Source organism: Nomascus leucogenys, chromosome 1a (assembly GCF_006542625.1).
Source record: "Nomascus leucogenys isolate Asia chromosome 1a, Asia_NLE_v1, whole genome shotgun sequence".
Classification (NCBI taxonomy): Eukaryota; Metazoa; Chordata; class Mammalia; order Primates; family Hylobatidae; genus Nomascus; species Nomascus leucogenys.
Window position 1 is genome coordinate 85,879,144 of NC_044381.1, and position 143,473 is coordinate 86,022,616.

The 143,473-nt window shown below is 50.0% G+C and overlaps 1 protein-coding gene, 1 long non-coding RNA gene and 3 pseudogenes across 6 annotated transcripts; 2 read left to right on the plus strand and 3 right to left on the minus strand.

The window, feature by feature from the left end:
* The window catches only part of LOC100587943, a 2,710-nt pseudogene extending 634 nt beyond the window's left edge, over window positions 1-2,076 (minus strand).
* A 4,068-nt stretch (window positions 2,077-6,144) lies between these two features.
* ACTN1 (actinin alpha 1) lies at window positions 6,145-112,984 on the minus strand. Of its 4 annotated transcripts, XM_030812506.1 has the most exons (22): window positions 112,501-112,984; window positions 58,697-58,811; window positions 54,173-54,292; window positions 45,314-45,400; window positions 43,110-43,197; window positions 42,479-42,557; window positions 37,593-37,674; window positions 35,407-35,492; window positions 25,691-25,783; window positions 24,085-24,315; window positions 22,184-22,331; window positions 17,462-17,612; window positions 16,804-16,912; window positions 16,196-16,336; window positions 14,899-15,081; window positions 14,484-14,618; window positions 12,830-13,009; window positions 11,965-12,111; window positions 11,003-11,083; window positions 10,472-10,537; window positions 9,096-9,254; window positions 6,145-7,035 (listed from the first exon to the last, which is right to left on the minus strand). In XM_030812506.1, the coding sequence occupies exons 1-22, from the start codon at window positions 112,603-112,605 to the stop codon at window positions 6,877-6,879; spliced, it is 2,745 nt and encodes a 914-aa protein (XP_030668366.1). In that variant the 5' UTR covers window positions 112,606-112,984; the 3' UTR covers window positions 6,145-6,876. The 4 variants fall into 4 exon arrangements, with proteins under 4 accessions (XP_030668366.1, XP_030668369.1, XP_030668368.1 ...); XM_030812509.1 differs by lacking the exon at window positions 11,003-11,083 and having other exon boundaries at window positions 6,322-7,035; window positions 112,501-112,846; XM_030812508.1 differs by lacking the exon at window positions 10,472-10,537 and having other exon boundaries at window positions 6,332-7,035.
* On the minus strand, window positions 19,012-20,599 carry LOC105739256 (annotated as a pseudogene). The gene has a single exon (XR_001115180.2). The product of XR_001115180.2 is annotated as a non-histone chromosomal protein HMG-14 pseudogene (transcript).
* On the plus strand, window positions 69,490-70,185 carry LOC101176550 (annotated as a pseudogene).
* Window positions 112,985-113,225: 241 nt separating the features above from the next.
* On the plus strand, window positions 113,226-121,022 carry LOC105739257. Its single transcript, XR_001115181.2, has 4 exons — window positions 113,226-113,328; window positions 113,478-113,737; window positions 119,241-119,357; window positions 120,897-121,022. It is a non-coding gene; the product is annotated as an uncharacterized LOC105739257 (long non-coding RNA).
* The last annotated feature ends 22,451 nt before the right edge of the window (window positions 121,023-143,473 follow it).

Genomic DNA, 143,473 nt, shown 5'->3' on the forward strand with positions numbered 1-143,473 from the left:
AAAAACTAGCCAGGCGTGGTGATGGGTGCCTGTAATCCCAGCTACTTGGGAGGCTGAGGCACAAGAATTGCTTGAACCCGGGAAGCGGAGGTTGCAGTGAGCCGAGATTGCACCACTGCACTCCAGCCTGGGCAACAAAGCGAGACTCCGCCTCGAAAAAAAAAAAAAAGAAAAACAAAACTGCTCTTGATGCTCTTGAGTTGGTTAACTCATCTGCCATTACCCTGCTTGCAAGGAATTTACTTCGCCATACATCACACTGTATTAACATACGTTCTAACTGTTTGGAAAGCTGAGCTGTGTTTCAACCTAGGGCTTCATTTTCTAAAATAAGCTGATTTTTCTCAAGGACTAGACATTCAAAGTGATACTGAAGATCATCCCCAACAGAAGCCACCAGCAACTTTTTAAACTCATGATTTACCTCCGTCTGTATACGGAGCTGGTTTCAAAGACCTTCTTTGTCCTGTAGTAAACTTCTTTCATAATTCTTGAGCTTTTCCTTTTTCTTTTTTTTTTTTTTTTTTGAGACGGAGTCTCGCTCTGTCACCTAGTCTGGAGTGCAGTGGCACGATCTCGGCTCACTGCAACCTCTGCCTCCCGGGTTCAAGCGATTCTTCTGCCTCAGCCTCCCGAGTAGCTGGGACTACAGGCGCACACCACCACGCCCGGCTAATTTTTGTATTTTTAGTAGAGACAGGGTTTCACCATATTGGCCAGGCTGGTCTCAAACTCCTGACCTCGTGATCCACCTGCCTCAGCCTCCCAAAGTGCTGGGGTTACAGGTGTGAGCCAGCCTCCGATACATTCTTTACTCTGAGAGTTCCTTATTAGCTTCTATAACTCCCTCTGACTGACCAAGGAATTCTCCTTTATGATGTCCCAGAGACATCATAATTTTGTTGGAGCTGTCATGAGTTATTGTATTTTTGTTGGAGCTATCATGAGTCCTAGCAGCTTTGGGACCTAATATTCTTTTTTTCTTTTTTCTTTTTTGAGACAGAGTTTTGCTCTTGTTGCCCAGGCTGCAGTGCGGTGGCACAATCTTGGCTCACTGCAACCTCTGCCTCCTGGGTTCAAGCAATTCTCCTGCCTCAACCTCCCGAGTAGCTGGGATTACAGGTGCCCACCACCACACCCAGCTAATTTTGTATTTTTAGTAGAGACTGGGTTTCTCCATGTTGGTCAGGCTGGTCTCAAACTCCCAACCTCAGGTGATCTGCCCACCTTGGCCTCACCAAAGTTCTGGGATTGCAGGCGTGAGCCATCACGCCCAGAGGGACCTAATATCCTTACAGCTTCCACTTCTACTGCTTTTCAGTGAGCATTTTCCCTGGCTGAACTCCTGGGCTCTCTGTGATGGAACTGTTTTCTTCCATGGACACTGAAGGCTATGATGCCTTCTGGATTGGACACCAGAGGGAACTTCAGCAGATTTAGGTGGCTCCTCAGTTTCCATTCCATCTCCTGCTCCTCAGTTTGGGGATGAAGTAGGGCGACTTTGGTTTCTAAACTTTTAAGAGTAGGCATTTTTTGCCCTTAACCACTGAAAATGCACTCCAAGACTTCTACTGAACAACCTCTAAGATTCTTATTCTCCCCATTTCAGGGGGCTTCACTTGACAGGCTCTTTGAATCGGTATCACCAGGATAACTTCTCACAGACCTCTTCCATTCCAAAGACCCGCCCAGGCCCTCCAGACATCCCTTACGTTGCCTTTGGATTAAGTTCAGGATGTATCTTTCTTTTCCTCTTCCATCAAAAATAGAATCCAGATTTCGGGGACTTGACAGGCAATAGGGCCCATAGGCCATATTATACTCAATCTAAGATATGATCAGATTTATAGAAGCTCCATTATTTTATGAGCTATAAAGTGTAACCAGTTAAACCACAACACAATGCTTTCTTTAGAATTTTATTATGTTCTTTATGTACTCATATATGTACATTATTACTTATTGAAAGAGCTCAGACTTTTTTAGACATGTATCATGTACAATATGAGGAAAGCAAATTTGCTAAAATTCTCTTCTGAATCCCTTGTCAGAGTCTTTTTTTTTTTTTTTTTTTTTTTTTTTTGAGACAGTTTCACACTGTCACCCAGGCTGGAATGCAGTGGTGTGATCTTGGCTCACCGCAACCTCCATCTCCCAGGTTCAAGCGATTCTCCTGCCTCAGCCTCCCAAGTAGCTGAGATTACAGGCACCCACCACCACACTCAGCTAATTTTTTGTATTTTTAGTAGAGGCAGGGTTTCACCATGTTGGTCAGGCTGGTCTCGAACTCCTGACCTCATGATTCACCCACCTCAGCCTCCCAAAGTGCTGGGATTACAGGCGTGAGCTACTGTGCCCAGCCCAGAGTCTTTAAGTGCCTGTTTTTCACACACTGTTGCCTGCTGTGCCATCAATAGAACTGAAAATGCAGCATTTCTTTTTCTTTCTTTCTCTCTCCTCCCTCCCTCCCTCTCTTACTCCCTTCCTTCCTTCAGCACGATCTCGGCTCACTGCAACCTCCATCTCCCAGGTTCAAGTGATTCTCCTGCCTCAGCCGCCCAAGTAGCTGGGATTACAGGCACACGCCACCACATCCGGCTAATTTTGTATTTTTAGTAGAGATGGAGTTTCACCATGTTGCTGAGGCTGGTCTTGAACTTCTGGGCTCGAGTGATCCGCCCACCTCAGCCTGCCAAAGTGCTGGGATTATAGGCATGAGCCATTGCACCCTGGCTAGCATTTCTTAAGCCAGGACTACACCATGATCATCAGCATTTTCTCTCTAGGTACCCACTATGCAAGTTTTGATACTGGAGCTTGATCTGACCAGGAGATAAGATTAATGGAAGTTTTTGAGACAACAGACAGGACTCACATTCCTGTCTCAAATAGGCAAGCAATGACACTAAGTCATGACTACTGTCTGGCCAAGAGCAATTGTAAGACACCATTAATCCTAAAGTGAGATCGATTGTATGCTGTATTTCAATATCAGAGATGCTAAAATGTGAAAATTGATGAATTGAGACAGTTCTTATGAGGCCACCTTTTGGGTTATCCTAAAGGTGATACCCAATCTAGCCCATGAGCAATGGCCCCAGCCTCATCCACTGACAGGCATCACTTTATCAGACCAGGTCAGACTGGGCCAAGTGCGTCCTGGATATTTGGAATTGGGACTAGTCTCTTGTGTCAAGAAAATGTCAACACTAGGCACTGTGGAATTGACCTCTGCCACCATGGGGAGGTGTGCACCCAAAGCTGGACTGCAGGGAGAGGAGGGAGGCTGACACACAGAGAGGGGCCAAGATAAGCTAGAGAGAAGGCAGGACCTCAGCCTCCCAAGGGCTTTCCAGTTCTGTGACTGGTGCTTACCTGGAGCTGGGCTGCCCTCTGGCTTCTGCATCTGAGACAACAGGAAGCTTTACAATCATTTCCCCTGTGTCTTTAAGCTGGCTAGTTGGCCCATGTCGCTGACAAAGAGCCCCACTGCACCACCTTCGCTGTGCTTGCCCAGGGCTCAACTGCATTTCAGACAGCAGCTTCTCCACCCCTTTTGGGGCTGTGAAAGCTGTGACGGTCACAAAACAACTCACAAAGCAACTTCTAGAGCTACTGCTCAGCTGAGGATCCTATAAGGCAGTGTTTGAGTGTCCCATAAGGCTCAGGCCCAGCTCCTGCCGAGTTACCTATGTCCTGTCCCCCTAAGCTTGGCCTCATCTGTAGTGGGCTGAGGGAGGGGCAGCCTGTAACCTTGGAGACCTCCAAGTGAGGTCACTTGCCCCATTCATGGATTAAGCCCACAGCTGTCAGCCTCAGCCCTTTGCCACTAACCAGTTGAGCTAAGCAGCCCACCCATCTCCTGCTGGGCCCAGCTGTTCTGGCCTTTTTGGGCTCTCAGAGCTTGGAAGCTTCCTTCTCCCCTCTCCATGGATGGCGCTTTTAAGGCTTAGGAGGTCAAGTCCAGCAGCTAAGGCAGCCTCCCAAGGGCCAATGTTGCACACTCAGGCCTTTGAAGCTAGGGCAGTTTCTCCAGCAGGTCATGCCTATGCCATGGGTCACTGACGTCAGGGAGGCAGCCAGCTTCCCAGTGCACGAACGATGGAGCACATACTCACTTCCTATGGTTGCTGTAACAAATTATCACAAATGAAGTGGCTTAAAACAACACAAATGTATTATCTCACAGTTCTGGAGAACAGAGACCCAAAATGGGTCTGTAGACCTGCATTCTATCTGCAGGTTCTCAGGAAGGATCTGTTTCCCTGGCTTTTCTAGCTTCTAGAGGCTGTCCGCATCCATTGGCTTGTGGCCTCACATCACTCCAACCCCTGCTTCTGTTGTCACATTTCCTCTGATGCTGACATGCCTGCTCCCTAAAGACCCACCCAGATAATCCAGAACAATCTCCCCACCTCAAGATTCTTAATCACGTCTGCAAAGTCTTATTTGTCATATAAATTAACAATCATGGGTTCCAGGGACTAGGACATGGACATCTTGGGGGACAATTACTCAGCCTACTACTACTCAGCACAGAGACTGAAAGCGGGTTCCCCTTAATGGTATTTTTCTGTAATCAGGCCTTTTTCTTTAAGAATATTTTAAACAGCATAACAAAGCACAGCTGACTTTTTTTCCCCATCTCACAGACAGGGTCTTGCTATGTTGTTCAGGCTGGACTCAAAACTCCTGGGAGCAAGTGATCCCCACCTCAGCCTCCCAAGTAGCTGGCACTACGGACATGCAACACCATGCCCTGCTAGAGCTGGTTTTTATACAACTCTAGGGACAATACCAATTGCCACTTATTAAATGCCTACTGTGTGCCAGGGAGAGAAGGAAAGCAACATTATCGGCCCCATTTAAGGAGGAAACTTGCCCAAGGTAATCCAAATGGCCAGGGGCAGGCAGACTCGAGCTCACATCTGCCTCCCTTGACAGGCGCTGATGTTGAGGTTGTATTTCTTCCCTTGGCATCCATAGTGCAGACCCTAAAGTCTTGTTTGTGTTGGGGAGCTTTGGAGCCTTAAATTCAGAGGCGCTTCACACAGCTCATGCCACCTGCAGAAATACCAGAGAGCCTGGCATAGGCCAAAGAACTGGCAAAGCCTTCAGTCTCTCCTCACCACCTCAGGAAATTGAAACTGTTCTCCCTCCTAGTAACTCACTTAGCCAAATGACTACACATGTTGGGCACTAACCCCATGTCCAAGAGACAACCATGAGCTGGTCCAGTGATGGAGGAGGTGGGTGGCAGCTAGGTCACACACCTGCCACAGATTTGGTACCCAGAACAGTCATTAGGGTTTTGTTAAGGGATGGACAGGCCAGAGAGAGGAGAGATGGGCCTTCATGAGGATATCAACAAAGTCCCTACAAAAAAGTCAGAGGTAGATAAAAATATTAGGCAGGAAAGAGATGTAATGGATTCATCCCACTGACGCATGAACAATTAATTGCCACCTGTCAATTGTCAATGGGGAGAATTCCATCCACCCAATCATTTAAAGTAAGCTGGAACCGGTTACAGTGAGAATTGGCCAAGGATGAAATTCAAAGGATGCCCAGGGGGCAAGTGATGTAATGGGTTGCAAAACGAAGGTTAGATAAAAGGCATGGGCTCAGGGGCCCTGGTGCCAGAGCAGACGGCATCCTATAGAGACTATCTTTTACTCTGGAGAAGCTAGAGCAGTACACACAGTATTCGGCATTCAGGGATGGGGCCTGAGATTCTGTATTTCCAATGAACTCCTAGGTGATGCTGAACAGCTGCCATCTGTGGGTCATCTTGAATAGCAAGGGATGAGATGACTCGTAAGAGACAACTCAAGCTGTTCCCTGCAGCAAAAATAAAACGAGTGGGTGGAATGCAGATGTCACAGAGCTGTTTGATGCCGTGGAAAAATGAAGGTGGGGCTTATCATCAAAAAGTTCTTTACACATCCATGACTTTCTGTCCAACTCATAGGAGACTGTGAAGAAATTACCTCTTCCTTTTTAAAATGAAGAAACTGAAGTGTAAGAAGATTGAACACAGCAGGGTCAAAAACATTAGGGGTAGATACAGGTGTCCCACACCATCCTTGACCCCACACACACTTCCAGAAAACATCAAGCAAAGAGCAGGCAAAGAGCTGTCACAGGAGTGTGGTTGTTTTAATACCATCTGTGCCAAGCAATATCAAAGTTGTCCATACTCTCCAAGTTTGTCCTATTTTTAATAGACAACATTAAAAAATTTTTAAGTGTGTGCTGATAAAGAGACTAGTCACACCTCTGAGGGGATTTAAAAATGAGAAGCCACATAAATTCTCTTCCTTAAAAAACAGCCATTTCAAAAGATTTTCTTTAATATCATAAAATATTTTCATGGACAAGTGAGCTAGCAAACACACATGCACCAATGTGCCTTTTGACAAGAGTACCCCCTACCCCGACTCCCACACCAAAGTGGACATGAGATTGGAGAAATGAATACAGCAGATAGAACAGATAGAAGAAAAAAAAATCAGTAAAAAGGATGGCATATAACTTTGTGCTTGGTTATTTTCCTATGTCACAACAAAACAAGACATTTCGGCGCAAATAGTTAATCTTTCCTCTTTTTTTCCATTTGTCTGGTGGAGAAAAAAATACGTTTTCTATAATAAAATATGTAGTTTTTTGGTTTTTAACGTAACTTTTTTTTTCTTTTTTGCAGAAAATAATTTTGTAAACTGTCACTTCGCGGGCAGGGAGGCTCGATGCCACGTGGGCCCCAGCTCACCCGGGTGGAGGCTGGGAGCTGAAACCGAACCCAGGCAGGAGATGGGCGACGGCAGAGGTGCAAGGCAGGGCACGGCGCACAAGACCACGGCGGCCGGGCGGGATGGATTAAAGGTCACTCTCGCCGTACAGCGCCGTGGAGAAGGACATGTAGTCCAGAGCACCTGGCACGGAGTCGGGGCCGGTGTAGGGGGCCATCCGCGCGATGCAGTACTCAGCCTGGTCGGGCGGCAGCTCGCGGCGCAGCTCGTCCATGGTAATGTAGTTCTGCGAGGAGAGAGTGGTCAGGAAGGCCGCAAAGTCCAGCAGCCATAAAGCTGCGCGGCCCGACACAGCCGCAAAGCCTGGCAGCGTGAAGGCAGCATGTGCCGTTTGCATTTTGCCTCCCTCCTGGAACTACAGGATGTACGGACATAAATAGCCACACATGTACATACCGCATACACAACATGTATTTTTAAAATTGTCTCAGGTTTTCCACTTCAGTACCTACTTTGTAAGCCACTTTCCAATCTAATTCCATGTGCCGATTACACCTATAATCATCTTCTGAGTCACACTAGTCTGCAATAATTGCGTGCTGGAGCAATATCAGCAGATATTCTGGTGGAGCGTATAGGTTCCTGGGGGGACCCCACACGCACTCAGCTGAGCTCTCTGGAGGCCTCGGACAGAGAGTCTAATTTTAATGAGCCCTCCAGCAGATTAAGAACACCATCCATGTTTGGGTATCACTGCTTCCCAAATCTGGCCAGGCTATCTTAAGCTCCTTTGCAGAAATGTGGGCCTTGCCCCATGCAGGCAGCTGCAGCCTGGGTATCTGCCTTCTCCCAGGTTTGCTCATGATAGGTCTACTTGGAAGCTGCTTCTTTTAAGAGCTTCAAGATCCAGGAGAGCTCATTTGGGGGCTCTGACCCACGAGGTAGTCGCCCTGCACCATGCCCTACCTCTGCCAGAGTGCCCTGGGAACCAGTTTGAGGGAGGGTAGAGCTGCCACTGTCAATCCAAAAGTTGGGAGACCAAGCCCCTAGCTGGGCCCCAGTTTTCCTCCTCTACAAAATTAGCCACGACAACTAAATGGTTTGAGGATCCTTCCAGCTCCAAGGTGCTATGATGCAAATAACGTTGTTCTTGTACTTAAATCAGACCTTTAGGGACCTCTTTGTAGGTTCAGCCTTTATTCCCTTATAGACAGACATTTCAGAAATTATACTCCCTCCCTATTGGCTTTTGCTTTCGGTAACTGATTCTTTTCAGTTTTTTTAAGACGGAGTCTCACTCTGTCACCCAGGCTGGAGTGCAGTGGCACAATCTTGGCTCACTGCAACCTCCGCCTCCCAGGTTCAAGCAATTCTCAGGCCTCAGCCTCCCGAGTAGCTAGAATGACAGGTGCATGCCACCACGCCCAGTTAATTTTTTGTATTTTTAGTAGAGACAAGGTTTTCCTATGTTGGCCAGACTGGGCTTGAACTCCTGACCTGATCCATCCACCTCAGCCTCCCAAAGTGCTGGAATTACAGGCGTGAGCCACTGTGCCTGGCCTGAATCTTTTCAGTTTTGAAGGAAGGATGGCATAAGGATTTACTGTGACTTTTACAGAACACAGACCCTAGGTCCCCACCCCACCCCCACCATTTCTTCTGGCTGCTCTGTGAGTCTTTTCTCTAATATTCGAGGGATCTGTGGCTTCTACAGATCCCCTCAGGTCCCTGGGCTGGAGATGGCTGTGGTTCTGGGTAACATCCAGGTCTACCAATGACCATTTCAGAACAGTGGAGACTTGGACTAAGCCTCTGGCATCCATGGAGACAACCCCCTACATCCGTCCACTGCCAGATGGAGTGTTGCAGGGTACTTGGGAGACTGGGAAACCCAGAGTAGATCACTGCTCAGGGTAGAAAACACGAGATACATGCTTCCTTCCTGTGTCCCACAGTCCCTCTTCCTGCTCCCACTATAGTCCGTGCCGATGCGCAGAATGATACCAAGGGTGAAGTCCCAGGGATTGTCAGATGGACTCCAAGAGTCCAATCACACATCCACACCACTCTATTCCCGTCTGCCACCCGTCATTTCATCCCAGCTATGGAGTCCCTCACTGGCATGCAGCGATCCTGGAAGGGTCACTTATACTAATCCTGTGTCCTGACACCTTAGCTGAGCCCAAGGCATTACAGAAATGGGTAGAAGTGGCAAACAAGGAGAGGCCAAAGGACCCTGGAAGAAGGGGCAGTTGAGGAGCTCATGTTCCAGCTCTCATCCCTTTAGATCACAGTCCAGCCAGTGCCTGCCACCCCAGCACAGTGCCCACACCATAGGACACCCACCTTGTCCCCGGCCAGGATCTTGAAGGAAGCCATGACTTGGTCTGCTGTATCTGTGTCGGCTGTCTCGCGGGACATGAAGTCAATGAAGGCCTGGAATGTCACTACCCCCAGGCGGTTGGGGTCCACAATGCTCATGATGCGGGCAAATTCTGCTTCTCCCTGGAGGGAACAGCCAACCCCAGGCCTATCAGCCCATGGCCTGCTGGGAATATCTCATATGGACTGAAGACCCTGGGGGCTCAGAGCAGCCTGTGGCTGGAAGAGGAGGGCACATCCCCCTGACCTAACCTGGGTTGTCCTAAGGGTATGATGGGGACACAACACCCAAGAAGGGAGACCCAGCTCAGGGTTTCCGACAGCCTGCAGATGCCTGGGTTCCCCTTAGAGCAAATAATCATGTTGATAATAACTATAATGACAACAATGATTAACAATGGCTGACACCTATGTAGCATATCAAGTATTAATCTAAAAGCTTTATTTCAATTCATTTAATCCTCACTACAACCATAAAGATAGGTATTTTATTATCTTCATTGTATAGATGAGAAATCTGAAGCCCAGACAGGCTAAGTGACTTGCCCAGGGTCACACAGCCAGGAAGCAGCAGAACTGGGATTTGAACTCAGGCAGTCTGGTTCTAGAATCTGTTCTCTCCCCACCACACTGTATTTTCTACATGCGAGATACGTGCACGCACTTAAATTCCTTCATTTAATCCTTGTAACAGTCCTGTAGAGTTCCCCCACTTCACCTGAGGTAACACACTAATGACGGCAGGGCTGGGATTTACTCCCAGGTTCACTGCTCCTAGCCCCATGCCCATGCCCTGCGCTGGGCAGCCTGTGGGCTCTGCACTTGGCACCATGGCTCAGGAGTCACCTGACTGTCCTGCTCAGAATGTCTGTGCGAGGGGGGACAGACTAGGAAGGTTGGGGGGTGGGGGACGGCCTGGGACAATCCAGAGGGGTGGCAGGCCCGACCAGAGCCACCGCCAGGACAGAGGTGGAAGTCTCAATTTCCATGCTCCATGTCAGGTGACGCATGCCAACCCAAAACCCGGGATGTCCCACACCACCAGTCCTTCCTGCCAGCCTCAGGGTCAGCCCAGCTGTCCATAGTGGGAGTGAGAAGTACCAGAAGATGAAGTGGCACAGAGACTGCGGTGAGGAGGCCAGGCCTCCCGGATACACACACGCCCGTGGCCGGGCCGGCTTTCAGGGAGCCATCTTCCCCAAGGACACGGGCCTTGGGGCTCCTCCAGGGAGGGCAGCCCCTAGCCTGAGGGCCTCCAGCCTGCCACTCCTGGGACTTGGCTGCTCCCGCCAGCTGGCTGCCTTCTCACCAGGGCAGACAGAGGGTGGGGTTTACGTTACCATGTTGTAACCCATGGAGATCAGGCAGGCGCGGAAATCATCCGTGTCCATCATGCCTGTCTTCTTCTGTGGGGGGCAGTGGTACCAAGACACGAGGAGGGTCGGGAAAGCAGGAAGAGGAAGGGCCGGCCCGGGGCCAGGAAGACAGAAACAGATGGCCAGAACAGGGATGAGATTTATGGTTTTGGGGGTCGGGATGGGTAAAGGAACACGGGAGAAGATGCGAACACACATCGGTGGAAATGTCCAAAGACAGGAAGAAGACAGAGCAGGGAGATGCAAAGATCCACCCATGGGACGAAGAGTGGCGAGGACGGAAGACAGCGGGCACCCAGCAGGTTGCCACAAAAGACAGCAGAGGGCAGAGGGTGGACCAGTGATGGGGCAGACAGAGACAGCAGGAGAGGACGAGCCCCATGGCCCACAGGAGGGGGACAGGAGATCCAGACAGAGAGAAGAGAAAAAGGAAAAACGCATTATTTCTCGCCCCAGATGCCACCCCTGAGCGTGCTCCATGCAGGAGGCGAGTACCTGGGGGTCGTTGCCAATATCATAACCCAAGCTGATGAGGCAGGCTTTGAACTCCTCGGGACCCAGTGTGCCGGAGTGATCCTGGGGCCGCGGTGCGCCAGGCAGCGAGCCATGCGGTGTCAGGGAGGTGGAGCCGTGAGGGGGGCATGCCCCGGGGGAGGGTGGCGTGTGTGGGGAGACACAGGGACAGGCATGCGGAGGGAGGGTGGGGGGGCGGGGGAGGAGGGGAAATAAAAGTGCACACGGTTAGACACACCAATGAGGCTCCAGGGGGTGCCCTCCCCCCAGCACACGCAGTCCTGCTCCAGGGAGCAGGACCACAGTGGGGTGTGATGAGCCACAAGGGTGAGAAGCTCCCCCAGAAGTGACCCAGCCCCCCGGCTTCCCCAGGGGCTTCCCCCCCAGGTGCCTAGAGAGCCATGAAGCAGGTGGGGTGGTGGGCAGCACCCAAGCCCATGCTCCCACGCCTTGGGACCGCCCGCAAGCCCCAGGGCACTGGGAAGGGGCAGCCCACTAAAACCCAGCCTGACCCAGAGCTGGGATGGGAACCCAGGACCAAGGCCTCTGATGTCCCTGGCAGAGTCCCAGAGGCCGCTGGAGGTCGGGGTAGGGGTGGGGGCCAGCGAGGGCAGGAGGAGTCTCTCTTCTGCTCCTCTGTCTCCACAGCCAGGGAGCAGCAAGCCTTCACTAAGGGTGACTCCTCATGGTAGGAGAGCAAGGATCAGGGGTCAAAGGTCCTCTTTCTACCCACAGTCTGAACACTCTCTGGGAAGCTTATGGGGCACCAACACAGGTTTTCCAAGGCTGGTTTTGTGGGGTACATTGAGTCAGGGCAGGCTGACAGTTTCCCCTTTCTCTCCCTCCTCACTTGCATGGCAGCCCACGTCCCGGGGAAGTGCCCTCCAGGGCCCTGAGGCAGGGGTTGGGGGCTGCACTAAGAAAGCACAGGGTGGGGCTCTCACCCGGTCAAAGTGATTGAAGGAGGCCCGGAACTCATTCATCTGCTCCTGGCTAATGCCCTTGGCATCCCGGGTCAGGATCTGGTTCTCCACCTCGTTGATGGTCCTGGCGATGGTGGTGAGCAGCTGCTCCCAGCCCACACGGATGTGCTGCAGGCGGGCAAGGGGCCTATCAGCAAAGGGGTCCCAGGCCTGGGCTCCTGGCGGCCCCTGCCCACCCTACTCCCCAACCATCAAAATGGCCAAAGCCATCAAACTTGGCCTTCCGTGTGGCTGAGTGTCACCAGAGGAAGGGGAACCAGGACAAGGACAACCTACTAGGACAGGGACCCTAGATGACCAAGGGGGCAGGGTGGCAGCCTCTGCCTGGAAGAGCAAAGAAACCAGGACTTGCCAATGGGGGTCAGGTCAGGAAGGAGGGCAGATTTGGGGGTAGGAAAGATTGAGACAAAAAAAATGCGTGATTCCCCGAACCTCCAACCCCACAGCCACAGACACACACACACACACACACACACACACACACACACACACACACTTTCACAGTTAAAACAAGTAGACATTTTAAAAGCAGGTGCCAGAGCCAGTGTTTGGAGCCTGCCAGCACCCAGAACCACCAGAAGTGCTTGTTCTGAACCCCCACCCCAGAACTAGTGAAGCAAATTCTAAAGACGGGGCCTAGAAATGTGCATTCTCAACACGTTCCTTGGGAAAGCAGAAGGTACTAAAAATTGAAGATGTGAGGCTCCAGGGGTGAAGTGAATTTATCCTCCAACTATAACCTGTTCCCTTGGAGACTTCCCCACCCAGGAGGAAGAACAGAAGGAGACACGGGCTCCCCAAGAGGAACAAGGCCAACCCCACCCACCTCCATGGTGTAGTTGGTGTGCTTGTTGTCGAAGATGAGCGCCTCCTGGATGAGCTGGTGGTCGCCCTCCAGCTGATCAATCTTTGGCTTGTAGTTGACGATGCTCTTCTCATACTGTCGCAGGTGGCTGAGCTGGTCCTCCAGGGTCCCGTGCATCTCAATGGAGATCCTCCCGATCTCCTGGTCACCGGGAAGGAAGCACCTTGTCAGACCACCTCACTCTGCTCCCATAGGGTGGGGACTGGGGCCTCCAAAATCACTTGTTAAGCTCTCAAATGATTCTCAGTTCCCATCCCAGCCCTAAGGAGGCCATCACTGATAATTAGTAAGACACTTTTAGCATGGGTGCTCCTAGGTATGGAAACAGCACCGCAGAGGTATATAACAAGCACTGTTATCATTGGATGAAATACCTACCAACTCTCAGGTACCTGTCAGCCTCAGGAAGGGGATGCAGGGTCAGTTCTAACCTAAATATTCACTCCTCTGCTTGCCATTCAAATGTCCCTTTCCCAAGTCTTGTCTATCTCAGGGACCCACTGAACCAGAATCCTCGTAGCCTCGGCAGACCTCACTCACCTCCTCAGTACCCGTGCTCTTGCTCCTGCTGTTCCGCCTCCTGGGATGCCTGCCCTGGCCCACCTGAATCCCATCCATCCCTGCAGGCCAGGCCTAATGCCCATTTCTGTCTGTTATTCATCCATGTAAACAACCCTTGTTTGTGAAAGCACTTTCTGTCCACTCAATTCAATACAGTAGATATTTCCTGCCTGTCTAAGGACAATGTGCTGGCGGGGGTGCAGGGGGCGACACATACAAATGTGAATTCAACATGGTCTCTGTTCTTAAGGAACTCAGAGGCCGTGCTCTAGCCAAGCAGGGCCCCTTTCCTGATCTGCTAAATCACCCCACTATCTACCCCACACAATTCAGCAAAAAATTCTGTGCTCCACTGGGGTTCAGTTCTCTTTCTGGGAAGATCAATCATCTTCTTTGGCCAGGCTCATTGCTCAGGAGAAGGGGGAGGAGGAGAGGAAGGGGAGGCCTGGTCAACAAGAGACATCAGAGGGATTAAGCTGGATCGGGAGCTCAGGAACTGACCCTCCTGTGGGACTTTCATAGGCAGCTTTTTTTTTTGTTTGTTTTTTGTTTTTTGAGACGGAGTCTTGCTCTGTTGCCCAAGCTGCAGTGCAATGGCATAATCTCAGCTCACCGCAACCTCCGTCTCCCGGGTTCAAGTGATTCTCCTGCCTCAGGCTCCAAGTAGCTGGGATTACAGGCACGCATCATCACACCTGGCTGATTTTTGTATTTTTAGTAGAAACGGGGTTTCACCATGTTGGCCAGGCTGGTCTCGAACTCCTGACCCCAGGTGATCCACCTGCCTCAGCCTCCCAAAGTGCTGGGATTACACGCGTGAGCCCACAGGCAGCTTCTTAGTGGTGTCCTCATGTGTCTTTGCTCCCAAATCAAATACTACCAGCAGGGCTCCCTCACATAGGCCCCCATAGCCTTCTACAGGACAGCAGACCCATGGTGGGCTCCGGGCCTCAGTCCTCCATGTGTCGCACCCAGGGAGACAGGCAGCCTGGCTGGCTGGGATGGTGTGGGGAGGGGTGGGAGCCCCAGCACTGCTTCCCAGCACGGGACCCACCTCCATCTTGGTCTGGATCCAGGGCCCGATGACATTGGCCTGGGCCCCAAACTGTTTGCGTAGTCTCTCATTGTGCTGTTGCCGGGCATGCTCCTCCGTCAGAGCTTGGTCCCTCCGAGGCACCAGCTGCCGCACCTGGGGCAGGAACAACAAGGCGACTTTCAGGACAGGTCAGCCATCTGCCCATGTGCCAGATGAGGAAATGGAGGACCCAGAAGGGGAAGGGCCGGTCAGTAACAGAACATGAGTAAAGGTGTCAACCTGTTCTGGAAATCCAGTCATTTGACATTTGGACAAACAATGAGTGTTTACTATATGATAATTTTTAATGAAATTGACAAAAATCAATTAAAATGGACAAAAATCCCTGCCTTTATGAAACTTACGATGGCTCGGCCCATGCCCTTCAACTCACGTGGTCCCATTTGCCATTGATCTCCTGAGGCGTGATGGTTGTGTAGGGGTTGGTGCCTGCCATATTGACGTGGTAGGTCTGGACAATCTTGGACACCTCGTTGTGGATGCCCAGGATGGCCAGGCGCTCCTTGTCGGCATCAGGGAGGGTGGCCTTGAACTGCTCATGGGCCGTGGTCAGTCCCTGGACAGAGATGGGAATATGTGGGCAAGAGGAACAAAGGGAGCACTAGAAGTGAGTGGAAGGGCCATGAAGGTTGAGTTCCACACCAGCTGGGAGACCAGGAGGCATCAATTCAAAGATTCTTGTGGCTGAGAATCGGGATGGCAGGTATGGCCACAGGAAGGTGAAGCCACAGTCATCAAAAGCAACAGCTTCATCCTTAGGGCTGGTCAAATTAGCAGCAACCTTTCTGGCATGTTCACCACCTCACAGGTCAGGGAGAAGGGCTGCTCCAGAGGCTTACTCCCCAGATGACCTCCCATAACATGGGCTTCCTTAGCTCCTGGCAAAACCTTTTAAATCCAGTACTCTGCAACTGCATGAAAGATTGAGGAAGCTGCTAATTGATGTGAAATGAGCTCCAAATAAATGTTACATTAAAAATCAAGGTTCATGACTGAGCACAGTGACTCATGCCTGTAATCCCAGCACTTTGGAAGGCTGAAATGGGAGGATCTCTTGAAGCCACAAGTTCGAGACCAGCCTGGGCAACAAAGAAAAAAACCCCACTTCCACAAAAATAAAAATTAAAAAATTAGCCAGGTATGGTGATGTGAGCCTGTAGTCCCAGCTACTAGGGAGGCTGCAACAGGAGGATCACTTAAGCTCAGGAATTGGAGGCTGTAGTGAGCTATGATCCCACCACTACACTCCAGCCTGGGTGACAGAGTGAGACCTTGTCTCTAAAAAAATAAAATAAATAAAAATCAAGGTTCAGAATATGGTATATAATAAAAGGTACTTTTTGTTTTATACAAAAAGGGTACAAAGCTTGGAAACAAACATATTTGCTTGTGTGCAGAGACTGTAGTCAAATTCTTACCTTTGGGGAGAGAACTAGGGGCTGGAGGATAAGGAGTCAGAGGGAGACCCTATCATAAACCTTTTTTAATTTTTTTTTAATTTTAGACCATGTACATATATTATCTTGTCAAAATAAGTCAAATGCAAAGGTTCTGGGTCTAAAAAATCCTTGGGATGCTCTTCCTCAGGGGCAGTCCTGCAAAAGTGACCCACATAGCATGAGCCAGGGGCCCCAGGGGAGCCAGCCTCTGGGGAGTGGGGTGGGGCTCACCTGGATCTCCTCAATGGTGTGCACAATGAAGGTGTCCTGCAGGTCCTCCATGGCCCCCTCCATCCAGTTGTTGAAGGGTGCAGCCCGCTTGGCATACTCCAAGTACAGCTGGTCAATGGTCTCCAGCAGTTTCTCGGTCCGCTGGGAGTGCCAAATAGGGTGAGGGTTAGTACAGTGATGTCCAGAATCATCCCCCACTCCTATCAAGATCCTCCTGGTGAGCCCCAGATCTAGAAGCACTGATTCAATCAGGCAGAAAGAACAAGCTCTTCCTGCCAGGTGGTATGAACCATCTCACATCACAGTCACCTGGCCTGGCTCCCAGAGTTTGGTGTGTAGAATAGGAGGGTTCTCAAATGGCTGGGGTTGGGCTGTAAAGCACACTAAACTGGGAGGATGAGACACATGAGGGCAAGAGAGGAGGCATCGCCATGAGGGTGAAGTCCAAATCCTGTGCCAAAGTGAATCTTCTACATTTAGGCCAGGGTTGGGGGAGGTCTGGGGAACCCATAGAGTCTTTTAGCCCAAAGCAAAGAGAGTCAAGAAGCAGGAAGAGGCACCACAGGGCTGCCGGATATGGGCCTAGATCTCCCTCTGGGACCCCTCACCTCCAGAGCTTCCCTTCGCTTCTGAGTTAGGGCCCCCAGATTGTCCCACTGGTCACAGATCTTTTGGCAACGGGCGTTGACACTGGGTGAGTCATAATAGTCCAGCTCACTGGGGAGGGAAGAGACAAGGAAGTCGGGGGACCCAGGTTAATTTCACGGCCCATCTCCCTCTCCCTGAGGCTATCAGTGGGGTGGCTGGTGGTGCTGGGAAGAGCCAGGGGCACTCCCTTCAAGAGACTTCCAGGCACTCCTTCCACCCCTCCCCTCTTTCAGGAGACTGGCAGAGAGGAGACCAAAGAAGACCCCTTCCCCAATCATGGCTGGAGGTGACACCAGTCTTCACCCCAATGGCCAATGGCAGGGAGCCCTCGAGGCCCGAGAAAGCTCAGAACCAAGTCTTGGTCACCCTCTGCTCCTGTACTAGCTACAGGCGAGAACTGGTGGCCTTTAACAGGAAGGCAGTGGTCCCGGGCTCCTTCCCCACCAGGAGAGATATTTGTCTTCTGCGTCGACTCCCTCTCCCCACCTGGGCATCCACCTGTACCCACCCTCCCCACCTTCCACGGCCACACCCCCACCTCCCCCAGCAGCTGAGAAAGTCCAGCCTTGGCCTCTCACCACAGGGCACCACAGGGTAGGGGTGTCTGGGGCCACCTACTTGAGCTCCTGTGCGATGGCGGCAATCTGCTCCACACGGTCCTGGTGGGCAGCCAGGTCACTCTCGAAGGCCTCATGCTTCTTGAGCAGGGCCTTGATCTCCGAGAGGGTGGCAGTCTCATAGTCCTTCTGTCGCAGCATGGCCTCTTTGCCTGGGTTGAGAGAGGGCCACATGGCTGAGCAGGAGTGAGAAGCATCTCCTTGGTCCCAACTGCCCACCCCTCAGGGCCCCAAAAGCTCCACTTCTGGGGGTGCTTCTCAAGGAGGTTCCCACTGTGCAGGGATCTGCAGGGTGCAAAAGCAGATGTGCAACTAGAACATCCACCCATGGGCGCAACGGGGAAAAGCACTCTCCTCAGAGCACTTCCAAGGCCATAAAAGTGTCTACGTAGGAGGGCTACGCAGGAGTCTGTGGGAACGCATAGGGCATGACACTATACACACAGCGGGAAACACAGCCATCCATAAACTCTGGTATAATCAGGAAAAAAACAACCCAAGCACCTCAGGGGTACCCTGCCTTTAGAATGTCCCGTTATCATCACTGGCTGCCGGCAGCCCTGCAGGGGCCCCTTCCCTGGGTCAGCGTGTCCAGTGCACTCTGCACAGAACCCGACAGTGGCTAGCTCCTTCTCTGACCCTCAGACACACTGCCCTCTCTCTACAGGGCACGAGCAGGTCTTGCATTTCTTAAATTTGTTTCCACAGGAGGAAAGCAGGAACAAGAAATGACCTCCCAGGGCCATTGTTAGACGATGCTCACCAGCTGCCTTGTGAAGTTGACAGGCACAGGATGGGGGCTGGCCCGGCCTCCCTCACTCACATACCCAACCCTCTGCTGCTGGGATGCTCAGCCCATCTCAATAAATAAGGCTGGGCTGGGACCCAAGGTTGTGTCCCCAGGCGGCATTTCTTTCCTTCCCCCTACTTTTTCTTCTTTAAAACAGAATGGTAATATATCAAGTTTAGAAAAAAAATTACAGGTAAGCCTACTTATCCACTCCTATTCAGTCTTTCCTTATGTGGATATTCTTTGGGCATATATAAATTATGTGTTCTGCTTTTAAAATACTTAGCAGCACATTGGCCAGGCGCGGTGGCTCATGCCTGTAATCCCAGCACTTTGGGAGGCAAAGGCAGGCAGATCACAAGGTCAGGAGATGGAGACCATCCTGGCCAGCCTGGTGAAACCCCGTGTCTACTAAAAATACAAAAATTAGCTGGGCGTGGTGGCGCATGCCTGTAATCCCAGCTACTTGGGAGGCTGAGGCAGGAGAATCACTTGAATCAGGGAGTCGGAGGTTGCAGCGAGCCACTGCATTCCAGCCTGGTGGCAGAGTAAGACTCCATTTCAAAAAAAAAAAAAAAAAAAATTAGCAGCACATTATCGGAATTTCTACCCTGGCTCCATAGTCTTCTCATGTAGATGTCTGCTGAAAGGCTGCACGTCCACTGCCCTAACCCTTCACTGCCCTACTGTGGGGCGCTGGCCCTTCAGCTTGCCCTAGTGTGGATGTCTCCATGTTCAGGATGGATTCTTTTTTTTTTTTGTATTTTCATAATTGAGATTTTATCGGCTGAGGATCAGTACACGTTTCAATTTGTATGCAATTCTTAACATACGTAACGAAATTCTAAAAAGCCATGTATTGTAATTCTTTTTTAAAGTTATTCCAGTGACTTTCCAGCTTAAAATTTGGAAGCATATTTTCCTTAAGAGGCTATCAAGTACCAGTATCTTCACATGTTGGTCAGCTGTTACATACGGCCCACCAGTTCATGACTGAATAGCACGTACACTACATATTCAAATTTGTAATCTTTCACAGCACAGTAACAAAGTTATCAGGAAAACAGGACTACCACAACCAAAGATGTTACAGAGTGCACACAGTTCTGACACGGAGAGCCATGATCAAAGAGTGATTTTCTTTAGGAAACAATTCTACTAAAAAACAGCATGGGAATAGAAGTAATTCAAAATGTTCAAGACATTAAATGCAGGACTGACTCCATATTGCCATTTAATATGCTTTGTATTATAGGATATAAAAACTAACCCCTCATCTATGGAATGTTAAGCTGACACCCGAGACAGTCAAAGCCTCCCATAATTCAATATCCCACACTATTTTCTGGTTGTACCAAAAAAATAAACAACCCACAAATGATTTCACCTCTTAAAAAAAAAGCATTTACACTTAAAAAATGGGATGAAGTGGGATTTCCTCCTCCTTAAAAATGTTTCTAGAGCTACTAAAAAACTTGCATTTACAAAATAGTTGATAAAAATATTCCTCTGGATTGTACAAGAAGGGAGACAGGGACCACTGATAAGACATGGTATATGATATTAATCAGACTTGGCTTCTTTCTTTCCTGCTTCATCAGAGGCTGGACTCTCCTCAGTTTTCGTTTCCCCATTTTCTGCAGGTAAATCTTCTTTAGTTTCTTGGTTAACCACTTCGGCCTGTTTTCCCTTTGCTCCCCTTTTCCCTTTTGTTTGCACTTTTTTGTCTGAAGATTTATCCTTCGCTGCTGCCTTTTTTGGCTTCGCTTCCACTTTCACAGGACGTTTAGCTGACAACCATGCCGATCTCCTCTTGGGCTCTTCCTTGGCGGCTCCTTCAGCAGAGCTGACCTTCCTCTTGGGCATCCTGGTGGCAGGGAGGGCACGTGCCGGGTGCCTGTGGGCCACGGCGCGCTGAGAGCCTTTGCAAAACTGGGCTGCCTGGCCACTGCCACTCCTCACGCCCAGGATGGATTCTTTAGACAGTCTCAAGAAATGGAATTCCCAGGTTAGAGTGTAGTAAAATTGGTAGACCTGAATACATGTGGCCAAACTGCTTTCCCCAGAGGCTGTGCCAGCATGCCAGCACTTCTCATGCCCCTGCTGGTGGCTGGCAAGCCAACGAGGTCAATCTTTGCTCTGTACTTTGGCTGTGAGCTGGACCCGATAGAAGCATGTGATGAATCAGTGCAATCCCCATTGTGCCTCCTCCACTCTGCCCCGTCCACGCCTGGATAAATAACTCCATACACGCACAGTGCATGTAGGGGCAGCAACCTCTTACCATTGTGTGCAAAGCCCAGCATTTGTACTTACAAAGGGGAACTAGACCCAACCCCCCTTAGCCAGTCAAGCACACTCCCATCCTCTACACCAGGGGTCCCCACTCCCCGGGCCATAGACTAGTACCGGTCCGTGGCCTGTTAGGAACTGGGCCAAACAGCAGGGGGTGAGCCAGCAGGTGAGTGAGCATTACCACCTGAGCTCCACCTCCTGTTGAGTCAGGGGTGGCATGAGATTCTCACAGGAGCTCAAACCCTATTATGAACTGCGTATGTGAGGGATCTAGGTTGTGTGCTCCTTATGAGAATCTATCTCATCTGAAGAATCTGATCATCTGAAGTAGACCAGTCATCCTGAAAGCATCTGCCTCCTCCCCACTCCGTGGAAAAACTGTCTTCCACGAAACTGGTCCCTGGTGCCAACAAGGCTGGGGACCGCTGCCCTACACCAAGCCAAGCCACTCCCAAATGGCCTTGGGGTATGGTTCTTCCTTCTCATCTCCAACCTAAGGTCTGAGGAGTACAAAACAGGGTTGAATGGGGGAGTGTTAGGGCAGTGAGCTCTGCCGGCCAATGGGTCTGTCCCAGACTCCAGCTGAAACGGCCTGAGGGGCCCCAGCAGATGGGCAGCCTGTTCCCTACCTCCGGCCCTGATCCAGGTTCTGGGGAAAATACTATCCTAGGTCTGATCCTCTCTCTTCAGAGTTCAGCTTAGCTGCCAATAAGCAGACACCAGACACGTCCCCAAGAGCCTCAAGGTTGGAGTAACAGGGACACACATGTGCTAAGGCAAAGGCTGGTTCACTGTAATTGGAGGCCAGGAAATAGAGGAAAAAGAACTGAACAGATGAAAATCATAAGCATGCAATGTACTATAATATTTAAGCCTCACAACAACCCTATGAGGAGGCTAAATTAGGTTGAATGGGGTCCCCCATAAAACTCATGTCAACCCAGAACCTCAAGATGGAACCTTATTTGGAAATAGGGTTTTGCAGACATAATTCCTTAAGATGACATTCTACGGCTGGGCACAGTGGCTCACACCTGTAATCCCAACACTTTAGGAGGCAGAAGCAGGTGGATCACCTGAGATCAGGAGTTCAAAACCAGCCTGACCAACATGGTGAAACTAAAAATACAAAAATTAGCTGGGAATGGTGGCAGGCACTTGTAGTCCCAGCTACTAGAGAGGCTGGGGCAGGAGAATCACTTGAACCGGGGAAGCGGAGGTTGCAGTGAGCTGAGATTCCGTCATTGCACTCGATCCTGGGCAACAAGAGCACAATTCCATCTCAAAAAAACCCTCCAAAAAACAGAAAAACAATGAACACTCAGGGGGTAGAGGATTTGACTGCAAAGTGAACACTCACACAGCACTGCACTATGCAGGAACTCTCCTCAGAACTTCGTTATGTATTAACCGATTCAATTCTTACAAGCCTGTGACGTTGGTACTATTATTATCCTCACTTTACAGATGAGGAAGCTGAGGCGACCAGAAGGCTAATGAACTTGCCTAAAGCCATGGAACTAGTAACAGACCAAATGAAACAAACAAAAAGCAAAGAATAGCGTAGTGGCTGCTGGCTGGGCTGAAGAGTAGGAAAGTGAAGCCCTGCAGGGAGGCAGGAGGCTGGGCTGGCCTCACCATCAGTCCAGGCCTCGTGGATGGAGGCCTTCTGCCGGAACTTCTCTGCCAGGTGGTCCAGTCGCTCCAGCCTCCGAATCTCGTTCAGCAACCACTCCTCATAGCCCTTCTCCACCTGCTCCAGGCAGCCCCAGGCATTGTTGATGTCCTGTGGGGATGGGAGGTACAGGGTCAGGGTCTGGCTCGGGCCTAGGCCTCAGGTGCCCTGGCCCCCTAGACCCCTGAAGGTGCCCCATGCCTTCCAGGAAGAGCCTCTTCCCTATCTCTGCCCCATATCCACCCCAGCCAAGCTGCCCCACCCTACCTCCCATCTGCCACTGGTATTTCCTGGGCTCCCAGGAGCCGGGCCTCCTGGGCAAGACATGGGACCTGTATCTACACTGGTCACCCAGCTATGGGACTTCGAGAATAGAGCCCTGTGGGGAAAGGGCCCTAGACTCTCCCTGACTAGGACTGGTTTCCCATAGGACTCTAACCCATCACAGAGGTCACACATGTGCTAAGGCAAAGGGCCCCCCAGGTAAACAGACCAACAATGAGCAATGAGGCAAGCAGGCACTGGAGCTGCCCAGCCTCCCCACGGTCCTGGATCCATTCATGGACTCAGGCCTGTGGGCAGTAACCTGGAGCCTACAGAGACCCCGGCCTGGGTGAGCCGGCCAGAATTCTGGCAGGACAGATGCTGAGTGCAAACCCACACGCCCCTTCAGACAGGGCCATGCCTCCAGTTTGTGCAACAGTGCCCAGCTGGACAGTCACTGGGGCTGCACCCTACAAGCCACCCTCCCCACCACATGTCAGCAGGCCAAGCTACATCTGTCCCCCAGAAAGGGTACTTTGTCTAATTCTCATAGAGCACCCTTAGGCTAGCAGTGGCTCTGGCCACCTAATTCAGCCTTGGAGCCCAGAAATGACTGCAATTTTCCAAACTGCATACACACTTGCAATGTATTCTCCCTCCACGACCCCCTGGGCTGCTGTCTCCCCACAGTGCTGTCTGCCTTTCACCCTCCCCTTCTAGACCTGTCATGTGCCCGTGACACTCCTATTACTTTTCCCTTAAGGACAAAAAGCTCCGTCATGGCAAATTTCTTACATTTTCTTCTGTGTGTTTCTCTGGCTTATGAAATTTTCCCCTAAGTTGTGAGGACAGGGTCAAGGGGGATGAATAACAAAAATAACCTAAAAGAAGAGTATTTGATGACATGGAAAGCTGGTCAGAATATAACGTAAGATTGGGGGTTTTCTTAAAGCAGCTTATTATGTAAAACAGGCTTTAGTTACCTGTCAGTGGACACTTGAGTACAAAAACGGGGAAAAATGTTTAATTTCAAATACATATGCTTTAGGATTCCCTCAAATACTTACATGAAAAAACCAAAAAGATTAAAATCATTTTTTTAAAGTTGATACTGGGTAGTAAGATTTTCAGTAATTTCCACGTTCTGTATTTTGCTTGTTTGTATCTTTGAAATATACTACCCAAAAAAACCCACAAAACTATTACTTAAATAATAATATTTTTTAACTACTTAAGATTTCATGGAAGTAGAAATCAACTTTACTGCGATTCAATTATGCCCGGGTTCAGGGTGTCAAAAGCATTGTGTTCACAGGGATGATTTTTTGTGAGAGGGAGGTCTGGAGCAGATGCTCAGGGGTCTGGAAGGATAAGCCCGACTCAGAATGGTCTGGGCAGAGGGGGCTGCCCCGCATGGCCGAGTTTGGGCTTGAGCCTGGGTGGTAACTGGAAGGGGGAAGTGACTTCTGGAGCAGTGTATGTAGGTAGAAGCAAACACGCCCATTCCCACCCTCATAAAGCTGAATTTGACCACGACTAGGAGAAGCTCAGAGGTGGAGGCAGTCCAGTTTGGGGGCCCAGGCTCACCCCCAGTGCTCACCGAGACCATCCTGCCCTCGGAGGGCATGAAGGCGGGCCGGTTGCTGAGCCGCAGCTTGGTCTGCAGCGTGTTGAAGTTGATCTCCAGCTGGCACTTCTCCTGCACCTTGGGCGGCTTGTGCAGGCGCCGGTAGTCCCGGAAGTCCTCCAGCTTCTGCTGCATGGCATGCATGGTGTTCTCGGGCACCCGGTTCTCCAGCCACGGGATTGTGCGGCGGATCCACTCCAACAGCTAGGGCGGGAAGGCGGTGGGGGCAGGAGGTGAGGACGCGGGGAGGGAGTGTGCTAGGGCCAGCCTCCCTTTCCTCCCAACAGCCCTTCCCACATGGGGAAGGGGTCTCTCCTAATAGCACACTCCTTCCCAACTACCGACATTCCCAGGCCATGAAGCCAGCTTCCAGGCTGTTCCCTCTGAGAACCACAGGCTTCGTGAAGCCTGGCTGCTAGGGTACATCGACTCACAGTCACATCACTCAACCTCCCTGCTTTGCTAAGGGAAGACCCATAGACCTGGTGTGAAGTTAGTGCAACTAAAAGGCAGGAAGGAAACCTGGGTTTTAGTACCAGGTTCTAACTGGCTGGGCCTCAGTTTCCTCATCTATACCATGGAGGGGGTTAACAGCTATTTCCAGAAGTTCTTGCCATCTGACTTCCTAGGAATCTAGAATGTGGGTCTCTGACTTAAAAGGGGAGTGGCTGGCTTCTGGGCAGAGAGCTGGCCTGGAGCACAAGCAGGCACAGCCTGGACTGTTTTCCTTGGGCCAAGGTGATGGTGGTGGAGAAGGTGGAGGGGTGCACATGACAATAGGAATACACTGAACACCTTCAGGGGGCCAGGCACATCACACACATGGACTCATCTGAATCATCACAGAAACACTATGAAGCTAAGGGCTGTGATCATCTGCATGTTGCAGAGGAGGCAACCGAGGCCCTACCAGGTCCTGTAACTTGCCAAGGTGACCTGGCTGGAATGGCAGAAATTTAAACCCAGGCGCTTGGGCTCCAGAACCTGGGTTCTTACTATGCTGGGCAGCAGATCCACCAAGAGGCTGGGCTGAGCAGCTCAAAGGGCTGAATTCTTTCAAGAAGAGGAGGCTTAACCCAAATGTAGCCAGTGGCAGAACAGGAAACCCAGCACTGTGTGATCCTGTTTCCTGAACGGTAGGGGACAGCCACTACTTTTGGTAGCTGCTATGCTAGCCTGAGCCGGCACTAATTTACCAAAAACCCTGCCCTCACCCTCTTAGAACCAGATGTGCTCCTTTTCTCACTGAAGCAAAACTCACAGACTAAGAGTATACCAGGCTGGAAAGGCTCTGACACCTCCTGGCTCAGCTCTCACTTGACAAGTGAAAAAAACAAGAAGACCCTGAGAGGCAAAGGGATATCATCTAGGCTCATGATAACTCAGGGACTGGCCTCTGCCCCCACCTCACTACTTTCTGGGAGAGCCACAGCAGAGCTCAGGCTGCCCTGGACTAGCAGGATTGGGATCAGCAACTATACCAGCCTGGGACTATGCTCCAAGGAAAGATTTGGAGGTACATGTTCTAGGGGACTGACTCTTGCTAGAGTCAGGCCAGGTGAACCCAGGGGGTACCCACATCACTGGCCAGCTTCTCGTAGTCTTCCATAAGCTGCTCGTTCTCCTGGTTCACGGCCAACACCTTGCAGATGCGATTGGCTGCTGTCTCCGCCTGGCGACAAGACAGAGAGAGTCACAACCAGCCAGCCCCAGCAGCCGCGGCACCTGGTACACACCTGTGCTGACAAAGCCCCTCCCATCCCTGCAGCTCCCTGTGGTTGGAAGGGAGTTAAGAAGGCTGTGAGATCACATTCCTCCTCTCTCCTTACCATCTTCCTTGCCAGCCCATGGCCAGGTCCCATGGGTCAAGTGAGCCTGGACAGAGATCTTGATGGCTGAACTGAGCCCCTGGAGAACAGCCTGAGTTTAAGTCCCAACCTGCAGGTTGGGAAGAAACTAATCCAATGACTGATATAATCAAAATGCTCAGGTCAGGTGGAGAGGTGAGAAAATTCATGCCCATCCTGGAATTCCAAGTGGAGGCACTGGAATTGCAGGGCTTAGGACCTCTGGCTGGATTTTCCAGGATCTTGGAGATGTGGGAATTCAAATCTGGCAGTCCTGGGATAAAGTGCTGAATGAGAAATCATGGGACCTCTCGGGATCCCTGCAGAATCTCCCAAGGCTCTTGGCCCAAAGCCTGAAGCACTTTAGAGAAAACTGAGGGACATTCTACTATACCCAAGTCCAAACTTCCGGATCAACCAAGTATGGGCTCAATGCCCAGCAAGCCCAGCACAGGCCCCTCCCGGACAGCTAAGCACAAATCATGCGCTGTGTGCTGGGCTAGCAGGGACCCAAGACGGCCTCAGCAGCAAAGGGAAGGAAAGGGGACTGAATGGCAATCCCAGGCAAAGACCAAGAAACCTTAGTGGGAGAGCGCCTTCTGCAGCTGTGGGGGCTACTGTACCCCTAACACCAGCAGGGACCCAGCATTCCTGAGTCCACTTCGAATAGGTGGTTTTAAAATCCAGCTGTGTTCTTGCATACATTCCAACTCTACACCAAGCGGGAAGTGAACTCAAAGCCTTTTGGGGGCCAGAGGGTAGAAAGGAAGACAGCCTGGGGGTGGGAGAAGCTGATATCTGTGAGAAGACAGACATGCATCCTGGGACCCTGGAGAAGGGTGCCCTGCAGATGAAAAATGATCCCTGGATTAACAGGTTGAAAGAGAGGACCTCACAACTGGTTGATGAACAAGACAAAACAGGTCTCAACTGCAGCAAGATGAACTGAGGCTGGTCGTAAGGAAGAGCTTCCTGAGAATGAACGTGCTTAGAATTGGAAGGAATGACTAAGATGGAAGATGGAAATGTTTTTTCCTTGAAGAACTTCTTGAATAAGACATCCGCCCACCAAATCATGTGCTTTGTGGATGACTGTGCTGGGGTGTGTGGGGCATGGGGTAAGGGGCAGAATGAGATCATCCTAAAGGCCTTGTCAGAAACACAGTCAAGGAGGTCAAGGGAGGCACGCCCTGCAGAGCAAGGTGTCAGAGTGGGTTGGGAGAACCAATAAGGAGAAGGTGGGAATGGCCAGAGGGTGGTCTAAGAGTCCCCTGAGGTGGGGACTTTGAGTCCTGGGCCTCAAGAAACTGAGACAGGGAGTCACATCCTTAGGCCCTCACCCCCTGCCCCCACCTCAACCCTGTCCTGGAGATGCCATGGCTGCTTCTCACCCACAGCTCCTGACTGATCGCCATCTCTCTCGAGAACCAACAAGCACCCACCGGGAATCCCAAGAAGCAACGAAGAGGGAAATGCTTTTCCTGGAGCGTGTCTAGGAGACGTGGAGCCCCAGCAAGCAAGCGGGGCCATGGGAACCAGGCCGGCAGCCTCATGGGGCTGACTGGGGAGCAACATGCCGGAAGCTCCAGACTACTTCCCTTCAAGGGGAAGGAGGCAGGGGCAGGGGGCTGCGGAGAGACCCGCGTGTCCTCCTCCAGGCTGATGTTTTTGTGAGGATGTGCCACCCTGGCAGACTAGGCCAGAGATGTGCCACTCAAACAGCTGAAACTCCTTGGCAGCTACTCATCACTGGCACGAAGCAGCTGCGGCTGTGATTTTCATGGATAAAGCCACCTTCACCTTGTTACTCTCCTGATCCATCGGCTCCATGGTCATAAAATCTGATGTGTGCCAGTTCATTAAACTGGTGGACTAAGGTCTGCATTCGTGGGATTTTACATGTGTCCTGTGGGACCTCAAGAGCCTCGCCCATCCCCAAGAGCCTGCTGACTACTCCAGAGTCAGGGTCAAAAGGGCTCCCTTCTGGATGAAGTCTGGGGGAGATTCCGGGTGGGCCTCCTGGGGACTTTCCACAAAGATCCAACCACGTTCCCAAGCCTGAGTCTCAGCCGCCTGCTCCCAGGCTGGCCTCTCCAGAAGGAGACCGACTGAGAATACCATCCATTATAACCAGTGAACCAGCCTTCAGAAATAACACACAAGGACCACGGGAGACACGAGAGCGCTTTCTGTATGGCAGGCCAGCTTGCAGACTCCACCAGGGTTCCCTTGACGGACAGCCCAGCTCCTACATTACCTTCAGGAAGCAGGTTCCCGAAGTCCAGATTTGATTTTTCTAAAAAAACCACGGCAGAATCCTCAGAAACTCATCCTCTCCCTTCCTCTCACAGCCTGACTCCCCCGACAGGCAGGATGCGCCACAGAGAAGCCCACTGGGTGGTGAGTTGGACCTGCTTCCAGTGTTCCCTTGATGAAAGCGGCTTCATCACCCACCGGCTCAGCCTGAGAAGTAAGATGAGGTCAGCTGGGAAGACCAGGCCTAGTAAGGCCCACGGGACATGATCCCCGGAGCAGAAGGAAAGGCTGTTAGGGGTGACAGGCCTTCCCCATCACCGCAAATTCCTGGTCTTCTAGCTTTTTCCTCTCACAGCTACAAGAGCCCCATGAACTCTGAGGGATCTAGGAGAGAGGCACCCAGAACCACCAAGTACATAAAGAATCTCAAAGACAACACTTTAGTCCAGAAGTTCAAAGGAGAGATGTGTTCTAGGGGAGGAAATATTCCTTCCCTGAGAACCTCACGAACTGAAGCAGCTTCAGAAGCAACTTCAGAAGAGAACCCCAGGAGAGCCCTGGCTTCAGGCTATTCCTGAAGAGGAGATGGGCCGCACTGGCCCCAGCAAGAAGAACCAGGTGCCCTGACATGAGATAATGTAACAGATGCGCAGATAATTGATGGCTTCATGAGATAATGTAACAGATGTAACAGATAATTGATGGCTTCAGAAAATATTCTCTGGAAATGAGCAAAATGTTGCTTCCAAGTGCCAAAGGAGAAGACTACTAGAAATCTGTTTCCTTTCCTTTAGTTTGTATTTTCATGGTTGTTTTGTTTTTTTGTTGTTGTTTTTTTTGAGACAGAATCTTGCTCTGTCACCCAGGCTGGAGTGCGATGGCACAATCTCAGCTCACTGCAACCAAGGTTCAAGCCATCCTCCTGCCTCAGCCCCCCGAGTAGCCGGGATTACAGGCGTGCGCACCACTATGTCTGGCTAATTTCTGTATTTTCAGTAGAGATGGGGTTTCACGGTGTTGGCCAAGCTGGTCTCAAATTCCTGACCTCAGGTGATCCACCAGCCTCAACTCCCAAAGTGCTGGGATTACAGGTCTGAGCCTCTGCGCCCAACCGGAATTTTCATGTTTTTTTATGACCTGCTTTAAGCTGCACTATTATACAATACACTTTGTTGTATATTCGAGAGTTATTTTTAAAAAGATACGAACTATTATTATCATCCCTGGAGTACTTAGCTATCCCAAGCCAAACTGCTACCCTAATAATCAGCATCCAATTGCCTGATACAGGCACAGTCTAGAGAGGAACTGTCCTCAAGGTGACACCAAAACGTGGCCAGATGATGTGCTGTGGCTCCACCACCCACAACCCACAGATTCACATGAATGCCACGAGGATCTCATCTATGTCATCTTTAGCCAAAACATTCCCAAATCTAGCTAGACCTGCTTTTTTCTTCTTCCCACAGCTGTCCACTGCCCAGTCTTTCCCTCTGTCCTGAGTCAGCCACCAAGCCCAGGGTTCCTGCTAAGAGAGCCCCAGATCAGCAGGGATCTCAGACCAGGCATCCGAGCTTCCTCATAGTGAGTGGGCCAGGGTGAGTGACCAGGCAGAGGGAAACTGGCCCCTTTCCTCAGGCAGCCCACACCTTGCCAGCTTCCTCTCCTACCGCAGGCTCTGCCTGCATACTCCGAAGCTTCTTGCACAAGCTGTGGTCACCTCCCTCCACAACACTGTCTGCCCCTTCCCAAGGCCTTGCTAAGCCTTACCCCCACAGACCTCATGTTCAAGTTTCTGCTGCTCAAGAAAACCTTGGTGGCCGGCAGTCCTGTGACTGCACCTGCCCTGCTCAGATCTGGGGCAGAGCAGGGCACAGGTCAGACCACAGCCACTGCCGGCTCCTTTTTTTAGGATTTTCCCAGATGGCTCATGAATTTCTCTCAGATCCAGTCCAAGCCTTCAAGTGTTCTTTCTCAGAAACAGCAGACCATGAACTCTAAAACACGAGCTACATAAACAAAACTGTAATACTCTCCACCCATTCTAAGTCCCTGTAAGGGAAGAGGAGGGGAGAGGGAAGCAGAGAAAGAATTAGAACCAAAACCCACCTTTCAAACAGCAGTTGGTCCTCATCTAATGAGGGAAATCAGTACACAGACTTATACAGCACATGCTTGTACAGGCACACGAGCTGTGCACCACACGTGCACACACACATTAGGCGCTGTTGCCTTTTCATTCCACCGTACAAGGTTGGGCGACAGAAAGACAGTGGAGAAGATGGAGGGCACTGGGCACGGGTTTTGGAAGATTTTCCTCATCGGTGCCAGCCCGGAGACAGACAAGACAGGAGTGTGTGAGTTAGCAAGAGTCCTTCTCCTCCATTAGCCCCACCACACAAGGTGAGGTAGGGTTCCCCTCCCCTGCCTGCTCAGCTCAAAGCAGTCGCCTTAGACACGGTGGGGGCAACTCTGGGTCAGACCCCTGACCAGGACATGAGAGGACGACCACCACCACCACCAACCCAGCTGTGACCTTGCCCTCAGGTGTGGACAAAAGCAGCGTGGAATGGTTGCAACAGGGATGAGTGAAAGGGAGGGGGGCATGGGGAGGTGGCATGAGATTAGGGAGGGGGAGCAGGCTGTCACCCACACGCCACCCACACCCCACACACTCCTCACACACACCACACCCACAGCACTCCCCTTCACTCCACACACACACACACACCACACACGCCACACTCACACCACACACACCCTACACCTCACACCCACAGCACACCATACCCCCCCACACCACACACACACACCTCACACCCACAGCACACCACACACACACCACACACACACACCTCACACCCACACACCACACACACCTCACACCCACAGCACACCATACCCCTCCACACCACACACATACACCTCACACCCACAGCACACCACACACACACCACACACACACACCTCACACCCACACACCACACACACCTCACACCCACACACCATACCCCCCACCCACACACACCTCACACCCACAGCACACCACACCACCCACACCACACACACACCTCACACCCACAGCACACCACACACACACCACACCACACACACACCTCACACCCACAGCACACCACACACACACCACACCACACACACACCTCACACCCACAGCACACCACACACACACCACACCACACACACACCTCACACCCACAGCACACCACACACACACCACACCACACACACACCTCACACCCACAGCACACCACACACACACCACACACACCTCACACCCACAGCACACCACACACACACCACACACACACACCTCACACCCACAGCACACCACACCCCTCCACACCACACACACCTCACACCACACACACACACCACACCCACAGCACACCACACACACACCACACACACCTCACACCCACAGCACACCATACCCCTCCACACCACACACACACACCACACCCACAGCACACCACACACACACCACACACACACCACACACACACACCACACCACACACACACCACACCCACACACACCACACACACACACCACACCCACACCACACACACACACCTCACACCACAGCACACCACACACACACCTCACACCCACAGCACACCACACCACACCACACACACCTCACACCCACAGCACACCACACACACACCACACACACCTCACACCACACACACACACCTCACACCCACAGCACACCACACACACACCACACACACCCCACCCCACACACCCACACACACCACACACACCTCACACCACACACACACCTCACACCCACAGCACACCACACACACACCACACACACCTCACACCACACACACACACCTCACACCCACAGCACACCACACACACACCACACACACACCTCACACCCACAGCACACCACACACACACCACACACACCTCACACCACACACACACCTCACACCCACAGCACACCACACACACACCACACACACCTCACACATACCTCACACCCACAGCACACCACACACACACCACACACACCTCACACCCACAGCACACCACTCACAGCACACCACACCCCTCACACCTACACACCACACACACCAGTCCCCACACCCTATACACCCCTCACACACACACACCTCACACACTACACCCTTCCACATCACATTCCCCACACCCCCAGACACACACCTTACACACCACACTCCACCCCCCATACACACCCCATACACACCTCACACACCACACCCCCCATACACACCTCACACCCACCACATCCATACCATACACACACACCTCACACACACCCCATATCTCACCCACCACATCCCCCACACCACACATACCTCAAACCACACACTCCTCAGAACCCCCCATACCCATACACACCACACACACACACTTCATACCCACTACACCCACAGGCATCTCACACTGCCTTCCAAGCTTTGTCACCAGCCAGGACACAGAGAAGGCTTCAGAGACAGGGAAGGCCAGCATGAATGGGCATGAAGCCCAGGACAGACCCCTGAAGGAGAAAGGGAGAGACTGGAAGAGGAGGAAGGAGCTTTGGGAAGAGGGGAAAAGACCATAGCAGAGAGCTCAGCCTGATCATGGACACGGGCAGGTGCACACCCGTGGCTATTGGGCCAGGAGGCCAACCAAGGCAAGGGAGAGAAGCTGCTTATACCCTGGCCGCGAAGGGCCAAGGGAGGTGCACAGGAACAGCAGCAGGAGAGGTGGGAAGGACAAAGAGGAAGCAGAAGGAAGGCCAGAGGAGGGGCTGAGAGGGGCTGGGCAGGCTGGGGGGACACCTATGAGAAAGCCTCCAGACAGGGCTGCTCTCCTGTCTCTGGCCCGCACCAGTGAGCCCTGGAAGGAAGTTCCGGAGGGTCTTGGGCGCCCAACCAGGCAGGGAACAGGGCTGCTGCCAGCCCATATGGTGTCTCTGGATCATTTTTTACCTCTTCCCCAAGGGCACTTCTACTGGGAAAATGTCCTACGGATTTTGTTAGAAGACATTTTCATCACCATCTGCAGGGTCACTTCAGTAATCAATATTCAAATCTCCATCGTCCACTGCACACACATGGCACTTGTGGGTAGTCTGCAACCTGCACAACTGTCCATGGCAGCCTGGTGGAGAAGCATCAGGCAGAGCTCTCGTCTGGACTCCCTGGAGAAGGCAGGAAGACTTCTCCCTGCTCTGGCTGCTGGCTAAATTTGCGAGGATGGCCTTGCTCAAGCAGGAAGGAGGGAGAGAGAGAGGGAAGAGGTCCTGGATGTTTAAGGAAATAGAAAGCACTGCGAAGAGCCGTGCTGCCTGGGATAAGGGCTTTTGATGCGGGGTGCAGGGGAGAAGCTGAGACCACAAACTTCTTTCTCGCTTGTGGTATCCGCTATGCCCAGGGCATAGGGACAGAGACACAGGAGGTCATTCAGAGGCTGGGGTTCTCTGGCATCTTCAAGTGTCCTGGCCAAAGTTCAGAGTCCTGTCCCCCTGCAGGAGAAGGAGGGGCTTCTCTAGTCCCTCCTTCCATCCCAGGGCCTGCTGCTGGAGTGTCCAGGGAGGACGGAAGAGATGGGCAAGAGGGGAGAGTGGAGGAGGCCGAGGGAGAGCTCACCTTCTGCGCACCCGAGAAGGCGTGGCCGTGACATGAAACATTAGGTCACACGGCCTTCCCATCCGGCCTTAGCGTGCCTACACATCTGCACAGAGAAGGAGAAGAGGTTGAGAGGAGAAAGTAGGCAGCAGCAGCAGCACAGAATAAACCCAAACAGCCACGGTGGATGGAAAGAGGACACAAGACAGACCGACAGACAGAAAAGGAGAGAATGAGCAGAAAGAGAAAAAATGAGACAGCAGGGGAGGGAGTGGGTGGGAGGTGAGCAGAGTCTGAGGCAGGGACGGCACAGGAGAGGTGGGAGAGGGCAGGGGCTCCCATCATGCATTTTTTTGTTTTGTGTTTTTTTGTTTTGTTTTGTTTTGTTTTTTTGAGACAGAGTCTCTGTCACCCAGGCTGGAGTGCAGTGGCACAATCTTGGCTCATTGCAACCTCTGCCCTTCAGGTTCAAGCAATTCTCCAGCCTCAGCCTCCTGAGTAGCTGGGATTACAGGTGCACACCACCACACCTGGCTAATTTTTGTATTTTGAGACTGGGTTTCACCTTGTTGGCCAGGCTGGCCTCAAGTGATCCACCTTGCCTCGGCCTCCCAAAGTGCTGGGATTACAGGCGTGAGCCACCGCGCCTGGCCTCATCATGCATTTTAAGACGGTCACTCAGATGCCATGTGGAGGGCAGGAGATAGGCATGAGACGTGAAGGTTCTGTGGTCATGGTGATGTTGTGTTTCTTCTGGGGTCCTGCTACCAGGGAGGTCTGGGGAGGGGTATATGCTGCCTAAGCCTGGTGATGAAAATGTTCAAATCTTCCATGTCCGCAGCATGAACAGTGCCCTTTAGTCGTGGTACCCCTGTGTGGTGCAGAACCTGCACGACTGAACTTAAACCTCAGGCCCCCTGGAGCAAAACTGGGCCAGGACACTTGAAGGGGCTCACAGCTGCCCACCCCCTCTCCCTTCCTCCCAGAGGTTCTGCTTATGTCTGAGAACACAGAGTGCAGCATGGCCGCATGGGAGTCCCAGGCAGGATACAGGAGAAGGCACTAGAGCCCAAAGGGGCTGAGGACAGATCTGCTAAGTCATGCCCATGAGCAGGACAAAGGTGGGGCTTTATGATGCCTTTGCCAAGTGGGTAAGTGAAGACTGGAGGTGTCTCCCAGCATTGCCCTTCTAAGGGAACTCCAGCTGCTCTGTCGAGCCAGTGGCTTCAAGAGACGTGGGCATGGAAGGGCTGCTCCTGTTCACCTTCCAGTAGCCTTCCAGAACCACCCCGGCTGCCTCATGCACACAGCCCTTCCTGCTTAAGCCAGTCATCTGGGTCCCAGAAAGTGAGCTGCTGCCCAATTTTCTTGTTAACAGTAGAAGATGAGAGAGAGAGGTGTGGGGTGGGACAGGAGCCAGGTAAGAACAACACGCCACTTCAGAACCAGGGGTTGCCTCTGTCCGAGAGCAGACCATCCAGATACCTGTCACCAGGAGAGGTGGAGGCGGGCAGGAGGACATGGTTTGGGGTCTAGCAGGAGGTGTGCTGGGCATGGAAGGAGCAGGGGGCCCCGGGTACCTTCTGGGCTCCAGAGAAGGCGTGGTAGAAGCTAGACACGTAAGTCATGATGGCTTTCTCATCCGGTCGGGCAGTTCCAACGATGTCTGTCAAGAAAAATCTGGAGTTAAAGCCAGCTGGTTCCAAGAACACCATACACCCCCGATGTGATGCAGAAAGAAGCTCACAGCACCACCAAGTCTTCTTGCCAAAATGTGGAGCCTGAATCTAACCAGCCTCTGGCGTCAACTTGCGCTTATGGGAATGTAAGTAGAGGAACACGTGAAGTGAAGCCCCAAAGGAGGCGGACAAACCCAGGATAAGGAACTTGCTACAGGACAGCAGCCCTGTTTCTGCAGCAAGTTCAATGGCAGGAATAAAAGGGGTCAAAGGGAGGAGAGAAGTACTAGAGATGGGAAAAGCTGTCAGAAACACAACCGAATGCCAGTATGGATCTTGTTTGGATTCTGATTAAAACAAACCAACCCTCAAAGAAATGTCATAGATAATTAGGGAAATTTCATTATGAACTGGGTATCAAATGGAATTATCAATTTGCTAAATGTGAAAACTTTATCATTGCCTAAGAAAATAACTCTATTTTTAAGGCATGTATTCAGAAGTATGCAGTGGTAAAATGATGTGATATCTCAGAATTGCTTTAAGATACTTCAACAAAGAAAACGAGAAAAACGCAAAGTGTGGCAAGACCTCAGTAGCCATTCTATCTGGATGATGGAAATAGGAAAGGTCATCATGCTATTCTTTCTGCTTTTGCCTGGGTTTTTATGTGTTTGAAAATTTTCCTCATGACATTCTGAAATTTTAAAAGCTGCTGGTGGCTTTGGGAGGCCAAGGCAGGTGGATCACTTGAGGCCAGGAGTTCGAGACCAGCCTTGCCAACTTGGTGAAACCCCATCTCTACTAAAAATATAAACATTAGCCAGTGGCAGGTGCCTGTAATCCCAGCTACTTGGGAGGCTGAGGCAGGAGAATCGCTTGAACCCAGGAGGCAGAGGTTGCAGTGAGCTGAGATTGTACCACAGCACTCCAGCCTGCATGACACGTGGAGACCCCGTCTCAAAAAAAAAAAAGCCACTGGTGGGGCAGAGGGGCAGGGTGCAGTCTGGACCCCACCATGGTCCTTTCCTGTCTCCATAACCCCTTTCTAGCCGCTCAGCGCTGAGCAGTTGGGGCCAAGGAGAGCACACAGGGAAGTGGCCGTGGTGAGTCAGGCTCCTCCCAAGGGGCAAGTGCAGAGGTGGGACAAGAAGACCCAGCCTGACCCCAGCCTGGAGCTGCCAGCCCTGGCTTCATGAGCCCACAGACCCCTATGCTCCCAGATGCTTCCCTTCCCCCCACAGCCCCTGCTCACCCCATCCGAGATGCTCTACACGGGGAGAGGGGCAACGGCAGGGTCAGCAGCCAGGAAGAGCTGGGTTTCCAGCTCCAGGCCCAATCTTTGGTAAGGATGTTCTAGTGTCAAACCCTGAACCTGTCCCCATCCAGGCATCCTGGCTAGCAGCATCTGGGACACCAAGGCCTTGGTGAGGAACAGAAAAGTCAACACTCAACTTGGGCCCCCTCCTTCCTTCCCTTCCCTACCCAACATGGAGCCACTGCCTCTGGCTGGGATCTGCCCAGCAAGGTCAGAACTGGACACTTCCACCACTGAGAAAGTCCAAGCCATAGTTCTCTAGCACCCTCCTCAGAAGATGCTAGAAGGAAGCCAGGGTTACAGATGAGAGCAAACACCATGCCCAGCCAGCCCCAGTCAGAGCTGGGGCATAGAGGAGATGCTAAGCTCAGCTGTCCAGAGACCACCCAGGGCTCAGAGGGTTAGGACAGTGCACCTCTCAGCAAGGGAAACTTCCCATCCCAAACTGTGTCGGACAACAAGGGCACATTTCCCCACACCCCAGCACTCGCTATCCTGACTCCAAGGCAAAGACAAGAACCATCCTCAGGCAATCGATGCAAGAACAGCCCCTAAGCCCTTTGCAGAATCAACTAACACCTCTCTCTCCAAAGCTCAGGGAACGATGGAAGAATCCCCAAAAGGCTGTGATCCCCATGCTCCTCAAATGCGGTCCCAGAAGACCAGGCCTCCTCCCGTCCAGCCCCGGACTGCTGGGGTCCACCCCTTCTTAACCACTGAGTGGCAGGTGGGTGATGGGCAAGAGACACAGAAGGAAAGCGCCTTTCACCTTCGGCATCCAGCATCTTGGGGATGTCCAGGTACTTCTCTGCCACGTCAAAAGCCGTATTCAGATTTGTGAGTGGATCATCCTAGAGGGAGAAAAGGAGGAAGGGATGATAAAGTGAGAGCCACAACAAGTCACTGACCACTCCCAATTGGGTGGCCACCCAAACTGGGGAGCAGAGCGACTTTCTCCCAGCCCCAGCTCCATCCTCAGGGGACAGCTCCAGATGTGGAAGGCTGGTCTCACCACTGGGGCTCACTGGTTGGAGGTTTAAAGCATTCTCTTTCCCCCTTCAAGCTTCAGATTGTCAGGGAAATGGGGCGAAGTGGTCTGCAGCCTGAGTCCGGGGTAGGAAGGAGTTCCTAAGAAATGCATGCTACAGGCAGGGCACTGGCCTAGTCACCATCCATCCTGGCTTCTGGTTTCAGCTCTGCCTCCAACCTGTGGCGCTTGTGGGTAGGTAACCTGACCTCAGCTTCTCCATCCATAACTCAAGAGTTGGAGTAGGGAGCTTTAAACTCTAGACTAGTCAAGATTCGGAGCAGGAGCCTCTCTGGTGCTCACATTCCATGAAATTTGGGGGCTCCTTTAAATAGCCACAGCTTTGGACTATTCTGGCTTCTGCTACCTTCTCAAGAACACTTAGCAGGGATTGGCAAGGATGTTGAGAAGCTGTAATCCTTGTGCGATGAATGCAACATAAACGTAGGTGGAATGTCAAATGCTGTGAGAATAGGATGGTGGTTCCTCAAAAAATTCAACATGGGATTACATGGTCCCACAATTCCACTTGTGGGGAGATACTCAAAAGAATTGAAAGCAGGTTCTCAAAGAGATCTTTATACCTCCATTGTTCACAGCAGCATTATTCACAGTAGCCAAGAGGTGGAAGCAACTCAAGTACCCATTGATGGATGAACAGATGAGCAGAACGTGGTGACACGTACAATGGAATATTATTCAGCCTCAACAAGGAAGGAAATTCTGACACATGCTGCAACATAGATGAACTCTGAGAATGTTATGCTAAGTGAAATAAGCCAGACACAAAAGGACACAGGCCAGGTGCGGTGGCTCACGTGTGTAATCCCAGTACTTTGGGAGGCCGAGGTGGGTGGATTGTTTGAGGTCAGGAGCTCCTGACTAGCCTGGCCAACATGGTGACACCCCGTGTCTGCTAAAAATACAAAAATTAGCTGGGTGTGGTGGCACGTCCCAGCTACTCAGGAGGCTGAGGCAGGAGAATTACTTGAACCCGGGAGGCAGAGGTTGCAGTGAGCCAAGATCGCACCGCTGCATTCCAGCCTGGGCGACAGAGCAAGACCTTGTCTCAAAAAAAAAAAAAAAAAGGCAAACACTATATGGCTTCACTGTTACGAGGTTCCCAGACAGAAAGCAGAATGGTAGCAGCCAGAGGCCGGGGGGGAGGGGGCGGGCAGGAAAGAATGGGGAATTACCGTTTAATGGGTACAGACTTTCAGTTTTGCAAGAAAACAGTTCTGGAGATGGATGGTAGGAATAGTTGTACAATAATGTGAGTGTACACAATACCCCTGAACAGTAAGTGTATTTAAAAATGGTTAAAGTGGTAAATTTTGTTTTATATATTTTACCACAGTTATTTTATAAGTTTTTAATGCAGAGGGTAAAAAACCTTCGTGGAAGAGTTTCTGGCTGGGCCCTTCTCTATTCTTGGTTCCCCAGACTAACCTAAAGCAAGCTGGTTGTGTCGGCCCAGGACTCAGTTTCCCTGTTTGCTAAAGGGAGAAGTATACGGCAACAAAAAGATAAATATATCATCCGGGATGTTTTCAGGAGGAAATTGCTCTGAACAGAGAAGGTGGGGTTCCTCTGGGAAAGTCTCCAACAGCAGCCAGGAGGGTGAACACTGCCAAGTAGTCAAGGTCATTCCCATCCAGGGCCTTGAGCAGCAGCTGCCAGTGCTCAGGTCCAGGTGCACACACACCCACCCCACGTGAGTCCCAGGGACCCCAGGCCCCATGTCCACCCACGGCTGCTGCAGGAAGGAAGAGCTTCCCAGTCGGAGCCCCTCAGCCCTCTGTCCCTATTCCTCGGCACCAGTTGGTCTCACAACCTCCTTGTTCTCTGGAAGGGTGTTCCTGCTTCACTGGGCTCAGGTGTGTGCTAGGATTTGGGCTGGATTTTACTGATGATGATACTGAATTAAAAAGAGTGGAAGCCAGGTGTGGTGGCTGTGCCTGTAATCCCAGCTACTTGGGAGGCTGAGGCAGGAGGGTCACATTGAGGCCAGAAGTTCGAGACCAGCCTGGGCAATATAGTGAGACTTCGCCTCTACAAAAAAATTACAATTAAAAAACAGAAGTGGGCTGGGTGCGGTGGCTCATGCCTGTAATCCCAGCACTTTGGGAGGCCGAGGTGGGCGAATCACCCAAGATCAGGAGTTCAAGACCAGACTGGCCAACATGGTGAAATCCTGTCTCTACTAAAAATACAAATATTAGCCTGGGTGCCTGTAATCCCAGCTACTCAGGAGGCTGAGGCAGGAGAATCGCTTGAATCTGGGAGGCAGAGATTGTAGTGAGCCAAGATCATGCCACTGCACTCCAGCCTGGGTGACAGAGCAAGACTCTGTCTCAAAAAAAAAAAAAGCTGGGCATGCTGGCTCACACCTGTAATCCCGGCACTTTGGGAGGCTGAGGCGGGTGGATCACCTGAAGTCAGGAGTTCAAGACCAGCCTGACCAACATGGTGAAATCCCTTCTCCACTAAAAATACAAAAATTAGCCAGGCGTGCTGGCATGCGCCTGTAATCCCAGCTACTGAGGAGGCTGAGGCAGGAGAATTGCCTGAACCCAGGAGGCGGAGGTTGCAGTGAGTGGAGATCACGCCATTGCACTCCAGCCTGGGCAACAATAGTGAAACTCTGTCTCAAAAAAAAAAAAAAAAACACAGAAGGGGAGGCAGAGACAGCAAAACAGGGAGAAACTGGCAGAGATAAATAAAAAGACAGAGAGGGACAGTGCGTGGGAGGGCGCTAACTGGGTATCAGAAAGAACCCCTGGACTTTCACCTCCTAAATGGCTGATGCTTCCAAATCCTTCAGAATAAGGGAGGGGGTTCTAGAGCCGCGGTCAGCACAGACCCCTTTAGTGGGGATGTCCAACAGCTGTGGATGAACTGGCCACTGACGCCCCAGTATACCCAAGCAGGGACAGAGATACGTGCACACCTGTCACCAAAGCCCATCAGCTGAATAGGAAGTGGTGACGCTGCCTTCAAAAGAAAAAACTGCCACCTCTAGGATATTCCCCGTTGGCCGTGTTTGATTTGGCCACACAACTTTCCAGCAGGACAGAAAGGTTTTCTTTTTATTTTTTCCTTGCAAAGCAGCTGAGGAGGTGGGCCAAGGATCCTCCTCCCCCAGGAGGTTAGCTGGGGAAGGGCTGGCCCCTGCTGTGGCCCCTCTCCTTCAGCAGATGGGCCCTTCCAGTGGGCAGAGGCCTTAGCCTCAAGCTTCAGGTGACGGGACAGTGCGTGTGGGTGGGGGTGGGGCGGGGCACGGTGCAGGGAAGTGGGTAGGAATCTGCTCCTTTCCTCCTTCAAGATCCTTTTTGGCAGCTTGCTATCCACCCGCCCGAAACAAAGGGCCTGCCACCACCATGGGTTGCACAGCAGCTCCTGCCCCAGCAATATTAAACCTCTCCTGGCCACTGAGAAGCAAGACGCCCTTCCTGGAGGCCCAGGCAAGGCAAGAGCTACACTGAACACTGTGTTCTCCAGCGTCAAGGTGAAGTAGAGACACACAAGTCCAGCCGCTCCTTGAAGCCTCCCTTGCCAAGAGATCTGAGCACAGATAGGCGACATTCCAACCCCAACTCCAGGTCACCAATTCGGGGTGTGGGAAGGGTCTTTCCCTGGATGGCCATGCCATGGGGTCTCTTGGCACCAAGATGGACCAAGAGGGAACCTGGAGAGTGTGGTCAGAGGGTCCAGGAGGGAACCTGGAGAGTGTGGTCAGAGGGTCCAGGAGGGAACCTGGAGAGTGTGGTCAGAGGGTCCAGGAGGGAACCTGGAGAGTGTGGTCAGAGGGTCCAGGAGGGAACCGGAGAGTGTGGTCAGAGGGTCCAGGAGGGAACCTGGAGAGTGTGGTCAGAGGGTCCAGGAGGGAACCTGGAGAGTGTGGTCAGAGGGTCCAGGAGGGAACCTGGAGAGTATGGTCAGAGGGTCCAGGAGGGAACCTGGAGAGTGTGGTCAGAAGGTCCAGCACAGGCTTCTCCAAGGTCCAGGGCAGTGTCGTCCAACCAGCTCAGACACTGAGAACCACCATGAGGCTAGATACACAGCTCCCACTCCCGCATCTGTCCCCACTCCACACACCCGCTCAAGAAAAATCACTGCAGCTTCATGCTGAAGGCAGGAGTGAAACCAAAAGAAATTCCCCCAGCCAAACTTGAGCAATAAAGGAAACCAAATCCATGGGTGGGATAAGCAGCCCAGGACCGCACAGTAGGTCAAAGGACAAGGCAGGGATTAACCATCTCTTAGAATATGCGATGTTTTCGATTATGAAAATAGTGTCTCCTCTTTACAAATCCCAGAAAAACAGAAGGGAGAAACACCATGTATCATTCCATCCCTCTGACAAAGCTGCTGTCACAGCTGTGATATTTTCCTGGTGAGCTGTGTATGTGTGCAAGTACACACACACCACGCACAAGGGTAATGAAGTTGCCCTAACAGGGAAGGTGTTTTCTCTTCACTTTCAGTTGGGGCTCTGTCTGACTATTCTAAGAGGCCAACACTGCTCAAGTTGGACCATGGACTGTCACAACAAGGGTCCTAGTCCTGCTCTTTTCCCACCCCACCTGCCAGGGACCCAAAACGGGTGGTCAGGTGGGCACACATACCTTCCGCAGCTTCCCGTAGTCAATCAGCTCGGGCCGGTGTCGGTGGATCAAGGCACAAAAGCCGAGGCCGTCCTTCCAGCTGCCCGGGGAAAAGAAGGGGCAGGCTGGTAAATGAGGCTGAACAAATGGGCAACCAGGGCAAAGCAGGGGCCTCCTGGACTCCAGAGACATGAACACATAGGGCTTTCCGGGGCAGGAGTTAGAAGACAGGACGGGAAGGGACATTTCTTCCTGCCACAAATCCCAGGCACTAGGGTCAAGATTTTGTGGTGGGGTTGGCAAGTTGAGATAAACCCACCATATCCAGCCCTACCCCCAACCAAGGCCTATGACCCTAGTCTGATGTTTCAGAGCCCTGGGCTGGGACTTCCTGGACAATTTCCTTGAGGGTGTTCCCAGTAGCAAAAGCATCAACCAAAGTTATATTAGGCAGCAGCCCCGTCTAAGACACTGCAGGGAGAGAGACGGGGATTCAGAGGGATGGCAACATCCCCTTCCCAAGGAAAGCTTCTTCTTCCCCCAACGGTCTCCACTTTTTTCTAAAGCTGAGACTGACCCAGCCAAGGGGGTCTGGGAGCTCCCGGGGGAGGCAGCCTGGTTCTGCGAGAGCCCCTCAGCCCCCAGCACTCACCTTATGTGGAAGTTCTGGATGTTGACATTTTTGTAAGGAGCTGTCTTTCTCTGACACCACAGGAGCAGCCCTTCCTTGGCTGAAGTCTCTGTGGGGAAGGGGACGGGCAGCGAGGTCAGAGGGCTGACTCGGTGGAGGGAGGGATGCCGGCCCACAGGAGGCCCCACTGTGACCCCTTGATGCCAACCCTGCAGCTACTGAAGGAGGAGCCCTGGCCGTCAAGTCTATTCCCTTGACAAAGTTTGAGAAGTTATTTGAGAAACAGAAAAAGCAAGCTGGGAAGCTTTTCAGAGCTAGTCGTATTACACATGTAAATTTTGAGACAACAGCTTTTCAAACTTCAAGAATTATCTCCCCCTACTCTCTTTTATTCAAAGAAATGGTAATGATACAAAATAAGTCGGCAACCTCTATCAGGTTGGGGAGGAAGGTTTGATTGATCTGGGAAATCTACACATCCAGGGGACTCCAGACAGGGGATCTCACAGCCTGAGGAGTACACACAGCTAAGTGAGAAGAAAGCATTAGGACTCCTAGACAAATTTTGTTTTTATCTAAAAAATAAGGTTTCCTTACATTTACTGCAGGGATCAATACTGCTGCCCTCTGTGTGTGAAGCAGCCACGTGTCTATGAGGTTAGGCAGGCAACTGAGGGGGCTCACGGAGCTCCCAGCACAGAAGAAAGACTGCAAACCACACTACCCCCCTGCTAGGCTTTGGCTGTGTCCCCGCCCAAATCTCATCTTGAATTGTAGCTCCCATAATTCCCACGTGTTGTGGGAGAGAGCTGGTGGGAGATGATTGAGTTGTGGGCGTGGTTTCCCTCATACTGTTCTCGTGGTAGTGAATAAGTCTCACGAGATCTGATGGTTTTCCAAGGGGAAACCCCTTTCACTTGACTCTCATTCTCTGCCTGCTGCCATGTAAGAGGTCCCTTTGCTCTCCCTTGCCCTTCTGCAATGACTGTGAGGCCTCCCCAGCCATGTGGAACTGTGAGTCTATTAAACCTCCTTTTATTTATAAATTACCCAGTCTCGGGTATGTCCTTACCAGCAGCGTGAAAACGGACTACTATACCCCTGTGTTCGTGCCTGTGAATTGGAGGTTAAGGTACTCAGTGGACTGTGTTCATGAATGATCTCATTTATTTTCAACACACAGAATGGACTTTAAAATGACATTCAAGGGTTCCTACAAAGACCATAACCACCTAAGCAAAAGCAGACAATTTAAAAACTGGAAAAGCTAATGCTTCTACTTAGCTTAAGCTCTTCGTCAGCTAAATCACAAGAGTAACACAATGATGACTTCAGAGCTGACAAGAAGTCCGCCCGAAAGAATCAACATCATCAAGAAGGCTATCTGAGAAATGGATTTACATCCACTATCATTAACAAGAACCACACCCCAGGTGACTACTATCACCCTCTTTCCAATCACTTCAACCCTAAATACCAAGTACCCATAAATCGAACTTGGACCTCCGCATTGCTGTATCACAGAGTGTCACACCAAGTTCTCCATCACAAAGCAATTGAATTGAATCCACGTTGTTTTCATTAAGAAATTCCTTTGATTAAAAACGTTTATGATGTCTATGCCATTAAAACAAATATTTTTAAAATATTATCTCCATCTCATCTTGTAAAAGTTTGTTTCAGTATGTGTGTTTTATCACATGCACAGCAATACACAAATATTATTATGCAAAATAAATACATGCATAGCAGACATAAAGCTCAAAAACTGCCCGAGTGTGGAATCAAGTGAATAGATCACTTCTCCAGACCATGGCGGCCCTTGCAGATCTGTGAAGTGGCCACTAGAGGGTGCTAGGGGAGCAAAGTGGGGGACGGCGTTAGCGCCCCTCCTGGCACTTCCTCCCAGCCGCTATTTCCCCACCCTTTCAGATTAACAACCCAAGAGCCAGGTGGGTTTTCCAATATACTTCCCCATGGCAGCCTTGGGCTTTCCCAAAGTGGGGAGTTTCCCTGGGGCCAACACGCCTATGAGAATCAGAATGGCAAATAGTTCTTTTTTCCACATTGACTGGAAGAGAGGGCTGATGCCCAATAAGTGAGCAAGAAGCCCAGGACAGGGCCCCTGATCAACGTCCATTGCCCTGGGTGCGGGAGTTCTCCAGGCTAAGCCCAGGGAGGGAGACGAGGTGGTGACGACAGGATGGAACAAAGCGGAAACCCACCTTCCACGGAGATGTCCTGGATGGCAAAGCGCAGGATGATGGTCCAGATCATGCCCAGGGTCATCTTCACATTCCCATCCACGATTTCTACAGAAACAGCAGCAGCACGCATCAGAAAGGGCCTCAGCGGGGACAGAATTAACACTCCCTCAGCACCCACAGCACCCCACACTAGGAATCAAAGACTCCAGAGCTCTACTTCTACAGGGAAACAGGATTTTTGCTTGTTTTTGAGACAGGGTTTTCGCTCTGTCACCCAAGCTAGCGTGCAGTGGTGCAATCATGGCTCACTTGCAGCCTCCAAATCCTGGGCTCAAGTGATCCTCCCATCTCAGCTTCCTGGGTAGCTGGGACTACAGATAGGCCACCACACCCGGCTAATTTTTTCATTTTTTGTAGAGACAGGGTCTTACAATATTGCCCAGGCTGGTCTCAAACTCCTGGGTTCAAACGATCCTCCCAAAGTGCTGGAATTACAGGCATGAGCTACCACGCCTGGCCTGGATGTTTCTTAAAGTTAATGCAATAAACTGTGACAGGTGCTGGAAGAGAAGTCTATTTGGGGCACAAAAAAAGGGTGTAATCAATCCTAGTTGGAGACAGTGGGTACATCAAGGAAGGCCACAGAGAAGGGGGCATTTGAAATCCTGATCTGTGTTCCCAGCCTGATGAAGAAGAGGGAAGGATTTCTAAGCAATCACAAATGTTCTGGCAATTCTGTGAGCTGGGGCTCTCTGGGCAATCACAGCTCTCAAAATAGCCACCCACACGTGGAAAAACAGTGGAATCAAGAGAAAGTCACAAACTTAAAGTTTTGTAAATTGCCATCTTGAACTATCCACTGACTCGACCTCACAATGCCATTAGTTTGGGTATTAAAACAGATTTTTTTTTTAAAAATCAAACAATAGCTTCAAGATCACAGCTAAGAGATAACCCAATACATTTAGTCTAAGCAGCACCTTTTAGAGTTCTAGAATCTACAAGTTCTATGAAGTAGATTTTCTTTTTTTCTGTACCAGGCCTAATGGCAGGGAATACAACATAAATAAGCCCTATTTTAAGGAGCCCAATACATGGAGCAATTTATGGTCTTGTGGTTGAACAAGTGATACTCAAATGTAGATTCCACACCCCTTCATCACCTGCTTCCAGACCAGGAGATAGTAATCCGGCCCATGGTAAGACACGCTCAGTTAAGAGTAAGGTACCCAAAGAATATCTTTTTTTTTTCCTACCTGCAACATTAATTTTAGGGGAGACCCAATAGAACCATGAGAAGGATCAATTTCTAGGGAGTCCTGACCCTACTAGGACTTGCATCCCACAAACCCCTGAAACAAGAGTGGATTTCCATTAAGGACCATATACTCTAACATCTTAGCCCCTTTCCCAAAAGTGAGAGCAAAACTGTATGCTGCTCCAAGACCAGCAGGGTGTAGTCCATGGAGTGGTGCTTGGCCACAGCCACCTCCCAGGGGAGCGGGTAACCTCCTGAGTCTGCATGGGATGCTGAGCAAAGGAAGAAGTGTTCACTTTGGACATGGAATAGGATGTAACCCTTCTTGCAAGCAGGGAAGTAAAAATGCCCCTCCCAGAGCCCCAGACACCGGGGGGCACAGTTCCACATCCAAATGCTTGGGTTGGAGAGAAACAGAGAGCTGTAGCAGCATGCAACCCCTTTTGCTACCAAGCAACACAGCCAGCCAGCATTTTGCAGTCCACATTGTGGGGAGGTAGTACTACTCATTAAGAATCAACTCATAGACCTGGCACAGTGGCTTAAGACTGTACTCCCAACACTTTGGGAGGCCAAGACAGGTGGATTGCTTGAACCCAGGCATTCAAGACCAGCCTGGGCAACATGACAAAACCCCATCTCTACAAAAACACAAAAATTAAACAGGCATGGTAGTGCCTGTAGTCCCAGCTACTCAGGCTTAAGTGGGAGGATTGCTTGAGCCAAGGCAGAGGCTGCAGTGAGCTGTGACTCCATCCTGGGCAACAAAGCGAAACCCTCTCTAAAAAAATAAATAAATAAAATAAAAAAGTAAAGGAATCGGCTCATAAAGCTTTGATATTTTTAAAAATGCACTTTCATTTGTTATTTCCAATGGTTTAAAGAGTTCATATAAATTGAAAAGACAAAAATACTAAACTCTCAATAAATAGGCAGAAGACAAAAAAATCATAAAACATGAAATACAAATAACCAATTCATAAGCATGTTCAATCTCACTTGTAATCAAAGAAATAAGATCATCTTCCCAGCTATTAAATTAGCAAAGTTAAAAAACAAAGTTAGGCTGGGCGAAGTAGCTCATGCCTTTAATCCTAGCACTTTGGGAGGCCAAGGTGGGAGGATCGCTTGAGCCCAGGAGTTCAAGACAAGCCTGGGCAACACAGGAGACCTTGTCTCTGCAAAAAAATGAAAAAATTAGCCAGGTGCAGCGGTGCACACCTGTAGTCCTAGCTTCTCGGGAGGCTGAGGCAGGAGGACTGGGGACTGAGCCCAGGAGCTCAAGGTTGCAGTGAGCTGTGATAGCACCGCTGCACTCCAACCTAAGCGACAAGTCGAGACGCTGTCTCTTAAAAACAAAACAAAAACAAACAAACAAAAAAACCCAAAGTTGAAAAACCACACTCCTTGATGTCAGCAAGGCCACCACACTAGAAGTGTAAATTGGTTTAAAAAACAATAATAATAATTTCTGGGAAATTAATCAATTAATCTGGGAAATAATTTGGCCACAAGGAGCACGCATGTTAAAGTTGCTCAGCTTTTTGGCAGTATAATTCTATCTCCAGGAATCTATCCCTAGCCAATGAAAGGAAATGCAGAGTAAGGTTCCTGTATGAATGCACTTGCTGCGAGGCTATTTATCACATCCCGTACTAGAAACCTCGCAAATGTACACAGTACACAGAATGACCAAGTAAATCCCCAGACCTCATATCACCCTCTGCTAAAAACCTCCACAGCTTCCCACCTCCTGAGAGTCAAAGCCAGTGGCCAGAGAGCCCCTCGTGGTCTGGCTGCCTTGCCTGGGCCTCTGGTTCCCCCTCCTCCCCCTGCTCCTCCTTCCCCTCCTTCCCCTCCTTCTCCTCCTCCTCCTCCCCCTCCCCCCTGCTCAGGCCTCCCTGCAGCTCCCCTTCCCTAGATACCCACGTGGCCTGTCCCTGCCCCCTGCCAGTTTCACTCACACATCCCTGTCTCATGGACACCTCCCTTGACCACCCAAGTTCCTCCCTGCTTTGGTTTTCTCCATCTGACAGGTGTACATGCATATTTTCTCTCTTTCTCCTCTAGAATGTAAGCCCCTTGAGGGTAAGAATACTTCCTGTTTTGCATCACTGCTTACAGTCCAGTATGAAGCCTGGCACAGACAAAGCCCCCATCAGCATCTGCTGAGTGAATGAATGAGTGAACAAACACTAACCACAAGTGGGAGAATGGGCAGAGCTAACACAGGCCTGCCATTGGCCCCCTGAGAACACAATGGGCTTCAGTCTCTTACAGGGCACGGCCCAGGCCTGGGACGAAGTATGACAAACAGATGATGAGGCCAGATGCAGTGGCTCACACCTGTAATCCCAGCACTTTGGGAGGCCAAGGTAGGACAGATAACTTGAGGTCAGGAGTTCAAGACCAGCCTGGCCAACATGGCGAAACCCCGTCTCTATTAAAACAGAAATTAGGCAGATGTGGTAGCACGTGCCTGTAATCCCAGCTACTCGTGAGGCTGAGGCAGGAGAATCGCTTTAATCCGGGAGGCAGAGGTTGCAGTAAGCTGAGATCGTGCCACTGCACTCCAGCCTGAGCAAGAGAGGGAGACTCGTCTCAAAAAAACAAAACAAAAAAGACAATGAACGCAGACATTAATGATTACATCATGAGTGCTTAATAACTTAGAAAAATTTTTTAACATGGGAAGTGGGAAAAGCAGGTAAAAAATTTCATAAACAGTGTTTAAAATACAAGGGAAAAATTTTTTAAGCCTAGAAAAAAGCTCTGAGCAGTAATCCCATGGTTTGGCCTTCCTAGGAGTGGGGCTGCAATGCTAGCCCTCCCTTGGTCCCCCACATGCTGCCCCACTCTGTGACGGCCAAACTCCAGGGCCTCCCACTGGCCCTGAGCTCAGTGCCTGCAGATCTGCGCTCTTGGAGCCCTCCCAGAGGGACTGGGAGAGGCAGGTGGCTTCTTTTTTGGGTCTTGCCTACTTATTTATTCCTCTTCTCCTTCCCCAGAAACTCCCCAGAGAATTTTGCTTACTGAATTCTCATTCACACCAAAGGCATAGTTTCACTCCAGAAAACAGAGGCGCCAAGCACGAGCAGATAGAGTAGGGTGTGCTTAATTAGCAGCCCATGCACGCCCAGCCCCAGTTCCCATCTGACTCCCATCCCATCCACTCTCCTTCCCCTTCCCTGGCATGGCAGGTCCTGTATTCTGGGCCTCCGGCTTCTCAACGTTTGCAGCAGGGATGCCTCATCTCGCAGGCAGCTTTGTCAGGGACTGCTTAGAAGGCTGAGCCCAAAGGGAGGGTTCCAAGGCCACAACTGGGCTTCGTGGAAAAACCTCGATGACAGATTAACAGCGTCTGCCCTTTCCAGTCTACAGCGAGCTATGAAGCTGCTCACATCCCCTGTTTACTGGGAACATGTTTCTCCCTCCTTCTCTCTCCAGGGACACCGTCATCTGTTCAGTATTCAGATGGCAGAATGAATGCTGCAGAAATTCCATGTGACAGAAACTAGAACCCCAGGGGCCACCACCTCCCAGACCAATGCTGTGGTATGGCATCTACTGCCCCCTCCATCCTAAAGATACATGCTACCTCACTGAGACCACCTCCATGCTCACAGCACCCAAACACTCAGGCTCCACCTGCCCAAAGACCTTAAAATACAAAATCCTTTTTGAGTTCTCTCCCCTGGTTAACTACATTCCAACCACTCACCCAGGCCAATTCCATGAAGTCTAGGCATTCTAGAACCAAATATCGTAGGGGAGACCTTAAGGATCTGCTCTAACCTCCCCCTTATGTGTGGAAGCTCCTTGTCTCCAGCCTCCATGTGCACACCTTCAGGGACAGGGAACTCATAACCCTCCCAGAGCCCCGGCTCCATTTCCCAAGGCTCCCAGAGTCCACTTACCTACGGGGTACCTATTCTGGGCCTGGTTCTGCCCTTCGGAGTCAGCCAGAGGTCTCAGTCCTTGCACTGCATGATAATCCTTCAAAGACTTTGGTGGGGGGTAAGGGGTGTCCCTGCTGGGCCTGGTCTCCACAGTCGCAGCCCAGGATGGACAACCTGCAACGTTCCCCCACCCTTCTTCCGGGAGAGCTCATTCCATGCGATCTGCCCATCGCCTTTTATTTTATAATCTACATCAATAAACTCCATTTCACTTTTAAAAGCCCAAAAAACGCCATTTGCTGCCTCATCTAGTTTCTTGGCTCAGCAGAGTGGCCACTGTGGCATAATCTTGGTGCTCAGCCTGATGGGAGTGGATGATTTCAGTCCTGGAAGCCACAGCTGAAAACACTGGCTCCTCAGGGCAGGGAGAAGGTAAAGAACATCTCACTTTAAAGGGGCTTTTCGTCCGGGTGTGGTGGCTCGCACCTGTAATCCCAGCACCTTGGGAGGCTGAGGCTGGCGGATCATTTGAAGTCAGGAGTTCAAGACCAGCCTGGCCAACATAGTGAAATCCCATCTGTACTAAAAATACAAAAATTAGCCAGGTGTGGTGGCACGAACCTGTAATCCCAGCTACTTGGAAGGCTGAAGCAGAAGAATCACTTGAGCCTGGGAGGCGGAGGTTGCAGTGAGCCAAGATCGTGCCATTGCACTCTAGTCTGGGTGACAGAGTGAGACCCTGTCTCAAAAAATAAAAAATAAAAGAGCCTTTTCAAAATCTTTAGAGAAGCTAGGCCTGTGTCAAAAAAAACGGGAAAACTGAGGCTACCAGGTGAATGACCTTCCCAGCACAGCAGCGGCAGTGAGATGAGAGTTCACGCCAGTGTTCCTCTCACTCCTCACCCCTGAGGCCAGCATGGCAGGGGCAGGCTTGATATGCTATCTCAGTACTGAAGATAATTCGACGTGAAAGTTCTGGCCGGGCGCAGTGGCTCACGCCTGTAATCCCAGCACTTTGGGAAGCTGAGGCGCGTGGATCACAAGGTCAGGAGATCGAGACCATCCTAGTTAACATGGTGAAACCCCGTCTCTACTAAAAATATTAAAAAAAAAATTAGCCGGGCGTGGTGGCGGGCGCCTGTAGTCCCAGCTACTTGGGAGGCTGAGGCAGGAGAATGGTGTCAACCTGGGAGGCAGAGCTTGCAGTGAGTCAAGATCACCCCACTGCACTCCAGCCTGGGCAACAGAGTGAGACTCCGACTCCAAAAAAAAAAAAAAAAAGGAAGAAGAAGTTTTCAGATCTTAGGCCGGGCACGGTGGCTCACACCTGTAATCTCAACGCTTTGGGAGGCCGAGGCGGGCAGATCATAAGGTCAGGAGATCGAGACCATCCTGGCTAGCACAGTGAAATCCCATCTCTACTTAAAAAAAAAAAAAAAAACCAGAAAAGAAAGTTCTGTCCTGGGCCCCGACCAGGGAGGCAGCACTGCCGACAGTGACAGGAAGAGGGAGGCCTCAGCTCTGGAGCCTAACCCTGGGTTTAACCCTGGATCTGCCACATAGAAGCAGTCTGGCTCAGAGCCTGGGCTCAACTGATGACACTCTTCCACTCTAGCAACTTTCCTGAGCCTCAGTTTCCTTAACTGTAAAACGTGGCTCGTGATACCCATCCTACGAGCCCATCGTGAGGGTGGCAGGAGATGGCCCATGTAAAGCATCCTGTCTAGCAACCCAGAGCTGGTACTTGGTGAGTGCTATTCTCTTCCATCTTCCGCTTCCCTGCCCTCCTCCCCTTTGGTAGAGGCTTTAAAGAAAAAAATAAGTTTTTTTTTTTTAATTTAGTTGCCAAATTTTTCTTTTCAAAAAATCTGGATTTCTGGCTTCTTTTGAAAAACTGGGAGATCTAGCAGCACTGGATCCACATAGCAGCAACTTCTTACATTTCCACAAGGTGCCCATCCTGCTTAGGACATGACTCTCCAGCTTGCCACAGTCCCTACCCACCCCTGCCACTGACCCCTGAACCACTTCACAAATTCTCTACACTTCCCTGCCCCGGGGGCATCCAAGCCTGCACCAACCACCTGGGTGACTTTCTTTGGCTTCCCACGCCTGCTTAGTTATAACTTTATCTGCCAAGTCTTGAATTGCTCCCTAATAAAACAAACTGTTCTTTTCTTATTGTAAGGCAGAGAACATCTTCCTAATCACACAGCAGAGTATACTGCTATATGTAAATCCTTTGAACATTTATAGAGCACCTACTGTGTGCATCATGCTGCTAGGAGCTGCGGCCACAGGATGTAGAAACCATGGTTTCTGCCTTTGAGAAGCTCACAGCTGGTGGGGGAGATGCTGGAATCCATAAGGCACCTCGCGTGACCACCTTGGGCACTGGCCTGAATTCCAGATAAGGCAGAGGTGAGCAAACTTTTTCTGTAGAAGGCCTGATAAGAAATGTTTCTGGCTCTATGGTCCATATAAGCTCTGTAGCAACTACTCAACTCTGCCATTGCAGCACAAAAGCCACTGATGATACATTAACATGGGTGTGCTGTGTTCCAATATTTCCAAAAATCCGAGTCAGCTGGACTCGACCCCATGCACTGCAGTTTGCTGAGCCTGTGTTAAAGTTCTCCATTTGATGTATCAACATAATATCCCTCCATTTCTAGAAGACAGGGGACTGTAAGCTTCAACCAGAGAAGAGATCTGCGCCTATGGACTTACCAGGAGCAAGACCCCTGCCCCCTCCAAGGAAAGGCCACTCTCTGAGGGCATTTCTGTGGTGTCACGAAGACATGCATTTGAGTTCTGGCTTTGCCACTTACTGATGGCGGAACCTTGAGGAAGTAACGTAATCTCTTTAAGCATCTGTTTTCTTATGGCAAAACCGGGATAATTAATTCTTAGCGCTACCTCATAGGGTTGTTGTGAGGATTGAGTATATGCCACAGAGTGAGCAATCCATCCTCACAGCCACGGTGTGTTTTGAATGAGTGAGATTCGTTCATCTTTAGGTCTCTGACATCACGCAGCAGGTGCCCCATAAATACTTGCTAAATCCATGGTCACAGGACTGAAGGGGCCTGGACAGAACATTTTCTGCCCACCCTAAACAACCCACTCTCAATTTTTCAAAACCACCACCATGCACACAAGAAATTACACTACCTTCTTTTAATCATTAAGGACATGCTAATAGCTTTTTTGATAAGTGTTTCTCAGTAAAAGTTAAAGAGTTAGGAAGCTACACTGCAGGGAAATTCTATTAAAAATGTTCCTAGAGGCTTCTGGACTTCAGTCTTCCCAGGGCCCCAGGGAGTCTCAGGGCAGCGTCCAGCCTCCACCAGCCTGTGTGTGCATACCCTTTCCAGCCCACACACAAATCCTCTGCTCCAGGCAACACCGTCAGGCCTCTGGATGGGGAGGTGGCATGCCACACACACAGGACTCCACAGAGCAAGGATGTGGCTAAGCGGGTACAGGCATGGGAACAGGGGGTCTAAGTCCTTGGTTTTGGGCAGGGCTGAGACTAGAAGAAAAGTGCTGTTGCAATACGAAGCATCCACAGGCGACCAGATGGAGGTGTTGGGGACCCACTGCCCAATGCCCCCAAGTGATGCATGGGCCCAGGAGGCAGCACAAAAAAGGCCAAGAGAACCAGGGGGACAAAGAAAATCAGACTCCTTGGGGCCACCACAGGTAGGCCTTACTCACCTTCGGCTCCGATGGACACCAGTTTGACGCCTTTGCTGGCTATGAAATCCAGGGCCTTGTTGACGTTGGAGATCTTGTGCACCCTCATCTTGCCTCGCTCTGGCTTGGCCAAGCGTTCACCTGTTTGGATGAAGAGGGAGGAAAAGGAAGGTGAGACACTATGAGCCAGGGGCCAGAGCTACTACCACTACACCCTCATCCAAAGCACAGCTTAGCTAGGCAGGAGCGTGTGCATGTGTGCACATGTGTGTGTGCTCACACGCCGCTCAGGGGCTGGAGAATGTCACCCTGGCAGGGAATGAGAGGGATAATCTACCCTGCCTCTTCTTTCTTCCACTTCTCAGGTGGAAACCTGCTTGCACCCACTCAACATTTATTTATCGAGCCCCTACTGCATGCCAGGGATTTGGCTGGGTGCTAGGAATAGGGGGGTGAACAAAACAGTTTCTTGCCTTTATGTAATTATAGTCCAGTAGGAGAGACAGACCTTAAATAGAGAAACACAAATAAATATGTACAATGAACAAATACAAAGAAAGATCCATGCTCTTCAAAAGAGGAGGAGGAAGAGGAAGGATGAACTGAGGAGTGGTCAGGAAAGGTCTGAGTCTTTGCAGCCAGGCAAACAAAGCAAGGAATGATGATCAAGGCAGAAGGAACAGAACATGCAAAGGCCCTGAACTCTTTCTAGCCTTCCCTTTGCCCTGGGAGGAGGGTATAAGTCACTCAAGTATTATGGACTTCCCTGGTGTTTAAATGGAGTTGCCTATAGCAGCCCATCCCCATTTAAGAACCATAGTTCTTGTCCTATTATGCTGCCTCCTGTGGGCACCCAGGGCTCAGCTCCAGGTCAACCCTCCACCCCCACCTCCAGATTCCACACAGTCGCTTCTGCTGCTCAGGTTTCAAGGTCAGAACCTTTGAGAAAATAAAGGTAGAGGAGCTGGTTCTCCAAATACCCCATTAACAGCACTTTTATTCCAGAACAAAGAGCATCCAGGGGCCTCCTGAAATGATCTGAGAATTTTCTAAGTGCAGCATATAGCCATATCTAGGGAAGGGGTATATAGCTTTCAGGGTCTCTAAGGGGCCAAGGACCCCAAAAGGCTGAGAACCACCATCGCAGAGCCTGGAACTCAGGCTCCTTGTGCCTGCCCTGATCTCCTGACCAGCCCCACTGTTTCCCCAGCAGGTCGACAGTCTGGCTGTGAGGGCTCCAGGGACCAGCTATGGGGATTCTGGGCCAGGCCCACCCTGTCAGAGCAGCATCTCTCCAGGTGGCCTCCCAGCAGCCTGCTAGCTTCTGGAAGACAACAGACTTCCTGCCACAGATGGGATCTGGCTGTCAGCTCCCAGGGAAGCACAGCTGTTTTTTAAATTAAATCAAGACTTTCCACTTGGGGCCCTCCCAAGGCTTTGGCTGCAACCCAGCAAGGTACCCCAGTATTTCCTGTCTGGGGGGGAGATGGCACAGAGGCTCCCTCCCCACAGGATGGATGCAGGCAGCACCACGTCCCTCCCTGGAAGTCTGCTCCTGCTACGGCCCCAGCCCTTGGGGCCTGTCCAGCTAAGCAGAGCGCCCCAGCCATTCAGCAGCTGTGCACACTGGCTGGAAGGGCGCTTCTGCAAAGGACAGCGGAGGAGGCAAGGGTTAAACACGGGAGAATGGAAAAAGCTTCCCAGGCCTGGGCCAGTGGTTCTCAAACGTCAATCAGCACAAAATCACCTGGAAAACTTGCTAATCTGTGGCTGTCCAGCCCCTTTCCCCCTCTCACTAAGTTTGTGATTAGCAGGGCTGGGGTAAGGTTTGGAAATCTGCATTCTGACAGGCAATCCTGCCTGTCTGGTGTGGGTAGTCCAATCTGGTGTGGGTAGTCCAAGGACCACACTTTGAGAACCACTGTAGGCAGCATACCCCTCCTTCTCCTCATCCTGGGGCACCCTACCCATCTCCAACGATGATCAGGAGAAAAAGGTATCCCAGCATTTCCTGTCCAGGGGAGAACAGATCATTTCACAGAACAGATCTTCCCCAACCCTGGGAAAGAGACACGTGCTTCACAGAAGTGCACAGTTTCCCTGGGCACAGGTCAGACCTATGCAGCAGGAACACACTGGGTATCATGTGGACAAGCCCGGCTCTGGGCACTCAGTCATTCTAATGTTCCCGGAGCACCACCTACATGTCTGGTGCTGTTCTAGGCACCTGAGACACAGAGAGAAAATGGCCTGCCCCAAGGAGCTCAGTGTGGAGCAGAGAAGAAAACAAGCAAAACGAAAATGATTACACTTTGTGATAAAAGACACAGCAGAGGAATTAATAGGATACTGTAGGTGCTGGGGATCTGGGCGGGTTGGGGGGTGGTGCCGGCAGGGCACAGTCCACTCAGATTAGGGGAGAGACGAAGGGTGAAGCTTTCTTGAAGGACACCCTCAAGCTGCATTTTGAAGAATGATAAATAGTAAGGCCAGGTTTGTTTAAAACTGGGGAAGGGTAGTGGAGGAGGTAGGAAGCAGGGACATTCTAAAAGGCAGTTAGAGGCCAGGCACGGTGGCTCACACCTGCAATCCCAGCACTTTGGGAGGCTGAGGTGGGAGGATCACCTGAGGTCAGGAGTTCAATACCAGCCTGGCCAACATGGTGGAACCCCATCTCAAAGAAAAAAAAGAAAATAAATAAATAAATAAAGGCAGAGGAAAACAGCATGGTGGCTCCTCAAAAAATTAAACAGAGAATTCCCATGTGACCTAGCAGTTCCACTTTGGGGAATATACAAAAAAATAACTGCAAGAGGGATTTTAAAAATATTTTGTACACCCATGTCCCAGCATTATTCACAATACCCAAAAGGTAGAAACAATCCAAGTGTCCACCGACAGGAGAATGAACAAAATGTGGGGAGCCATTTTATAGCTGTAGGTCATACATACAATGGAATATGATTCAGCCACAAAAAGGAAAGGGATGGCGGCACATGCTCCAACATGGATGAACCGTGAAGACATAGTAAGTGAAATAAACCAGTGTCACAAAAGGAGAAATACTGTATGATTCCACTCGTACAAGGTATACCTAGAGTAGTCAAATCAGGGGAGGGCCAGGGGGAGTGGGGAGCTAGTGTTTAACAGGTGTAGGGTGTCAGTTTGAGACGATAAAGAGCCCTGAAGATGGACGGTGGTAATGGCTGCACAACCGTCAGTGCATGCACTTAATAGCGCTGAACTGCACCCTTTAAAATGGCTAAAATGATACATTTTTTGTTATATATTATTTTACCACACACACAGGTTTTATCTGAAAGTGGAAAAACTACTTTAAAAAAAAAAGGGCAGTTAGAGCCTGTGCAAAGGCACAGGAAACAGAAAGTGCATGTCATCTGGGGAGAGCTGCACATTCCCCCTGCCCCCACCCCTCAACCGGCAGAGGATCGAAGGTCTGATACCTTTTTGGGAATAGTTAGTTGAAAACAAAGCAGGTGCCAGCTCATGCAGGATTCCATAAGCTATGCTAAGGAATGTGGCCTGCGGGCTCAAAGCCCTGGAGAGGCACTGCAGGCTGAGGGCTGTGAGCAGGGAACAGTATGACCATATTTGGACTGACTGTCAGACGAGCCCTCTGGCTACAGCGACAGGGGTGGACTGCCAGGAGGAGCTGGGGTAAAGGCCTTTGTGGGATCACCTAGGTGAGAGTTGACACAGGCCACACTGACACCACAACAGTAGAGGTTAAAAGAAAGATTGAGAAGAAGGAATCAGAATGAACAGAACATCAATAACAACTTGCAAAGAAGAGCTATCTATGATCCCAGCTTGGGTGCAGAAGAACAAGACTGGGAGGGAAAAGAGGTTTGCTAGGGCAGAAGTGACAAGCACAGAGTTTTGGACATGCTGAGAGGACTGTGTGGGACATTGGGGTGGAGACGCCCAGCGAGGTTCAGAATTTGAGTAGTGGCTTGAGGGAGAGGCCTGGGCTGGGATTAGATCTAAGGCTCACCAGCATCAAGGTGAAGAGAGTAGCTAACACGGCCCAGTGTATCAACCAAGGCTAGACTCACGGGACTCCCACCCTTTAAGGGATGGTGGCAGAAAGGCATTCATAAGCAGGATGAGATGTGTGTTCCAGTAGAGCTGCGGGAAAACTAGGGGCTGGGGAATGGCCTAGGTCACCTGGATACAGGTAGATAAGTAGTAATGGAGACAAGATTTGGAGAAGTGACCCATGGTTAACATTCTTGGCCACAGAATCCTGGCACTGAGGAAGAGAAGGAACCTCAGTTCCTTCAAACCCTCCCTTTTTTTTTTTTTTTTTTAACAAAAAAGGATGCTGAAACAGATGTCCAAGGCACCTGGATGGCTGGCAGCAGAACCAGAACTCAGACCCACACTCCTAGGATGAATTCATACATGTCATCCCCAACTTGTTTCAAGAGACCAAAACCAGCTGCGCTCATGGGCAGAGCAGATGCCAAGGTGTCAGGCAGCACCAATAGACAGTATCTCGTCCTGGGCCAGGGTCCGCCTCACCTGAGATGACCTCCAGCAGCAGCATGAGCTTCAGGCCATCCCGGAAGTCCTCTTCGATGTTCTCGATCTGTGTCCCCGCCTTCCGGAGGTGGGAGTTACACCATGCCGTGAATGTCTGGGCAGAGAGAAGAAGGGCAAGTGGTCAGGGGGCTGGTGTTGTCACCCTCATTGGACAAGCCATTTAATGGTACCAGGGGGTGGGCAGTGGACACCTACTCAGCAGAGCCTCTCAACACAGTTGCCCCACCATGGTCTCATTCACTGCATCAACCAAGCACTGAGCTACCCACAGGGCAGCAGCCAAGGGACCCTACACAGAGCTTGCTACATGGGTGGGAGCAAGCAGTATAGATGAAGCAACAAATTCCCTTAACATCCGCCTCCCAGCCCTCTCTCAAAGACATCATGCCCACTCACATTTGAAAATGCCACAATTCCATTCTTACAAGTTACCTCTTAAGTTATAAGACTTCGTTTCAATCTTCACAGTTTTAAGACAGAGTAACCCCGAAGGAACATATTAAGCCCTGTTGATACCTTAGGGTAAATTAGTGTATTAAATCCTTTCTCACTTGGCAGCCAGCTAAGAGAAAGGAGTAATAAGTTTTGCTGAGAACAGAATTCAGATACAGGGTGTCAGGATAAGGGAGAAGAAGAGTAAGCACCCCAATGTGTATCTGTGTGTGCTTTGGGTGGGGATAGGGGCACCTTAAGCTGCAAAAGCATGAGGAGTTCCAGAAAGGGAATGTAAGGAGGTTAAATCAAAGACCATCAGCTTCATAGTTACTTCTCTATTAAGCAGATCATGATCAGGTGAGGCAGCAACTAAGCCATCCTGTGCCAACAGCACCACCTGGTGGCTCAAACAGGAACAGGGTGTCTCAACAAACATGAGAAACAAAAGCATGCATCGCAGTTTTACATGTCTATCTAAAACAGGTGTCTCTCTCCAGCTGTCTCCAGTCTGTGGCAACCAGAGAGAAGAGCTCCCTTGCTTTAGATCTAAACCATTCATTGGCAACTCTAGACTTCTCTGCACCAAATGGCACTACCAATTACATGGGGCTCACCCAACACCAGAGCCATTCAGCTCTCTTCCCACCTGCCCTGCAAAATTCAAAGGGTGGGCAGTGTATCATTCATGTGACAGTAGGAGCCACACTAGAAATACTCTTCCTCATGGGAAAGGTCACAGCTTCATACTCCCCACCCCCTTCCTCCTGCCCTGGGGAACTCCAAAGCTGAAGTGGCAATGAGTGGACAGGAAGAGGGAAGAACATCACACCCGCGAGTATCAGGGGAAAAGAAATAGCTGCTTAGATTTAGGAGCAAAAGTTGAAGAGCCTATGAGCAAGAAGGGAACGGGGGACAGAAGCTATCACTCCACACAGGCAGGGAGAAAGAGACAGCATTATGATACCCTGTAACTTTGGGTTTAATTTTTCAATCATGTCTCACTAGTAACTTAGCAATACGGAATACCTCTCTCTCCCTGCAAACATACCTCCACTCTGCAGGCCAGCCTACTCCCATGATGAAGAGAAATGGAGTATTGTGCTATCCCAGAGCTTTGGGAAGACTGGCACACAGATGGACAGGGAACAGGGGACATACACTGACTTCCAATGTCCTCTCTATCTTGCTTAACTCACTCATCTTTCAAGACTGGGTAGAGATATCACCTCCTCCAGGGAGCCTTCCTGATAGCCACCTGCTATGTCTGGGCAGGAGACACACCCACAGCACCCTGCATTCACCCATTATGCCTAGCCACTTCTCAGCTCCACACCCCCAGCCTGGGAGCTCCTGGAGGTAGAAACTCAATGTTCACCTTTATATCCCAGAGACCCAGGGCACAGAGTCAGGGACACAGCAGTGAACTAAACAGCAGAAGTCCCTGCCTCTGTGCAGCAGACATTCTAGTGGACATAAGAATTGGGCAGCCAGGTGAAGGAACAAGTGGGGAACTGGATACAAAGCTGAGAGGGTCCTGGGAGATCCAACTGCACCTTGTGGGTGAGGCTGAATGCTCTCAGGGCAGGGGGTGATGGGACTAACAGTGCTCTTAGGGACCCTCTGGACGCAGAAGACAGCTCGGAGGAAAGAGGACGCAGCAGGAGAGGGAAGCGTATGTACCAAGCATCCTTCCTCTGGTGCTGGCACTGCAGGAGATGAGAGGGCCTTTAGCCTTTATCCTTATTTTAACTTCTTTTTATTGATAGAAAAATATTAAAGGATTTTTAACTCTTTAAAACAAATATAATTTATTTTGGTTTTGCACATTCTCTTCCAGCTGACACTGGTCTGCCCAGTGTCTTCAAGCTGTGTGTTCACTCTTGAGTGTGTGTTGACACTGGGGTGGGTGGTCTTTTCTCATTTATCACCATCTTGGCCATCCCCAGCACCCACTCCCAGGACCCCAGCACTGAACCTTCAGCCTAAGGTTTTCTATTCCCTTGAGGGGAACTGGGTCAGCCCCAGCAACTCGAAGGGACGCTTTCAGGTCCAATGTGGTCCTAGCAGGCACTGCCCTGCGCCCGCCGGCCCAGCTGGGGGCTGTAAATTCTCACCTTTTACTACCCAGTCGTAGAGGGGGTTGGGATGAGATAAAGGAGGAAGAGGCTGCTGTCGTAAAAAGACATTGCTTTTGAAAGAGGAAAAGCGCTGTTGAAAGCAGCCAGCCCCCCTTCCTGGAGAAGCCAGGCTCAGCCCTGGGAAACAAAACACACCTGGTGTTTGCTCGGGTCTCCTGGACAAAGCCCTGGAACGTGGCTTTACTAAAACCCCCAATCCTCAGCGGCCGCCTAGATTACTGCCTTGAAGGGGGCTCTGAGCACCTCTCAAACTGGAAAGTTTCCCCAACAAGCAGCAGCCACCGCAAAGTTTAGGCAAGAGGAGGAAATGGTGGGGGTGACCCGGTGATCAACAACATGCACTTCGGGACGCATCAGAGCTGGGTTCAGTTCTCAGATCCACTATTTACTGGCTGTGTGACCTTCAGATTAACCTTCCTAAACTTCAGTTCCCTTCGCAGTAAAACAGGGATAGTAACAGTGCTTCATAAAAGTTAAAAAGATTAACTAAAAAATACCCGTAAAAAACTTGCCATTTAGTAAGTACTCAGTGAACAGTGGGGAGGAGGAAGAGGACTAGCTCCCTGCAAATGTTCCCGGGACCAGGTCTCAGAGGACTTGCTCTTGCTCCTCTGCACTCCCACCCCACATCCTCTCCCTGCCCCCAGCCACCAAACTCTCCTGTCGTAGGTCCCACCCCGCCACACACTGTACTATTTCCAAGATGACAACATGCGAGCTCTTTTTTGAACCGGTGCTGGTGCGTTCGTGGGAGAGGGCTGGAACTGTGGTGCGTTCGTGGGAGAGGGCTGGAACTGTGGTGCGTTCGTGGGAGAGGGCTGGAACTGTGGTGCGTTCGTGGGAGAGGGCTGGAACTGTGGTGCGTTCGTGGGAGAGGGCTGGAACTGTGGTGCGTTCGGGGGGGGGGGGGGGGGGGGGGGGTGGGGTTCGTGGGAGAGGGCTGGAACTGTGGCGTGGGTGCAGAAAATCAGGGATTTTGACAGTGGCCTTGTGCACCTCCGCAGAGGAGGTCTGATGGCTGAACGCACACCATACAACTACATCCTCCCCTCCAGCCTGGGGCAGCCTTGGTCTTGAGGCTCAAGCTCCAGTATGAGGGGGTGGCACCTGCTCCTTAGCAGTGCTCCAGGGGTCCAGCAAGGAGGGAAAGGTCAAAGCCACAGGAAAGGCCCATGCTAGAGACCCACAGCCCCAAGACCTCCAGCCTGGACGCCCGGCGAGGTGGGGAGTGCTACCCCAGCAGGTTTATGGCCCAGCTGCATTCACGCAAAGGGTACAGGGCCATGTTACTACCTCAGCCCGACCAAGTCTTGCCCTATCTGGCCTCCCCTCACCCCAAGAGCCATCTTCAAGTCACCTCCTTGGGCCATACTCAGGCTCACAGCCTGACAAAGGAGACCTGGGATGGCAGGTCTTCAGTGGATACACTCCGTTCCAGAAATGGCTTCAGGGATGCCAAGAGGTCCCAGGAAAAGTCCTTGGGACCAAGGACCACGCTGGGACATTCCCGCAGAGCAGCGGCAACGGCCTGTTCCCCTCTCAGCAGCCCTATCTGCACTCCACCTGCCCCGGCCCTGCACAGTCTCTGAGGACCCAGGACAGAGGGAGGGGCTGCAAAACAGCCTGGACCCCTGCTCAGCCTCTCACTGACCTCGAAGCCACTGCCCATGTCTAATCCAGTTTAAAGGTGGTTTGAGGAGGTGAAGAGTGCAACTGTCCAGCCCTGTAGTTCAGGGTTGCAAAGTGGGACCTCGCCAGGTGCCAACAGAGGGGCCCCAGCCCAGGCCAGGAGCAATGGAGCTGGCCATGGAGACAGAATCACATTGTCCACCTTCTGTACAGGTCTCACAGACTTGCTCTCACAGATTCCGCTAACATCTTTTCGTCATATCTTTCACAACTATCATGTTGATATACTTCCTTTAAAATGTGTTGGAAAGGAATATGGCTTTTGAGAATGTGTCTTCCCTGCCCCCAAGCTCAGACACACTGCAATGTGACTTTAGCCACAACAGGCCTCTTTGAGCCTCAGTTTTCACGTCTGTAAAATGGGGGACAATAGCATCTCCCAGGCATGACTGAGAGGAAGTACCCTTATTCAGTAAATAATATTAGCATAGTAATGTTAATTTATGTGAATAATGACAATATAGTATCAATGTGTCTGAAATGTAGTAAGTGTGCACAAAGTGGTAGTTCCTACCGTCATCATCACTGACTGAATTTCAGATTCTAAAAGGATGTCTGAATAATCACACTCTGCAAGGAGCTGGGGGTACAGAAGATTACCCCAGAAGCCTGAGTTAGGGGATGAGCTTTTACAATCAAGCATCCTTCATACCCTTGGTCATGGGGGGAGGGAGAGGTAAATCACAAGACCCTAAAGCAAGAGGACCACGGGATTCACTCGGATCACTCTGCAGAAAAGTATCCATGGGAATGCAAGGATTTAGTCACTCTAAAGAAGACTGCAAATCCAGGCCTATCAGCTTCTAGCAGGTGGTAAACCCTGGACAAGTGACTTGACATGGCTATGCCTTAAGGCACCATCTGTAAAATGGGGGTAGTAATAGCACCTACCCAGGGAATTATTGGAGGAGTCAATGAGACAGTCCACTTAAAATACTGAAAATTATAGCAACTGCAATAATTATCCATTGTTACTATTGCCACCACAATTGAGGGTATAATTATTATAAGTTTATGCTGTTAACACACCTCATAAAAGGTTAGAGCTAGAAGAGGTGTTAGGCACCATCCAAGTCAAACCTTGACTTTACAACTAAGGATACACACCAGAGAGGGTAAGAGGCTTTCCCCAGCCCACACGGCTGGCTTATATTCACAACCCAACCTCCCAACTCCTCCAGCCCCTCACACTTTCTGCTCCACCTGAATGATGTGGATTTCAGGTACAGGCATGGGTGGGTGCTGGAAGGGAACAGCAGAACCAAGGCTGAGATTCTCAATGGCCAAACAGGTAAGCTGAATCTCATAGGGTGTCACTGAAAATGGGTCACTGTGAAATGAAAACAACAACCAGATGAAATCCAGGGGACTGCAGCCAGCATTGGCACAGAGAGTCTGAGTTGATGGAACATCAGCAGAGTTGGCAGAAGATGGGCAGACCCTCTGGGGCAGCCTGGCAGACACAGAGGCAGAGCCCAGGGAGAGACAGGTGTTGCCAAGAGGCAAGAGAGATCATTCCACATGGTAAGCAGACCAGACAGCCCTTTGAGGGGAACTTTGGGAACTGGGGCTCTACGACCAGGAGGAGAGATGAGATGGCTGAGGGATTCACTGCAAATATCTAAAGATCCTTCCATGAATGAGTGAGTAAACTTGCTGGGTACAGATCAGGCAGAACAGGCCAGTGGTGAGGAGTGGTGAGGAATGTGGATTCTAGAGCAAGATGGACCTGGATCCAGTGAGTGACCTTGTACAGGTGACTTGACTTCTCCAAGCCTCCATCTCCACATCTGTAAAATGGGGATGGTAATAGAACCTGCCTCACAGGGTGGGGAAGATCGTTGCAGTAGCACGTGGAAAATGCTAAGCCCAATCACCCACACACAAGGCTCCAAAAATGGGAGCTACTATTATTAGAATGAAGGACAGAAAGTTTCAGGGAAGATTAGAGTTCAACATAATAAAGAACAGACCACAAGCTGGCTGTACAGTATGCTACCTGCAGCTGAAGGCAGGGCTCGGCAAGGGCACTGGGGAAGGGATTCAAGCAGCCCCTCTGGCTGAGCTAAGTAAGGTCCTTTATCATTCTGACTCTATGAGAGCCTGAGGCAGCCCTTGAAAGGCAGCCCTTGAAAATGTTGGTTTAGAGGATTTTATTTTTCAGCCTCCCAAGCAGCGGGGACTAAAGGTGTACACTACCATGCCCAGTGTGATGTTTAATATTGACTGTCAACCTGATTGAATTAAAGGATGCAAAGTATTATTCCTGGGTGGGTCTGTAAGGATGTTGCCAAAGGAGATTAACATCTGAATCAGTGGACTGGGAAAGGCAGACCCACCCTCGATCTGGGTGGGCATCATCTAATCAGCTGCCAGCATAGCTAGAATAAAAGTAGGCAGAAGATCGTGAAAAGACTAGACTGGCTGACTCTCCCAGCCTCCATCTCTCTCCCATGCTGGATGTCTCCTGCTCTCAAACATCAGACTCCAAGTTCTTCAGCTTTGGGACTCGGACTGGCTTCCTTGCTCCTCAGCTTGCAGACGGCCTACTGTGGGAGCTCGCCTTGTGATCGTGTGAGTCAGTGCTCCTTAACAAACTCCCCTTTATATATACATCTATCCTATTAGTTCTGTCCCTCTAGAGAACCCTAATACACCCGGCTTTTTTTTTTTTTTAATTTTTCATGGAGACTGGGTCTCCCTATGTTACCCAGGCTGGTCTCAAACTTCAGGCCCCAAGTGATCCTCCCACCTCATCCTCCCAAAGGGCTGGTTACAGGCGTGAGCTACTGCACCTGGCCTAGACCTGTTAGAAGAGTTCAGTCAGACCAAGGGTCACACATGCCAAGGTCTAAGCAAGGTTTCTCAACCTCAGTACTACTGGTATTTGGGGTCTGAAAAGTTTTTTGGTGGGGGCAGGGAAGCTGCTGTATGCATCATAGCATGTTCAGCAGCACCCCTGGACCCCACCCTAGTTGCTGGTAACATCCCCCAACCCCAAGCTACGACAACCAAAATTCACCCCTCAGTTCCTCATCTGGAGGAGACAAACACATATACCACAGAGCGTAATAACAGCAGCAGCTGATACGTATTGACCATTTGCTACACGCCAGATCCTCTCCTGAGTGCTTTACCTCCTTTAACTCGTCGAATCATCACAATGACATTGTGGGACAAGTATTATTCTCCCCACTTTAGAGATGAGGAAACTGGGCACGAGGAGGGGTCAAGTGTAGGACAAGTTAGTCCTCACCTCCTTGTATTTTTATTATTATTATTATTATTTGAGATGTATCTCACTCTGTTGCCCTGGCTGGAGTACAGTGGTGCAATCTCGGCTCACTGCAACCTCTGCCTCAGGGGTTCAAGCAATTCTCCTGCCTCAGCCTCCTGAGTGGCTGGGATTACAGGCGAGCACCACCACACCTGGTTAATTTTTTTGTATTTTTAGTAGAGACGGGGTTTCACCGTGTTGGCCAGGCTGGTCTCAAACTCCTGACCTCAAGTGATCTGCCCGCCTCAGCCTCCCAAAGTGCTGGGATTACAGGCATGAGCCACCACGCCCGGCCACCTCCCTGTATTCTTATGCATTGTTCTTGAAACAGTGGCCCTCTTGGGCTATCCTTTGTTTTTCTACCCAGAAGAAAACATGGCTATCCCGAAATACAAGTGTACCAGGGTGCATGAGAGCTACCCAATGGCAACTAGAATACAGCCTCTGTATCACGGCAGGAGGTGGCCCAGGGCAGAAGCAGCTCCTCTGTGCCTCATATGGGAACATGGGCCCTTGGCTGCCACATCTCCAATGAAGAAGAGACAGAAATCTGAACTTATGCTGGGTGTAGTGGCTTATGCCTGTAATCCCAGCACTTTGGGAGGCCAAGGTGGAAGGATCACTTGTGTCCAGGAGTTCGAGACCAGCCTGGAAACTTTCTCTCTACAAAAAAATCAAACAAAATTTAGCCAAGCATGGTGGTGCACACCTGTAGTCCCAGCTCCTCGGGAGGCTAAGGCAGGAAGATTGCTTGAGCCTGGGAGGTGGTGGCTACAGAGAGCCATGACTGTGTCACTACAGTCCAACCTGGGGTGACAGAGTGAGACCTTGTCTCAAGAAAAAAAAAAAAAAAATCTAGATTTTTATGTAGACTCCCTCAGTTTTGAAATGCTGCCACAATATAAAAGTAAGACATCCCACAGGCCCCCCAAAAATGTCAGCAGGCTAAATCTGAATTAAGACCCAATGGGTCTTTGGTTTCACAATGGGAAAACATGAAAGCTTTCTAAGTCTCCTAACAAAGTTACACACGTAATAATGTATGACATGTTAAAACAAGCACGCAGCAGACAGCTGTGCCTACCACAGTTAACACTCCTGACAGGCCTTGGGGACATCAGCCATCTGGGAGTCGGCAAAAGCTGGCAAGACTTCCCGTGAGGGGCAGCGGGTGCGCCTCTCCCGGGGCTGGATCAACGAGGAACCCACGTCAATACCTGTGTCACAAGGGCCTGCAGTTAGACATGTCACGCACATGCTGCCATGCCTTGTGAATTTTCAAAAGGTATATTTGTCGCTTATTACATGTGCGAAGTACTTTTCTGATCATTCCCATTGTTGGCGGGTACAATAACAAAGGCACACTGTGGGCAGGCGACTGGTACAACTCTGACGGACAGCAACTCACCAAGGTGAACTAAGATGAGCACCAGCCCTTAGCCCAATTCTGGGCCACCATCCTGAATAAAGACTAATAATTCTAAATAAAGCAAAGGCTGTAAGCATACAAATATTCTTGCCAGTATTCCTTGAGAGAGAAAAATTACAAAGAGCCAGAAATTATATTAATAAGGTATTAGGTTAAGTATATTAGGCTTCATCATCCACTTAATGAAATATTACATGGCCAAAATGATGGGTTCTGAAACTATGTTACTATGAAAAAAAAACTGCTTATATATAATTAACCAAAAAAGGCAGGATTCAAGACTGTATGTACCGCAAGTTTAAAACTATGTGAGCAATCACACAAACATGAAAAAAACGACTAAAAACAAAACACATCAAAATGCTAACAGGGCTTGCACTCCAGTAACTGAACTGATGAGGATTTTTTTGCTGTTTTACAGTTGTCTGTAAATGCGGTTGGTTGTGGGTTTTTTTTTTTTTTTTTTTTTTGAGATGGAGTTTTGCTCTTGTTGCCCAGGCAGGAGTGCAATGGCACAATCTTGGCTCACCGCAACCTCCATCTCTCGGGTTCAAGCTATTCTCCTGCCTTAGCCTCCCCCGACTAGCTGGGATTACAGGCATGCGCCACCACACCCGACTAATTTTGTATTTTTAGTAGAGATGGGGTTTCTCCATATTGGTCAGGCTGGTCTCGAACTCCTGAGCTCAGGCAATCTGCCTGCCTCTACCTCTCAAAATGCTGGGATTACAGGCATGAGCTACCGTGCCTGGCAATGCGGTTGGTTTGTATGATGAGTCTGCCCGGGCTAGAGTGCAGTGGTGCAATCTCAGCTCACTGCAACCTCCACCTCTCAGGTTCAAGCGATTCTTTTGCCTCAGCCTCTTGAGTTGCTGGGACTACAGGAGCGTTCCACCACGCACGACTAATTTTTGTATTCTTAGTAGAGACGGGGTTTTGCTATGCTGGCCAGGCTGGTCTCAAACTCCTGATCTCAAGTGATTTGTCCGCCTTGGCTTCCCAAAGTGCTGGGATTACAGGCATGAGCCACCACGTCTGGCCAGAGTGCTCTATTCTGATGTTTAAGGCTCAACACACAATCCAGGCCATCCACTCCGGCTGACCTCCCCAGAGAAGCCTCCATTGACAAAGGTGCTTTTTCCATTTGTTGCACAGTGGAATAAACAAGATAACCCACCTGCAGCCAAACAAGACTAGCTGGGCAGTGGTGGGACAGCCCAGGCTCTAACCTCACGCGCTGGCCACACCTCTTCCAAGCACATCCTCCCACTCTCCCGGAATCAAAAAATACCAGCCACCATTCAGGCCAGGGGAGTTAAGTGTTCAGAGGATGGGATCAGGAAACCTGGGCCCTGCCCTGGCTCGGCCAGGCGTGTGACCTCAGATAAGTCACTTCAGTCTCTTCCAGCTCTGTTAGCCCAAACAAGTCCCTCCTACCTTGCAGGCTGGAGCCCAGAAACTTTTCCCACCAGAACATGCCTAACGAGAAGACACAACCAAACGGCACCCGGCAACAATCTTTTGTTCCTGTGTACGGTTTATTCTGATTGGTGGGCTCTCAAAGAAAGCCAAAAAATTCCCCAGGGACAATTTCATCTCCATGAACTCAAAACATACTCAGTGTTTCTGTCTCGAGAGAGACAGCTCCTAACTCTCCTCACCAAGCAGACTTCTGATGTTAGTTTCCCAGACAGCATCTAAAAGCCTTATGCTAGAACATTCCTAGCAGGACATAGAAGGACCAGGATCATTGGCTGCCTCCAGGGAGGGAAATGGGAAGGCAGGGGGTGGGGAACACTTGCTTTTCACAGAATATACTTTTGCTTGAGTTTTGTACCAAAACCATTTGTACCAAAATGTGCTGTCATTACTTTTTTTTTTTAAGTATGCAAATAAAAGAACAGTCTGTCTAGGGGGTGGCGGGAGGAACTGTTATGGGAATTGAAGCTGCCGATTAGGACTGATCAAGATGACAACCTTCCAAAAGCACCGAGAGTTCGTGGCAGAGCCCATGGGGGAAGAGCCAGTGGGGAGCCTGGCCGGGTAAAGTCCTGGGCAAGAAGCCAGAGGAAAGGGGCTTTGACAAGGCCTATGTTGTCCTTGGCCAGTTTCTGGTGCTTAAGAAAACTGAAGACCTCTTCCAGGAATGGCTGAAGGACACTTGTGGTGCCAACGCCAAGCAGTCCCAGGACTGCTTTGGATGCCTTCAAGAGTGGTACGACGCCTTCTTGTGATGCTCTCTGGGAAGCCCTCAATCCCCAGCCCTCATCCAGAGTTTGCAGCCATGTAGGGAGGGACTCCTCCCCTGTCCTCTACAGAGGAAAAGATTGCTATTGTACTCACCTCCGACGTACTCCAGGGTCTTTTGGGAGTTTTCTCCCCTAACCATTTCAACTTTTTTGGATTCTCGCTCTTGCATGCCTCCCCCCTTCCTTTTTCCCTTGCCAATTCCCTGGTGACAGTTATCAGCTTTCCTGCATGGATTCCTGGCCCCATCCCTCACCCCCACCCTCACTTTCAGTACATTTGATACCATTTGGCTCCTTTTTTGGCAGAACAGTCACTGTCCTTGTAAAGTTTTTTAGATCATAAAGTTAGTGGTTTTCAAAAAAAAAAAAAGAAAAAAGAAAAGTCTGTCTGGGAATATATACATTTAATTGTTATGTCAGACCTCTAGGATAAGATAGAGAGGACTTCCCATTTCTCTGGGATTATTTGGCAAGGGTGGGACAAGGCTCAGGTATTATGGAGGAGGAAAAAAGATGTTCCAAAATAAAGATAAAAAATGAAAAAATTATCCCATCTATTTAAAAGAATGGGTTTGAGAATAAAATAAGATATAATATAGGGAAAAGGCTCTGAAGAACTTTAAAGTGCCTTATGAGTGAAAAATCTTAAAGGAAGTCATAATTAGGGAGCAGGACATGAGGATACACCAGCAATCACACACATCTCCCCAATAATTAAGACAGCAAACTGCTAACTGGGTAAGATGAAAGGCTGTGCTCTGGCCAAGTGACCCCAGGAAATCACCCAAATGAGCTTCTATGCTTCCCGAAAATGGTACACAGCTTCCTATACAAGCCAGCTTCTCATCTGATGGTCATTCTTCTCCCTGAGTAGAGCACCCAGGACTCTGGTCTAGGCTCATCGAGTCAAAAACAAACTCGCCAGCCTCCCCAGGCAAGCACCCTGCCAGCCCAAGCCAGCCCCCTGCTGTGCGGGCAGGGTGTGTGAACTAGCAGGGTCCTTGGAGAAGGCCAGGCCAGCACCTGTGCTCACGGTTGAGTTCCCCTGCAGCATCCACTGATGTTGAAGACGTTACTGAGGTGCAGCCAGGGGGCGTGCTGGAATCCCTCTGACCCCCATACAAGTATGGCCAGTCTGGCCAGGGCGTGGGCCCTGGGTGGTTTGTCTAAGCAAAGACCTGCCCAGAAGTGATCTCAGATGCCCAGTGTTCTGGCAAGGTAAATAGGAGTATCTGGCTAACTTATCAGGGGCTGACTGCCAGCCCTTCAAAGCCAGCCGTCAGCTGGTTCATGCGCTGATGAAAAGCAGAGTCTTCGGGAACATCTCCACCCAGATCTGCCTACTTCCCACCCACCTGGGAGTGGCTGCTGAAAAAGCTGACAACCGCCAGGCCTCTGCTGAGACCCGGCACTGCTCTAACAGCCTGTCCCCAGGACATGTGAGTGCTGGGGTTCTGGAGATTCAGAGTGCAGGGGACTGGGGGTGCACCTTGGACTTTGGAACAGGACAAACGTAGGCTCCAGTGCCAGCCCACACCTCACCTTAGATCTGTCTGCTTGGACAGGAGATTTAATCCTAGCCTCAGGATCCCTATCTGTAAAATGGGGATAACAAGGCCTACAATGGCACAGAATGAAAGAGGACCAAATTAGACCCTATGTCCTGAAAGACTTAGCCTGGTGCTGTGTCCACAACAGACACTTAACAATGTTAACCCAGCAGGTCCTCACCACTCACTGGCTGTGTGGCTTTAGTTAAACTGTCTAGGCGTCAACTGCCTCACCTTACAAATGGGGATAAAGAACATCACCACTTTGTGAAGATTATGACAATGGAAGCAAAACAGCCAGCAAGATACCCCGGACACATCAGGAGCCTAGTCAATGTCAGCGGTCAGCATGCTCTCACTTCCCATCCACTGTCTATTTAATCAAAGTTAATCATTCACAGAGCAAGAAAGAAGTCCTGTTGTTTTTTTTCCCCATTGATGAGAGAACTCTGAGACGGGCCTCTGGCCAAGAGGAGGAGACGGGGAGGGGGGAGTGGAGCCTGCATTTCCTGGTTTACACCCATCTACAGCCCATTTCAAAAGACATAGCACCAGACACCCAGAGGGTCACCAGGGCCAAGAAGCAGGGGGCCCGCAGTTTTTTCTGGGAGGCTGTTTGACCTAACAAAGGCATCCTGCTTGAGAGGGCTCCTGGGCCACCATGAGACTCCGATCTGGCCTTCCTGCCATCCAAGGCCCCCCAGAAGGCAGACTGCCCAGCTCCTTCTTGCCTGGTACAGGTGGAACCTATGGGCTCCCAGGAGAAATTACAGCCACTTTAAAACAGGTGGATACACGATCCTAGTGAAGAAACAGGTCTGTCCTCTTAGCTCCTCGCCAATGAAGAGTCAACTGCCTCAGCCAGTCTGTCACCATCCACAGCCTCACCCCTCCCAGGGACCCAAGGGCCCACCCCAACTGCCAGCCACCAGCTAGCTCTGTCCAGTACTTGCGACTGGGCCTCCCGGAGCCTTGGTTCTCACATCAATAAAGACTTCTGTAGGCCAGAATGATGGTGAAAATAGTAATAATAAAATAAAGATAAAATGAGCCTGCAGCCCATAAGGTAGTCACGAGGGAGGGCTGTGTGAGCTAGTGCAAAGGGCTCAGTCTCCTACCAGATGCAGACCAAGCACTCACTAGATGTTAAAACACAAAAGCACCTATGAAGACAGAAAGCAGCTTGATTAGTGGTTTCCTAGGGCTGGGAACGGAGGAGTTGGGGGGAGGTGATAGCTAAGGGGTACAGAATATCTTTCTAAGGTGATAAAAATGTTCAAAACTGATGGCAAAAATAGCTGCCCATTTATGTCACTATCCTAAAAACCATGAAGTTGTTTAAATGGGTGAATTGTATGGGTATGTGAATTACGTCTCAATAAAGCTGTTATTTCTCTTTTAAACTAAAATGTTCCAGGACCCCACTAAGCCTTTTATATCAAGATGTGGTTTTGTTTTTAACCCATTTGGCCCATTGGAAAGAAACCAGGCTCAAAGACAGGCCCTGGACCAGAGCCCTCTCAGGGGACTGATGTAATTGAGCTAGTTCAACTACTGAACAGTGGCTGGTAAGCCTGCTGAGATGAGGATTACTAAATGGGAGGAGCTGGTCTTCGAAGCAGAGTGGCACCCGCTCCGGGAGGCCAGTGTGAGAACAGCCTCCTCCCCAGTCCTCCAGGGTTACAGTTTGGTCCTGCTGTAACCCCTCCCCCATGTCTGGAGTCTGATTCTGGCCCTTGAAGGTCTGAGAGCACACAGGCCTCAGCAGGCTGTAGCTCCCAGCAGTGGCCAGCACATTCCTTCCCCAAAGAAGGAAAAGCCACCAAAAGTGAGGTCATTTGGTTTTTTTGGCACAGATGCTGAGATCTCTGGGTCACTCAATTCCATAGAGAACTCCCCCAGCTGACAGGGATTTGGCCCAGCCTGCTACTCATACAATATGGGAACCTGGGCTCTGGCAGACTCTGGCCCCTAACTTGACCCCTCCATGTAGTTGAGGTATGACCCTCAATCTTTCAGCTTGAAACCTCCATGGTCTTATCTGTGGAATGGGATGATGAAATCCACCCCTCCTGGGGTTGGGCTAAGAATTAAACAGCACAAAACTAGACTTACGGTGGGGGCTCAAAAATTAAATAAGGCTGGCTCTGGTATCTCACACCAGCAATCCCAGCACTTTGGGAGGCTGAGGCAGGAGGATTGCCTGAGGCCAGGAGATCAAGGCCAGCATGGGCAACATGGCAAGACCCTGTCTCTACTAAAAAAAAAAAAAAGAAAGAAAAAAAATTACCTTCCGTCCTCTCCCCAGGGTCATTTCTCCTGAATGTGCCTTGTTGACCAGAAACAAGGAACCTGCCTAGATTCCAAACCCCTGTGTGGAAGCTCCTCTCCAAAGGTCAAACCACTTATCACTACAAATTTGCAAGAAAGAAAGAGATCCTGCTTGGACAAGGAAGTTTTCCAAGTCTCCTTTCTGTGCCCCTAAAATAATCTCCCAGCAGGAGCTTCTGTCCTGGTCTGTCCCACAGTCCACCCCTGGGTCACCCAGACCCCTCAAAGCACCTCCTTGGGCATAGTGACTGGGAACTCTGACCCCCATGGTGGTTCCGGTCACCAGGCTGTCAGCTGGAGCATCAGCTCTGTCAACTGCTTTTGGGGACTTGGGAGGGGTTCCTGGAGGCCCCAGAGGACAGATTACTGCACCTCTTTAAAAGGGGCATGAAGCCCCTGAAGAGCAGCCAGGGTCCAAAGTCTGGGCTCACAGTGACTGGCCCAGTGACAGAACGGGAGAAGCCGGGCAGAAAAAATAGAAAAAAGAACAGCAGAATAATTCAGTGCAATGGTTCTCAAACTTGAACATGTAAACTTGACTATTTACCAGAATCACCTGGAGGGCTTGTTAAAATACAGATTGTTGGGCCCCACCACCAGTTTCTGATTCCAAAGTTCTGGGCAGGCAGAGAAACTGCATTTCTAACAAGTATCCAGGTGATGCTGATGGTGCCGGTCCAGATACCACACTCTGAGGACCAAGGCTTAGTGGCTAAGAATGGATTTGGGCACAGAAGAGCTGGGTTCAATATGGGTCTGCCACTTACTAACCTTGGAACCTAAGCAAGTTCTTGACCTTTGTGAGCCTCGGTTTCCTCATCTGTAAAACAGGGATAATACCTTTCTCAACTGGGTTGGTAAGGAGTTTCAATGAGATAATCTATGCAAAAAGCCCAGCACACCCTAAGTAGTTAATAGTGTCTAGAGTTCATTACTAAAGTACAAGAGAGACAAGAGAAAGGGTGCTCATGGAAAGGCATGAGACAAAAAGAACGACTCCAGGAACATGGAACTGCCCTTGTCTACTAAACGGTCCCAGGTAGCATCAAGGGATCATGGGGGACACCTTGGCGCCCCGTGTGTTCCTCCATCTGGGCCAGCAGGATCCGGCAGGCACTGCACCCCAACCTGACTCAGTCAAAACGTGATCAATAGGACCTCAGCACTGATCCAGCCCAAACTCCAAGCCAATGCCACAGTGCCACCCACCTCCTCCCTGAGGGACAACCACCCAGCAGCAGCCACATGACTTTGCAAAGGAATTCTCAAAGCTCCAGGGAACCCAAGCCCGCAGGATGCCAGAGATACTAGGGGATGAGGCAACAAGTTCAGCAACTGTGGAAACATCACAAGCCACCACAAGTCACACTAGTGATTTTGCACCCCGGGGGTGGGACTGGAGCAGACACCCCCAGGGAGCAGAACTTCCTGCAGGAACCTACGCAACAGGCAAAAAACTCTGTCTCTACAACAAATTTAAAAATGTTAGCCAGGCATGATGGTGCACCCCTATAGTTCCAGCTACCTGGGAGGCTGAGGTGGGAGGATCACCCCAGCCCAGGGAGGTCGCGGCTGCAGTGAGCCGTAATCACGCCACTGCACTCCAACCTGGGAGACAGTGAGACCCCATCTCAAAAAAAAAGAACTTCCTGCAGGGACTGAGGCATTAACGGGCTGTATCTATAAACTGCCACTCCTTACAGAAAGGTTTTCTGCAGAGCATCACCACGATTCTCAACACCACCCAGGAGGAAGTTTCTGGTTCCAAGAGAGCTGACTGGAGGAGGGGAGCAGTCTTGGCACTTGGAGAGTTCCTCTTCAGCTGCAGCTCAAAACTAAAATGCATCTCTTTACACCTAATAGACTGGCAAACAATTAGAAAGGTGATTATGCCAAATGTTGGTGGGGTTGAGGGATCCGGAAGCCCTCATGCCCGGCTGGTGGAGAGTAGACTGTACAGCCATTTTAGGGAGTAACTCAGCACCGTTATCAGGAAATTCCCTGCAACCGGGCAATTCCCTGCTTAATGCAATCTCACACAGCTGCACTGGGATGTATGGGAGAATGTTCATCGTTGCCTCATTTGTGTCAGCAGGAGAGCAGCTGGGGACAATCTGCATATCCATCACAGGAGATTGTAGGATAAAATGTGACGGACACACAGTGGCCTTGCATGGCCCCGAGATGACACTGGGCCATGACGGAGGAGCCTAACGACCTCGATTCTCTTCACCTGAGGTTACGCAACACAAAGTTTCTTCTCCCAAAACACAAACACACAGATTAGCACATTAAAAAGCAGCACAGAAACCCTCACCCAGGCCCAGGACAACGTGACCCAGTGCCATCACTGCCCTCCTGGCCTGTCCACTAGGCCGGCAGTGGTCTGGGGTTTTCAACAGCCCGGCAGGCTGAGCAGCTCGCCAACACCTTGGTATGGCCAGCCCGGCCTGAGGGACAGGGCGGCAAGGTATCAGCAAGCAGGGAGCAGCAAGCTGAGGAACAGGAATGTGTCTGTGGAAACTTCCATTTCCAGGAGGGTGGGAAGAAGGGCAGCTGCAGGCAGATCTGTCCACCTCTGCTGAGAAGCCCAGGGACCTCTGGGTAGCGCGGGGCAGGACGGGACAAGGGGCTTCCGCCTGTGGTCAGTGTATTCACAGTCCTCTTCAAAGATCAAAGAGATCCACGCCTGCTGTTCCCCACCAGCACCGGGGCTCCTAGGCTTCACTTCAGACACTGCAGCAAGGGCAGCCCTGGGGTGCTTTCCGCTCCCCAGCCTCCTCCCCGCGACCTTGAAAGACCAGCGTTCCATCCTCAGTTTCAAGATGGGGACACTGACGGCAACGTGGACGTCAGGGTGCCCCAAGGGGAGGTGAGGGAAAGAGAGGGAATCATATCCTAGGGTTGCTCAAAGATGTTGGCTACCATTATAACCCTCAGTGAGTGCTCACTCACTGTTATCAACACCCACGAGGCATGCGCCATCTCAGTGAATCCATTCAACAATTCTAGGTTAAAGGAACAAAGGAACAGGACACCAAAGGCCAGTTCCCCACAGTCACACAGCTAGCAAGAGGCAGAACTGAGGTGTGAACTAGATCGGTTAAAGCCTGAGCCTGCTCCACTCTGCTGGAAGGCTAAACTCTTCCAGGCCAGCCTTCGGCTTCCGCTCAGGCTGGGGAATGATGGGGACACATCCAGCTCTGCCCACCAGCCTGCACCAGTCCCTGCTCAGTCTTAAGCCACACGGGCACCCGCTCAGCTGTGCCCAGGCAGTCCCTGAGCCCAATGGACTGGGGAGGAGAGCCACAAGGCAGCCCAGGACACTTCAACGCTTAAAGCCAGCCATGAGAGGAGACTGTGGACCTGCTGGCCCCCTGGGGATGCAGAATGGGCCCAGCAGGTTTTTCTTCCAGGTCTCAGTTTTAGGGAGATGGAAAGAGGGTTTGAATTCTGTCTTGGGTTTCTGAACACAAAGGCCATTGAGAAAGACCGATGAATAATTAAAGGGGCCGCCAAGCCGATGATGTGTGCCAGAGTGTGGGCAACTGGCTTGCTAGGGCTTGGACTGGCCCGATGTTGGCAGCCTCCCTCACGCAGGCCACTGCAGATTCTACAGACTCGCCCAGGCTCCAGGCCTCCTCTGCCAGACAGCTGCAGCCAGATTCATTCCTTCCTTCCTTCCATAAATTCTTACTGAGCACTCACTCTGTATCAGGGACTGGGGTTACATCATGGGCAAATACAGGCACTGTCCTGAGTCATGGAACCTGCAGTCTAATGGAGAAGACAAACAGTAAGCCAAGATTTTATCAATGAGTGTATTTTTGTACACTAAGATCCAGTGCCTATAGGAAAGGTCCTGGAAGGCATGAGGTAAAACAGGACCCTGAACTGATCCTGGGGGGCTGTGGGGGGGCAATATGTCTGATCACTGCCCCAAGGAAGTCAGTGAATCTATAAGGCTGGGGAGTATTAGATGAAAAGTTTGTAAATGTGAAGGGGGCCCACATAACCTGTCATCCAAACCAAGGTACCAGGGGGTCTACTAATAATTACACCAGCATAACAGGTATAGGCAGAGCTGTAGGTCACCCTATGCGTGTGTGGGGCTGGGCAACATGGTGAAACCCCATCTCTACTAAAAATACAAAATTAGCCGGGTGTGGTGGCACATGCCTGTAATCCCAGCTACTCAAAAGGCTAAGGTAGGAGAATCACTTGAACCCAGGAGAGGTTGCAGTGAGCCTACTGCACCACTAAACTCCAGCCTGGGCAACAGAGCAAGACTCCGGCTCAGAAAAAAAAAAAAAAAAAAAAAGAAAGAAAGAAAAGAAGAAGAAGAAAACAAACAAACAGCAAAGGCCCCAGAGAAAAGAGAGTAAGGTCTGTTCAAAAAACTGGAAAAGAAAAAAAAAAAAGTCACAGTGCAGGAGGGAAGGAGAGGGTGCCAGAGACTGGAGATCAACTAGCCACATGGGTGTTCGGGTGCCTGCAGCTGTTATTTCTCCTGAGAGCAGTGGAAGTCACCAAACACATTTTATTTTAGCTGAAAGAAACGAATGGGGCTGTGGCGGGCTGAGCTGGGGGTGCGAATCAGAAGCTGGTTACCTAATTCCACCTGCATCTTGGAAAGAGACCTCTAAATGCCATGGGAAGGGCAGATCAGAGATGGAAAAGAGTGGCTGAAAAGAGACCAAGCACGATATCATGAAAAGGTCCCGCACGATGTCATGAAAAGGTCCCAGCCAGAGACAAAGGGAGCCAGTCCAGGGTGGCAGTGGAGGAGACGGAGAAGCAGGTGGATACAAGAGATACTCAGGAGAGACGGGGAGGAGGGGCAGAGGCCACACCCAGATTTTCAGACCTGAGCCAACAGAAGGAGGAACAGGCAGAGAGGCCACAGCTTTGCACCCATACTCCCTGCCTGCCCAGACACCTGGGGCAGCTCGCTGTTCACGGCAGTCCCCAAAGGTCCAAAGTCCTGAGGCTGCAGATCTAATTGAAAGGTCTGCGCGGAAGAGCTTCAGAGATCAGGATGTCACTCCCAACCCAAGAGCCCCAAGTGCTCTACCAGTGTCAACCTAATCAATCCTAACCACCCCAGAAGGCATCTCATTTTACAGATGAGAAAACCGAGGCCAAGAGCTCACAGCCACTCAAGGTCACAGCGAACAGTAGATGCAGGAGCCAGAATTCCACCCGCGGTGGCAGTCGCACACTTTCAACCACAGGCTCAGTCAGCATGACTCTCCCCAGGGCCTGGCAGCAGGTCACTGTGCTCCGGCCACACTCTCACAACTGTCCGTAACAGGGCCCCTCCACTCACAGCCCACCAGCCCACCTCCCCACCACCGATCAAGTCACCCTCTGGGGGTGGGGCCCAGCAGAGGTTGAAATCCTCCTTAAGGGCCTCTTAAGGGTAAACTGGAAAGGATGACATAGTGAGGACCTAAAAGGGGTTTTTTCTAATGAACCAGGCCAACTTCAAGAAGGAAGAAGCAGACAAGGCAGTGGGACCCCAGTGCTTGGCATCATCAGCTGACCCTGGAAATACCTATTCCTCAACTTCCCTTTCTGAACAAGGGAGCCAGCCCTGCCTGTGCTTCTAGAAAACTTCCCAGCCCAACAAAAAAGGCAGAGGAAGAGGGGAGAAGTAGCAGAAGTCCTACCCACAGGACTTCCAGGACTCCACCAGCAGCCCTCAGGAGGAGTCCCAGCCCCTCCCGCTGGGTCCATGCGGCCTAAGACCCTGCCTATGCCCTGACACCTGTGGATGCCCAGCGGCTCTAAGAAGCCCAAGGCCCTGCATGCTCACTGGGGCCCTGGTTTTCAGAAGGCACGCCTGGGGAAGCGTCCCAGTGGGGCTCAGGGCTCTGTCCCACCATCCATCCCCCACTTAGTCTCTGCAGGTTCCCAAGGCCATCATGGAGGCCCTCGGCCCTCACCTCCTTCCTGTCACTCCATCTCTCTCCATCCCCACCTTCACCTTTTCCATGCTTTAGTGGAATGTTTGCAGGCACAACACAGCACTGGGAGATCTCAGTTCTAAATCTGCTTCCACCACAAGGAGCGCAGGGCCTCAGGCCAGCCCCTTCAAGCTTCAGTCTCACCTGCAAAGTCTCCCACTTTCCAAGGGGCCATACCTGTCTCATTCCAATGGGCCCCTGTGAAGATGGAATGATACAGCAACTGGCAGAGCAATCTGAGGGAAACGGCATTTCCCAGACTGGCCTGATTATAAAAAAGGTTAAAAGTAGAGACCCCTCACCCCAACAACCACCATTCTGGTTCAGGAGTTCTGGGATGGGACTCACAGATTGGTATTTTAACAAGTAACAAGTACTCCAGGTGAATCCTATAATCAGGCAAGTTTGGGCAACTCTGGGCTACAGAAATGCATAGGAAGTCTGTCTCACCGCACCTCTGTGTGGAGAATAATGGTTCCCTAAAAGCACTCCTTGGCCCATCCACACACAAAATAACAACACCTGCCCACACTTAGGGAGCCTACCAGGTAAGGGATGCCAACTTGGGTGGTTTACATCCATCATCTCATTTAGTCTCGGCAACAACTCCGCAAGACAGATTGTCTTTTTACAGAGGAAGAAACCGAGGCTCAGAATAAGGACCAGCTCAAGGACACAGCAAGTGAGACGGCAGAGCTCGCCTCCACACCAGTGCTGCTGGCTCCAAAGCTGGGTTCTCCCGAACACCCTGCAGTCTCTGCAAGGTGAAATCTTCTGCAGGGAGGGGCCGAACACAGAATGCAGCTCCAAGCAGGGTTCCCGTTCCTATTCCCGCCCCCAAGCCTGGACAGGGCGGTCCCAATCATCCTACAGGAGAAAGGGGCACCCTACTGTATGCAAAGAGAAGCTCTTATTTTCTGTCCCCAGATATGAGGAATACAGGGGTCCTAGAGCCTATCATCTAAAAAGGGAAGTAGGACCCACCTATGAAACAGTCAAATAGCAATCCAGAGCAGTGGGAGTTCTGAGCCACAATGCCTGGTGCTGGAGTGAGGGGCTCCAAGGAAGGGAGCTCGAGGTCCAAGAACACGGTGTATCTGGAATGAAGCCCAAGGCGCCGCCCTCATCACACACGCACATAATCCCTGCTCAGAGAACACAGCTGGCCCAAGCCAGAGTTTAGCAACTCCCATCTCCCTGGGGAGGAAGCAGTTTCCTTCTGCAGAGGAAGCTGCTGCCACCCAACCAGACAACCCCACACGCAGCCTCTCCCAGGGGAGCAGGGCTTGGACAGACAGAAAGTGCACAGAGGTCCTAGGAAGTTGGCCTTCTGCAGGGAGTCCTCCCCAGGCCCTTCCACTTAGCAGAGGCACAACGGTGACAAAAGCTGACATTCACTGACACTTATCTACACACTTTATAACAATGACCCCATTTACTCTTCACAACAAGCTTATTAAGAAGTAGGGTTTTCTGGCTGGGCGCGGTGGGCTCATGCCTATAATCCCAGAACTTTGGGAGGCCAAGGTGGGTGGATCACCTGAGGTCAGGAGTCCAAGACCAGCCTGGCCAACATGATGGAACCCCCGTCTCTACTAAAAATGCAAAAATTAGCCAGGCATGGTGGCGTGCGCCTGTAATCCCAGCTACTCGGGAGGCTGAGGCAGAAGAATGGCTTGAACCCGGGAGGCAGAGGTTGCAGTGAGCCGAGATTGTACCACTGCACTCCAGCCTAGGCAAAACAGCAAGACTCCATCTCAAAAAAAAAAAAAAACAAAAGGTTTTCTGATCCCTATTTTAGAGACGGAAATACAGGCTCGACAGGGTTAAGTAAGCCGGCTAGCAAAGAGCAGGCCCCAAACCAAAAGCCAGGAGTTCTCCAATGCCAAATCCCAAATTATTCTCATGGCCTCTCTTTCTCTCTAACTGGGCATCCAGGAAGTACAGGCTACCAGACCAGCCACTACCAGGCCACAAAGAAAAACAACCAGCAGCTCTGCTCTCAGAGAGCTGTGATCTAGCTGACACAACAGACACACTGCCTCTTGAGGCGCACGGGGCACCCAAAAGACAGCCGCGTGCAGATCTCTGCCGGGGGGATCAGAGCAGCTCATAATGCAGCTCGAACCAGTGAGTCCACAGAGACCAGTCAGCTGTGCCCAGGGCTCCGGTGAGGCGCCGCTCTGGGGCCCAACTTGGTGAAAGCAGGAATCAGGACAGGAGCTCCTGCTCTGTTAGCAAGAAACAGAATTTTCCTCCAAAGGAAGCTAGGAAGTTTTGCATTAGTCTCTGCAATTCACGGGCCAAAACTCTTTCTCACACTAACCCTCTGGGAGAGCCTCGGAGAGAAAAACAGCCCAGGACAGGAAGAACTGGGGGCAGGGTGAGGGGGAGGTCATAAGAAGAATGGGGCTCTAGGTCCCAAAGTAAGCTCGGGGTCCCCATGCCTCCCAGAAGGCTGCATCCCCCGATTCCAAAACAGGAGGAGGTTGGGAGGAAGGAAGGGTGGGGACCTGGCCCAAAAATGCCCTACTGCACCACAAGATTCCAAAACTTTTCATTAGCTCTGCAGCTCCACGGCGTGCCCTCGGGGACCCAAATGGCCAGACCAGCCCTAGCCTCTGCAGACAGCTACTGTGGCAGGCCTGGTGCTGGCAGGGGGAAGGGGTGGTATCCAAAGCCCTCTGCTGACCTGTCAACACTGCCCAGGGGACCCAAGGTGCCTGAGAAGCACAACCAGTAACCGCATAAAATATAGCAATACTACTTCTGAGCATATACACAAAAAAATTACATGCAGGGACTCAAACAGGTATTTGTACACCCAAGTTCACAGCAGCACTGTTCACAATGGCCAAAAGGGGGGAACAACGCAAATGTCCATCAACAGATGAATGGAGAAACCAAACGTGGTCATACATACAATGGACCATGATTCAGCCTTAAAAAGGGGGGAAATTCTGATACATGCTGCAATATGGACCAAACTTCAAGACATTCTGCTGAGTGAAAATAACCCAGACACAAAAGAATAAATGCTGTATGATTCTGCTTACATGGGGCCCCTAGAGCAGTCAAATTCATAGAGGCAGAAAGTAGAATGGAGCTGTCAGGGCTTGGGGTCAGGGGGAATTGTTAATGGGTACAGAGTTTCAGTTTTATAAGATGAAAAGAGTTCAGAAGATGGGGCTGGGCGCAGTGGCTCACACCTGTAATCCCAGCACTTTGGGAGGCCGAGGTGGGCGGATCACAAGGTCAGGAGTTCGAGACCAGCCTAGCCAATATAATGAAACCCTGTTTTCTACTAAAAATACAAAAATTAGCCAGGTGTAGTGGCGGGTGCCTGTAATCCCAGCTACTTGGGAGGCTGAGGCAGGAGAATCACTTGAACCCGGGAGGAGGAGGTTGCAGTGAGCCGAGATTGCGCCACTGTACTCCAGCCTGGGTGACAGAGTGAGTCGTTGTCTCAAAAAAAAATAAAGGAGTTCAGGAGATGGATGGTGGTGATGCTTGCGCAACAACGTACATGTACTTAATGCTGCTGAACTGTACATACACTTCAAAATGGCTAAAATGGTAAATATCATATTATGTATCTTTTACCATAATATATATGCGTGTGTGTGTGTATATATATATAAATCAAACATATAAAATCTTATCTGTGGTATAGAAAAATAACAGTGTTACCTGTGGGGAGTTTTTTATTTTACCACAAGCATGTCAAACTTTTTTTTTTTTTTTTGAGACCGAGTCTCACTCTGTCACCGAGGCTGGAATGCAGTGGTATGATCTCGGCTCACTGCAAGCTCCGCCTCCCTGGCTCACACCATTCTCCTGCCTCAGCCTCCCAAGTAGCTGGGACTACAGGCACCCGCCACCACGCCTGGCTAATTTTTTGTATTTTTTGTAAAGACATGGTTTCATCGTGTTAGCCAGGATGGTCTGGATCTACTGACCTTGTGATCCGGCTGCCTTGGCCTCCCAAAGTGCTGGGATTACAGGCGTGAGCCACCACACCTGGCCCTAAGCATGTCAAACTTTTATCATAAAACAGATATTGAAGAGTTGTAAATCAAAAACATTTTAAATTGTGATTCAGGAGGGTGTTTAAGACCTCCAGTTAGAGGGGGGCAATGTTATCACCGGCCTGCTCTCCTTGCCACCAGCACCAGCCTGCCTGCAGAAGGCCAAGAAACTCTCCCAAGAAGCAATGAAGGCAGACGAACAGCAGGGCAGCTGGATGGCACAGGCCTTCCCTGGCCCCCCGCCTTTTGAGAAACAGTGGCAGGGAAGCGCCACCCATGGCCAGAGGCAACAGGGTGACGGGCAGGCTCCTCCCTGGACCCTGACTCCAGGGTGACTCAGGCACTGGTTTCCCCGGAAGGAAGTGAGCCAGCCAACTCTCTTTTTCCCTTTCTAGGAAGACACAAGGGAATGACTTGGCCCAATCCCAGGGGCCCAGCCATTTTACTCAGACTGTTATGGAGAAACCACCCCACCATCCTCCACTACAGGAGAGGAAGCCAGAGTGAGGAGGGAGAGAAAGAGGAAACAGCTCATGCCACGGAGGAAGATACAGAAAGGGGGAGGCACAATGGACAAGACAGGGCCTTCTCTTTGTAACCTCAACTCCCAACATAAACGCCCAAGGAGGGATGCATGGAAGCTCTGCAACCCCACAGACTTGGGCTCTGGTCCTGACGTTCCCGCTGACTAGCTGTGTGCCTTTGACTGTGTTTCCCCATCTCTAACGTGAAGGTGATGCAACATTTGATATCCAAGGCCCCTTTCAGCTCTGAAACTCCAGGCTCCTGTAAGAGCTGGGTGACGGGCTGGGGCTGAGAAAGGCCTGGAGAAGACTGGACATGGTCTTGGAACAGGCAGAACTTTGGGTATGGAGACTCGTGCCTGGTAGCCCTCCCAGAAGTAATGGCTCTAAGTGCAGCACCAGCGTCCCCACCCTCAGGCCAAGCAACCCCATCATTCAATCACTCATTCATTCATTCGTTCATTCATTCAAGATTTTCTAAACTCTTACCCTGTGCCAGGTACTATACTAATGCTGGCAAACAGCAGTGAACAAGCGCAGTCATGTGAACTTCCCATTGGGTCTGAAGATCTTTCACCCTATTCCCTGTCCCCCAGGGCCGGCCCTTTGAGGGAGTAGAGCATGGAAGAGCCACACAAACAGTAGCCAAAAGGGAAGCCACACGGAGCCGGGAAAAGAGCAGTGAGCCAAGCTGAGAGCTGGGGGAGGTCTGGTTCAGTCTCCAGCTCTCCGGGCCTCAGTTTCTTTGTCTGACAGAGGGGGCTGGATCTGGTTTCTGTGGGACCTTCCAGCGCTGGCAGTCTAGACATCCTAGGGATTGACTCAACTTCTCAATCCTGGGATCGCCGGAGGGAGGCCTGCTGGAGGTCAGCCCCAGGCAGCTTCTGACAGGCCCCAGCTTGGATTCCGAAGCAGCACTGACCCACCCGGGACCCTGTGGGCTGCAGACAGACCGAGGTGACAGGCAGCCAACGGCAGGGAGTTCTGGGGCACAAAGGATAGAGCTTCAGCCTGGCAAAGTCCAGCTGCTGGAGGCTGTTTGAAAGCAAACATCTGGCTTTAACTGCAGAGATAAAATGGATGTCACATGCAGTTTTCTCCAAGTTGTAACTGTCGGGCTTGGGATGGGGTCAAAGAATGAGAAGGAAGATAGGTATGTGCCCTGTCCCTGTGCCGCAATGCCTAGTAGGGGAAAGCGGCATCCCGCCCACCCCCCATCCCTGCTGGATTTTAACCATAAACACAGCCCTTTTCTGAAGGCATAGGCTTAACACAAACCAGATGCGGTAGGGACTTTCCCCCACCCCCTACCTTGGCCCTAAAATTAAACGTTTAGTATCTTCTCTGCCAAACCTCACTTGAAGGCCGAACCTTAAAGAGCCAGAGACTCCGGTTCTCACCCTCACACACTCTCAATCACATCTCCACTTAAACAAAATGTCAAAGTCCCCCAAATGGAAAGTGTGGATGGGGTGGCCCCCAGGAGGGCCTGACACCCAAGCAGGGCACGGGCAGATTTGAAAGGAGAAGGAACACTGATCCTCTACCACCAGTGACGCCACCAACCCAGAAGGGACAGAAAGGGTTTCCTGAGAGGGTCGGGGGGATGGTTTCCCATCCCTAGGGGGATCTGCCAGTGGAACACAGCCAAGCCACAGGGAGACAGCCTGCGCACCCACCCCTGTCCCCAGGGTACTCTGGAGATTCCTGGAAGAGCTTATTTCCTGGACTTCAGTTTCCAATCTCTAGAAAACAGGGTGAATAACAGTCATCTTATTTAACGCTGAGCTCACTCACAGCTGTGATGATCTGAAAATCCCTCTTAGGCGAACTCAACTCTGCTGGTCTTCCTAGGTTTCCCCAATGCTGGGCTGGTTGCTTCCCTGTCCTGGAAGCTCTCCTGGTCCTCCTTCCAGCCCCAGCTAAAGGCCCAAACCACTCCACTCACTCCCTACCCTCAGCCTCCATGTCCTCCACTCCATGCCTGAGTCATGCCTCAGCCTCAGCACTAATGAGCGTGCCCAGCACAGGGACATCTTATCTCCCCAGCAAAGACACATATCCTCTGCCCTTAAGCTCAGAGAACCACATCTTACACTGTGTGTACTCCGCAGAGCCTGGCAGCGCACAACACACACTAAAGGTGCTCAAAGTGGGTGATTCAATCTCACCCAGTTGCCATGACTCCTTAAGAAAAGGGACAAGTGACCGGGCGCGGTGGCTCACGCCTGTAATCCCAGCACTTTGGGAGGCCGAGGCAGGCGGATCACGAGGTCAGGAGTTCCAGACCAGCCTGGCCAATATGGTAAAACCCCGTCTCTACTAAAAATACAAAAAAAAATTAGCTGGGTGTGGTGGCATGCACCTGTACTCCCAGCTATTCGGGAGGCTGAGACAGAAGAATTGCTTGAACCCAGGAGGCGGGGTTGCAGTGAGCCAAGATCGTGCCACTGCACTCCAGCCTGGGCGACACAGCGAGACTCTGTCTCAAAAAAAAAAAAAAAAAAAGAAAAGAAAAGGGACAAGTGATAGTAGAAAAATATTTGAAGAGGAACGATGCTTCAGATAGAAATTCCCTGACTTGCCATAAAATTTAAATATTAATTTTTAAAAATAATGAATCCTCTAGCCTTAACATAGCCATTTGTATTTTTACATATTATCTTCCTTATTTATACTACTTACTACACTAGCTTCCTTATTTACAGTACAATCAATTATAATGTATTACTCTTTAGTGTTCTCCGACTTTCAACAGTCTGTTAAATATTTTGTTCCTGTATAATCTTCCTAATTATCATTTTTAAAGGCTGCAAAAATATTACACCACCATGATGTATCAGGATGGATAGTTTGTTAAATTCCTTCCCCAGGGTTAGTTAGATATGGAAGCACTTTTTTCCCCCAGTTTTACTGTTACACACAGAGTATTTATTTATTTATTTATTTATTTATTTATTCTGAAACGGAGTTTCGCTCTTTCACCCAAGCTGGAGTGCAGTGGTGCACTCTTGGCTCACTGCAACCTCCGCCTTCCGGTTTCAAGAGGTTCTCCTACCTTAGCCTCCCAAGTAGCTGGGATTACAGGCGCCCACCACCAAGTCCAGCTAATTTTTGTATTTTTAGTAGAGATGGGGTTTCACCATGTTAGCCAGACTGGTCTTGAACTCCTGACCTCATGATCCGCCCACCTTGGCCTCCCAAAGTGCTGGGATTACAGGCATGAGCCACCACACCCGGCCCACACAGAGAATATTTTTAAGCATGTCTTTCTTTCGTTTGGACAGTTTCCTTAGGACACACTCCTGGGGGGTGAAATTACAGGGCTAAAGGGTCTGAGCATTTTCACAGCCATGATGCTAACCTGAAGGCTGTGCCAATGTGCAACACCTTAAGAAATGAACACATAACTCGCTCTATTAGAACCTTGCCCTGGTCAGACCTTCTTTCTTTTTAAAAATTGTTCCTCAGCTAAGTTGCTTTGACTGGAAGATCTTGCCTTCTCTGGGCCCCCAGATGAAGTGTCCTGGAGATCCTTTTTCTTAAATCTTAGCTTCAAGTCCCAACTCCTCTTTACTAATCCTGCTCGTCAACCTAGTCCACTCTGATGCAGGCAGACCTGTAACAGCTCCCCTGGCAGCCTCCATGCCACACTCAATTCTGTTCCCCCATCATCAGCCTCCCTCTATTTCTGAGCTTCCTGGTCCCCATCTGCACTGTGGCCTCCACATCTCCCCTATGAAGCTCCCACAGGGAAAAAGAGGGAAGCAGCCAGAGGGTTTCTTGACCTAGAGCCTCCAAAATGAACCCCAGGTGTGGAGTCAGTAGGAGATTACATGTAAACTGAGTCCTGCAGGCCTCCTAGGCTTCCCATTGCCTGGGAATGTCTCAAGGGAGCTGTCTGAGTCTATCCCAGCAAAACACACAACTGCTGGCAGACCCCCAGGCTGAAATGATCCAGTCTCATGACAATGACTAGGCGCTCACCGTGTCTAGAGCCAACCCAAACCCCTACTGTCATGCGGTTTGGAAGAAAGCTAGAACCCAGACAACAGTCCAGAGTCAGAATTTGGCTCAACTGAGAATAGAGGATCAGAGGTCACTCCGGTGGGCCAACCAGGGAAGCAGGTCGAGGCAGGAAGCAGAAAGTTAAAAAGCCCTCTCTCCACAGGAAACCTAATAGAGCTGGGCAGGTCATTGAAGGACACAGATGTTTGCGCTCAGTGGCAGGGGAGGACCTGCTGAGCAGGGTGAGAGGGATCAGTGGGCAGGGTGGGCCACCTGCCTGATATGGATGGCCCCTCAGAATCCCTGGGATGAATCACTGATCAGCAGGGCCTCCACTGCTAGCACTGCAGTGTTGCTTTAAAGCAGCCTTGCAGAGAGCCAACCAGACCACGTGCTCCAAATCCAAAAGCAGTTTACAACCAGGAAAGCAATAACAGATTGCCTTTCCTTTCTTCACTTTTGCTCTAAGTCATGGGGGTTTGGCATCCAGAAGAAATACTTGATTCACATTTGGGGGTGGCTAGTGAATTTATGGTCTAAGTCACGAGGAGACAAAGCTTCATTAAGAAGGTCCTGGAGGAAGAGTAAATAAGAGTGAAGGAGTTGGAGCCAGGCACAGTGGCGCACACACTATAGTCCCAGCTACTCAAGAGTCTGAAGCAGGAAGACTGCTTGAGACCAGGGGTCCAAGACTGTAGTGAGCTATGATCATGCCACTGTACTCCAGCCTGGGTTACAGAACGATGAAGACCCTGTCTCAAAAACAACAACAAAAAAGAGGCTGCACAGTGGGTTACTTCTGTATTCCTAGCACTCTGGGAAGCAGAGGGAGGGGGATCGCTTAAGCCCAGGAGTTTGAGACCCACCTGGGCAACATGGTGAGACCCTGTCTCCATTTTCACAAAAAGTGAAAAACATTAAAGGGGAAAAAAAAGTAAAGGAATTGAGTTCGTTTAGCTAAACTCTTTCCATTCAGACTGAGGCAATAATATTCCTCCAGATAATCCTTCATAGGGTTATCTAGCTTTATCTAAAAATTAAGTAGGGCACTTGCTGGAAATGCAGATTTCTGGGCTCTAACCAGAGCATTTGGTTCAGGAGGTCTGGAAAAGGCCCAGGAAGCTACAGTTTTACACAAACCTAGGTGGTCCACAGGCCGTCCTATAAGGAATACAGCCTTGGAGTGAACCTCTCCACTTGGGTAGCAGAGGGTGGACATACCCAGGGGAGCTAGAATATCTACGAGGAAGTTGTGGTCACCTGCAGTGGGTTATCACTGAATACAGCTTAGGCAGAAGGCCCCTCATTGCATGACCCACCTCCAATCCTCATCGCAAAGGAACCTCTCCTTCACAGACCAAAGCACAAGTCAAGTCACTCTTGCCTCCTCAAGTCCCTCTCTCTCTCTCCCCAAGTTACCATGAATCTTAGTTGGACCAGCCTTTAGAGTTCATTGTGGTTTTCTGGGTGGGGAGAGACAAAGCGGGTAGAGTGTCTAACAAACCAGACAGAACAAATCAATCCCAGCCCATCCACATGGTCACAAGCTGGAGGCATCACGAGATCCCACCAGGGAGCTCTTCACCCAAACAACACAAACAGCAGCTGAGACATTCCAGTGGCTTCCCCCTTCTCTGCCCCAAGGAAACGTCCCCAAACCAAGATTCTCTCTGGTGAATCCCATGGTTCCAAAGTTCTAATCATCCACAGCCCCTGGAAATTGGAAAACTGAAAGCTGTTTGCAACTGTGTGTCAGATGGGCTGGCCAGAGGATACACAGCTCTAAAAACATCAAGCATCTATCTTCAAGGCACATCTCTAACAGAGTCTGTCTGAGAGTTCCATGCATGGTAAGAGGGGTTTGGATAAGATGCCATCATTTAGGCATTCATCCTCTCTTCCCCCAAGAGACACCTGTGACCTCCAGCTGTGGTCCCTGCCCAGATCCCACCCAACTGAATGAAACTGCTAGAGTGGCAGGAGAGGGGGCCTTCTGTGCATCAGCTCCTATATGCTGAACAATGACTCGGCCATCAGGTGTGCCACTGCTGTGTGCACAGTACCCAGCACACCTGCCGTGCCCATTCTGGCATTTAAAGCCACCCAGGGAACTCTCTGATCAGTCATTACAGTTCCTAAGGACTGAAGCCTCACTCTCTATTTGAGGTCAAGTAATTCCATGAATAGACCATCTTCTTCCTGCCCCATATTCTGGGAAATTCAGTCTGACATGTAACTGCTTAGGTGATGGTGGAGCTACCCAGTAACAGAAGCAACTCTGCGGGTTGCAGGGGGTCAGCAACCCTCAGCCCACAACCAGTGCCCTGGTCAAGAGTTCAGCAAGGCATCTGGCCAGCATGGGAAGGGGTCTCCCTGCCCTGGAAGCTCCCTCCTAATGACAGGGGAGTAGAGGGGTGTGCCTACCTGGCCCAGAGAATGTCTGGTTCAGGGAAGTGAAGAGAGGAAAGTGAGAGACGGCAGGTTTAGGTTCTCATTTATGATCGCTCCCACTTCCCTTCCATTTTACCAAACACCCTGGCTCTCCAGACAAGCCTCAGAGCCAGACAGGAACTTGAGGAACGTGGTCAGGAGTCAGATCTGGACAACATTTTCCCAGGCGATTCCACCACTTCTCACACTGAAGCGCGTCAGCCCGGGGTCCCGACCTCTTAGGGCTCACGCCTGGCAGGTGGTAGCTGTTGAGGAATCTACTAAGAAGCCAATCAGTGATAATTTAACATTTCCTCCCAAACATTTAGACATTTAAAAGTTTTCTAAACCGCTTTCTATGATTAACAGATTAATAGGTTAACAGGGCCTTCAAAACCTTAGAAATGTATGCTCAGAGGCAGACAAATTAGTGGCTGAGAAGATCGTTTGAGGCAGAGGAAAATCAGGTGCCCCATGCACCTAGACAGACTACTAGCAGGGGACTGTCTGAGGCTCAAACCCCTGCCTGACAAGACACGAGTTCACTGCAGCAGTGAACCAGGTGTGTGCACCAGGCCACACACCTCTGTGCTCTCAGGGTGGTAGAATTTCTGCTAATTCTTATTTTCTTCTTTGTACTTTGCTGTAGTTTCCAAATTTTCCACAATAAATATTATTTTCCTTTTCAATTAAAAAAAAAAACAGAGGGCATATTAAGCTGGTCAGTCTTTTCAAAGCAATTGATTCACATGGAAAAGGACTCAGAAATGATCCTCTCCGAGTATGATCAAAAAACCCAGCTCCTGTGTATTATCCGAAAATGCAGGAAAACGTCCACATGAAAGGAATATTTGTAGAGGCATTATCTACGATAGGCCAAAACTGGAAACCACGGAAGTGTCCAATAATGGGAGAATTATTAGCAGGGGACATGTCAGCAGCCAGGGCGTGAGGCAGCTGGTAAGGGGGACTTGCCCAGGCCCAGCCCCGACTGACCACACTGTTTCCTTCCTGAAGGGCCTCATCCCAGTTCTGTGGGCAGATCCCAAACTGCTTCTAGAAGACAACTTTGGCCTCGACAGCCATCCTTCTAGAAAGGGAGAGTGGGCCAGGCTCTCACTTTCATAATAAAATAGCAGCTTTGCCCTTCGAATGCTTAGCACCCAAAACAAATATTCAGGTTGGTGCAAAATTCCCATTACATTTAATGGCAAAACCCGTGATTACTTTTGCACCAACCTATTAGCTCTCTTTTCTGTGAAGACCTCAGAAAACCTCTGAACTCAGAGCCAGGAGTCCACACAGCCTGCTCTCCAGCTCCTGTCAAACAACTGCCACGAGAGAGTCACCAAGAAGTGCTCGAGTATCTCAGAGGACTTGTGCCTCTCTGAGGTTAAACCTCTGGAAACAGTGGAGCTCGAGTTCATTGCCTCAGCTCCCCACAGAAATGCCTTCCTACAAGTGTGATTTAACACCGTACCTGTGGCTTTCAATGGGAGCTGATTTAAGAAACAAATATACAAAAAGTTTTTATGTGTTCCATGAAACTGACAGCACTGTTTACTGCACCACTCTCCTAAAATGGTAAAACTCAGCTTTTAGTGCTTACAAAAAGTGCCCCTTTCTTGTGAACTGGTATACTTTCTTTTGCTAAGAAATAAACACTTGATACTTCCAAGTTCTCTTATGCTTTGACTGCCAGGAAGCTCAGAACCAGGGTCAGGGTTGACTTACAAAAACTAACCTCTTTTAATATTAGGCTAGGCGAAATAAGCCAGACATAGCAAATACTGCATAATCTAACTTGTACACGGAATCTAAAAAAATCAAACTCATAGAAGCAGAGAGTAGAATGGTGGTTACTAGAGCCAGGGGGGTTGAGAGAAATGGGGAGATGTTGGTCAAAGGGTACAAACTTTCCATCAGGATAGTTACTATTTCTAATAATACTACAGTTGAGCCCCCAGAACACGTGGGTAAGAGGCAACGACCCTCACACTCCCACTATGCAGTAGAAAATCCGCATATAACTGACTCCCCAAAAACTTAACTGTTGTAGCCTAGTGTCGACTATAAGCCTTATCTATAACATAAACATTTGATTAAAAACACATCGACGTCCCTGTTGTATGTTATATACTATATTCTTAAAATAAGGTAAGCTACAGCAAAAAAATGTTATTAAGAAAATCATAAGGAAGAGAAGCTATATTTGCTATTCAGTAAGTGAATTGGATCATCATGAAGGTCTTCATCCTGGTTGTCTCCACACTGAGTAGGCTGAGGAGAAGGAGGAGGACAGCTGCTGCTGTCTCAGGGGTGGCAGAGGCAGAAGAGGTGGAGGAGGAGGAAGGGGAGGCAGGAGAGGCAGGCACAGTAGGTATAACTTTTATGAAAAAAAATCTGCTTGTAAGTGAATCTGCACAGTTCAAACCTGTGATGTTCAAGGGTCGGTTGTATATTGTTTATCTGAAATTTGCTAAGACAGCAGATCTTAGTATCCTCATCACATACACACAAACAACGACAACTATGTGAGGTGATGGATGTGTTAATTAACTGATTGTGGTAATCATGTCACAGTGTACATGTCTATCAAATCATCACGTTGCATAACTGAAATACATATAATTTAAAATTTTCAATTATACCTCAATAAAGCTGGGGGAATTAAAATTTCTTAAAAACTAACCTCTTTTAACATTGTTTTCTTAACAATTGTCTCACCCCCACTACGACATAGCTCTGGATCTTCTAACTTTAATTTAAAACTCTGGCCCAGGCACAGTGGCTCACACCTGTAAACCAAGCATTTTGGGAAGCCAAGCGGGGAGGATCACTTAAGGCCAGGAGTTTGAGAGCAGCCCTGGCAACTTGACAAGAACCGATCTCTATTTAAAAAAACAAAAAAATTAAACAACAAAAAAATTCTGAAGGGGGTGTGGTGGCTCACACTGGTAATCCTGGCACTTTGGAAGGCCGAGGTCAGATGATTTCTTGAGACCAGGAGTTCGGGACCAGCCTGATCAACATAGCAAGACCGTACAAAACAACGTAAAAATTAGCCGGGCGCGGTGGCTCACGCTTGTAACCCCAGCACTTTGGGAGGCCGAGGTGGGCGGATCACGAGGTCAGGAGATCGAGACCACGGTGAAACCCCGTCTCTACTAAAAATACAAAAAACTAGCCGGGCGTGGTGGCGGGTGCCGTAGTCCCAGCTACTCGGAGAGGCTGAGGCAGGAGAATGGCGTGAACCCGGGAGGCGGAGCTTGCAGTGAGCCGAGATTGCGCCACTGCACTCCAGCCTGGGTGAAAGAGCAAGACTCCGTCTCAAAAAAAAAAAAAAAAAAAAAAAAATTAGCCAGGCGTGGTGGCATGCACCTGTAGTCCCAGCTACTCGGAGGAGGCTTAGGTGGGAGGATCCCTTGAGCCCAGAAGTTTGAGGCTGCAGTGAGCTATGATAGCACCACTGCACGCCAGCCTGGGTAATAGAGTGAGACCCTGTCTCTAACACAAAATAACAAAAAAACCCTGTTATACACGAGCCTTTTACTATATCCACCTCAAATGCTTTTTGGAAAGAGGCAGGAAAGTACAAATAAACATGTATTTATGAAACAATCTCTATACTTGGATCTCACTTTCTCCAGGGAAGGAACATAAAGGCTGTGTAGCTATATAAGAAAAAGTGTTTTTGATAAAATGCCAAGTGGGGAAATAAAAAAGCAGAGCTAATTTTTATGTATACTATGATTACCGCTATCAGAATAATGCAGGCATGAAGTTAAAAATAAAAATAGGTTTCTGAAAATATAAATTGTTATGTTTAGGAGAAAGGGTCTAAGATGGTCATTTTTCTCCCCTAACTTATTTATCTTCTCAAATGGAAACAGAGGCCCATGTGCGTGAAGCAAGTAAGGCAGGCAGAGGCTAGCAATGCAGTGTTCCCCTGGGTGTTCTGATGCATCTCACAGGCCGCCACATGGGAGCACAGGGCGCAGGGTCATGGGGGTGGGCTATAGGCCCTATGCAGATCCTGAGGGTCCAGTCCCCAGTGGGTGGTGCCATGGATTTCACAGGGTCTTGGGTAAAAATGCCTTATACACTTAAGTCACAGCTGTTTGAGATTCTTGCAATATCCCCGACATGTTCTGATCACTCCCTCACAACTGGGCACCTGGGGAGGGGCACAGAAGGAGGAGTCAGGAGCCACGACCCCAGCTGGCCTCAGATGCCTAGGACTTGGTGGGCAAACTAGTTGCTCCTCATCCCTCCAGCACCAGATCAGAAGCCACTCCCCACAGGAAGCATTCCTCATCCACCTCCAGAAACTACCCCCACGCCCGACCGACAGGCATTCACACCCACCCAGCCTGTACTTCTTCTTCACAAGGCACCCTGAAAGCTTGCCCTCGGCACCTGTCTACCCCCTGGACCACAAGCCCTGGCCCAGTACAGCTGTGGCTGGTGTGCAGCCCACATCAGCTGAGCGGCCGGCAGAGAGAATGGCTCACCCTCTGCAACACGGCCAAGGTTTAGCCAACTAGGCTAGCAGCTTCCCCGAGTCAGGATCCCCACTGATGCCAGCATGGCTAGCAGCTGCCTTTATTGCCCTGCATCTCTTACGACAAGAGCCCACATCCAGGGCACGGGCGCCTGGGTGGTCTGAGAAGGGGGTAGAGGCAGGATCCACTGCTCAAATTCCCACCTAGCCTTGGCCAGCAAGCGGGAGAGGCAGGGCTGACTCACCAGCTCGCAGGTGGAGTGAGCTCATTCCCTTCCAGGGCATCCTTGGAATTGGAAACCCACAGCAGCGATGGTTCCCATGGCAACGAGCCAGCACCTCCTCCACAGCCGCCTTCCCAGGAGCACCATTTGCCTGTGCCCACGGGTCACTTACCCACCCTCCCCAGCCTAAATTTCAGAACTCAGAGTAAGGAGAGGCCTTGAAGGCCAGGCAATGCAGAGCCCTCCTCCCTCCACACCCCAGCCCTGCCTGCTTCCAACCTGTGACTACTTCAACACATTTAAGACCATGAAACTCTCGCCCAACCATGCATCCCTTCTTTAGAAGGCTGTTAGAAATTCTATTCTGAGCCAGATTCCATCTCCACACAGCTCTCACCAAGTCCTACTTCTCCCCATTGGGTCAACCCAACACATCCCCTCTTTCAAATGACAGCCTGGAGCCTGCTCTAAGCAGCCCAGGTCAATCAAATAGTCCTGATACAGTTTCCACCCTTCCGCACCCACTGTGTGGGTTTCTTTGCATGGGATTATATTGGTCTATAATCCTCTCAATGTGTGGAGTCTAATTCAGACAGCCACGCACTGAGCAGGTCTCAGGACAAGCCTGGTGCCTGCTACTGCCCCAAAGATGCCCAGAGTTTGTCCCTCACTGATTCACCAGTCCTCACTGTTGCCCACTCCCAAATATCTTTCACTCCAGCTGCACCCAGCCCACTCCTCACTCACCTCCTGCCCCTCCCTCCCCAGAACTTTGCACTCCCTTTTTCTTGCCTTTGGTTAGACTCTTTGCAGGCCCACCTCCCCTTGACCCTGCCCCCACACCCTCTTGGCCTGACTCACATATTCCAGATTTGATTTTTAGCTCACATGATCACCTCCTCCAGAAAGTCCTACCTGTCTTCTCCAGGATGGGCTGGAGCCTTCCTTGGAACTCCACTCCCTATACCAGATGTGATATCTTTGTATATGACGAGGAAATTGCCTGTCCCTGGGTCTCTCACTCATGGGCCTCCTTAGAGACAGAGACCATGCATCTGTCCCTCATCTGGAAAGAATGTGTGCTTTATGTTTGTTAAGTCTGGGTGGCAAGCAGGTAGATATTCATTTTATTATTCTCAATGTTTTTTCTTATGTTTGAAATGTCAACTTTAAAAAAAGATGATCCACAGTAAACATGAGTTGAGTAGATTAAATAGGGCTGGCTGCAGTGCCTTCTGCCCCAGGGTGTGTTTGCGAATCTCACGTATCCAGCTGAACTCACCCTTCAGAAACTTTCCTCCCACCTGGGCTGGAACCCAACACCACCTGGCCAGTTATCCAGAGCAGTTAGTTCAAACCCTCTGGTGAGCACCTGCAACTTGCCTTGCATGGCAGCACCACAAAGATGAGTTTTTATTCATACTATGATATCATTTCTTCTCTGCTTGTCCTTTCTCACTTGAGAAGTTCCTAGAAGTTCACACGAGCACACTAATCTCAGTGCCAATAAAATAGCCCAGATGATTAAATATTACAGGCAATTCTGTTGCTAATTGCTGAAGCTGAGTAATGGGTACATGGGAAATCACTATACTATTCTCTGTACTCCTGTGTGTGAATTTTCCATAAGTTTTAATAAAATTCGTTCATTTATTCATGCAACTAACATGCACCGTGGATAAAGAGAAAAATCAGAATCATCTCCCCATGAATTCGTAATTTTATTAAATTCTAAATTGCTTGCTACCTTATGCCACCCCAGGAATTAAATATCTATTGGCATTTGTAACATAAAGGTTATGCTGACCTACCGAAGGATGAACGCAAATAAGGCGCTCCAGCACTGCCTCTCCTGGACTGTGGGGAGCAAAGAGCCTTTCCAACCCTGCCTATTCCACCTACACTTGAAGGCTCCCATGCACAGGGGCGTCATCAAAAGGCAGCAAGGAGCTGCAGGAAGCCAACAGCATCCCTCCAACTTAAAGGCAACTTTCCCTCAAAAAACAGGAGTCAAGTACCCTCTATTCTACCTGAGCCACCCCCACCTCCACTGCTCAACACAGCGAAGGGACTTCAGTCTCCATGACCAGAGAGGGGCCACTTCCCTGGTGCACAGGAATATACGGGTCAGAAGAGAAGTGTATAGGGCCCGGGAGGGTGGAGACTCAGCTCCATCTCTCATGAGGGGCCTCCCTTCTCCAGTCAGGGCTGACAGCTGGTGCTCGCCACCAGAACGAATGACCTAGCAGAGAGGAAGCAACTAGGACAGTGGTTAGTAGTGTGGGCTCTGGCCAGGCAGCCCTGAAATCAAAGCCCAACTGCCCCACTAAAAGCTGTGAGTTGGGAGAAAATATTTAATCTCTCTAAGCCTCAGTTCCTTCTGTAAAGTGGGACTAAAAATGTCACAGTACCTTTTCCTCACAGGGCGGCTATGATGATTCCTCGGTATAATGCACGTAATGGACTTAGCACAGTGCTGGACATGCGGTAATAAGTGCTGGCTGTTAATACCAAGATCACCGCCACCACCAGGCTGCCTCTGTCCTGCAGGCTCATTTCTCCATTCCTTCCTCAACTGCAAATGCGGAGCCAGTCCCAGGAACATCAGAGTGTAAGAGCCCGCATGTGGATCACTACCTCCAACTTGGCAGGGCACAGCTGCCTGCATGTGTGAAATTCAACTGAAATTGACCACCCACACACTAGCCAGAACCCCAGCAGCTTCATCTGCCTTCAGAATACAGAGGCCCATCCCATGTGCATCTATCTGCAGATGTTCTGGAGCCCACCTGCAAGGATGACTTCAGAAGATGGCTTACGTGTACCCAGAATAAAGAATCCTTACCAAATCTAGCCCCACAAGGAATGAACTCATGGCAGACTGTCCTTGGACAAATCAGATCACCACTATGGACCTCATCCCTTTATCTGAGGGAGAAGAGGGGTAGGTGACAGTGCAGGTCCCTTCTGGCTTGGGCATTCTATTGATTTCTTCAAACTGCTGCAAAGGAGAGAAGGGCCAGAGCTGGGCTCTGGAAATAAACAAGTGAAAGACAAGGCCACCTATTGACACCAGTCCCTTGGACAGATTCCAGGCTCAAGGCCTTGCTCCCTGGCTCCAGCCAATGTTTCAGACCCACTGAGCCCACAGGCAAGCAGCCTCCTCACACCAGGCCTGTGGGTCAGCCAAGCCTACACAAAGGACCAATTATGATCAGTCCACCTTGCAATTCTCCTGAGCCACCTCCAGCATCCCCACCCCCAGACACACCTGGAGCACCCAGGCTAGAAGGCAAAGCTAAGTTACCCTTCACCAACACCAAACAAGGGAGAGTGCCTCCCTGACTCTCCCCTCCCCCGGCACCTGGCCTCCCACTCAGGACCACACCCTAAGCAGGTATTTCCAGAGCCAGAGTGAATGCAGAGCCCAGGACACACAGAGCACTGGCTTCTGGGTCTGTCTATAAAGGAAGCGCATTCACCTGGCCCCACTTGCACCCTCCCTAGAGGGTAAGAACAAACTCCTCAAAGCTGAGGACACAGAGGGCTCCTAAAGAAGCTATGTTCGCAGAATAGTTAACTTCAGGGCCAGGCTACGAAGCCCAGGAGTCAACTGCAAGGTCGCCTTTAGAAGTGCCTGACTCGGATGAGTATGGTGGTTCATGCCTGTAATCCCAGCACTTTGGGAGGCCGAGGCAGGAGATCGTTTAAGCCTGGGAGTTTGAGACCAGCCTGGGTAACACAGCGAGACACTGTCCCTACAAAAAAATAAAATTATGCGGGCATGATGACACACTCCTATGGGCCCAGCTACTTGGGAGACTGAGGTGGGAGACTCAATTGAGCCCAGGAGGTAGAGGCTGCAGTGAGCTGAGATCATGCCACTGCACTCCAGCCTGGGTGAGAGAGCGAGACCCTGCCTCAAAAAATAAAAACGTAACTAATTTTGTTTTTAAAAAAAGAAGTGCTTGACTCTGCTGAGTGTCCAAGGGGGCAGAAAGACAGAATGTTGGCATCACCCCAGACCCTAGAGATCATCTGCATGTGATAATCCAAGTACAGCCTTTAGAACAGAGCCCCACCACCATCCTACTATCCAATTTCTCAGTTTATAGGTGGTTTTGGGTGTGAATTATCCAGCATCACAAAGTGGCCTAAGGCAGCACTAGGACAAGACCTCGGGTCTCCTGAGGCCCCGGTACCTAACACACAACCATTCTTCCTGTTCCTGGGGGACAAGATAGGTTTCTGCCAAACAACTCTCTGGCCTAATAAATCAAAGAAGACAGTCTTTTCACACGTATCCCCACTCCCAAATGCCACTCCCAAAGTCCCAACAGAAAGGGAGCAGGAGGCAGGTGAAAGCTTTGCTGAGGCCCCACAGTTATTTGGATCCACACCCCTTGGGATACTGTGGCTAAAGACAGTGGGCTGCTGACGTCCAGCACTCCAGAGAGAACCCTCAGCAGAGGAACTGGAAGGAGAAGGAAAACCAAGACCCAGGTTTTACTTCCTTTAAGGTCCACAAACACACAAAAGGACCAGAAATTCCCTGTGATTTTCTGAAGCGGGGCCCAGCCAAATGCAATAACCCCACCCTCCAGAGAGGAAGGGGCAGGGTGCAGAGGGACATGTCAGTATGGCCAGCACCTTGGAATCTGATGGGCAGCTAGCCAAAGAAAAAACGCAGCTAGGCTGGCTGGTAGGGAGCTGGGAGGTCTGTGCCTGTTCCAACCAGCCTGCCATTGGAGGCACCAGCTCGGAGAGGGGCGCTGAGCAGCATGGCAGGGGCTGAGGTCATCCTAGGCTGTGACCCCATCCCAATGACAAGGCCAGCTTCCCTGGCCCCTGACCTCCTTCTGATTCCAGGACACACATCTGAGTCCTGAGGAGCCAACTGGGCCTCTGCCCTGGTCCCAGGAATCAACCTCATCTCTGGGGTGGTCCTTGGTGACTCAGACCACCACCACTCAGGCCCTCAGCATCTCTCAGTTGTTTCCTGCGGGACTACAGCTGCCACACTCCTGTCCAAAGGCCCTCACCACCACCATTCATCAACACTGGATACTCGGTGAATACCTAGTATGCGCAAGCTTGATTCTTGCTTACCTGCTCTTTGGGGTGCTGGGATGAGCTCATCAGGGAGCTCCTGAGAGTCAGTTACTAGGGGGACCCCAGGAGACTCCACAAATCCACCTTTGATCATCTAAGGAGCCTCAGATCAGTTACAGATCAGTGACATCCCCTGAGAATCCTCTAAATGTCTTTAGAGAGGAGTTTCACAACAGTGCCCCAAGAAAGTGTAATGAAGGCAGGCAGGCTGCCACACATCTGTCCTTTCTGACTCTCCTAGCCCAGGTACTAACTGGGCAAGGCAATGGCTGAGTGGCTGAGAGCCAGAAGATAAGAAGGGAAGAGCAGGGAAATCAGGCAGGGACAAGGGCCACTCAACTGAGACCCCACTTGTTGTCCTTGAAGCCTAGGAATGGTCGGCCGGGCGCGGTGGCTCATGCCTGTAATCCCAGCACTTTGGAAGGCCGAGGCGGGCGGATCATGAGGTCAGGAGATCAAGACCATCCTGGCTAACACAGTGAAACCCCGTCTGTACAAAAAATACAAAAAATTAGCCGGGCGTGGTGGTGGGCGCCTGTAGTCCCAGCTACTCGGGAGGCTGAGGCAGGAGAGTGGCTTGAACCCGGGAGGCGGAGCTTGCAGTGAGCCGAGATTGCGCCATTGATCTCCAGCCTGGGCAACAGAGTGAGACTCCGTCTCAAAAAAAAAAAGAAGACTAGGAATGGTCCTGGCGGAGTGGGGTTCATCGTGGCTCCCCATATCTGGCCTCTTCCAAAACTCTACACGCAGCCCAAGCCTCATATCCAGAGCAGTCTCTTGTCTTGCAGAGCACAACCAGCTTCCAAATGGCACAAGAGGTTGCTGAGCCATAAAATATAAACTCATTTAGAAGCATTCCCAAATTCACTGCAGCTTTTCATCATGACATATTTGCTTTATCAGAAAGTAATAACAGCACAACTACTACCCTGGAAGGCGAAAAAAATGGCAACGGGGCATAGGTCCCTAGGAACCTGAATCTCAAGCCCAGGAAAAGAGGGCAGCGGGCAAGGGACCAGGGACCCACAGATACGGACACCAGATGCCACACACATGTGTGGGTGGAAAGAGAATAAGATACTGAGACTGACGTCTCCTGCCCTCCCTCATCAAACATCAGCAAGTCTTTGAACTCTGGCGGGGTGCAGGGTGGCAGGTGTAACATACGAATGCCACCGCAGAGGCAGGAAGCCGGGTTCAGTCCCACCTGCCACCTACAAGAGCTGTGTGACCTGGGCAAGTGCTTTGGAACTCAGCAGTCTCAGCCACAAAACAGGGATGGCAGAGCTCCCGCAGGTCTACCTTTACAGCTCCAGGGCAAAGGAGAGGTGGGAGCAAAAGGAGCAATGAACAGAGTGATGCATTGGGTATGACCCCATCTACACAAAGTTTTAAAACAGGCACAAAGATACAGACAGCTATATAGGCAAGAAATGTATAGGAACAAAAACACCAAACTTGGAACAGCGGTTAACTCCAGTGAGGGAAGGTTACGGGATCAGGGAGAATGCTGGGGTCGCAACTCTACAAGGTACTCTTTCCTGAAAATAAAAATCTGAAGCCAACATGGTCTTTGTGAACTGGCTTCAAGATCAGAAAATCTAGAAATACTTTCTGTAACCACCTGAACCTTTCAGGTCTTTCCAAATACCCTCAAATGGCCTTTACCTCCCACTAAGCCATCCATATGGGTATTGTGAGGATTACATTAATATCAGTAAAGCACTTAGAAATGTGCCTGGCCGAAAGCACAGTACCAGGGCTGGCTGCTGCTGGGGGCAGGGCAGGGGGACGCAGGGATGCTCAGCTCCACATTCCCAGAACAGTCCTGGGGCTAGCAAGGTTGGCCTATGCTGAGCTTGCTTCCGAACCAGTGGCTTCTGGGGAAAAGGGGTCAGGTACAGGCCCCCCAGCCAGGCACCTTTGGGTGCTACTGTGGCCTCCTTGCCCATGCCAAGCAGCCTCAATGAGGGAGTGGCACAGGGGCCCACTATATAACTGAGACCCCAATGTGGCATTCCTTAAAGAAACTATATACAATGAACCTCTAAATATAAGAAAAGAGAGAAAGAGGAAAAAGAAGAGAAAAAGCTACAAAGCAAAACTTCATTTGGAGCTAAAGTTGGGAAAATATGCAGATTTCTAATAAGAGGCCTCAGGGCTTCATGCATGCAAAGACACCTCCACGCAGCCCTAGCCACCAGTATCCGAGATGAAGGACAGGAAACCAGGGGTCTGGCCCCATTTCCCTGCCTCCAGGAAAACACAATTCATAAGCCACCTCCTGCATCTCCCAGCTCCCAGGGCCAAGTCTGGAAAAGCACTTTGGGTTCCTGGAAAGAAAGGCCCTTACAAAATATCGGGAACTTGACTGGAAAGTGCCATTATCTATTATCTGGAGGATGTCTGTAGAGTTTAAAAGGGAGCCACTCCTCTGCCAAGGTCAAGGAGGTGGCCAAAAACAACAGAGGGGCTTCTTGGAGCCAGAGAGACACATGCAGCCAAACGCTGACAGACAGACACCCCATGCTCACAGACCCGACAGATACAAGTGTTAAGACAGAGGACCTCGGTGGAGGCTGCCCTCCTTTTCCTGGACCAAGCCCTCATATTGGGGGTGTCGAGACTTGACTCAGAAGAATTAAAAGCTCCACTTCTCTATCCCCAAACCACAGGCTGTTACGCATTGGACATCTCCACATCAGACACAAGGAGAAAAGATAGAGTCTGATTTTAACAATCCCCTCCCACCCACATGCAAGGCTTGGTGCCTCTTCCAGCCTGGAAAGCCAAGTTCCATTAGGGGACCGGCCTGAAGGAGCCCACCCACCTTGAAGTTGCCTCCCCTCCTGTCATTTCACCTACAGATGATTTGAAAATAGAGCTCAGATGCTGTCTCACTTCCATCAATTATAATCAGCTTTGCAGATGGCTTTTAAAAAATAAATCTTCAGGCCCATAAAAATGCTCCCCTACAAGCTCTGGCCTGGCCTCAAATCACAGGCCTTGTGACCATGCTCCCAACAGCCCCACGATCACACACCACCAAGAAACAGGAAAAACAAGGTAACGGAGAGGAGGCTCCCTTCCCCCAGCCAACTGCTCTTCCGCCTGGAGCTGAACATTTGGGGCCTCTGATTTAGGCCTGGAAGGTTCAAAGCTGGGGTTCAGGAAATGGCACCGCCCCCCACTTGGTGCTGATCTCTGACCTGGCACAAAAACTCCCCAGCCCTGTAATGCCAAAAGCCAACCTAAGTCCCCCACTCCCTCATCAACTTTCTAAATCGTCTCAAGGCTTAAACAAGAACCTCAGACGTTACGGGTTTCACGTGCACAGGCTTTTAAAATCAAAATAAACCTGAGCCTCAGCTGCCTGGTTCAAAGCCTGTTTGGTTTCCCTGGTGACCACAAAGGAAGAGACTCTCTAAACAAAGGGAAGGACAGACAGAACAGGTGAAACTGAAGGAACCAAAACAAGAGAGAAGGGGAGGGTGCTGCTGAATCTTAAAGCAGGGGAAACTAGCTCCCAAAAGCTGGGGTCAGCACCAGAAGAGGCCACCAGGAACGTGGGATTGGGGAGGCCTCCAGGTTCAGGGGATTTGAGTCTATTCCTGACAGTTACTGCTTCAAATGAAAAACACAGAGAAATACAACTTGCATCCTTCACTACCTTTAAAACCAAGAAAAGTACCTTCACTGAGGCCTATGTCCATCCCCTTAAACCTCACAGACCCTCCTGTCAAAGACCTGGATTGAAAACCAACTCTACTTCCAGGCTGCAGAAAGCCTGGTAAAGTCGCTTAACCTTTCTGAGCCTTTCTTTCCCTGCACGTAAAATGGGGATAAGACCTCACAAGTTTGCTCACCATGATTACTGGAGAGAAAGCCACACATGGAAGCACAAATGTTAAAAATGCGCCACAATGAGTTGTTCTCTTATTTCAATTCTATAAAAGCCTTGCCTCCCAATTCAAACATAAACTCCTTAATAGCAAAGAGTGTGTCTGTACTTCTGGTTAAAAGCCAGGTTCTGAGGTCAATCTGCCTAATCTTGGGCAAGTTACTTAACCTCTCTGGGCTTCCATTTCCCTGTCTGTACCAAGAAAACTAACAGTCCCTTCCCCAAAGAGTTGTTTGACATGTGGAGGTACTCCAGACCATTCAGCCTTTAATCAGTGTGAACTATTAGTCTTTGTACTTACTTGGAAAACCAAGACATAGTTAATAAATACTGGTTGGCTGGTTGGTTGGTTGGATGGTTGATATAAAACAGGTAACACACCTTTCCAGCCTTCCCTCTCTCATCTTCTGTTCCCTTCCCAGGAGGTGGACAGTGTTTACATTTACCTCCGAGTACCTTGGGCTTGTGAAATGCTTTGAACCAAAATGAATGGCTCCCTTTAAGGGTCAAGGGTGCCAGCACCTTCATTTCTAGGCCTCTCTCGCTGTGCAGCTGTGAGCATGTTGTTCTCTATCTTTAAACTCAGGATCTTCATCTATGAAGTGTCATCATCCCACATATCTTACAAGGCTGTTGTCAACGTTAAATGAAGCCACTGACAAATGCATCTGACATACACTCCATGTGCAAGAAGGGTTTCCCTAGGTCCCCCAGCCCTGACCTGTGGGTGACAGGCCTAGGGAAGACCTCTCTCCCTCTTAATGGAGAACAGATCCCCACCCCAGAAGTAGCCTGCTGTAGCCAAGGACCAAGGAGGCAGTTTCCAGGGGAACAGCATCCTCTGCAATGTATGCCCGATTTCCATCTTTGGCTGCCTTTTATTCTCCTCCCGCCTCTGTAGTGGGCTAGGTCACCTTTCCCCACGATTGCTAGGCAACCTCCAAGAGTGGTGCAGCTGCCTCCTTTGGGGGGCACCCTGGCCCTGCCCTCCCCTTCCCCTGGCTAAAACCCTGACTCACTTGGACTCCCACCCTGCCAACCCTGGGGAGAGCACACGGAGAGAAGCAATCCCAGGCCAAGAGGGTTTATAGACAGAGGTCGGGGAGAAATTTTCCCCAAGGACTGAGACTTGGAATATGAAGGCCACCCTCTCCCCACCCCACCCAGTCTTCTGTTTGCCTGTGCGTATCTATGATCTATTCCTGGTCAGCTTCCAAGGAAAGAGCCACATCCTTCATCACGCTTTCTACGAAAGTTCCCGTCCTTATCTTCCTCTTCTAGACTCCTCTCACTCATCATGAACCTGGACCCCTGTTCTAAAAAGTGGGCACGACAAAGAAGATGACACACAAACAGGGGAAGAGGAGCAAGGATGGCAGAAGCCATCAGAAATCCTGTGAATGCTTCTTTACCTCTGGGAGGTGAGATCACAGGCAATTGTCATTTTCTTCTTTATATTAGTTAATAATTTCTTAGGTTTTTAAAAATTGAGATAAAATTCCATGCCATAAAGTCACCATTTTAAAACGTACAATCTATTGGTTTCAGGTATATTTGTGAGGTTGTGAAACCACCACTACTCCAATTCCAGAACATTTCCATCACTGGGGTGTTTGTTTTGTTTGTATATGTTTGTCTCGGGTTAAGTGTTCTACCCACGCAAGCATTTGTTGTATAAGCAGCACAGCAAAGTTGAGAAGGAGTGCAAATGCTGGAGCCCGACTGCCTGGCTTCAGATCCCAGTTCCACCATGCTGGCTGCGTGGGCCTGGAGGAGTTCTGCAGCTGCTCCGAGCCAGCTCTCTCATCTGCAAAATGGGATAACAGGAGGACCCGTCTCACAGCGTTAGATGTGCTCATGCATGTAGAGTCCTTAGGACAGTTGCTGATAATTACCATGTGCTCAAAATGGGCAAGCCACTGTATTATGAGAAAAGGAATTTTGTTAACTTTATGGCAGAATGATGCATGCGGAAGGGGCCAGTTGGGGTCATGAACGTTGCCACACACAGCTTTGGGGCCTGCCCATCACTAAACCAGACTCACCATGCCCAGATAACCAGACTCGCCTGCCAGATGACCCCCTGGGATGACATGAAAGGAGGGAAAGCAAGAGAGGCAGAGAAAGGGGAGCCTGAGCAACCCTCTCCATGCATTTCCCCCCATCTGCTAAGGGAAGGATTCCTAGGAGCTTGGACTTGATGCTCAGCCTGGGGATAGGTGGGAAACTGATATGGTTTGGCTGTGTCCCCACCCAAACCTCATCTTGAATTGTAGTTCCCATAATCCCCACATGTCGTGGGTCCCTGGGAGGGACCCGGTGGGAGGTAATTGAATCATGGGGGTGATTACCCACATGCTGTTCTCATGATAATGAGTTCTCACAAGATACAATGGTTTTATACGGGGCTTTTCCCCACCTTCGCTCTGCACTTCTCCATCCTGCAGCCATGTAAAGAAGGACATGTTTGCTTCCCCTTCCGCCATGATTTTAAGTTTCCTGAGGCCTCCACAGCCATGCTGAACTGTGAGTCAATTAAACGTCTTTGCTTTATAAATTACCCAGTCTTGGGTATGTCTTTATTAGAAGCGTGAGAATGGACGAATACAGAAACCTTGGTCATGCATGAAGAGGGAGGAAGAAGGGGTTCCAGGGTGGCTCTGAGCCCTGGTTTGCTGTGTCTCCTGTCCCTACTACTCCTAAGGCTACTTGCCTCAGTCAGAGCCAGGTTTGGCCAAACAGTACTTAGGAGGCCACTGGCACCGGCACTGCGGAAGATGGAGCCAGAACCCCGGGCTAAATTGAATCCTGAGTCCTGTGGGGGCTGACCCATCTGCCAGAACTAAGGTAGCAGGTTCAGTGGGTTTCCTCTGCCCCTGGACTCTCTGCCATGACCTCTCTGGGGAGGTGCAGACTAGAACTGCCCAAACCATCTCAGCTGGTGGGTTCCAGGACCCCACCAGTGTCCATGGCGAGTAACTCAGCCCAACCCACAGGCCCCTCTTGCAGAGACATGGGCCTACCAACATCTCTCTATGCACTCTAAAGAGGGCATAAAAGCAGGGCCGGTGGGTGGGGAAGGTGCCCTTTGGCTCCATACCGAGTCCAGGAAACCCACAGGTGGGTTACACATGGAGGCAGCTCAGGTGGGGTTAACTGGCTGGGATGATCCCAACAGTATCTGTAGAGAGGTGTGGACTTGAGAGTCTGGTCTGTGACCTGTCCAGACAGCCTGGCCACCTCTCGCAGAAAGGTGAGAGGTCAGCTCCGGGAGGGGCAAAACAAATGGAAAAGAACAATGAAGCTAGGCATAGTGGCTCACGCCTGTAATCCCAGCACTTTGGGAGGCTGAGGCAGGAGGATCACTTGAGGCCAAGAGTTCAAGATCAGCCTGGGCAACATAGCAAAACCCCCATCTCTATAAAACATAAATTTAAAAATTTTGAACTATAATAGAAAAATGATAAGGGAGAATAATGGGAGGGGGTGTTCCCCAGCATGGACAGTCACTGTTGCTCTGCTCTGCCCTTTCAGGCATCTCCCCTCTCCCCACCCCTGTCCTACATCTCTCTCTGTCACACACACACACACACACACACACACACACACACACACAGCTGAAATGCCAGGGAAAGGTAAGGCTCCCAGCAGAACCGCTTTCCTTTGAGATGCACCTCCAATTCCACCAGCTCCTGCCAATGGCCATTATTGGCAGAGCCTGTTGCAACTCTGCATCTTTCTGGTTCCCTCTCTACCTAAACCATCATTTCCACACTCCACACAGCAAGCAGAGCATCTGATACCTAACAGGGGTTTAATGAACATCTACTGATTGCCTTCATGAGAAAGAATTATCTATATTCTCACCCTATTAAGGGCTGGGTTCTTTCCTAGAGACCCACCGTAGCACATCTGTGACTAGGCCACATCTCAGGCTCTGGCTGCCCCACCCTGGCTCCAGGCCCCCAGATCTTGTGTGACAAGTCTTTGAGCCAGACTGATGGTTTATGGTCCCCATCCAGGTAGGTGCCCAGCCCCAGGCCTTCCTCGAGAAGATGAAAAGGGGTGTCCAAGTCCAACACAGCCTGCAGATCCTCCTCTCTCTGTAGTCCTCCACCTTGACTGGTGGCCTTGGCTATAGCTCCTGCAATGGCCTCGCTGTCCAGAAGGAAGTGCAAACAACGCGTCCCTCTTCTTGTGACCTAGCCTCACCTGTCTGCAGAATCGGGATGTGGGTCTTATTCACAACCACCTCTATTCACTTGCCAACGCTGCCTCTCTGTTTCAACATCCATTCGCTCAACAAGTATTGATTAAGTTCCTACATGTAAAAGGCCGCAGGCTGGCACCTGTGGAAACACACATTAAACCAGAATCTCTAGGACTTCAGAAGGGAGAGAAAATAAAATTTAACAGCAGAAGCTACCATTTTACATATCTGCTCGCATCAAGCCAGCAAGGTGGGTATTAGCTCTTTTTTATAAGTAGGGAATTGGAGACTCAGAGAGGAACTTGCCCAAGGTCCCAAGCCTGAAAATAATAGAGCCAGGATCTTACACCAAGTTGATGCTCTCTCCAGCTTGACCTACACTGGGTACACACATACACCTAAGAACATGAGCGAAATTACATAAGCGAGAAAACTGGGGGCCGCGGTCACCCTGAAAATAACAGCAACTCCTAGGAAAAGTAACTTCAGAGCCCAGCCTCAAAGATCAGGAAGATTATGAAACCTGGAACAGCAGAGGAAATGCCTGTAATCCACGTGCTCTGTCTGGAAGATAACTGCATTTTGTGTCTGGAGGCATGGCGACCAGCCCATGAACTCCGTACTGAAGCATTCTTTGAAAGAGGGACAAACCTCGGCCAAGCCAGTGCAGCTTCTTGAGTCATGCCTCCTGCCTGCACAGACTTCTCCCTGCCTCCACATCAGGAAATACTTTCACCAGGGAAGCATTTCTCAATGTGTCATTTAACCTGATTCCCCAGAAGAGTCCTGAGGCTCCGCGGACAGAAATGTGTCCCATTTACAGAGGAGGAAACCTAATGGAAATGCCACAAGAACGGGAACTCGGTCTGTCTTGCTCAGTGCCCCATCCCTAATACCTGGAACTATGTCTGGCCCAGAATGAGTGCTCACAAAGTATTTGCTGAATGATCTAATAAAAGCTCGATGAAATGGAAAGACTTCCCCAGTCTCACAAATAGCCATGGCTGCACCAAAGCTAAAACGAGGGTCTTCTGCATTCTACAGGGTGACCTTTGTATCCCTCTACACTGTGTCCTCCTCTTCCCCTCCTCACACTCACTCCCCTGCCTCCCTCTGGAACCATCAGCCTCTGTCCACTTGTGGACTCTGGTCCCACACAAACCCCGCCTCCCAGTCCGTAGAAAGAGTGTCAAAAGCAACACGTTTACCTTAAGTCTTATCCCTCACCTGTATACCACCTCCTTAATATCACCCTGCTGAGAACTAGGCAGGCCAGAAATTCTGCAAACTGAGGCCCATGAAAGATAACCTAGAAAATTAACAGGAAACAAACAAACAAACAAAAAATGTGGATCTGAATCTTCAGAGTCAGGCCCAGAGCTCCTTCTGCCCTCCTCCACCAACCCCGCCCAAAGCACGTGTCGGCTCTCCTGGTTCCGAGATGCTCTGGCTCTGGCTGCCAGGCCCAGCTTTCCTGCCTCCCTTGCCAAGGAGGGACAAGTGAAGGGAAGCTGCCAGTCCCAAACATGGCTGCACCCCAGCCCCACCAAACACAGTCTGGACTTGGAGCTGGTTACTTCCCCTCTCTGGCCCTGGTTTCCTCGTCCTTGTGCGTGCCTGGCACATATCAGCAAATGCCAGTTCTTGGCACTGTTGAGTTTGCCTCCAGGATAACCCAATTTCCCAGACCACCTCTTCCTACCTGGCGGCCCAAAGGCCTGGGACACACCCACTGCCACCCAGGCCAGAGCCCTGGGAATCTATATTCTTCTCCCCAACTGCGTTTAATATATTCATTCATTCAGAAATATTAAATACTATGTTCAGGCAGGTGCTCAGTGTCTGTCCCCTAGGAACTTGGTCTCACAGTCCTTTCAGGGGCCTAGTTCCTAGGCAGCTCTGTTACTCCTGCCCCTCCCGGCACAAAGCAGGTGCTCCCTAAGCAGGGATTTCTCCTTCGCTTCTAACCCCCAAGGAAGACCCCAATCCACCACCCTAATCTCACTTCTAATTTAAAATCTATTCTCAAGAAGGCTTCACCCTGAAATTATTAAAGAGCCTTCTGCCTGGTGCCCCATAGGGATCTCCAAATTACCTACTCACTTTTCAGTTCCACCCACAGCACCCATGGTCCCAGGAAATAAGCCAAGTGAGTGGGGGACTGTCTGCAGTCCCCAGTCCTCAGCTCTTACTAGGAAGATGACAGGAAGAGGGGGAGTTTAAGCAACTGGCACATTACAAAGAAGTCAGTTCGAAGTCAGGGGACCTTTCCATGTCCGATGTAGATGACCGATGTCGCTGTATAGGGCCCAGCCCTGCACAGGCCTTGGGCACCGCGGCTCAGGTCATCCTGCTTTGAGGAAGCCCATTGTGTGTGTTTTAGATTACCTCTGCCTGTCTGATGAAGTGAGTAAAAGAGCTCCGTTTCAGGGCCTAGGATTCCTGAGTGAGCTAATACAGGATGCCTTTGGCTAAAAAAAAAAACTTCAGTCGGCTCTATAAACTACCCCCCTTTTAAGTTTAAAAAAGGGAATGAATGTTACCATTTTTGGACATGAGCGTTCTCCCTCAAGCCCAGCCCTAACCGCACTATCCAAAGGGACGCGCCATCCTGTCCCCCCCCCCCCCCAAAACCCCATTCCCAGATCAGCCTGGGGGTGGGGAGGGTATGAAACGGGGAGGGACCGGATGGAAGCGGGCAGCCAGGAGGAGGGGGAGGGAAAGGGGTATTCAGGGTACGTGGCCGCCTGGGGGCACGGGCTCACAGCGCAGGCAGGAAGCAGCGGTAGGGTTGAGGCGCCCTCCCCCCACCACCACGAGTGGTTTCTGACCTCTTCCTGCCACTGGCCACTGTGCCCGGGTCCCATCGCCAGCTCCGAGCCCAGCTCCCGTGGCGGGGCGCGCACCCGGCACACCGCGCCTGCCTGGGATGCAGCTCCGTGGCTAAGTAGGGATCCCCAGTGACTGGCCCCAAATATCCCTTAAGACAGACCCTCGTTCTGAAGCCCCTCAACTCGAACCGAGCTGTCCACCTTTCCCGGGGGCCGGAGGGGCAGGACGTAGACGCAAGCCCATGTGGGGCTTACAGCTTCCAACCCACTGAGTTAAGCAATAAAACGGTCTGCTGTCCTGACCCCGCCCCCACAGGGCCCGCGGGGGAGCCCGCGTACGCCCCCCAGTTTTCTCGGCCCCAGCCGCACTCCAGCTGGTCCTTCTCTAGGCAGATCTGGAGGCGGCCGCCGATCTCTCCGGCGCTCTCCCCTCCGCCTAGGGGGCCGCAGGGTCCCGGGAGGCCCGCCGCTCAGGTTGAACCCAGGGCGGCCCAGGAAGCGGCGCTGCCACCGCACGCCATATGGAGAGGTGGCCGGGGGCGGAAGAAAAGGGAAAATCGATCCGGAGCAAGCAGCCCCGAGCCGAGGTCTCAGCCCCAGCCTGAAGAGCACCGCCCCCGCGCACAGCCCACGCGGAGATGGTTGCAACAGCCGCAGGGTGGCCTGGACCACGGACCCCCAAGGAGACCTGCCCGCCAGCGGCGCCACCTCCCCGCGCTCCGGCCCGGCGTTCGCGGGCTCCGGGTCAGGGGCTCTCCCGCTTCCGCCAGGCGCCTGTAACCCAACACCCCACCTCGCAGCGGCCGCGCCGCCCCCGCCCCCTCCCGTGCGCGCCCGGAACCGGTTCAGAGCCAGGAGCCGACAGCCCGGCGGGCAGAGTAGGTCGGGGCTGGGGGCTGGGGGCTGGGGGCTGGGGGCTGCGGCGGGCGGGGGCGGCTGCTAACCTTTCTCTGCTGCTTCTCCCAGGCCGGGTCCAGGAGCAGGTCCCGGTCCCAGTCCTCTTCTGGCTGCATGTAATCGTTGGTTTGCTGAGAATCATAATGGTCCATGATGGTGCGCGCGTGCTAGGGGCTGGATTTCTTCCTCCACCTTCTCTCTGAGCAACGGCTGCTGCCCTGGCGTGGGGAGGGAGTAGGGCTGGGCTGGGCTGGCAGGGCCAGGCTCGCTCCCCTGCGCCCGGTTCCGCCGCGGCGCTGCTGGCGAAGGCTGCTACTGGCGGCGACAGCGTCGGCTGGGCTCGCGGACTGCCTGCCTCTGGGCGGGCGCTTGAACCTAATCTCCACGCACACTGAGCTAAGCGGACACACTCGCGCTGCGGGAGCCGAGGCGGGCGGGGGCGGGGGGAAGGGGCAGAGCCCTCCCGAGGCTCTCCATTGGCCAGGCCGAGTTGCCCAAACTTCCCCCCATCGCCTCTCATTGGGAATTCCTGGCATCCGTCAGCCGGGCTGCGGCGCATATAGGTGGACTGGGCGGCCCCCTCCCGGCGCGCACACCCCCGCCCACTCCCGCGGTGCCCGTTCCCCCGCGGCTCATGTGACGCCAGCTTAAGCTGAACGGGACCGAACCCGGGAGACGCCTCCCCGAGCTCGGGGACTGAGTGGCAGGGCGCTCGGGAGCCCCAGGAGCCGCCGGGATTGGACCCGTTCCCCGCCACCGTTATTGCGCTCCCACGCGCGCTTCAAACCCCGGGGTGGGAGGGGGCTGGAGAAAGGACGCGAGGAAACCCGAAGAGCATTCATTTTCTCTTTCCCAGGGAACCTGGGTCTGGGCAGGTCGGCATCCTAGAAAAGGGGGCGGGGTGGGGCAATGGAAAGGAATTTCTTGGGAATTTCATGACTCCACCGTCCCCCCCCGCCGGCCCCGCCCCACCCCACCCCACCCCACCCTACAAGGCGCGACCCGGCTGATCCCTGCCCTGCAGGAACCCGGTTTCTCGCCAGCAAACTGCTCTCAGAGGCTACCGAGCGTTCCCGCCCCGCGGCAGGAACCCTTCCAGCTCGCCCTCGGGCTCTGGGGACCGCTCCACAGCGGGGCCTCCCGGAATTCCCTGCCGGTCTCCGCGGGCACACTTGGCTGGCTGCTGCGGCCAAAACTATCTTCGCGTGGCGGGGTCCTCCCTCCCCCTCACAGACACCCCGACATCACCCTCAAAACTGGAAGGGACAGCCCCGAGTGATCTAGGTAGGTCTACTCCGTGCCCCCCTCTCACATACACACACCTGACAGATGGGGAAACTGAGGCTCAAAGAGCAGAGCGCGGAAAGAGCTTCTGGACTCCACAGGCCAATCCTGTAACCTTACGCCTGACAAACAAAACCTTATTGTCATTGGAGGAGGATGGAGGGCGGGAGTGACTAAATAGCTCTAACTTCTGCTTGCCACCTGCCAGGACTCCTTTCCCTGGGCTTAGTAAGAGGAGAGTCTAAACTCGCTAATGCCCCGGAAGGAGCAGGCCTCGCGTTCTGGCAGGCTCCTCCATGGGATCCCGTTCCGAAGAACAGTAGCAAATAAACCTCTCCTAGGTTATGCACTGTATTGTGAACAACAGATGTGCCAGTCTTCCACCCCAGCACCCAGCACATAGTAGAGCTTAATTTATGGATTTGAGGCTGGCCACGGTGGCGGTGGCTCACACCTGTAATCCCAGCACTTTGAGAGGCTGAGGCGGGCGGATCGCTTGAGCCCAGGAGTTCCAGACCAGCCTGGCCAACGTGGCAAAACCCTATCCTTACTAAAAATACAAAAATTAGCCTGGCATGGTGGTACACGCCTGTAGTCCCAGCTACTTGGGAAGCTGAGGCGGGAGACTTGCTTGAGCCTGGGAGGTCGAGGTTGCAGTGAGGTGCGTTTTCACCACTGCACTCCAGTCTGGGTGACAAAACAAGACTGTCTCAAAATATATGCATACATATATGCATTTGGCCGTTTATATCCACAGGCTTCAGAACCCGCAGATACCCGGGCTGACTGTGAGGGACTTGAGCATCCTCAGATTTTGGTATCCATGGGGATACCGAAACCAATACCCTGCCGATACCAAGGGAGGACTGTATTTATAGGATGAATGGCTGCATCAACTGCAAAAATTTAAATTTAAATTTAAATTTAAAAATGCAAATATGTCAATTCAGAAGTGAGTGAAGGAGTTAGAGGAAGAAGTTCACTGACAGGAAGGGCCCTGAATTATGAGCTGGATTTTGTCCTCTACCTTCTCTCCAGGCGATGGTGGATACCTGAAAGGCCACCCATGGAAAAGGTGAAGAAAGTGCCCCCTGGTTCTCAGAAGAGTGGCTGTTGCTGTTACGAGCAGATATCAGGTGATGTCGCTGGCTGCATCATTTGTCAACCATACATATTCATATGCGTGTTACCCTGCAGCACTGTGCCTTCCAAAAGCCCCTGGCTGAGGAAGCGCTGCTTCTGAGCCACAGAGACAGCTGATTGATGGACTATTTTATCACCGCTTCTAAACTATGGCTCTAAACCTAACACAGAGGGTAATGGTAGTGCTGTATCCATTCATTCACTCAATAAATATTTGCTGAGCACCATCTGCGTATCAAGGAATGTACTAGATGTATATAGAGATGAAAAAGCCATAGTCCCTGTCGCACATAGCCCAGCAGACAGACACAGAAACAAAAATATGATGTCATGAGTTAGATCCAAGGAGAGAGATCTTACAAGGGTACTGTTGGAACAGACGAGGGGCACTGAACCCCGTGGGAAAGGAGGCTCCAGGCTTAACTTTTTGGAGGAGGTGAAACTCAAGTGAACCTCAAAGAATGACAGTCGGCCAGATAAAGACTGTGGGAAGTTACTCCAAAAGGAAGGACCAGCACAAGCTAACGCACAAGGACAGGAAACTGCATGGTATACAAAGGAATGTCTAGCATCTCAACGTGGCTGGGCTAGAAATCCAAGGCTGGGAGGGGCAAGAGACAGGGCTAGAGAGGTGTACAGCAGCCAGACATGAAGGCCTCGTGTGCCAGGTGGAGTGTGGATCTAAGGGGAGCAAGGCTGGCTGGAAGCTTTGACACCAGTTGCAAAGCTGTTGCAATAATCCAGGTCGAAATGGAAAAGTGTGGATAGACCAAAAATACTTAGGGGATAAAACTGAAAGACCTAGGAGTCTGGAGAAAAGATAAGTGTTTTTGTTGAGAGATCCCATGCACTTTACCTATATTAAGTTACTCCTACGGGGTGTTTCTCTGTCTTACAGAGAAAACAAACTGAGGCTTAGAGAGGTGGTAACTAGTCCAAAATGGCACCAGTACATGTGACTCCCAGACCCATGCCTTTAACCCCAGTGGTTCTCAACCCTAGGATATTTTAACAGCTACCCCTCACAAGGGATATTTGTTGATGTCTGGAGTCATTTTGGGTTATCACAGCTGGTGGGTTCCTATTGGCATCCAGTGGATGCAGGTTGGGAATGCTGCTAAACATTCTACAATGGATAGGACAGCATCCCCACAACAAAGAATTATCCAGGCCAGGCATGATGGCTCACGCCTGTAATCCCAACACTTTGGGAAGCTGAGGCGGGTGGATCGCTTGAGGTCAGGGGTTCGAGACCAGCCTGGGCAATGTGGCAAAAACCCATCTTTACCAAAAATACAAAAATTAGCTGGCCATGGTGGTGTAAATCTGTAGTCTCAGCTACTTGGGGGGCTGAGGTAGGAGGATTGCTTGAGCCCAGGAGGTCAGGGCTGCAGTGAGCCATGATTGCACCATTGCATTCCAGCCTGGGTGACAGAGCAACACCCTGTCCAGAAAAAAAAAAAAAATGAAAGAAAGAATTAACCAGCCAAAAATGAAAGAAAGAAATAATTAACCAGCCCAAAATATCAAGAGTGCTGAGGTTGAGCAATCCGGCTTTAATCATGAGTTTATAGTTTAGATGATCTGGGGAATGGTGGCACTACAACAAATTAATATAGAACAGAAGAGGAAAATATTTAGGAACAGAATCATGGATTGAGTTTGAACACATTGAATTTGGAGTGCTCTTAGAATGTCCAGATTCCGTTGTCCAGCAAGCAATTTGACTGCATAGCCCTGACCCCAGGCAAAACAGAGTTGAGAGTCATCTGCATATGGATGATATTAACACCAGGAGACCACCCATGAAGAATGCCCAGGTGGAGATGAGAAGAGGGCAGAACCCTGGATAACAACACTTAGAAAGGGACAGCAAAGAACAAGAACCCCTGAAGGAGACAAAGAAAATGGTCATCCAGGAACGAGGAGGGCCTGGAGTATATGATGTTGTGGAGGTCAAAGGAGTAAAGTTTCAAAGTAAGAGGAATTGGCAATATCAGGTATATTCAAATAGTCTGGAAAATAAGGCCTAAACAGTGTTCTTGGATATGACACTTGAAAATTCATTGGTGACCTTGGCCAATGGAATTTTGGCAGAGTGGTGAAAGCTGTAAGTTTAAAGAGACATTAGGAGTGAATAAATGGAGACTGAATACAGAGGGGAAAAAGAAGTAGCTAAAGGGGCAATAGCTAGAGGCAAGTACTGAGATCAAAGGAAGATTTCTTTTAAAACTGGAAAATGTGAGCTGTTTAAGAAGAATTCAGTTAAGAGGAAAAAGTTGAAAATGTAAGCAAAAGAAAGTTAAGGGAGCCAGGTGGAGTGGCTCATGCCTGTAATCCTAGAACTTTGGATGGCCAAGGCAGGTGGATCGCTTGAACTCAGGAGTTTGAAACAAGCCTGGGTGACATGGTAAAAACCTATCTCTACCAAAAATACTAAAAATTAGCTGAGCGTGGTGGAGTGCACCTGTGGTCCCAGCTACTTGGGAGGCTGAGGTGGGAAGATCGCTAGAGCCTGGGAAGTCGAGGCTGCAATGAGCCATGATTGGGCCACTGCACTCCAGCCTGGGTGACAGAGCCAGACTCTGTCTAGAAAAAAAAAAAAAAAAAGTTGAGGGATAGCACAAAGTTCTTGAGGAGATAGGACCGTATGAGTTCAAGGACACAGGCTAAGGGATGGGCCATTGAACAAGAACAAAGACCCTCATCTGGCTGGGTGAGGTGGCTTACGCCTGTAATCCCAGCAGTTTGGACGGCCGAGGCAAGCGGATCACTTGAGCCCAGGAGTTCAAAACCAGCCTGGCCAACATGGTGAAACCCTATCTCTACTAAAAATATAAAAATTAGCCAGATATGGTGGTTTACACCTGTAGTCTCAGCCACTTGGGAGGTTGAGGTGGCAGATTGCTTGAGCTCAGGAGGCAGAGGTTGCAGTGAGCTGAGATCATACCACTGCACCCCAGCCTGGGTGACAGAGCGAGACTCGGTCTCAAAAAAAAAAAAAAAAAAGAAAAAGAAAAAAAAAAGAAAGAAAAGAAAGACCCTCGTCTGAGCCTGAGGAAAGAAGAGGGGGAGTTATGACAGGTGAGGATGCCCACAGTGTGTGGGAAGATGGTCAGGAAGTAAGTTGAAACAATAACTGATGAACTTATCTTCTCAATAAGTGGGGTCCTGAGATGGACCAAGGTAACAGACTGACCCATCTTCTCACTCATGGCCACCACCCTGTGAAATGATACTGGGGACTTTAGTCTCAGTATAACACAAGCTTTACTAAATACAAAAAATTAGCCAGATGTGGTGGCGCATGCCTGTAATCCTAGCTACTCGGGAGGCTGAAGCAGGAAAATCACTTGAACCCAGGAGGTAGAGGTTGTGGTGAACTGAGATCACACCATTGCACTCCAGCCTGGGCAACAAGAGTGAAACTCCATCTCAAAAAAAAAAAAAGAACTGAATTGACACATGACACATGAGGTGACATAAAGGGAGAGTGCCAGCCCCATGCCTGGCATGCAGCAGGCCACCTCAATGCTCATGAGTTTCTTTTCCACCCTGCTATGGGTGACTGACCATGTGAGGCCCTGTGGGGAAACAGACACATAGGATCTGCAAGATTCTGGAAACTAAAAGCACTATGGACCTCCCACCCAGATATCTGGCCATTGCCTTCCTTGTATCCCGAGTTCTTCTCTAACCTTACAGCCTAATGGTGATAGGCTCCTATGAGCCCTTCCTAAGAGCCCAGGGCCTGGTAGTCATTAGAGTGTTTGTAGAATGCTAGAAGGAGGTAGGAAATAAATCGCTATAGTTTTTTGGGTTTTGGGCTTGGGAAATCAGAAACCTCAGTTTTGTCCCCAGTCCCAGTAGCAATATAGTTAATAGACTTCTCTTCCCCAAACGCCCATAGCATACCATTTGTAACTAAGAGAGTATACTTTGCTTTATTTTAGTCCTTTGTCCATTTTTTCTCTCACACTGTCTTTATGAAGCCTCAACCCTGTTCTTTCCCCCACTCAGTGTAACACGGGACCTAGGACACAATAGGTGTTCCAGTTCAATATTCACGAAATGAAAAATGGCATTAGCCAAATTCCATCTCACTGCCTGTTTCTCCATCAATCCATGGGAGGCTTGGGGAGGCCAGTCCTTTGCCATAGTCCACACAAGCATTTCCTAAACTCTTGGGCCTCCTGAGAAGCTCATGAAGCCCGTGGTAGTGAAATTGAGTTGGCTGTCACTACTCCGATGCCCCAGCCAGCGGCACTCAGCCATCACCCACCAGGATGAATTCCTCCGCACCAGCTTCTGCTTCACTGGAACTGTTTGCCGTAGGGCCAATTCCCCTCCCTCCCACCAGAGACCAATGAGGCAGGGCAGGAGACACTCAGCAGTTTCCCTCGTGCAGGACCTCTAATAAGAGGCTGGCAGAAAAGTTCCTGTGCTTCCCATGCTCTGCCCAGCTCTAGGGTCTCAGGTGAGAGAATATCTGGCCTGTCTGGTTCACTCTTTTTTTTTTTTTTTTTTTTTTTTATACAATTTCACTCTTGTTGCCCAAGCTGGAGTGCAATGACATGATCTCAGCTCACTGCAACCTCCACCTCAAGCAATTCTCCTGCCTCAGCCTCCCAAATAGCTGGGATTACAGGCATGTGCCACCACACTGGCTAATTTTTTTTTTTTTTTTAAGTAGAGATGGAGTTTCACCATATTGGTCAGGCTGGTCTTGAACTCCTGACTTCAGGTGATACACCCTCCTCAGCCTCCCAAAGTGCTGGGATTACAAGCATGCACCACCGCGCCAGGCCTGGTACACTATTTTCCCTAGTGATCAGGCATATATATCTCCCCCAGATACCCAGGGTAAACCAACCTGGACCCTCAGAAATCTCTACCTTAGATGGCTACCTTGAGGTCAGCTCTGGGAGCAGAGCTAGTCAGGCTTGAGAGCTGCCCAGCCTGGGCCCTCCAAGGAGGGCTGGGAGCTCTTCCCCAGCTGTTTCTTGTTCCCAGCAAAAATCAAAGCAACACACCCAAATCACAGCTGAGAATGTAAAGACCTAAATAAATGGAAAGATGATTTATTATGCTCATAGATTGGAAGAATCAGTAACCCCCAATTTGATGCCTAACCCTCTGCCTCCCCCACAACACAGCATTGGCCTTACCAATTACAGCAGCCACTAGCTGAAAAGCCACTCTGTCCAGATCATTTCCATGGAAATGATGGGATAGCTTTTAGGGGCAGATATCCTTATGTGAGAAGCAGGACAAGGCCAGGAGACCTGAGCTCGCTGGGCTTCAGTTTACTTATCTGCAAAATGACAGGGCTGGATTCACCAGACAGTCTTTAAGCTCCTGGTAATAAAGTTCCGAGCCCTGTTCTAAGAACGTCTTTCTGCAACTCCTCCTTTTTATCTCCGGTGAGAAGAGGATTTGAATCTTCTGAAACAATGTTTCTCTATCTTAAATACTAAGCAAGTTCCTTTTGAAAGGATACAAATCCTCACAAAGTTACTTAATTTTTATTTTAATGTTCCTTAAATGTGTATGAACATAAAACTAGGCACAAAACTTCTTAAGGTTTGGGGTTTACAATCAACTATAAAATGAAAACAAGCTTACAAATTCTATTTAAAAGAAACTATAAAACCAGTAAGATTCAAATTAGCCACACTAATTTAAATGTAACTGTTGCTATTTGCTGAAACAAAATTGCTACTCCCAGCATGATTTAGTTATGACTGTGATCAAGCAGGTGGTTCTTTCTGCATTGCGGATGCCTGTATCACCACGTGCCAGGCAATGACTCAATTCTCCTACCACTTTCTCTATTTGAACTACTGCATCAGGGCATCATTTAACCTTCACCTGATTGGAACACACTGTAATGAATCAAGTTCCCTCTGCTGTTTTCTCCTTAGCACTGAACAATTAAAGTTAAAAAAAAATTTTTTTCATCTTTGTGCCAACAGGATCCTTCGCTCAAATTTCAATGTCTTTATCTATAACACAGAGAGAATCACCTCCATCCCACCTACCTCACAGCATGGCTGTGCACATTCATTCATCATTCATTCGGTCAACTATTTTTTATTGAGTACCTACTATGTGCCAGACACTGTTTTGCCACAGATGATGTAGCAGTGACCAGAATGGACACAAGTTCCTACCTCATAGAGCTTACATTTCAACTGGGAGAGCCTGGTAAGAAAATAAAGAAGTAAAATAATATGATAGTGTTAAGCTCTAAGGAAAGAATGTATATATAAGGCAGTGAAGGGGAATTGAGAATTTGGGGAGAGGTAGAGGGAGGTTACATATTTTAAATGGGGTGTTCAGGGAAGGTTTGTTGAGTAGGTAGCACTGAAGACCTAAATGGGGTGAGAAAACATGAGCATTCCAGGAACAGCCAAGAGGTCACAGTAGCTAGCAAGAAATAATGCACATGAGACATACAGCGAAACGTACAATGCAAATGTGGGTATAATAGATACCTGTTGTTTTGCTGCCCAGCAACCATTTCCCCCTCCTGGCAAACATACCTTTTTTTTTTTTTTTTTTTTTTTTTTTTTTTTTTTTTTTTTTGAGACGGAGTCTCGCTCTGTCGCCCAGGCTGGAGTGCAGTGGCGCAATCAGAGCACACGATTGGCTTAGGGCATGGGACCCAATCAGAATGAAGGACACACAATAAAACTTTTTTTTTTCGTTTGAGGCAAGGTCTCTGTCTTTTCTTTGAGGGTCTGTCACCCAAGCTGGAGTGCAGTGGTGCTATTACGGCTCACTGCAGCCCTGACTCCCTGGGCTCAAACAATCCTACCACCTCAGCCTCCCGAGTAGCTGGGATTACAGGCATGCACCACCATGCCCAGCTTATTTATTTATTTATTTATTTATTTATTTAGAGACAGAGTCTCACTCCGACACCTAGGTTGGAGTGCAGTTGTGCCATCTCAGCTCACTGCAACCTCCACCTCCCGAATTCAAGCAATTCTCCTGCCTCAGCCTCCTAAGTAGCTGGGATTACAGACATGTACCAACATGCCCAGCTAATTTTTTGTGTGTTTTTAGTAGAGACGGGGTTTCACCATGTTGGCCAGACTGGTCTCAAACTCTTTATTTTTTTTTTTTAATTTTTTTTTTTTTGAGACTGTCACTCTGTTGCCCAGGCTGGAATGCAGTGGCGTGATCTCGGAGCACTGCTGCAAGCTCTGCCTCCCGGGTTCACGCCATTCTCCTGCCTCAGCCTCCCGAGTAGCTGGGACTACAGGCCCTCCACCACGCCCGGCTAATTTTTTGTATTTTTAGTAGAGACGGGGTTTCACCGTGTTAGGCAGGATGGTCTCAATCTTCTGACCTTGTGATCTGCCCGCCTCGGCCTCCCAAAGTGTTGGGATTACAGGCATGAGTCACCGTGCCCAGCCTCAAACTCTTGACTTCAAATGATCTACCTGCCTCGGCCTCCCAAAGTGCTGGGATTACAGGCGTGACCCACCACGTCCAGCCCCCAGTGACATGTTTTGATGACTCGCATCTAGTTGTCCCTACCTCTAGTCTCCACAGTTATGTACACCAGTTAGTTCCCTTTTTGCTTAAGCTAGTGTATGAGCTATCTATTGCTGCGTAATAGATTACTGCAAAACTTAGGAGCTTCGAAGAACAAACATTTCTGATTGCACAGTGTGTGTAGGTCAAGGATTTGGGAGCAGCTTAGCGGGGTCGTGCTGGCTCAGGGTCTCTCATATGATTTCACACTGAATGTTAGCAAGGACTCCGGAGGCTTGACCGGGCCTGAAGGATGTGAAATCACACGCTGGTCCACCCATGTGTCTTTTGACAGAGGCTTCGGTTCCTTGCCGTGTGGGCTGTCCTTAGGCTGATGGAGTGTTCTCAGAACATGGCAGCTGGCTTCCTCCAGAAGAGCCACCAAGGAGAGGGCCAGTGAGGGGGAAGCCTCTGTGCCTTTTATGACCTAGTCTCTGGAGTCATGCATTGTCACTTCCCACTTATTCTATTTGTGGGAAGTGAGTTATCAAGTCCAGTCTACACTCAAAGGGAGGGGAATCAGCTTTTACCACTTGAAGGGAGGAGTATCAAAGAATTTGTGGACATCTTTTTCCTTCCTTCCTTCCTTCCTTTTTTTGACTGTGTCTCAGTATGTCACCCAGGCTGGAGGGCTGTGTTACAATGACAGCTCATTGCAGCCTCAAACTCCTGGGCTCAAGCCATCCTCAGCCTCCTGAGTAGCTAGGACTACAGGCATGCACCACTACACCTGGCTAACTTTTTAAATTTTTGTAGAGATGCAGTTTCACTATGTTGCACAGGCTGATTTTGGACTCCTGGCCTCAAGTGATCCTCCCACCTCAGCCTCCCAAACTACAGGCATAAGCCACTACACCCGGCCCTGCAGACATATTTTCAAACCATCACACCTAATTTGAGTTTGGTTTCCTGTCACTTGCAATGAAAAGAGTTCTGATAGATACTCAGGAGTTTATCACTGTTGTGTTACTGTTGTTAGAATGTGACTCTTGGTAAAACAAACAAAAACCAACAGCCAAGGAAATGCTAACAAAGCATATCTTATAAATGCTAATTTGACCATGTCTTGCCTGAGTTCAAAAACCCCTAACAGTCCTCATTGTCCATAGATCCAAGTTTCTTTACATTGGGTACAAGGCCCATCACAGCCTGGTCCCAGTCTCTCTCTACCACTCTCCTACACGTGCCTTGCTCCAGAATCCCCAAGCTTCTTGTCCTTCTCTAAAGATGCCATATTTTCATGTCTTCATGCCTCTGTCCATGCTGTCCTGTCCATCTTCTCCCCATAAAGTTCTGCCTCTCCCAAAACCCAACACAACTGTTACCTCTTCTGTGAAGATTTGGCTTCAAGCAAAAAAAAAAAGAAAAAAAAGATACACTCTACTGATGCCTACTAACTGTCAAATGCTTTATATTTGTTATCTCCAATTCATAAAATCCTTAAGCTGGCATTTATCTGCTACTTACACCATTCCATTTACCAACAAAGCAATTCAGGCTCTGTTAGAGAGGGTGAGGAACTGGCTTCTGGTCATCCAGCTGGAAAGTGGCAGAGCAGATATTGGTACAGCCTAGCTAGAGTTAGTTATTCCTTCTTTTGCTCCTAAACAATTTTGTTCATACACACTGAGTGTCGCTGATGATGAACCTGGCTCCCCCAACAGACGCCAGCTTCTTGAGAGCTGGCCTCTATCTTGTACAGCTACCTTTAAGGGAACACTCACCATATGTGTTAGGCACAGGGGTTGGTGTTGCACGTTTTCCAGATGAGGAAGTCAAGGCTCTAAGGGATTAAATGACCAAGGTCTGATACTAAACCTCATGTCCTTATCCCGCATGTGTGACAGTGCCTGATATGTAGTAAGTACTCAAAACACATTTGTTGGAAGTGACGAGAGTGGAGTGAGGAGAACTGGGTGGCCTCTGGGCTTCCCATCTCCCACTATCTCCAGCTGGGGTCTGTGAGGCAGCTGTTTACCTGCCTCAGGTTGGGTGGGAGGCCTGCAGACAAGGTGGAGTGGAGGAGATACTCCAACTGGAAGCCAAGGGCCCAGCTTCTGGTCCTGGCTCAACCTCCATCTAGCTGGGTGACTTTGGGCAGGTCTCTCCTCCAAGATCCTCCCTCTCGTCACGTAAGGTGAAGGGGTGGAATTGCTATAGTCCTACCAAGCAATGCTCAGTGAGATCTGAGATGACTCTAGACAGGAAAGGGCAGTCCAAACCCCTGTGGGGCCTAGTAAGTGTTCAGGAGCCCAGAGCCCCACTCCACCTGGCATGCTGCATGCTTGGTGACCAGGGCAGGCCTCTGCCCTGAACTGAGTGCTTACTCTCTGTGGCTGGTCCAGCCTCTCAGGGTAGAGAGTCCTGCACTCAAAAAGATGCTGAGATGAGCTTTCACACCGTGGGCCTTACTTTGCACATATTCAAGTTAAATTTCAGCTGCCATCCTTGCCTGGGTCCCAGAGATCAGTTTCATCTGGAGTTTCTCATAGGCCCCCCCCCACGCCTTGGCCTTGGCCAGCTGAAAAGTGTTTAGATCAACAGCAAGCCTCATCAACTCTTTTCCACCCCCAACCCTTACTAAGTGCATCAGACAACAGAAGCCCCAGGGCTGACCTTTGCAGCATCCATTGTCATAGCAGTTATTACAGACACAAATAATAGGCAATATAATAATCTGTGGTTAAATGTCTTTTAACCAGAGGGCTCAGAGCACTCTGGGAACATTACTTCATGGCCCTCGTGACACTCCTGCCCACATGCCTTTTCTTCAAGACCCTCAAGTCCCTCTTCTAGGCTCCTGCCTCCTGGAAAGCCCTCCTCCACATTCCCTCTAACTCCATCTCAGCACAGCTTAACAGCATGGTTCCCAGGTCTTACCCAGGAGCTGCCCTGAGTGACAGCCTCATGGAGGAAGTTGTTCAGGTCTCAAAGATCTTCTTATCTCCCACTATAGCCTATAATCCTGAGCACGTCCCATCACTGACCTATTTTCTATATGCTCAGAAGCAAGAATTATTAACAGTGGATGTGTTGAAGCGTTTTCAACTACTAAAAATGGGGGAAATAAGATAAATATAATTTTGAAGCTGATAATTGGCTTGCTGCAGTTGTCGGTCCTCCCCATTTCTGGTTGGCCACAGGTGCAATTTGCAGACGTTATCTGCAAATAAAAGCTTTCTTACAAAATTCTTTCCCTTAAGGTACATGTAAACTTGGTTGTTGGATGCTGCTATTCGTTTCTTTCTTGCTTTCTTTCCTCTGCTTCTTTCTTCCTTTCTTTCCTCCCTTCCTTTTTTCCATCATCTAAAAATCAGAATTCCTTTTAACTGGAGCTGAAAAAAAAGAATGAATGAATAAGTAAGAAAAAAGAAAGAAAAATCAGATTACATTTGCTATCATACCAGAGCTACCCAGTCTATGACCAAAGAAAAGCTAACCTATCCCGGGAAACTCTAAAACCTTTTAGGAGCCACAGAAGATCACAATGTGTGGACCCATCAAACAGCTTTTCTTGAATTGCTTTGGAAATAAACCTGCAGGGAGGAGGCAATTATCTGAAGTGAGAAACAAATGTACAAGGAGGTGGGGAGAGAAATGGTGATTAAAAAGACCTAGTCTTTTTCGTATCTAGAGGCACCTGACTTAAAAAAAAAAAAAGACCTAGTCTTTTTCATATACAGCCTTCTCTCTGAAACAATTGTTGTGGCTTGACAACAAAATGGAAATAATGTGAGTTCTGAAATATTTTCAACTCTTTAAAAAGGAAAGGACTGGCCAGGTACAGTGGCTCATGCCTGTAATCCCAGCACTTTGGGAGGCCGAGGTGGGCAGATCACCTGAGGTCAGGAATTCGAGACCAGCCTGGCCAACATGGCGAAACCCTGTCTCTACTGAAAATACAAAAATTAGCTGGGTTTGGTGGCATGTGTCTGTAACCCCAGCTACTCAGGAACCTGAGGTAGGAGAATCGCTTGAACCGGGGAGGCAGAGGTTGCAGTAAGCCGAGATCGTGCCACTGCACTCCAGCCTGGGAGACAGAGCGAGACTCCATCTCAAAAAAAAATAATAAAAATAAATAAATAAATAAATAAATAAGGAAAGGACTGTAGAACAGGGAAGGCCAGTGCCTGTGTTTAACTCATCTGTGAATATCCATTTGCATAGCTCCCTGTGAAAGAATCAGAGATTGTAGATCCAGGCATATACCGGACAAGATGGGGAGGGGGCTGAAGTGGGAGCTCTACCTGGACAAGATGAGCTGCAGAATGCACGAAACATGGGGAGAATGGAGTGGGCAAGGAGAGCAGAGCGAGAGTGAGCAAAATCCAGGTGCTGCTGTTAGAGAGGTAAAGGCAGTGCACACCTGAGTCGTGTCAACGGCCCATCATCAGGAGAGCACGCTTTAATCCAGAGCTAAATTGGGAAGAACCTAGAGCCCAGAAGAGAAACACTCAGTTTTTTCAGGCTTCTCAGGGGCTGGAGACAGCTAATCATGAGTGTAGGAGTAGCCCCTTGAGGGCTGGGTTCTCAAGGAGGGTCCTGTGCTTGAGAAACGGAGTTCCCAGAAAAGGCTATATAATTTAATAAATTAAACCCACCTTCAAGCCTTGCTCTACCAAGGACACTGACACTGACCTTGAACAAGCTATAGGACTTTTTTCAGGGCTGGCCACATATGCAGCGGCTTTGACATGAATATTTTCTCATCTGTAAAATGGGAAAATTAGCAATATCTGTGAGACAAGGTGTATTAGGGTGCTCCTGAGAAACAGAACCAATGGGATGTGTGAGGGAGAGATTTGTTTTGTTTTCTTTTCTTTCTTTTTTGAGACAGAGTCTCGCTCTGTCTAGAGTGCAGTGGTAAGATCTTGGCTCACTGCAACCTCTGCCTCCCAGGTTCCAGCGATTCTCCCGCCTCAACCTCCCAAGTAGCTGGGATTACAGGTGCGTGCCACCATGCTGGGCTAATTTTCTGTATTTTTAGTAGAGAAGGGGGTTTCACCCTGTTGGCCAGGCTGGTCTTGAACTCCTGACCTCAAGTGATCCCCCTGCCTCAGCCTCCCAAAGTGCTGGGATTACAGGTGTGAGCCACCGTGCCTGGCCGGGAGAGATTTCTTATAGGAAACTGGCTCCTGTGATTACGCAGGCAGGTGAGTCCCAAGATCTGCAGGGTGAGTCGGCAAGCTGAGACCCAGGAGAGCCAATGGTTTCATTCTAGTCCAAGTCCAAAGGCCCAAGAGCCAGGAAAGCCAATGTCCCATCAGGGGAAAGGGTCCAAAAGCAAGAAGAAAGCCGATGTCCCAGCTTGGAGGTCAACAGGCACGAAAAATCCTGTCTTCCTCAGGGGAGGGTCAGTCTTTGTTCTATTCAGGCCTTCAACTGATTGGATGAGGCCCACCCACAAACTAGGGAATGAAGCTGCAGTCCGTCGATTTCAATGTTCCTCTCAACCCAACACCCTTACAAAAACACCCAGACTAATGTTTGACAAAATACCTGGGCACCCTGTTGCTCAGTCAGGTTGACACATAAAATTATCCTTTATACAAGGTTATTTTGAGGATGTACTAAATGAAATTGTGTCTGTGGAAGCGCTTGGTAAACGTATAGATGGTAGGAAGTTGAGTTAATCACTCCACACCCATGCCTTATTCTTGGCTTGAAATTCTGGTCTGCTCTCTCAAAGATGAAGTATGTCCTTGTGCTGAGGGATGACAGATGTGGCAACCGTGGAAGGGAAAGGTAAGGGGTGTAGCAACTGACAAATGTATCTGTGTGTGGAGCCAGGACCCAAGCACCTGGAGGAACTTTGCACTGATGAAAAAAAGATAACTAGAGGGGCTGAAGTACAGAGCTGCCCAGGGAGATGGACCAGCCAGGGTCTGGCTCCTTGGTGGCCTCTCCACTGAGGAGCCACAATGGAGACAGTCCCAGTCCATTCTTGTCATGGTCTCTGTGGCTTGCTATTCCTATCAGTCTCATGCAGGAAAGTGCCAGGGCCAGGAGGCCATCCCTCTCCTCATGTCCCCTCAAGCTAAAGTTTATGGGTATACAGACAGATGGACAGACACACACACACACACACACGCATGCATGCACATCCGTGCACACACACACACTCCCTATAAAGCTAGATTAAATTAGAGAAGGATTCAAAATCTTATCAGAAGCAAGGCAGGGCCAGGTGCAGTGGCTCATGCCTGTAATCCCAGCACTTTGGGAGGCCAAGGTGGGCAGATCACTTCGGGTCAGAAGTTCAAGACCAGACTGGCCAACATGGCGAAACCCTGTCTCTACTAAAAATACAAAAATTATCCAGGTTTGGTGGTGGGCATCTGTAGTCCCAGCTACTCAGGAGGCTGAGGCAGGAGAATCACTTGAGCCCAGAAGGTGGAGGTTGCAGTGAGCTGAGATCACACTGCTGCTCTCCAGCCTGGGTAACAGAGGGAGACTCTGTCTCAAATAAAATAAGGAAGAAGAAGCAGCAAGGCAGGAACACAGGCAGTACCACCCCAGACTTCCTTTGGCTCTCAGGAATGGAGGAGGCAGGGAGCAGGCACCTGCCTCAATTCCTGGCAAATAAGATCTCACTGGAAAGCTCGATTTACTTTCATGACACCACCCCTGTACTGTAGGGTTTACATCGTGGTTCCAGAAGGATTTACTCTTAGCAATGTACCTGCAAATCAAGAGAATGTTCGTAAACATGGCCTCTCCTGGTTTGGGATCTGTCTTGACACATCCCCAGGGTCACATCCTGATGTTGTAGCTAAACGGAATCATCAGTGCTCTGCAGTCCCTGAACGATAGGTGAGCCCAGCCTCCCAACAAGCACATTCCCCGCAGATGCCCTGCAAACGGAGTCATGCGTTGTTCAAGGAAGGAGAAGCACCTTCAGGACCCAGCAGGCTGCTGGGACTCCACACTTAGGACCACACCTGGGTTAAGGAGGGTGGTGTGTCAGGAGGAAGTGAGGGGCGTTCCCACCTGCCACTCAGCAAGTATTTACTGAGCACTTGCTTAGTCTGAAAGGTCAGGTGGACTGTGGCTTAAAGCCCAGCTCTGGTGCTCGCTTCATGTGACACCTTGAGCTAGTCTAACTTCAAAAATAACAACCATGGCTTCAAAATGAACTTCAAAAATAACCATGGCTGGGCGCGGTGGCTCACGCCTTCCTAACAAGCCTGGTTGTCTGGTTACCAAACTGGGCAGACTAGAAGCAGCAAATTAGAAAACACAGAGATGTGGCTGGGCATGGTGGCTCACGCCTGTTATCCCAGCACTTTGGGAGGCCGAGGTGGATGGAGTGCCTGAGCTCAGGAGTTCGAGACCAGCCTGGGCAACATGGCGAAACTCCATCTCTACTAAAAATACAAAAATTAGCTCGGCGTGGTGGCATGCTTCTGTAATCCCAGCTACTCGGGAGGCTGAGTTAGGAGAATCGCTTGAACCTGGGAGGCAGAGGTTGCAGTGAGCAGAAATCGTGACACTGCATTCCAACCTGGGCAACAAGAGTGAAATTCCATCTCAAAAACACAAACATAAAAACAAAAAATAAAAAAAAAATCCATACCTGGGCCACAAAGCTGACCAACAAAAATAGACTCTCTGGGAGGGGAACCCAGACATTAGTAGGTTAGAAACTTCCCAGGTGGGCCGGGCCCGGTGGCTCACGCCTGTAATCCCAGCACCTTAGGAGGCCGAGGCAGGCGGATCATGAGATCAGGAGATCGAGACCATCCTGGCTAACATGGTGAAACCCTGTCTCTACTAAAAATACAAAAACTTAGCCGGGCGTGGTGGCGGGCGCCTGTAGTCCCAGCTGCTGGGAAGGCTGAGGCAGGAGAATGGCATGAACCCGGGAGGCGGAGCTTACAGTGAGCCAAGACTGTGCCACTGCACTCCAGCCTGGGCGACAGAGCAAGACTCTGTCTCACAAACAAAAAAAAAAAACAAAAAAAAAAAAAGAAAAAAACTTCCAAGGTGATCTGAATATGCATCTCTGTGTTTTCTTTTCTTTCTTTTCTTTTCTTTTTTTTTTTTTTAGACAGAGTCTGGCTCTGTTGCCCAGGCTGGAGTGTAATGGCACCATCCTGGCTCACTGTGACCTCCGCCTCCTGGGTTCAAGCAATTCTCATGCCTCGGCCTTCTGAGTGACTGGGATTACAGGTGACACAACCACGCCTGGCTAATTTTTTGTGTTTTGTTTTGAGACAGAGTCTTGCTCTGTCACCCAGGCTGGAGTGCAGTGGCACAATCTCAGCTCACTGCAGCCTCTGCACCCCAGGTTCCAGCAATTCTCATGCCTCAGCCTTCTGGGTAGCTGGGATTACAGGCACACACCACCACACCTGGCTAATTTTTTGTATTTTTAGTAGAGACGGGGTTTCGCCACGTTGCCCAGGCTGGTCTTGAACTCCTGACCTCAGGTGATCCACCGGCCTCGGCCTCCCAAAGTGCTGGGATAACAGGCATGAGCCACCGCATCTGGCCACATCTCTGTGTTTTCTAATTTGCTGCTTCTAGTCTGCCCAGTTTGGTAACCAGATAACCAGGCTTGTTAGGAAGGCGTGGAAGAAGGGGAGAGGTATTAAATCGACCAATTCAATGTACCTCCACATTCAAATTGGAGCCCCGGAGGCAAATTACAAGGCGGCAGATTTTGGCTCAGGCTAAGAACCGAGACCATGTCTTCATGACCAGCCTATGTACCACACACGATGAGTAGTTTGTGTAAATTTTTATTGAGTATGCCTAATCTTGCCCACCTCGAGGACTTACCTAGTTGAGTTGACTTTGCTGCAAATAGTTTTTGGCTGTTTCCAGAAGTCAAATCCATTCCCAAGAGTTATCTCAGTGCCACTTCCTATAATAGCAAGTTCCCTAACCTCTCTGAGTTACCCAGCTTCCTGCCTACGAAGGTCATGGTGATCACCCACGTGCCACACTGTGGAGAGATTTCAATGAAATAAGGAAAGATTGTGACAGCTCTGGATTGCACTGTCTGAAACTGATCAAAGCTATACCCTTACGCCGGCAGTGAGATCTTAAAGGACTGCATTCATTCCCAGCTCGGAAAGTCATTCTAACCCTGGTTTTGAAGTCAGATGACCTGAGTTCAGCCTTGTCACCCAGTAGTGATGTGACTCTCTGAACCTCAGTTTCCTCATCTGTTATTGAGGCTGTGAGGGTCAAATGGGCTAATAACCCGTCGGCCCCTTAGCACAGAGCCTAACATTTGGCAGATGCTCCATAAATGTTGATACCTTTGTTAATTACCCTTGAAGTAAACCTATAACCTACCTAGGTGATGATTTTGAAGGGAATGCTTATTTGGATATGTAAGTCTGGAGCATTTGTTATGAAACCAGCCCACCAGTCTGTGGTCATAGCTCACCCATAGGTTCTTTGACTTCCATTCACGTCCAGGTCCCAGGCTCTGGGAGTTCCGCTCCTACAGAGCTTGTCTGGACGTGAGAACAGAAGCCAAGCGAAGTATTTGCTTTGGAACAAAATAAAAAAGGGGACAAGGATGGATTTCTGGAGGCGCTCACCATCTTACAGAAAGGAGTCATCTGTTTCTCATAAGGTGGGGTGTGGGAAGTGGAATCTATTTTCCTGGACTGTCTGGAGTAGCTCCTTACTAGTCTGGCCACAGCTCCTGCAGGTCAGGACCAGGCCCCACCACAGCCAGGGCTACACTTTGAAAATGGACTTGAATTTCTTTTGGGTCTTCAAAGGTTAGGCTGGAAGCCTCTCCAGTTGCTCCCATCCTCTCCTCCATAACTGAATGGATATGTGTGCGCCTGGATGTGTGAAAGCACGGAAGAGTGGGAGGACATTGTGGGGGAAGGTGTCCAGGTGAGGCCTCAGTTTCTGGCTCTGGAAAAGACTACAATCACCCTGAGTTAACTTTCTAAAGGCTTTTTAAGCTCTCCAGTTCCTCTCTGTGGGATTCAAGAAATCACTTTCCTGATTCAGCTAAAAGGACCAGCCTGGTTGCAGAAGCACCCACACAGAACCACATCTTGGATGATTGTTAAAAAGGAAAAGGTGGCTGGGCATGGTGGCTCACCGCTGTAATCTCAGCACTTTGAGGGCATGAGACAGGCATATTGCTTGAGCCCAGGAGTTTGTGACCAGTCTGGGAGACATAGCAAAACCCCATTTCTAAAAAAAATTAGCTGGGCATGGTGGTGCGCACCCGTAGTCCCAGCCACTCAGGAGGCTGAGGTAGGAGGATCGCTTGAGCCCAGGAAACAGAGGTTGTAGTGGGCCGAGATCACAACATTGCACCCCAGCCTGGGTGACAGAAAAATCCCTGCCTCAAAAAAGAAAAATGTGGGGGGTGGTGAAAGGTGCTGTTCCATACAAGTTTTGTTTCTACCTTTTGAGGTTTTGAGTTTATGGTTTGTTCCTAGCATATCACCATTTGATTCAACTTCACTTCAAAAAACCAAAAAGGCACCCATAGTTTAGAGTTTTTATTTTCTTTATTATTTTGCATTTATTTTGTTTTTTATTGAGTCAAGGCATGGACTAAGCGAGGTTCAGAAGCCGTACTGAATGTTGTTGTTCCCAAATGCTTCCCTTAGGCTTCTTGACGCTGAGGGGGACAGATCATGGTAAGTGAGGCAGGAAGGCCCCCTCCCCACCCACCACCCACTCCCCAGCCATTCAGTCCCCACCCCTACCCCCAGTAGAAGGGAAACCAGTTGGTGGAGGTGGGGTGGGGAAAGTGGAGTTGCCACAGCTTGTTGCAAATGGAAGACGGATGTCAGCAGCTGTCAGTACCACATCTCTCAGCAGCCTCAAATTACTGCCCCAGGATTTATATGAAAAGAGATGGGAAGTGTGGAGAGACGGAACTCATAATACTGGCAGGTTAATAAGGATTGTGTGTCTGCTTCCATGAGGAACTCCTGACCTCATTGTTATGCCTCAGAGGGCCAAAGGAAGGTCTGATCAGGTGGGCTTGTCTGCCTTTTCCAAGAATGCACTACCCTGCCAGAAGAGGACAGGAATCTAACATTTCATGAGCTCGTCCCATGAGCCAACATTGAGCTAAGAGCGTCACACATTCTCTCATTAAATCTTCACCACAAACATGTGCAGTATGCGTTATTATCCCAGAGGAGGGGCACCTGAGACTCAGGCTGTACATTGGACAGGATAAGTTATGTTGTGCTGCAGTAACAAACAGTTCTAAGAATCTCAGTGGTTTTACACAACTGGTGTGTATTTCCCCTTCACACAGCCACCTTCCAAGCAGGGACTCAGTGATCCTGGCTGTTGTGATCTTTGGGTCTCCCAGTGTCAACACAAGGCCTCCACTACAATTGCCATGAGAGGTGAAGAGAGAGAATGGAGAATCATGCATGAGTGTTTCACTAGCCTGGAAGTGAACTTCCTCTATTGTTTCATTGGTCAGAACTAGTCCCCATGGCTCTACTCAACAGCAAAGAAGCTGAGAGATACAGTCTCCCATGTGCTGGGAAGGGGAGGAGGTCTATTGGTGAACCAAGTTCTGCCTAGAGCCAAAGCCTGAGGTCTGTCCATGACACTCAGGGCCAATGAGAGGAATCCCTTCCCTCCAGCCTCAGCCAGCAAGCATTGTGTGAGCGTGTCCCTTGAGTGACTTTGCTGGGCACACTTGAAATCATCACATTACAGCACTAGGCCCTTGTTGTTCCACAAAACCCCACCATCTTCAAAGCTTTTGAATTGTACATTGGTTCACCAAATCCCCAAAACACCATGAGGAACTGGGCAGGGCAGTTATTCATAGGCCCCCTTTTCTAGCTCAAGAAACTAAAATCAGGAAGGTTACCAGACTTGACATACTCAGGGCTAGCAATTGAAACACCCAGACTATAACCTACGTCTTTGAAAGCTTCCCAATACATCCAACTTTCTGTAATTTTAGAATCTGAAAAGACCACTCTTTCCCCCAAAAAATATCTCTTTGACCTGCTCACTAACGCCTAAAATTCCACCATTGAAATGCCATGCCTTCTGTGGACCCTCCTCTAGAGGAAATGAAAGTAAGAGGGAAGTCATCATTAATGTACATTAAACAATTAAAGTATAAAATCAAACAACCTTAAGTTCAAAAACATTTGAGATAGAATTTAGAGAATGTGCTGTTTTATGATAACCTCAAAAAGAAAAAAAAAATAATTTAGAGGCTGGGCACAGTGGCTCGCACCTGTAATCCCAGCACTTTGGGAGCCCAAAGCAGGTGGATCACGAAGTCAAGAGATGGAGACCATCTTGGCTAACATGGTGAAACCCCGTCTGTATTAAAAATACAAAAATTAGCTTGGCGTGGTGGTGGGCACCTGTAATCCTAGCTACTTGGAAGGCTGAGGCAGGAGAATCACTTGAACCCGGGAAGTGGAGGTTGCAGTGAGCCGAGATTGCACCACTGCACTCCAGCCTGATGACAGAGTAAGACTCCATCTCAAAAAAAGAAAAGAAAAGAAAGAAATAGAGAACAGAGAGATTAGAGTGAAAGGTACAGTCAAGGCAGGCTCTATTGAGAAGCGGCTGGCCCTGGTGAGATGTGGATGGAAGATGGAAACTCCAAAGTCTCTTTTCTCATCCTTTTGACCCCTGCATCCCACTCCCCAGGGATAATGACTGCTAACAGTTGGTCACATGATATATATTCATTTTGGAAAGGGAAACTCCATTCCAGATGACAATTTCCTCCCAACTCTCTTTCCTCTATTCTATCCTATTGCATTCAAAAATCTGCAGAGTGCTTTTCCGTTTACTATTTTGTTTAATTCTGTAAGCAATTCTACTAGGAAATTGAGAGGTTGGATGGATCTCTCTTCCTGTTTGACAAAAAACTGAAACCTACCGAGGCTAAAGTAACTTATCTAATATCAGAGTAAACCAGTGACTGAACTTGAATAAAGAAGCAAAAATGTCAAAGAGTAATAATCATCAATCTTCATGAGCATGTGGCGAAGCTGCCACATTTATAGCTACCTGATGATGTAAAAATTAGTAAATTTTGCCAGGCACGGTGGCTCACGCCTGTAATCCCAGCACTTTGGGAGGCCGAGGCGGGCGGATCACAAGGTCAGGAGATCGAGACCATCCTGGCTAACACAGTGAAACCCATCTCTACTAAAAATACAAAAAAAATTAGCCGGGCGTGGTGGCAGGCGCCTGTAGTCCCAGCTACTCAGGAGGCTGAGGCAGGAGAATGGCGTGAACCTGGGAGGCGGAGCTTGCAGTTAGCTGAGATTGCACCACTGTGCTCCAGCCTGGGTGACAGAGCAAGACTCCATCTAAAAAAAAAAAAAAATTAGTAAATTGTGTAAAACCCACAGCTGGCCAAATGTGATGGCTCATGCCTATAATCCTAGCATTTGGGGAGGCTGAATCGAGAGGATCACTTGAGCCCAGGAGTTCCAGACCAGCCTGGGCAATGTGACGAGACCTCATCTCTACAAAAAATACAAAAATTAGTCAAGCGAGGTGGCGCGTGTCTGTGGTCCCAGCTACTTAGGGGGCCAAGGTGGGAGAATCACCTGAGCCTGGGAGGTCAAGGCTGCAGGATCTGTGATCATGCCACTGCACTCCAGCCTGGGTGACAGAGTGAGTCACACATACACACAAACACACACACACACACACACACACACACAATAAAAATAAAAAATCCAAGGCTTTATTATAAAATATTTAGTATATATAACAGAATTTGTGTAATGCATATATAGTATTTAGAATAACAAAACAATGTATTTACCACCCTGCTTATTACCAATGTCCTAAAACACTACACCTCTTTAAGTTGTAAAAATAATATGTGGCCAGGTGCAGTGGCTCACGCCTGTAATCCCAGGACTTTGGGAGGCTGGGGGGAGGGGAGGAGTGCGGATCACTTGAGATCAGGAGTTTAAGACCAGCCTGGCCAACATGGCAAAACCCCATCTCTACTAAAAATACAAAAATTAGCTGGGCATGGTGGTGCACATCTATAATCCCAGCTACTCAGGAGGCTGAGGTGGGAGAATCGCTTGAACCCAGGAGGCGGAGGTTGCAGAGAGCCAAGTTTGAGCCACTGCACTCCAGCCTGGGCAACAGAGCAAGACTCTATCTCAAAAAAAAAAAAAAGTTCTGCCCTTGGTAAAAAAAAAAAAAAAAAAAAAAAAAATCAAGTCATACAAAAGATGGAAACTTTTTTAAATTTATTTATTTATTTATTTTAGAAACCAGGTCTCACTCTGTCACCCAGGCTGGCGTGCTGTGGCGCAATCATAGCTCACTGCAGCCTCGACCTCCTGGGCTCAAGCAATGTTCCCTCCTACCTCAGCCTCCCAAGTAGCTGGGATTGCAGGTGTGAGCCACCCTACCTGGCTCAGAAAATGGAAACTTTAAAGTCCCTTTACTCATGCTGTTGACCCCTGCATCCCACTCCCCAAGGATAATGACTGCTAACAATTAGCTACATGATATATATTCATTTTGGAAAGCAATCCACCAATATATATTGAAAGTCATAAGTATGTTTGTAACTTCTGGTCCTATTACCCACTCTGGGAATTCATTCCAAGAAAAGACCTCCCAGTCTTCCCTCCTTTTCTATAAAAATGGTCAAGTTCACTCCCACACAAGTCTTTCTCTTTGCTGTTTTCTGTCTGGAAACCTGTTCTCCTGGATTTGCTCATAATCTGCTGTCCGGTGAGGTCCAGCTCAAATGCTACCACCTCTGAGAAGCCACCCACGGTCACCTGTCTATACTTGTTCCCTCCCCCCTACATCACTGCCTTTTACTTTACCCTGCGCTAATTTTTCCTTGCATCTACCATTCTCTGAGGTCACCTTGTTTAATTGCCGGTTCACTAATTTGTTCTATCTCCTCTCCTACCCCATCATAAGTCCCTTGAGAGAGGGCCTTTGTTGCCCGCCTTGCTGTCTGCTGCGCCCCCAGCACCTGGCACACAGTAAGAATGCAGGTCTTAGTTGAAAGGATATGTCTATTCATGAAGCTACTCAAGTAAGGGATGTTATTTGACTCACCTCGAAACACAGGCAGCTACTTCTGCAGAGAAATAGTTCTTGCAGGCGTCCAAGACCCTAAGGAACCACTGCGTGGGATGTCAGACAGGCCTAATGGCCATGCCGTCATTTCTCCCAGCAGAATGGGTGCCTTTCAGATGTAGACACAGCAAAGCCAACAGTCTGTTCTCTCTCTAAACCCTTTCTATTCTTGGCTTCTAAAACAAAGAAGAGGTAAAGAAAATCCACTGGGCCAGGGCTCGGTCAAAGAACACCCAGGCTGCACTTAATTAAGATGAATAATTTAAAGACTCTCAAGTCAGACAATGGAAACATTAAGAGTTTCCACCAAAACATAAACTTGGCCAAGTGGGCCAGGTCTCCAGAAGCCTCCAAGGACATTCTCAGAAATGGAGGGATGGTGTCTTGCTTAGCCTGGGGGTGGGGAGTGGAGTTTTGGGGGAGAGAAGGTAGGAGAAGGGGAAACCTGAGTTTTCATCTGGGCTCCACAAACACATGCTAGGTTGTTTAGGCTGCGTGACATGCCCTAACTTGTTTCCTTATAATGAAATAAAACATGTTGGCGGGGCGCGGTGGCTCATGCCTGTAATCCCAGCACTTTGGGAGGCTGAGGCGGGTGGATCACAAGGTCAGGAGTTCGAGACCATCCTGCCTAATACGGTGAAACCCCGTCTCTACTAAAAATACAAAAAAATTAGCCAGGTGTGGTGGCAGATGCCTGTAGTCCCAGCTACTTGGGAGGCTGAGGCAGGAGAATGGCGTGAACCTGGGAGGTGGAGCTTGCAGTGAGCCGAGATCGCGCCACTGCACTCCAGCCTGGGCGACAGAGCGAGACTCTCTGTCTCAAAAAAAAAAAAAAACAAAAAAGCAAACATGTTATGTAGATTAATCAAAAGAAAAAGCAAAACCTTACATAATCCTACCATCCAGAAAGGCAGTATTTTTGTCGTGTCTCCTTGCAGTGGTTTTTTTCCTAGCATAAATATACTTTATCACAATAAAAATGTGATTTACTATATATTGCCTTACATATTGCTTTTTTCACCTAATAATATACTGTGAACATTTTCTTATGCCATTAAATACTATTCAACATGTTTTTCTTTTTTTGAGACGAGGTCTCGCTCTGTGGCCTAGGCTGGAGTGCAGTGGTGCGATTTCAGCTCCCTGCAACCTCCGCCTCCCAGGTTCAAGCAATTCTCATGCCTCAGCCTCCCAAGTAGCTGAGATTATGGGCATGTGCCACCATGCCCTAATTTTGTATTTTTAGTAGAGACGGGGTTTCACCATGTTGACCAGGCTGGTCTTGAACTCCTGACCTCAAGTAATCCACCCACCTTGGCCTCCCAAAGTGCTGGGATTACAGGCATGAGCCACCGCACCCGGCCTCAACATTGTTGTATTTATGGTTGTGTAGTATTCCATTTTATGTGGCTGGATCATCCAAACAAATCCCCTGTCGTGGGACATTTAGGTAGTTTCCAGTTTTTATAAGCAGCATGGCAATGACCATTTGTTGTTGTTGTTTTTAGACAGGGTCTCACTCTGTCACCCAGGCTAGACTGCAGTGGCACAATCTTGGCTCACTACAATCTCCACTTCCCCGGCCCCAGCAATCCTCTCACTCAGCCTCCTGCATAGCTTGGACTACAGGCATGTGCCACCATGCCCAGCTATTTTTTTGTGTGTTTTTTGTGTAGACACAGGGTGTCACCAGGTTGCCCAGGGTGGTCTAGAACTCCTGAACTCAAAGCGATCTGCCCACCTCGGCCTCCCAGAGAGCTAGGATTACAGGTGTGAGCCACCAATGCCTGGCCAGAAATGACTATTTCTGAAATGGATACATGATTATTTCCTTTGAACTAATTCTCAGAAGTTGAATTTCTGTGTTAAACAGAAATTCAGATACAAAATCCTAAGGGTTTTTATATGCAGCTGTTTTAGACAGCACATTTATTAGTTTGTAGAGCATGAATGAATATGGTCTGCTATCTTATTTTTTTGATCTCTTCACCTCTGTTTTTACTGAGCATTGTGACATTGAGTTAGGAACAATATACAACATTTACATTCAAATGGGAACGCCTGCCTTCAAAGGAGCTTGTATTTTATTTTATTTATTTTTTATTTTTTGAAAGAGAGTCTTGCTGTCACCCAGGCTGGAGTGCAGTGATGTGATCTTGGCTCACTGCAACCTCTGCCTCCCAGATTCAAGTGATTCTCCTGCCTTAGCCTCCCAAGTAGCTGGACTATAGGTTCCCACCAGCATGCCCAGCTAATTTTTGTATTTTTAGTAGAGACAGGGTTTCCCCATGTTGGCCACGCTGGTCTCAAACCCCTGACCTCTGGCGATCTGCCCACCTCGGCCTCCCAAAGTGCTGGGATTACAGGCATGAGCCACCACACCTGGCCCTTGTATTTTAAAGAAAACTTTTTGACTTTTTGATCTGAACAAACAAAAAACAAATCAATTAAACAGAAAAAAGATCAATTGATCAAATCAGCTAACAACAGAAAATTAATAGAAGACTCCATCTTTCCTGTTTCTTCCATTGAAAACCTAGCCAGCTAATTACTTAATAATTTATCGAGTTTGCCACATAAGCATTTATATCTCATGTGCATTTTATGGCACACACTGATGACTGGCTATCTAACAGTCATTTCTAACCCCGTTCTCTATTTTCTGCTTCCTACTATAGAAAGTGAAAAAGCCAAAAATGCACTTTCTCAGACTCCCTTGCAGCTAAGGGTGACCTGTCTTTGCTCAATGAAAACAAAGGGGATATCTGTTGCAGGAATTCTGGGAAAGTTTTTTCTTTTTCTATTGATTGGTTGATTGACAGGGTCTCACTCTGTTGCCCAGGCTGAAGTGCAGGCTGGTGCAAACTCATCTCACTGCAACATTGACCCCACTGGACTCAGGTGATCCTCCCACCACAGCATCTCAAGTAGCTGGGACTGCAGGCCCAGCTAACTCCTGTATTTGTTGTAGAGATGGGTTTTTGCCATTTTGCCCAGGCTGGTCTAGAACTCCTGGGCTCAAGCAATCCTCCCACCTCAGCCTCCCAATGTGCTAGGATTACAGATGTGAGGCATCACACCTGGCCTTGTTTGTTTGTCTTGTAGAGACGGGAGTCTTGCTGTGTTGCCCAGACTGGTCTTAAACTCCTTGCCTCAAGTGATCCTCTCACCTTGGCCTTCCAAAGTGCTGGGATTTGGGGAAAGTTTTTTCCCTGCCTGACAAAATGAGAGAAGTCACAAAACAAGCTCTCCTACCACCTCCCACCTGTGCTCTCTTCCCAACCTTTGAATCTCCTGTAAGTGCAGTATTCTAGGAGGCATGGTAACCATCTTTAATCATGAGGCAACAAGCCTAAGGAGACAAAACAAATCCTGATAGTGGTGAGTCCTCCGCTGCATCCTGGGGCCACTGAGTCCACCTAGAGCTACCCTGGAATCTAGCTCCCACATAAACATCTTTATGGCTTCAGGTAGTGGTTCTCAAAGTTAGTGGTTAAGTCAGCACATTATGATCACGTGAAAAGCCTTGAAATTCCTGGTACCCAGGCCATACCCCATAGTAGTAAAATCAGTATTTCTGGGAGTGTTGGGGAGCTGCAGGGTGGTACCCAGGCATCCGCATCTTTTAAAATTCCCTAGGTAATTCCAAAGTGCAGCAAGTCTGAAGACCAGTGGCTTAAGCCAGTGCTTCTCAAACTTTAATGTGCATGGAAGTCACCTAGGAATTTTGGTAAAATACACACTGCTTCAGTAGGTCTAGGGTGGGGCCTGAGTTTCTGTATTTTTAGCAAGATCCCAGTTGATGGCTGCCAGTCCAAGGACCACACTTTGAGTAGCACGGGTCACTGTTACTCTAAATGGATGCAACCCAGCTGGTACATCCTTTTTCTGAATGCAAAAGTCACCCTCTTATTTCCCAGATGGGGCAGGAGTATCCTTCTGAGAATGCTGGGACAGCAGGAAGGGCTCCTCCCTGCCAGAGGTCCATGAGCCCTTCAGCATCACCAGTCCTCCACTGTAGCCACTAGGTTCCTAAGTCAATGCACCACCCAGTGGTAATGGAAGTCCCAGGTCATGAGCCTGTGGACTGCTGACATCCTGTCCATCCTGTCCTGTGCTTGCTGCGTCAGCCAGGCCAGCTTTTCTGACCAGACCTACCCAGCCAGATTCAGCCTTTGGCTCTACCTAGAGCTCATTCTTTCTTTTGGGTCCTTCTACCACCAGCCTTTATCTCAGCTACATTCTTAGCTAGCAATCAGAGAGTAGCATTTCAGCTAGCATCTTTTTCTGTAGTTGCTATTTTCCATGATTCTAAAAAACAGCTTCCTGGCCTGGCACAGTGGCTCACGCCTGTAATCCCAGCACTTTGGGGATGGGTGGATCGCCTGAGGTCAGAAGTTCGAGACCAGACTGGCCAACATAGTGAAACCCCGTCTCTACTAAAAATACAAAAATTAGCAGGGTATGGTGGCACACACCTGTAATCCCAGATACTTGGGAGGCTGGGACAGGAGAATCATTTGAACCCGGGAGGCGGAGGTTGCAGTGAGCCGAGACTGCGCTATTGCACTCCAGCCTGGGCAACAAGAGCGACTTCGTCTCAAAAAAATAAACAAATAAAATAAAAAACAGCTTCCAAAACACAAAGACGGCGAAGTCTCAGGCTAGGGGGAAAGAACACAGGCAGAGCTCTCTATCTCCTAGAACACTTTCCCCTGCTCCACCTCTTTCCTTCCACCCTTAGGGAGGTCAAGCCTGCCTAGTGACTGACACAGTGTCCCTGACCACCTGATCTGCAGCTCTAAAACCTCCTCCTGAGGCCATCGGGGCCACACCTTGTGTCCTCTCCTCCCTCCTCCTGCATGGCCAACCAGCTTGACTGTTCCGTTTCTTTGATCCTTTCTAGCAAAATCCCCCAACTAATGTGCCTGTCTTGTGTCTCCATCTCCTTCCATCCCATTCTCTCCTGCACTCTCATCAGGCCTAAGTCCCCAGCCCTGCTCTGCAGCTGCTCCGGTCAAAACTGCCATGACCTTCAACTTGCCCACCTGGATGGTCTGGGGTGGTCCTCGTCTTTGGGCAAGTCCACAGCTTTTGGCACAGGTCAGCATCCCCTCTTTTTGGCCTCTGCACAAACTGTCATCAGGACACTATTTGCCTGGTCCCACTCGTACCTCGCTGGCTGTTTTTCAGTCTCCTGAGCTGGTTCAACCTCCTCTTCCTGACCTCCTCAAGTCGGAGGCCAAGGCTCATTCCTCACTCCTCCTGCTCTCCCATCTCCTTCTCCAGGGGACCCCACCTCTCCCCAGCGGTCAGTTCCATCTGGAAGCGAATGACAGGTAGGTCTCTAACCCCTAGGTGTCACCTCCTCTCCCTGACCTGCAGTGGCTTCCTGTTGGGTCTCTCAGCTCCCCACCTGACCTCCCATCGTCTGTTCTACACATAGCATCAAGCCACCCTCATAAACCTAAGTCATGCCACTCCTTTGCCCAAAACCTCCATGGCCTCCCATCAGACAAAGAGAAACAGGTGGACCCCACTCATCCCAGTGACCCTGCCCTGCCTGCCCCTCACTCTGTTCACCACGGTGCTCTCTTGTCCCTCCACTCAACCCCTTTGGCCTCCTTGCCACACCTCCTGTGTGCCAAGGTCCTTCTGGCCTCAGAACCTCTGTACTTGCTGTTCCTTCTGCCTGAAACACTCTTCCCCACAGATCCGCAGGTTTCCCCATCTTACATCATTCAGGCTTCTCTCTACTCGATGCCACCTTCCCAGGGGACTGCGCCGAACCTTCCACCCCAGTCACTCCCTCTCCGAGCCTTGCTTCATGCTTCTTCCTCACGCTCATGGCCCAACTTGATTATATCAGATATTGGATTGTTTCTTGTCCTGCCTGCTGCCTGTTTCATATGTAAGCTCCCTGAGAGCAGGGCCTTGTCTGCTTCATGCACAGCTGAGCTGCAGAGCCCAGCACAGTGC

Bases quoted from the DNA above. Each gene is read 5' to 3' on its own strand.
- ACTN1 (XM_030812506.1), bottom strand. From the start codon at position 112,605: ATGGACCATTATGATTCTCAGCAAACCAACGATTACATGCAGCCAGAA. The intron at 16,337-16,803 runs GTGAGGGGTCCC...TGGCACTCCCAG, and splicing joins AGCGAAGGGAAGCTCTGGAG to CGGACCGAGAAACTGCTGGA. The intron at 12,112-12,829 runs GTGGGTGGGGTT...GCCCGCCTGCAG, and splicing joins ACACCAACTACACCATGGAG to CACATCCGTGTGGGCTGGGA.